This window comes from Amblyomma maculatum, chromosome 9 (genome assembly GCF_055883805.1).
Source record: "Amblyomma maculatum isolate TAMU_Amacu chromosome 9, ASM5588380v1, whole genome shotgun sequence".
Taxonomy (NCBI): domain Eukaryota; kingdom Metazoa; phylum Arthropoda; class Arachnida; order Ixodida; family Ixodidae; genus Amblyomma; species Amblyomma maculatum.
The window spans coordinates 86,846,173-86,963,683 of record NC_139352.1 but is presented as its reverse complement, the minus strand read 5'-3'; the positions used below and the strand labels follow the sequence as shown (position 1 = coordinate 86,963,683).

General features: G+C 46.3%; 4 protein-coding genes and 1 long non-coding RNA gene across 5 annotated transcripts; 1 reads left to right on the top strand and 4 right to left on the bottom strand.

The window, feature by feature from the left end:
- Nucleotides 1-1,442: 1,442 nt before the first annotated feature.
- LOC146179691 (uncharacterized) lies at nucleotides 1,443-22,723 on the bottom strand. The gene is made up of 4 exons (XM_084580244.1): nucleotides 22,621-22,723; nucleotides 17,658-17,733; nucleotides 8,322-8,635; nucleotides 1,443-2,546 (listed from the first exon to the last, which is right to left on the bottom strand). Exons 3-4 carry the CDS (start codon nucleotides 8,610-8,612, stop codon nucleotides 1,443-1,445), a joined length of 1,395 nt encoding a protein of 464 aa, XP_084436370.1. The 5' UTR covers nucleotides 8,613-8,635; nucleotides 17,658-17,733; nucleotides 22,621-22,723.
- A 317-nt stretch (nucleotides 22,724-23,040) lies between these two features.
- On the top strand, nucleotides 23,041-111,793 carry LOC146179687 (uncharacterized). Its single transcript, XM_084579317.1, has 12 exons — nucleotides 23,041-23,157; nucleotides 25,277-25,356; nucleotides 26,745-26,836; nucleotides 29,166-29,274; nucleotides 33,085-33,155; nucleotides 40,532-40,639; nucleotides 87,847-87,962; nucleotides 93,269-93,402; nucleotides 99,234-99,302; nucleotides 101,082-101,246; nucleotides 110,593-110,700; nucleotides 111,509-111,793. Exons 1-12 carry the CDS (start codon nucleotides 23,073-23,075, stop codon nucleotides 111,632-111,634), a joined length of 1,263 nt encoding a protein of 420 aa, XP_084435443.1. The 5' UTR covers nucleotides 23,041-23,072; the 3' UTR covers nucleotides 111,635-111,793.
- On the bottom strand, nucleotides 58,828-70,166 carry LOC146179690 (chitinase-like protein 4). The gene is made up of 8 exons (XM_084579611.1): nucleotides 70,127-70,166; nucleotides 69,569-69,741; nucleotides 67,812-67,981; nucleotides 67,108-67,285; nucleotides 65,617-65,817; nucleotides 64,490-64,794; nucleotides 63,533-63,752; nucleotides 58,828-59,244 (listed from the first exon to the last, which is right to left on the bottom strand). Exons 1-8 carry the CDS (start codon nucleotides 70,164-70,166, stop codon nucleotides 59,017-59,019), a joined length of 1,515 nt encoding a protein of 504 aa, XP_084435737.1. The 3' UTR covers nucleotides 58,828-59,016.
- On the bottom strand, nucleotides 70,608-72,668 carry LOC146179689 (uncharacterized). Its single transcript, XR_014700934.1, has 3 exons — nucleotides 72,487-72,668; nucleotides 71,241-71,282; nucleotides 70,608-71,136 (listed from the first exon to the last, which is right to left on the bottom strand). It is a non-coding gene; the product is annotated as an uncharacterized LOC146179689 (long non-coding RNA).
- dan (protein distal antenna) lies at nucleotides 94,950-96,480 on the bottom strand. The gene is given in 5 exon segments (XM_084579610.1): nucleotides 94,950-95,267; nucleotides 95,270-95,406; nucleotides 96,061-96,066; nucleotides 96,145-96,201; nucleotides 96,204-96,480. Coding segments are annotated over 5 exon segments (795 nt in total).
- Nucleotides 111,794-117,511: the final 5,718 nt, after the last annotated feature.

Sequence of the window (117,511 nt, the reverse complement as noted above, 5' to 3'; positions counted from 1 at the left end):
TTTTTCATGACTCGCATTCGCTGAGCATATCTGGGAAATGACCAAAAAGTCGGAGTTTTTTCCCACCTGGTTTCGTAATTATAAGATTTGTTCAACTGTTTCAACTGCGGAAATAAATTTAAAACTTGGAATTAGCATCTTGGTGGGAAAAAAAAGCCTAGGAATAGATATTTTGACCTGTACCATATGATAGTCAAGCGACAACAAATTTTGAATCACCTGCACCATTCTGCCACATTTGTTTAGGGTTTGGTTTAACATCCCAACGTGACTCAGATGCCATAGTGAATGGCTCTGGAAATTTGGGCCGCTGCCTATTCTTCAATATGTCCCAGATAGTCGAATATCTCCTAATTTTCAAAGCTCTTCACTACAGCGTCCCTCATAACCCAAGTCGCTTTGAGATTTTAAACTGGTCCAACATTCACTGTGTTTTAGCTGTTGTGCTACAGGTCGATACTATATTCCAAGTAGACTTGCCAAATTTTTCTTGCTGCATTTCTGCTTTATAGTTATGCGCAAGACATTAGGAAACACATTTTACTGTTTCGATGTAAAGTTGCTAAACAAAAGTCGAAGCTTCCGACCACAGTAGTCGACGTCACAAGCTAATACGAGATCATGTGACACACATAAAAACTGCCATATATTCACAGCTTTGCAGTTATTTAAAATAAGGTATACACACCCTTGCTCACCAGCAGCACAAAACCACACAAATTAACAGGTTAACAGAGGTCACATGGAAATTAATTTAAGACCAGCAGATATGTGGCTTTAATTTCATAAATTTTGAATAAACAGCGTCTGAGGAAAAAATTACGGAGATTACTTTCTGGACACCGCTCATACTATTCTACCATATTGAATTTCAACCACCTCGTAAGGCATAATCAAACATTTATTGCTTTAGTACGATGAAAAATTGTTAACAATGAGCATGTAAAAAGAAAATGGACAGAAAGAATTTTTCAGTGAAATGTCATTCTTTTTGCTAATACATGATACAAAGACTATCCTCCATTTCCCTTTGGAGCTTTGCTTGCTGGTCAGCAATGATGAAGTTTTATGGATTAGTTTATTTCGTGCACGTAAGTCTAAGGATAGCTGAAGCAAAACTGGTGCATATAACGGAAAATTGAAGGCAATAAGTAGGCCTGCAAGTCAGCATTTCATGACATGGTATTGTCAGCACATCCCTTTTGTTGACTTCATGTAGGAAAAATGTGAGCCAGGTAAGGATTGCTAAGCACCTTTTGTTTACTTTTTTTTGCAGCTGAACCCACTGAATACAGCACTGCAAATGCTGCGGTGTATACTCAGCAGCATAAGTACACCGACACATTTGACAAGGGACCAAACGTATACTACACACTAGCGCGTCAAATAGCAGCCAGAGATTTCTGAGCTAGACAATTAGCCAATGACGACAATCATGATCTTCAGCTCTCCAGCTTTAACAAAGCCTTCTCGCTTGATGTCCAACAGATTCGCCACGAAGCAGTGGCCAGGAAGCGGAGAGACTTTCTCATGACCAGATTTTTGGAGCTCTCTTCATGCAACAGTGCCATTGAGAAAGCAGATGAAAACAAGCAAGAGGTCTCCAGAAACCCACCGCACTGGAGGCTCACACACAGAACGTCTTCATCATTACTTCTACCAGCCGCCAAGTAGAGATTGAAATAAGTGTCTCTCTTATGCCACTTGGTAACCGTTGCTAATTTATGCAAAGGCCCCGAAAACTCGAACAGTGCATCTGCATTTTTCACAGTCAGCAGGTAGTACGCTCGCACAGTGCTTTCACTGTCTCGAACTGTTGTTGAAAGGTTGGCGTCCATAAAGGCGACGAAGGAAGGTCCCAGCCTCTGGCAGAAAGTTGTCACAATGGGTGCAGGCGGCTTCATACACTGGTGCAACTTTTCTGTGAAGACAGATGCCTGATGAACAAAGAATTCGAGCTTTCGAAGAATAAGCTTCTTCTCTTCGTGCCACGGCAAGGATGTTCGTTCAGTGGCTTCAGCAGTCGAAACTGGGCCCCTCACTGTCGAGCCCCTGGGCAGCACAGAGGTGTGGGCGTCCTGCTGAAATCGAAGAGCGTCCCTAGACGTAGCTCCTATGTTTTCTGCAACTTTCTTCATTTCACTCTTCAAGCTCTGTTCTGAACGCTCGAGTTTACACTCAATTTCCCGTAGCTGGTTGCTATGCACTTTTACGCACTCGACCAATTCGTTTATTTGACTCTGAAAAGCAGGTATCAGCTCCTCGTAGGGATCTTTAAACAATGTCTTCAGTTCTTGTAGAGCGGAGTTGATATCATGAACAGTTGGGGCACCATCTTGTGAAGACACCTGCCGTGCATTTACAGAGGAATCATTGGCAATAAGGCATTCGGAGGAACAGTGTGTCGGGAGGTCTTTGTGTAGGACGCTCATTCCACATCGAGGGCATTCGACTGCATGGTACGTGCAGACTTCCTCGTAGTGATGCAGAAGAGCTTCCATGGTGCCTCTGAAGTTACAGCCCAGTTCACTGTTCCAGCAGTATGCCTAAAGAAAAAAAAAAAAAAGAGACATGTAGTTAGAACTCACTTTCATTAACCCTTTAACCACCATTTTCAGAAAAATGTGCCAAAATCGCCAATATTTTTTAAGTGACCATAATTTTCTCCATGTAATTATCGTTCTGAAAATAGATTACTTCAATGGTTCGTGGTTAAAATTAACACTAAAAGTAAAAAAAAACCTTCACGAGGGCGGCTTTCGCACAGTGCATGCGCATCAATGCGCATGCACTCTTTTGAGCTTTCAATTAGGCGCCAAAGGCGCAAAATGCTTTTTTTTTTATGGTCGACTAACTCCCTCTAGTGTTCAAAATCGCAACCAATGCAATTGACGACCGTAACTCGTCTTTCGAGATGGCAGCACCACAATATCGGGCCGGACGAGTGTAGCTCATCATCAGCGATTTCTGAACGATCTGCCATGACGAATACAGCTCAGGGTTGGCGGTTAAAGGGTTAAATGCTGTGCCAACTGTTTGCAATATATGCTAGATGTGATAAGGAAAGAATGGCAAAGAAGTTTGCTGAGCTCTTATTTATTATTTACGCTGTGTGAGTGGGAGAGCATATTTTTATTTATTTATCTACAATACCCCTACGGGCCCTGTGCGAGGGTATTACATTGGGGGGGGGATTACGGCAAAGGAATAAAGTTAGTAGAGCAACTAAATGTCAGGCGCCAATACGGTGCATGAACAATGCGCTACCAATATCGTCTTGTCACAAAAAGAAAATTATATCAGGGGCACCTCAGCTCCACATTTAAAGCGTGACACGAAGTGTAGGCTACCACCCGATGCATAAAGCCTCGTTTGAAACAAGCTGTATAAATGTGCGTACATGACCTCTACTTTGTCTCACAAGATATCTGCAGCAATCCGAAAGGTAGAGGAGCCCTTGCAATTTTGCTCCTAAGTGCCTCTCGCCCCTGCACACTATAATAGAGAATTGTGCTCCTACTGTCACCCCTGCTAATTTGGGGGCGAGAGGCGCGTAGGAGCACAATTGCCTATTGTAGTGCGAGTGATCCTGACTGGACTGGGGTGCCTCTGCCTTTCACAGTGCTGCAAACATCTTGTGAGACGAAGTATAGGAGTAGTGTGCCTGACTCGGCATTCAAGAGCACTGGAAGGTTGGTCCTTATTCCAACTTCACACCTGAATGAGGAATCCAACTTCTACCAAGCTTATAATAACACATGGTCTCGTTAAGTCGCACAAACCATTGAAGAACCAGTGCTCAGCCATGTTGGCTGCCAGCTACCACCTCCTAGCACCATGCCCGACTTTTCATTCACAACAACGAAACCGACGCAGGATTTTCCGAGTAACGGGACTGCTAATACAATCGCGTTAAAAACTGCAGCAATTTAACGTCACTAGACTTAGTATCACGCACGAAATCACAAGTCGGTGTAGTGCATTATGGTAGGTGGCACATGTACATAAGTGACATTAGTGTAGTCTTGCCCATTGCTGTTGACGCCATGTGGCACGACATATGTCAGCATTCAACAACTGTCATGAAGGACCAAACCGAATTTGCCAGGATCATCACGCGAGTGCGGTGAAACCACATGCCATTTATGTCACTGCTGGCGTCACGCGTGTTTAAAGTAAGCAAACACACAAAGACAAACAACTTTCAGACAGGTGATGTCACATAAAGCGCTGACCAGTCCACAGCCAATTACCATCTGCCAGAGGCAACCTCACGAGGACTGTGACCTACACTGCCCGAGATGCCAGGAGCGATGCAGACATAAAGCCCCACTTTAACCAAGCCGCACGCACATGCTTAATTCAGGATCTAAGGGTTTTTGAAGGCCGGTTTCTGATCTCAATGTCCCATCTAATGGTGATGCCAGAGTTGCCAGTGCCTGCCAATTCAGTCACGCGATGTTGTCTCGTCAGAGCACACAAACCCCCAATTAAACTGTGCTTGACTCTGTCACTTACAACTACCATCTGCTGGAAGTGTGCTCGAAAGTTGTAGGTTGAGGCTTCAGACATACCTCCTCTTTTCCGATTTATGGTTTTCCATAGCGCTTTCACACTAAAACAGCAAGAAGGCTGCTTGAGGTCTTTATTTTTTTTTTATTTGTATTTGCTGGATCAGGAGAGCAACAGCTGAAATAGGATTTGTAGCAATTTTTGAAACACTAAATTTTCAGTTTTGGAGTAGGAGCACTAAAATTCATATTTGGAGCAGATCACAGAAAAATACTGCACTTTGCAGCACAATTTCCAATTTTGGAGCCATTAAACAAGGAAAAAGTTGTACTTTCGTGACAACAAATGAAGAAAAGTGAATATCTGACCGTATGATGTGATCCAAAGGAAATCTAGCAAGGGCCACCTATATCACCGGTGCGTGCCATATTTCCTTTAGGAATTCGACATGTACCTATATTTGCAAATAAGCGCTTTGTACCGCAAGCCACGGTATCACAATAAAAAAAAAAAGGATGTGGGCCACAAAACCGAGGAGGTTAATTTTTCAGACTTAGCTGATGGAAAAAAATAAAAAAATAAATAAAAAGAGCTCGAGAATGTGCGTTTCATTTTTTTTTTCTTGCATTTAGCGCGGTTTGACAATCTCGATTCACGGGATCTTATCGTACTCACAAGGCTCACAGAACAATTTTTTGCCATCTGTGAAACCCGCAGCTTCTGTCGTGCGGCGGGAGCTCCATAAGAGCCCAATTCGAAGTCGTGGCTGTGATCAGCCTGAGCCCAGCCCAAAAGCGAGCGTAGCACAAAAAAGAAAAAAGTTGATTCAAAAGCAAACACAGAAAAAAGACGAAAAGAAAAGGAAAACAGAGACCAAAAGGTGATAGGCCAAATGCCGAAAGCAGATAAGAAAGCAAGTTTTAAGCAAAGAAAACCGATGAGCGAGCGTGTCTTTGGCCCGTGATTCATGCAATTGTGACTTGATATTTTGATTAAGGGGAGGCGGGCGATGGCTTAGGATATTATGCTATATATATTTCATGCATGAAGCGGACTTTACAGTATTTGGATGTTCCAGCATCCGTAGATGTTAATTTTTGCAGTCTTGGGCTCCACTGCAGCGTTATAGAATTCAAAATCTGACCTGCAGCCCCCCCCCCCCGAAATTTAAGATTTACCACCTCAAGTTATATTATCACAACCATAGAAGCCATAACCGATGTACCTCCAAAGCTATCACACGATAGAAAAGTAAGTCTACCGACGAGACAGCTTAGAAACAACCTTGCTGTACATGAATGTCCCAACAAGATATCGAAAACTTCCAACAGCCACATAAAAAACTAGATACATCCATTAAAAGCAAGCAGCGCTTAAAACACAATGTAGAAGTATTGCTCCAAAATCACAAGTACCACCCCGGCACTTTTTGCAGTGCGACGCAGTAGCAGAGGTGCCTCCTTACAAACGGCCCCTTAGTGTTATGGGGATGCTTCACCACATAGACTGTCACACATGCCCCCTCAGACCGCAACAGTTCAGCGTACTCGAAGAGCAAAGGAAGCACGTGAATGCAAGAGAGAAAAATAGGGATAGGAGTTAGAACGGTGCGATGCCACCTCAAAATAAAAATAAAAGGATGGTGACGCGCGTTGCAGTGTCTGAAATGTCGCCATATCATGGCCAATAATTTTAGACAATTTAGGTTCAAAGTTTTGGGACAAGTGCTTTTAGCAGCTGCTTACCCCCTATGTAAAGCGTAACGCTTCATACATACGTCCTGGCAAAACTGGGCCTCAAGCCCAATACTGGAGACCAAGTTCGGTGCTACTTTGCCTAGAAAAAACGTAAAGAGTTTTATACTGACTTCTTGTTGCATGTCCCTTAAGCGTTGCATATTTTGACAGCTACAGCTTTGGTTTTACGATTAACAGCACCACTGCTAGCACTTCAGTGTTTTGGGAATGTTCTCTGTACAATTACTCGGAAAAGCAGAGATAAGTCACACCGATATGACTCTCATCTAATTTGGTTATCCACTATTAGATTTGGGTTTTACCTACACTAGGTGCGAGGCTGTACCCACCTGCTTGCTGCTAGGCCATGCAAGCTCGTTCATACGGCTTGGTTAGACGGGGGCTTTACATGTGGGCTGGAAGCCTATGCTATCACGTCATACCCTTAAAGGACTATAGACACCTAATTTTTGGGTTCGTGTTTTATCATTTGTAATGATGCCTAGGACATTACTGTATACAGATCACCACATGACATTTGCCTACGGCTGCTGAATCATTTTTAATCGAATTTCTTTTGACACCTATTTCGCTTTCGGTTTCAACAGCCAAGTGATGGCTGTGACGTCACAGTCACGCCTAGGTCACGCAAGGGATGAAAATAGAGTGATATAATCATTGCTGTGTCATTTGAATTCCCTACAATGATAAAGCCAGCCAGCCTCAAGAACAGGAATCATTACAAGTGAAGAATGAGCGATTATATCGCTGTTTTTTCATGCCCCACATCAAGACATGATTGTGACGTCCCAGCCATCTCTCGGGTGTCGAAGCCAAAACTGGTGAGAAAAGAAAATTCAATTATAAATTATTTAGCAGTCGTAGGCGAAAACTGTGTGCAGATCGATATGCAGGAATGGCTTGCACATTATTAACAAGAAGAAAAATGCCACCAAAATTTGGTGCCTATAGTTCTTTAAAGATGGAGTTCAAGTCTCCCAGATAATTTTTTTTCAAGGAACCCAGGGAGTGCACAAAAATTTAGACATTTTCATGAGCCCTTGAGACACATTTAATTCATTTAGGGATTTCAAGGGCCCTTCATATCTTATTCCGATGTCCCCCCCTATGTAATACACCTCGTAGGGTCAACAAATGATGATGATGATGATGATGATCTGTGCATATAGTGATTTAAAATGCATATAGTGATGATCTGTGCATATAGTGATCAGAGCCAGTAATGCTCACAGCCATTTCTTGACAGCATTGTGACCAGATACACTGATGTGCTGTGGCGGCACTGCAGTTGCACGGAGGTGCCTCTCGACGGCCATCAATGAATTATTGCGCAAGTTTTCGTCACGCTGGAGCTTTGCTGAAAGAGCACCAAGTCATTCGGAAATGCCGTGCTGCTTTGCTCCCAGTGCAGATGAACTAAAGGTTTGTTGTTTCTGAACATTTTGGAGCTCTGCATACCACGCTTTCACTATTCGAACTGTAAACTGCTCAAACAGTGCAAGTGAAGTGGTAATCTAATAGCAAATACTAGTATCCGAAAACTATTTTAAATTTCAAATATTCGTGCAACCTTTCTTTTCTCTTTTTGTTTGCAGACTAAGCGCCACGCTGAGCAACCAAAGGAAGCACCCTTAGCTTCATGTGCTTAAGACCCAGTCTACCCAGCTCGAACGAATGTGTTTCAGTTGAGCCTGAGAGTTACTCGCGCACTATGAAGCATCCGTGACATGTAACTGCGCTTTGGTCAGGGTACAGAATCTTAAGCCTGGAAACTAAGGTTTGGTTTATGAGGTTTAACATCCCAAAGTGGTTCGGGCTATGAGAGACGCTGTAGTGGAGGGCTCCGGAAATTTCGACCACCTGGGGGTTCTCGTGCAACGACATCGCACAGAACACGAGCCCCTAGCTTTCTGCCCCCATTGGAAAGCGGCCACCACAACTGGGATTCGATCCTGCATCCTTGGGTACAGCAGTAGAGAGAACCTTAACCACTGCTGCACCAGGGGCTGAAGAAGTAAGAACATCTAATATCAACACACTGCGTTCACTAACCTGTAGGCTGTTTACTTGTCTAGCAGGCATTGGTATTATGTGGCATTCCACTTCAGTGAAGGGCTCCCCATCCATGGGACACATTTTGTGGCCCTCCAGTCCGCTGGCCCTGTGGCATAACTCGCACAGAACGTGGGAGCAGGGAAGAAGTACTGTGCTCTTGGAAACCATCCGGCAGAGGTCGCACACGTGAAATGGCGGCACATCATCGGTGAACCGCGTTGGCCGCCAATTGACGCCAGCGCAATGACCCCGCAGCCGGAGCGGCCGCCCACGTTCCTGGCCTGGCATGGCACAGTTACCAGCGGCGACACCTGCGATGAGGACAGAAGGGCAGGTGCCACGTGCATTTCAGGGATTACACAGGTGTCCAAAGAGTACAACAGAGGCCACTCAATTTCGGAAATTCACGGATCCACTACGGGCACTTGCGGCAGAGGCGGACTCTCAAATATATACAGTCGCGAGTAAAAGACATCAGGACAAATGACGAATGTGAAGAGCTGTGATATCTTACTACGCAGCACTGTTCGCAGGCATGCTTATTGGGCTGTTGTCATTTTTACAGTATAGGGGAGGCGACAGTAAGTCTTTATCAAGCGAGCCACCATCCAAGCGTCGAAGTGCCGTCCTTACATCACTGTGCATGATGCAGTTCGCTGAGCCCCACTAATATTGAAGAATGGGAACGGCCCGGTACTCTCGTTATCAGCCTCTTCGTCACCCGCAGTGCCACACGTTGTCATTCTTGTGATTCAGTGATCCGTGACGTGTGCTAATCTTTTTTACTCACGACTGTACCTCTGCCTTCACTAGGTCATGTGCAAGCAAGACAAAACTGGACCTATGAGAACTTGCTTAATGCACCCCGCACAGTTCTGGAACCAGGTTCAGGGATGTCAGAGCGCAAATGAAGCAAACTCATTCTATTTTAGCTACTTGGAAGCTGGAAGAAAGACATCTGCTCACACTCTATACAGGGGGCTTCCTGCGGTATTTGTGGGTTGGAATATAAAAAAATCCCTGTGAGCATTCATTGAAGTCACAGTGGCGTCACTTCGCAGTCTGTGGAACACAGTGAAAAATGACAATGGTATCTAAAAGGTATTCACCACCTGCTCCAGCCTGCACTGCTGAAGTCACTGAGCTCAACAACAAAACGGTGCTTGTGACATCACGTTACACGCTCCGTTTGACAGCAAACATCGCAATGTAGAGCATTATGATCTGCATTCTTTGAGCAGTAATTTAACTTTGGTATTTGCCTGCATTTTTTGCAATAATCAAAAAAGCAGCGTCACCCATTGGTCCAATTTTCAAAAGGCTGGCTGAACAGCAGCAACAACAAGCTGCGCCCCCCACAGTCAGAGATACGACCGACACCTTGGCTTGGCAGGCACATGGGCTGTGCAGTTCTTTGGACATGCCATTTCATCTGCTTTATAAAACTGAGTCCTCACTAAAACATCCCAAAAATGTCACAGTAACCTTCAAACCATATGCCCAACCCGCCTCCCCACTCAGCCTACCAGTTACTTCTTCAGGCAGGTGATCAGCTATTTGGCTTGCATATGGAATAGCTGCACGCGCAGTCGACAGCTTCAATTTCTCTTCAATTCCAGACAATGCGGGCAAGTACTGATAATGCATGTGAAATAACGTACATCTTAATGCGGTACCTTGTGAGCAATGTGTGAGCTCCACAAAGAACATTTTTAGCGCACAAATTTTTAAAGCCTAGCTCCTAAACGTGGAGGTCCCTGTAAATGTACTAGCCGCAGATCTGTATTCAGATCTCCTACACGACTAAGTAAACGAGCCGGTGGCCTGGAAAAGCTTGAGAACGAAAGTACACCCATACATTCTTAGTGAACATGAATAAGCAGGGTCTGCATTCCGAGTTTGCATCATTTTTAGCAATGTCACCATTCCGACCTTGAATCATATTATTAATGCCGGAACCAGAAGTGGTAGTGACATCCAGGTTCCGGTGTTAACACCAATCAGTTGACTCGAGGTCAGGGAGAGAACACCTCTGAAAACGACGCAAATTCAGAATATGGACACTGGCTGTGTTCTTTTCTGGCATTCTGTGTCGGTTTGCAGCCGAGTAGGGCGTCTCTGACAAAAGTTTTTGCACTGACAGAGAGAAAAATTTCATAAAAGAAATGGCGGTTAGGGCTCAAAACCACAACAGGCATTTTAATTTGTCCCGGTTGCTTCATCTGGACAGCAAATAAGTAGTATAGCATTAACACTCCACAAGTTTCTTCAATACTATGATAGTGTCATGAACGGTAGCTTTTCTTTCTCTCGGTGCTTGCCACAATAGTATACAAGCTTGTTCCTGTTCCTGAATGATAGCCTTGCCAATTAACTGCTGTCAATTAAAGAGAACACTTCAACATAAAAAGCACAATGTTTATCAGCGACACACAAAATTTCCTGTAACTTGAGAGTAAAAGAAAAAAGGAACCAGTCAGAATAAAGGCTGCGACAATGATTAAACTACAACGAACCAAGACCTTGTGAAATGTGAACCTTTTCAGGGTAATCATGTACTATATAAAAAAATTACAGGCTTTTCATGGCATACTTAAAAGGTACAGAGCAGTTTCAAATCATTCAGCATAACGTATCTGGTTGCAGTGTTCTGAAACAAAGGTAAATAAACTAATCTGATACAAAATAAAGTTGTTCAAGGCAGAATAACATACTAATCCACTTATCACTCCGAGGGAAGTTTTTCGTTACTCTGACGACTGATTTTATTCGCTCTGAAGCCACAAGGAAGTTTTTTCTTAACAAGATGATGCATTTAACAGCATATGCATCCAATGAGTGTCATATTAAAATTTTTGTCTATTAAAAACGGTGTCAAACAACCACTGTATGAACGTTTCAACGATGACAAGTGAAGCACCAGACAAGGAAAATTTTGTATTTGTTCCTTAAATTCGGTGTGCAGTTTTCTGCCCTTTCTAGCTTTGTAAACGTACACAGTTTTTTTTTTTTTTTAAACATCTTTATTTATTCAGTATTCTCAGAACGTGGGTGGGCCGCCTAGTCCGGTAGTCCATTGGCTGCTGCTGCTGCGCTGGCCCTCCCCGCCAGCCAGTGCTGACGGTCAGGATTATCGCTGAGCAGAATAGCCTCCCACTGCTCCTTCGAGGGGTTGGGAATGGGGTTAACTAAGGGATTAAATGGGCATGCCCACACCATATGGTAGAGGTTAGCTACCTCTCCACAGTGTGGGCACTGCGGAGAGTATAGTGTAGGGTACCACAGGTGTAATTTAGCTGGTGTTGGGTATGTGTTGGTTTGTAGTCTCCTAAGGATGTTCTCTTCTAACTTTTTGAGGGATTTGTGTGGTGTTAGGTACTCCTTTCTGGCTGTTCTGTATGGTGCGAGATTGTCAGCATACAGTGCTAAACCTATCAGGTCACGGCACCCTTCATGGTCATCAGGGGGAGACGCCCGGTATAGAAGAGCTCGGGCATGCCTGTGAGCGGCTTCGTTTCCTCCTGGTAGTTCCAGGTGACTGGGAAACCAGATGATTGATGCTTGGTTGGGTGGGTGCCTAGTTAGCAATGACAACCCTGACTTATGAATTAATCCGTAATTGAAGTTGCGACAGGCGTTCTGGGAATCAGTGAGCACAACGGCGTTGGGGTTAGATGCTACAGCTAATGCAATAGCTGCCTCCTCTGCGTGAGTGGGGTTAGATGTTTTCACCGAGGCGCAGTTCACCATCGACCCCGCAGGCATTGAGACTACAATAGTCATGACTCCATTCTGTGGTCCTGCTGCGTCCACGTAAAGGGTGTTAGTCTGCTTGTCCCATTTCTTCTGCAGGGCTTCCCCTCTTGCTATCCTCCTCTCGATGTTATATGCGGGATGCATATTCCGCGGAATGGGGTACACGTTGATGCGTCTTCTCACATCGCGTGGGACCTCTTCCCTTTGGTCAATTGTATAGGGCTGATTAACATGGATCTTCTCGAACAGTTCTCTGCCGGGTGTTGTAAGTGCGAGCCTATTGAGTTGTGAGAGCCATTGTGCTTCCCACATCTCTTCGAGGGTGTTATGTACTCCTAGAGCCATGAGCTTGGCCGTTGGCATGGAGTTCGGTAGCCCCAGGGCCGTCTTGTAGGCTTTCCTGATGAGTGTCTCCAACTTTTCAATTTCCGACCTGGAGAGGTTAAGGAATGCCGTCCCGTACATTATCCGCGAGATCACGAAAGCTTGCACTAAGCGGATGGTGTCCCTTTCCTTCATGCCATGGTGTCTATTTCAGATACGATGTATCATCCGGAGGATTTCCTCGGTGGATGTTGTAAGCTTCTTCATTGTGGTGGTGTTCTGTCGCCCCTGCGGGATATACTGCCCTAGGATCTTGATCTCCGTGGGTTTCTGTACTGGGTGGCTCTCTATATACACCGAGATGTTCTGTGCTAGGGGTGTCCTCGGGTTCTTCAGAATTAGCAACTCGGACTTTTCCGGCGCACACTGGAGGCCTCTCTCCCTGGCGTACCGGGCCACCGTGTCCGCTGCTGCTTGAAGACGCTCCTCGATCTCGGCGTCACTCCCCGAGTTGCACCAGACAGTGATATCATCCGCATACAATGTGCGTTTGATGCCGGGAATTTCGGAAAGAAGGCCTGGTAGATCTTTCATAGCTAAGTTGAACAAGAGGAGTGACAGTACCGCCCCTTGCGGAGTTCCCCTCGGGCTAGAGTGATGAGATTTGATTTTATTCCACCGAAGTTTATAGTGGCTTGCCTGGCTGATAAGAAGTTTTTGATATAGTTGTAGGTTCTTGCGCCACAGTTGGTATCGGCGAGGCTTTGCAGGATATTTTTATGTAGAACGTTATCGAACGCTCCTTTCAAATCAAGTGCCAGGATGGCCCTTGTCTGTGACTTGGGAGGTGTCTCAAGGAGGTCTTTGTACAAGTACAACAGGGCGTCCTGTGTTGATAGGTGTGGGCGAAAGCCGAATTGAGTGTTAGGTAGGAGGTTGTTATCTTCCAAGTATCTACTCAGTCTCGTGTTGATGACCCTCTCTATGAGTTTCCCCAAACACGAGGTCAGCGATATCGGTCTTAGATTATCCAGTTTAAGGGGTTTGTTCGGCTTTGGAATGAACCGAACCTCGGCTGTCTTCCAGGATATTGGTAACGTTCCTGTAGCCCAATGCTGCTCGTTGAAGCATTCCACCAGCGAGGTGATGGTGTCATCGCTGAGGTTAAATAAGAGCTTCGCTGTTATCTGATCTGGACCTGGAGCTGCATTTTTTCTCATGGCCGCGATTTCTGCTTTGATTTCTTCTTTCGTGAGTGGGATGTCCAGCTCGGGATTCGGCAGCCCAGAATACTCCGGCTGTTCCACGACTTGGTCCGTGCACAGATACCTGGTCTTGAGCTTTTCCATCAACTCTGTGTCCGTACCCGGGGTGGCGTGCACGATCTTCGTGAGCCTGTCTTTAGTGGCCTACTTGCTGCTGCTGGGGTCGATTAGGACACGTAGGAGCTTCCAAGTCTTTGACACCCCTAGCTTCCCCTGAATACCATCACAGAGCGAATTCCAGTTCTGTCTGGCTAAGGATATGGCATAGGATTCTGCCTTTTTGTTTATCTCCACTATTTTTTTCTTGAGTTTGCGGTTAAGCCGCCATCTCTTTGTCAATGAGTGCCTCGTTTCCCATAAATGTAGAAGGTGCGGATCGACCGCTCGGCAGTCCTCTGTCGTGCAGACCTCTTTTGTAAAGGCTTTCAAAGTGTGCACCTCATCTTTAACCCATTCCTCTAAGTCGGTAATAGGGTTTGCAGGAGATGTCTGGGCCTTTCTCCACCTGTCCCAGTTCGTAACTCTTGCGATACCTATTTTGCGCTTGCACGCATTTGTGCTTATCTCCAGAGAGAGTATGAAGTGATCGCTTCCCAGGTGCTGTTCGGTATTCTTCCAAATGGCGCTTTGTATGTTCTTGGTGAACGTCAGGTCAGGACACGTATCTCTACTGACACTGTTTCCCAGCCTCGTAGGGTAAGTGGGATTGGTGAGGGTCGATAACCGTTCTTGCGTCACTACTTCTTCCAGTTTTCTGCCTTTTGGTGTTGCTGCCGGGTAGCCCCATGAAGGGTGTGGTGCGTTGAAGTCGCCCCCAATCACGCAGGGGGAATGGCCCACTAAGGTCAGAAATTTCTTTATGAGGGAACCCAATTTTGCGTGCCTGTCTTTAGGAGGGCTGTATACATTCAATACGTGCGTGCTTGCCGCTCCTCTTTGGAGAGGAAGAATAGTTATACAGCAGTGCGCAATATCCGGCTCGAAAGGGTCGTGCAATATGGCAGTGTATATTTTGTGCACTAACGTGGCAGGTAACTGGTCGTGCTGGTAAGTGACATAGTCTTGGAGTTTAATAGATATTAGGTGGGGTTCTTGAATTAGGATAGCTGCCGGTGGGTCAGACTCCTGAGATATAAGTAGATTTAGAGCAGCCTGCTTTCTCCTGTATCCCCGGCAGTTCCACTGCCAGATCTTTACTCTAGGTTTGGCTGGCATGTTGAATCCGTATCGGATGGCTCGTCCACTTGCATTGTACAAGCGAATTTCGACTTAAGTCTTTTATACGCATGTTCCTTCCGAAGTGCAGAAATTGCCGTCTCCGTGTATCGTCGGTTGTTTGCAATCTGCTCTCGAATTTCTTGGAATTGGGGGTTCGTAAATTGGAAAAGCTTGACCTGACCACAAATAGAAATTATTTCATACACCTGAGATCTGCTCTCACATGTGCCTAGCAAGGCAGAAATAGATGCCGCATACAAAGCACATCTTTCAAGGGGCTAGTTTGTTAATGTCTATAACTAAATTTACTTTCTATGGCTAACATCTTGTACAATCTCTGCTTTCATGCACTTGTGTAACGCCTTGCACATGAGACAGCCCATATCAACAGACTGCAGCTTTGGCCAGTTAGTATACCGAGAGTAAAGCATATTAAATTTCCTCAAGAGAAAGTACATAACAGCTGTATCTTACCAGTATCCACCTATGGGGCTGAAGCGTAGAGTCTAATGGAAAGTGCTCTACTTAAGTTGAGGACAACGAAGAGACCCATGGAACGGAAAATGCTAGGTGTATTGTTCAGAGATGCGAAGAATGCAGAGTGGGTCAGAGAAATAACTTAGGTAATTGACATTCTGATAGAAATTAAGATAAAATGGCCGTAGACAGGTTATTTAATTCGAAGACAATATATAAGCAATGGTCTATAAGGGTAACAGAGTGGATTCCAAGGGAAAGTAAGCAGGGACCAGCAGGAAGTCAGGTGGGCGGGCAAAATTAGGAAGTTTGTGGGGATCAAGTGGACGTGTCTGGCACATGACCGCTTTAACAGGAATGATATGGGAGAGGCCTTCGCCCTACAGTGGGTATAATCCGGCTGATGATGATGATGACATACCAAATATGCTTGCAGACCACATGGAAATGAGGAATCCAACTTTACTGCTGGGCATCAAGGTTAGTGAGGGCTACAGTGTTCTAGAAGGGGGTAGTGGGCTCACTACCGTATCCCCGCACCGCTTCGGCGTGACACACTCCCTGTCGAATTTCCCAGTGCCCGCCAGGAGCGCTGATGCCTGCTCCACTTGAAAAACAACTCTTGCATCGTGGCTGCTGGGTCGCTGGGCACTGTGGCGGCGATTTGGCGGCTATCGACTGCAAATAACGCCACCGTTGTATGCGTAGCAGTATCCCTGTCTACTTATTATGTACTTCATGATATTATCAATATATGCCCTGTGAGTTAGAATACGTCGTCGTCGTTATATTTACTGGTTAACACCCGGGTGCCGACGCATGTGTTTGGGGGTGCCGCAGTAGGGGACTCGGAAAACTTCACTGCACACGGGCGCCGTGCTTTCACTTGCGCCGAAAAGTGGCCACCACTGTTGAAATTTCAATCCCGGTACTAGGGTTCAGCATTCAAGCGCTGTAATCACTTAGCCACCGCGGCGGGATTGATAAAGGCTCTGATTGCTTCGAAGAACCAGTCTAGCGCTGATGTGTGATATGCGTGAAATAGCATTATGAAAATTAACTGCTGGGAATGCATGAATGCTCTGACCGTGTCTTCTGAACTAGATGAGAGTATTGGGTCAATATGACATGATGCAAGGGCATAAACGGGCTTCTCTATCTGCTCAGCATGTTTTTTTTTGTTTTTTTTTTTTTCAAAACTGTTTGAAGACATTTATTTACAGAATGCTACAGCAAGAAATAACATTCATGTTGATAGGATATCTTATATTTGCTGACCTTTGTGAAGGCAAAGTGCATGCGCCAAATTGGGAGCATTTAGCTGATCGCTGCTATAATTAAGAATGCATTAATAATGGGGTTGGTTTTTATGTCACGTGCCTTTTTTTTTTTTTACAAAATGAGTTGTGAAAAACATACGAGGAAGAGAGGAGTCATGCATCGGAAGATCGTGAAAGCTTCATGAGGTGTGCAATGTTTAAGCATAAAACATTTTTTAAGGAAATGCTTCAGGAGGCTATAGGGACCTTTGCGATGTAAGGCCAATGCTGGAGAGGGCCGCCTCTCGATTCGCCCACATTGTTTTTTGCGAGGTATATATGGCTTTCTTGGCCAGCTGATACCATGGGGTAAAGGTCTGCATTTATGCTTCAAAACTTGCATTAAGCTGGAAAGCAGTGTCTGCATGTCAATAGCTTGCAGTCTAGCTGTGCTTTATTTGAATGTTTGAGCTAGGCTACAGTCATATCTATGATTTATCCATGCATCCTTTAGCGGGTTCCGGAAATGTTTGTCTCGCTAAGCGGTCGTGTTGAACTTCTGCTCAGTGATATTCTAACCGTAGAAACACAGTTACTATGATCGTGACATTATCGAAATCATTGTGCACATTCTCATGGCACCTGTAGGTGAGCTCTCCATAAACTCGTCTGCATTGGAAAACAGCTCCCGCGGCCTGTAGGTTTCTCATAATGGTGGTAATTTTTTTTACTGCATACACTGAGAGTGACTAAAACAACTACATAGCTCATCACACCTCACAAATACTGCATTTTGTGGGCCAAAGCAGATATATTGCAATACCCGCCCCACTTAGCCGCGCTGTCCAGCTTCAGGTGACGCTGCAAACAGCATCACCTGTTGCGGTCGATATGAAGTGCATCAAGCGCAGCTGCCATGTGAGCACACTACAAAATTCTAGAACACTATAGTGAGGGCTTTTAACTAGACATTGCAAGCTCACCTTGCTTGCCGAGTTTTAAATGAGAGCTCATAACACTTTTAGCGCTCTTACCAAAAAATGAAGCTTCTTTAGCAAGGCCTTCTGGTTGTGGGAACAAGTGGTTGTGGGAACAAGGTTTTGTTGCAAACTGTGAACCAGAAAGAAGGCAAAACAAAGGTCACTTTTCTAGCTCCACTGGGACAAAATGAGACCGCAGCTTGATCAATGGTTATCAAGGATTTGTTATAGGCTGGAACTTACTTTTGTTGTGAACTATGAACCAATGAAAACACAAAGGAATCCTTCTGGCTGCCGTGAAGAGAAGATGTAGTCTTTTTTTAAGTTTGCCGAGACTTTATAAACATAGAAGCATGGTGATGCTGCAAATGGTGAACCAGCAAGCCGTCAACATAACCAATCTGGCTGCTCAAGGGATAAGGTTTGCAGCTTCTCTGAATTTTACCAAGGTTAGAAACCAACTAATCTGAACTCCTTTGAAATAAGTGATGCATGATTAATGACAGAGGAGAACATGACAGCAACAAAAACAAATCCGCAAGCTTCCTCTTTTGCTGAATGTACATTAGGTAGCCGCTCTCCACCACATATAGTCATGTGTGCTACCCCCATCGCCTCAACAAGATGCCTTAATGCATGCATATCATGCGGCAGCTGGCACGCAGCGCACAGAACTTACCGATAACGATTGAAGTCAGCATGCATCAACGCATGCATGTGCTTGCTTGCTAGACATGGTTTGAAGTACACGTCATTGTTTCTTTGGCAAACATGGGCACCGTCCTCGTTAACGAGTGGAACAACTAGGGCCGCTTCACTGTTTATCACAACATACAAGCCATCGTCGTGCAACCTGTCGTCTGCTTTCACGTGGCAGCAGCTGTTGCATCATTTTGGCACTGACCGCTGAGGTGAGGTCCGTTCAATTCAGCTGCACACTTTCTGCGCCAGGTCTGTAAAGTTTGCGGCGGCGTCACAAGAGTGCAGCACCAGATCCAGCAGTTCAGACGGTTCAGGTGCAGCATTGGCACCGCCAGCTTCCTAAACGAATGGTACAGTGCAGGCCGGGTCGTCTGCTAGCCTTGGCGTCGCCAAGCAGCAGTCGGCTGTGTGCAACTGGCGTCAACCGATGCCAACGTCCCGGTTAACTTGATGAATTTTGAAATAGCTCATGACAATGAAGTTTTGCCATTAACTAGCCACAATGCTTTTAGCGGGGAAGATCCCAGTTAACTATTCCACTAGTGAACAAGAAGAAGATTGAGCTCACCAAGGAAACGGCTGCGCGTACTCACAAGAAGTAAACACACGAGTGCGGTGGGATACATGCTGGTCATGACCATGTGCGTTTCAATCGCCCACTGCCGCAATTAAGGGGCATATATATGCACCTGCACAACACATACTTATTGCAAATCTTCATATTCGTGGTGAATAGCGCCGTTGATCTGAGCTGCACATATGCACAACCGATAGGATCCATTCATTCGTGAATTCGGTGCGCAAGTAATTATAAAAGCCGACAGCATTCATATGATAGGCTAGCTGTGAATAATGCTACTCGCATCGACCAGTGCTACGGCCGCTCGATGGAAGTGCACTAGGTGCGGCCTGCTGGGTCGTCCGAAACCGGCGAGAGGCGCCTACTTCCCGTCGCCACCTCCGCGGCGCCACTGCTCGGGGACAGTCGCATGCTGCCGCGCGCGGAGAGCTGCGCCTGGCTGCGCTTTGAGTGAGGTGGCGGCGTGGTAGGAGTCTGTTATTTTAAGGATATAAGAGCTCCGCTTCATACAATTTGGCAACATGTCTGTAATGTCTTAGTGTCAGCATGTCAGCACTTAGCGCTTGCTCGGCACAGATGTCTACTGGAGTGTACCCCGAAAAACTTAATGTGATAGTGGTTCAAGGCCACTATCACATTAAGTGATAGTGGCCTTGTCAAGTTGTTTGTCAAATGAAAATGTCACCCGCGAGAGACCAATTCGAAGCTGTTCAGCTGCCATGGTAGCCTAATGCATAACCACCTAAATCCCTATGTCGCTAATTTCGTATGTAATTGTCATACTGTTTACTCATTCCTGCATACAGCTTTTATACACAAATTGAGGTCAACCTGTTCGAAACTGCTAGATCTATCCAATAAAAAATTTACTACTGTGAGCAACCTCTGTGAAAATGCGACAGGTAACCAACCTTTCTATCTCATTCTGACAAATGTTACGGTGGAAATATGAAGGTGTTTATTAGGTAAAATCTAGATAACTTGGTATCTTCGACTTAGTTGGAGAGCTTAAACTTTGTACGCCAGAACGCTATCTGCCATGGCTTCCCGCATTTTGCATGACTGGTCAAAGTAAGCGCGCTTCATAGTGCCGGTCTGCCTCAAGGTGCTATGTATATGCGCCGAACGTTTTTATTACTATATTTATTGGCTGCTCGCAAACTGATATAATTTTGCTGGTTTCTTGCAAGGCCACTCAGACTAGCGGCAAAATTTAGAACAAATTGCATGCTTATATAAAAAAAAACATCGTACCTTTTTTTGATATGTCCTCGCAACATAACCTGCGAGAAAAGCTTCTGGTGCTACCTCATCGTGTTTATTTGCTTCATAACACATCGTTAAAAATCCTAGTTCACTGGCCAGCTCCCTGGTAACTAAATAGGTTAAACAACATGATGGGAACCCAAGAAAAGAGGACGACACAACTAGCGCGGTTGTGCCGTCTTCTTCTCCTGTGTTCCCGTCACGTTGTTTGCGCTGTCAACCTATAAATAATCACCAACAAGTCCAATCTGCTGCCCCTTGCAGCAAATTCAACCGCAGCTGGTAGGGCATTATGCTTCAGCATCTGGACTTTTTAACCTCAGCGCCGCTTTCATTCCAGAGAAAGCAAGTGCATTTCCACTCCTCGCTGCTGCCTTTGCCTGAAGCGAGCGCTACAGATAAAATTAGAGGGTCTCTCAGATGTCTCTTAAGCGGAGGACGGCTAAAGCCTACCCTTCTATCGTTTGCCACTGTTGCAGTCATTTCAAGTCGTCGTTTGATATATTGGTCGTTTCCCAGTCATGATGAGTCTGCCTGCGCAATCATTGTAGTCCTTATCACTCATAACTAAGCAGGTTACTCATTTAGAATCAGTAGTGGTCATAACAAGTCATCGTTTGACATATTGGTCATTTTATAGGCATTAGCAGTAATGATGAGTCATGCCTAGCTATTATAGTCATTAACACACACCGCTAAGCATTTTTACTCATTTCTAATCAATTGTGGTCATATACTTGTCGTAGTTTGACATACTGGTCATTACAAATAATTTTAGTCATTATTAATCATTATTAGTCATTACCTCCATCAATGTCTATTTATAACTTTTATTGATTACCTATCACCATCAATCATTTTCATTCTTAATCTCCCTCCTTGCATGACCGCCTTTTGCGAATGACACACCAGCGCACAGATGCGACACACAGATTACAGGCACAGCTTCTGCGCACAGATTTTCACTCCATGAGCCTACCTAGAACGGCTTTCGCCTTAAAAAGCAAACGCGTCCCGTCTTAACGTGCGTGCTTGCACACGCGCACACAAAAAAGTTTGCGTTGACCACGCATACGCGAGGCGAACGCGTCCAGAAAAGAAGCAAACCGCGCGCTCAGAGCCGGCGACCCCGGCGGCGACGTGTCCCCGAACAGTGGCGCCCACAGCAGAAATAGCGGGCGCAACTGTAAACTCCCCAAGGACGTGCTTGGCCATTGACGGCGGCGCGGCGCAGCAGGCCGCACCCAGTGCGCTTCCATCGAGCAGCCGTGCCAGCGCCAACATGACGAATAAGATGCCGAATAGTCACGCAGCACATCAAATGAAGCGTTGGCACGAATAAGACTCGAGCTCGATGCATGTGCATCATGCGACAATTGGCACGAAGCGCATACAACATTTACTGATCACGACTGAAGTTAGCATGCAACGCATGCACGTGCTTACTTGTATAGGCATGGTTTGAAATACGCGTCTTTTCTTTGGCGAACACGGGCATTCTCGTTAACGAGTGATCACAACACACAAGCCATTGTCGCGCAAGCTGTCTGCTTTCATGAGGTGGCTGCAGTTGCACCATTTCAGCACTGACCGCTGAGGCGGTGCACAGTTTTGCTGAACTTTTCCTGAACTCGACTTGCGTGACGTCTGCACTTATTGAAACGAACGGCATCATGCAGAGGGCGCTATGTTGCATCGCTGAAACGAATGGCAAAGTGCATGCAGCACCACATGAACCAGTTCACATAATGCAGGTGAATCGAATGGACATAATAAAAAAGCGACAAGGCACGAGCACTGCAGGTGTTGGTGTGCGCGCCATGGAGGAAGGAAAGCGCGCAGTCGAAAACGGTGTACTGGGTGTACTACCTGCGTCTTTCTCGGGAGCGTAGCCGTTGGCATCCGCTGAACCGGAACGCTTCTCGGCAAACCCCAAACATGCTCGTAACAGTCTACTTTGCAATACTAAACAAGCCTATTTGAGCAAAGGAACCCATTCAGGTCGGTTACAGTGTAGGTCGGTGTAACTTGTTCGGCCATGCACCACGTTATGCACAGCACTTGTGTACCGCTTGCCGCCAGATGAAATAGAAAACAAAAACTGTCGCAGTCAACCAAGCAGCACATGGTAGTACCAATTTGACTATCACCGGCTATTGTTCACAGAAGAGACTTCTGAAAACGCGCGGCTCTCGGTGAATAAGAGAGATTTGCTTACGTCTCAATACTTTGTTATTACCACTACTTTATGCTGCGAGGTTACACATAACACGACTTCTTCCTCGCGACTTCACGATAGCCGCAACAAATTTGACACACAGCAATGCGCAAGTTTCACCAGCCGACGGCCAGATGCTCGGCGCTCACAAACACATGAATGCCCACAAGTTTTCTTAACGGATTACGTACCACGAAACACACGATTTTCGATAATATCGGCACAGAACAGCTGTCAAACACTAGACTTACCGTGGATCGACCGTCGAGAAAAGTGCAACCGTCCCGCGCCAGAAACGCACAGCGCACGACACGCACGAAACTAGTGACATGAGAATTTTTTGTAGTATTTTTATTTTCGCGGGCGCTGTGAACCTGAAGCCAATAGAAGACAACACAAGCCAGCTTTTGTTCTTTTGGCTGAAACTTTCGCGGCTGAAACTTTCATCAGTTGCCGGCATATTTGAAACCTGGCTGGAACTGTGCTCATTTTTTGCAGTTCCTTATTTTCTCTAAACTTGAAGCTTGTCTTCACATTGACGCCCGACTCCTTAAAGTAATTCAAACACAAAGGCGTCAAATTTGTGATGTAATTTGCATGTGGCAAGATTTGAAAAAGTCATTTGTTAGATCAGTTTGACGCGTTCGTACCTGTCTACAGCGTCGTTCCAGCGTGCGTTTCTTTATCGCAGCTTGTGGGCAGCATGGAGCCGTCGATCAAGCAAGAACTCAAGGGTCTCAAGGGACGCATCACGGGAATTCATTTCAGTCCGGATGACAAAAAAATAGGCGAGTCTGTCATCTGTTATCGAAACACCACTTCGTGGGTCTTTTTTTTTTTTTTTTTTTTTTTTTTCTTCTGATTAGCAGTTGCACAAGTTTCAGTATTTTGGCACAGACCACAGTTTTGCGGGCCTTAGTTCTTACCTTGAAAGAACGAGGTGTCGTTCGAGGTTGGTGCAAGCGGTCCTATCTTGAAAAAGTTCTAATATGAAACTAAATACATCAACGTGCGATCCTCCATGCGCTCCGTCTCGGTGCAGCTCTAATCACCAGCGATGTGGCTTCTGCAAAAGCAGGAGATATATGTTGAACCTCGGGTTCATCCTCCTCATGACCTGCTGTTGTCAACGGACTGGCCTAGTCTGCTTTCTTCTACCTAATTTCCTGAAATCTGGGTGCGCGGGCGCTCGTGTCTTTAGCAAGCGATGCGCAGCTTCTCTAATGGTTGTGGTTTGGAAAGCGTTTGCAATGCATTCTAGATCGCGTTTGAATCAACTGCTCCCAGATGTTCTTCAGTACTGATATCACTGCTTCAAAATTATATTTTTCTTCATCGCTGCAGCATAATTTCTTGCACGAAAAGCTACCGCAAAACTTCCTTCGCTTTCCTTCCTGTGTTATTTGTCTGCCTTATAAATAGAAATAAACTTTCGGAAGTGCTTCCTTTGGAGATGAAGACCAATTTTCATGCAGGCTTCCTGTTGTTTCTTATCGAAGCTTGAGAGGCTGAAAAAATATTTCATTCTGCAATGCCTGAACTTTGGTAGGCTGAAGGAACCATATCACCCCTCTGCAAGCTTTACTTAGCCATGAATGCTGGTGTTCGAAGTGCTGGCAAAGACCCCACATTCCGATCAGACATATTGTCATTTTAGGCAGCTTGCTTTGCTAGTGTGCTTTAGGATCTCAGCAGCACCAGCGTGGCCCTGTAATACAAATCAGCTGTGCCCTTTTGCAAATGCTATGGATGCCAGACATGTGCAGGCAGCGTTTGAACAGAAGCTTTTGTCTAGACCAGAGATCGTCAAACTTGTTTGCCTCGAGGAACTCCAACAGCCATCATGCCAGGTAACTGCCCCCCTTCCCCCCCGCTCTCCTCCTAAAAATCGGGTGATATTGTCAATGGACACGTAATTCTTGAATAAAAAAAAATAATAAGGAACCTGTCATGGTCTTTTCTGTATCTTAGGTGCTTTTTTTGGTAAGCACTTGATTTTTATTTCCTAATTTTCGCAAGTAGCTTTTATTGAATGCCAACCACTCACTCATGAAAATACATTTAAACCCAAAACAAGAATGTTAGACACTATAGCCATAAGGCCAACTTTCCATCGCATTTGCAAGCTTGGTCAACACCAATGGCTGACCGGCTCGACTTCACACAAAATCCCGTGGTGGTTCGCCCCCGGTTTTCATTGGTTATCTGCTGCTCCCTGCACTTTGGAAGGAGCTAGGATAACAAAAACTAATGCTTTAAAATGGGCTTCGATGATCTAGGAATATGCCTGGTTCACACTTAACGAGGAGGGAGGGAAAGGGGGGGCAGTCCAGTCGGAGCTTGTGAAACCGCTGGGTTCCGCGGAATCCTGCTTGAGAATCCCTAGTCCAGACTGAAGATATGCAGCATTTAAGGCAGAAAGCTTTGTGTTTGAATTTCAAAAACATGGTATTAGCATGAACCACTTGAATGAAGAATGAAAAAGCTTCTTGGTTTCTTTTATCATTTTTTGTCGTGTGGTCCCCGCTGTTACTGAAGACAGTGACACCGCAACAGGAGTGTTGTTTTCAGTCTAGCGATGGCAAAGTAGCCGGCCCAGATTAACCAGCTGTTGTCTTGTTCTATTTTGTGCACTGCTAGAGTATGAGAATGGCTGCAAGAAGATCTGTCCTAAATGGTGATGATAATGAGCTTATATAGTGCAGGCTCATGGGTCAACTTGTATCAGCACATGACTGTCCAAAACTTCGTAAGTAGATGCTGTGTTAACTTGGGCCCTTTTCATAAGCGCATTGTTGTTCAAAATGGCAGAAGTGGATGCGGCAGCCCTGAGCCGCTGCTTCTGGTGTTTTGCCCAGCCTAGCGCTGTCAATCAAACAGCTGTTGCTGATTTGATCTTCCCCGCAGTGGCCAGCTCAGCTGACAACTCAATCATGCTATGGCACCTCGGTGAAGAAAAGCGGGCACTGCGTTTCAAGGGACACACGGTGAGAAAAGTTTGGAAAGCATTCTCCCCCTCCAGGCCCTACAACGAGCTTGTTCGACCCTGCATTTTTGAAAAGGCTTGTGCTGTGCTGTTAGCAGGTTATTGTCTGACCTGATCTTTTGGTTGAATGCGGTTGATCTCCACTGTCAATGACTATTTCAGTGCGTTGAAGCAAACTTCAGTGACAGGTGGCTAACGAGAAAACGGAAAGGCAGGGATATTAACCAGAAACGTGTTCCGGTTGGCTAACCTGCACTGGGCATGCGGGGATTAAAAAGGAGAAGGGAGATGGAGTTAGGAGCACAGTTTGTCACTGAAGCCAGTTGCTCTTATCCTCTGCCTGAGGGCAAGGGTCGAGGCAGTCCAAAGCAAAACGTAGCTTAGGCCTTATAGTCACGGACCACTCACATCGTAGATATGCCTCCTAGTTCATCTAGTTCAACTGTTTATATTTGAGACTGTTGAATTTCGGGAGGTCTTTTTAAACCAGAGCGCAGCGTGTTATTTTCTTTGAGCTGTCTTCTTACTTACCAGAAGGAAGTGCTACCATTCTTTTAGCTTCATTAAGTTTCCAAGCACGACTTTGTGTGTTTGATCAAAGCTGCGATGGGACGTGGACAAAATGCAGCAACTACAGCTAATGAGACTTTGGTGTACATTATAAAACATTTGATAGGGGACATGACTGTTGAACCCTGTTTGAAGCTTAATAAGTGGAGGGCTTCAGCACAGTCATAAGGGGTGAGGGGGCTGGTGGAGTAACAAATATTGTTCCTGTAGGGGTTTAGCCCCTGATGTTGCTTCTCTAGTTTAAAAAGCCATTAACCACTGACAGACGACTTATTAATGGAAATTCTGTGATGGTGTTTACAGCGTACTTGTTTTATGGTTGGCACTCTGGGGCCAGTTCAGAATACCAATGAAAACTATTAATGCTGTTTACATGTTATCTGATAGTTAGGAGACATTATAGTATTATTTCTCTGCCCTCTAAGTTTTTCTATCGTGGTTCTTTTTTTTTTTTCTTTACCCAGTAGTTTAGTGACAACGTATAAACATGCTGCATTTAGGTGCTGTGAAGCACTGTTCTCTATTTTAACCGGTTTAAAGGAAAAATTGCCTCGAGGCGTGAGGAAAATTTTGAAGTATTCCTGATGATGCTTGTAGACCATGCTTGCTATTAAACTCATCACTTTACGCAGGAATCTCAATCTCTGTATAATTTGAGCAAAGCTCAGAACCCCTCAAGATCGAATCATTGAGAATTGACTGTATGAGCACGGTATAAGTTGTTTGTAAGACTTTGTAAGTTGATTTGTCATTGAGAGGGAGTAGTGCACATTCTTGAAAGAATGTTGACAGCCACCATTTTTCCTTTGTTGTGCCCAGGGCGACGTCTACGGTGTTCGGTTCTCCCCCTCGGGCCAGCTTCTGGCATCTGCATCCCGTGACTGCACAGTCCGTTTCTGGATGGTGAATGGGTGAATCCCTGTTCATTTGCTCTTTGATCACGAGAACCATTGATGCAGGAACTTGATAAGAACACAGATTCTGCCTTCCTCAAATATGTATTTGCAAACGCTTTTTAAGAACAGTTGAAACGAAGCTCTCATGGAGAGATAAAAATGGGGTGAAAAAGAAACAGCGACCTTAGAGTGAACATTCTTATGCACATTGCTTTTCTAAGCAAGACTATTTACAGTAAAGCCTCAGCGATACAAATCCGGGTGATACGAATTCGTGAAATTCCTTGGCCGGAGTGCACTGCGTACAATGTGCAAAATTTCGGATGTTCCGAACACTCTCCAGGCCACTACATGATACGAACGCGCGAACTGCGACCACAACCTTGAGCACTATGTACTGCCCGCACATCTTTGACTTCGCGATTGCCAGCCGTGCTGTGCACATCACAAGCAGTTGAGCAGTTTGTAGCGATGCGTGGTCTGCATGTTATCGATGTCGCGTTTGCAGCAGTTCATCGGTCGTGCACGTACGGACCGCACATCATTAGCTCCGCGATCGTGTCAGGCTTTGCTCACCGCGAGCAGTTAGTGGCACAGCCCAGCCCCAACATCGTCATCTCCTGTTTTGCTGTACGTGCTGCGAGAAGTACGCGAAAGCAGCTGGAATGCACATCACCAGCATCGCGATCATCTGTCATGCTTTCCACGCACATGGTTAGATGAGTGAGAGCAAGTCCACTTCTGATGTGAAATTGAAGTGCGAGTGCTCACCAGAAGAGATTCAGGTCACGCAGCATTCATGGGACACTTCGGAGCCTTTCTTAAGCCCTCATCTAAAGTTTTTCTTCTTTTTTTTTTTTGTCATTACTCTCATCCGTTACTTGGACAAAAAGCGATCGATGTGCCAGTTGCGATGAGCACAACACGCACTGTGTTAGCATCTCCTTCGCCTAGCGGACAACGGGCTCGTCGTGCTAGGCTATTTCTGGCGACAACCAAAACTCATTGTTGCCTGTGTGCCATCTGCTGATTGCAGTAATTTCAGAGTTACACTGACTTTACGCTCCCTTGACTGTCAGCACCCTCTACATTTTTCATCACTTCCCTGTGGAACTCGCAGCCTGCTTATTTGTTGTTGTTTTTTCCAACCAAAGGCTTTCAGATCACTGTAAGGATGGGACTTGGATGTGCGGCTTGCGAGTTTTTGTTTTTATTTATTTTTATTTTTATTTATTGCATACTGCTAGCCTGAATATCAGGCTTTAGGCAGGAGTGGGCGGTACAGAAGAATACAATTCACGAGAATACATAGTACATTCAGTCTTGCGAATGACGACAACGAAAAAAAGGCATATCACTCGCACAGAGCAAAAAGAACGAAAAAAGTGAAGTGTAAACACCATGATATGATAATGTGAAACACCACTATCTATCATGGAATGCACTCAGAAAAGAAGACAACGTCGAACACTCAACCACATTTGCAGGTAGGTCGTTCCAAGTACGGATAGTTTTAGGAAAAAATGAGGCTTTGAACACATTTGTTCTGCACGAAAAATCGCTCACTTTTTTAGAATGAAAAGAACGGGTTTGTCGTTTGGGTAACTGAATGAAAGTATGCATTTCTATCTATGCCAAGCTGGTTGTGCTAGATCAAATAAAACATTTTTAATCTTTCTTGGCATCGTCTTGCCTGCAGGATTTCTAAATTAGCTGCTTGCAAAAGTGCTGTTGGGGACGTTTTCCAGCTATAACAATTGTATATGAACCTGACACATTTACGCTGGACATTTTCAAGTTTGGTGACATTGATTTTTGTGTGCGGATCCCAAACAACTACCGCATATTCTAAAACAATCATATCAAAAATCGGAACTTGCTAGCCCCTGTAGCTGAAATTTTGCTGCCACTTCGTCTTGCTGGGTGCACTGCAGGCAAAATTTAGCTTAAACCCAATATTTTTCTGTCTTTAAAGGAGGAACGTCTGTTACAGAGCGCAATTTTGTTTGCTAAAGAAACCTTAAACTTCTGTTATGACCCACAATTTCTTCGAATACAAAAACTGCCACAAGAAGCCTTTTGTCAGTTCAACCACTGTGTGTTCAAGGTTCGTTGTGCAGTTCTTTGTTTACCTGAAGTCGGGTGCTTGGCAGCATCAAATTTTCCTGATTTTTCTTGCCCAAGGGGTCTTCAACACACGTTCGTGCTCGCAGTACTAAATGCAGAATGTCCCATTAAGCTGTTTAGGAGCCCTGAGGTATGCCACTTGGTGTGCCCTCTGTAGGATCGAATTGCGTGGTAAATGCTGTCTTCAAAATTGGTCGTGTGTTTCATGCTTCCACAGGAAAGACGAGAGTCGGGTCCTACGAGCACACACTGCAGCTGTGCGGTCGCTGGACTTCTCTCCTGATGGTCTTTCAATTGCCACTGCTTCGGATGACATGACTGTCAAGGTGGGTGTTTTACTTTGCAGGCGTTCCTACATGTAAGAGCCTTGACTCGTATTCTCTCTTCCACCCTTAGTGGTATCAATGGGCCACAATGCCTCTGGGTATCTTTGCCATTTAGAACTGAAGTGCGCATGCTTTCTAATTAATTTTAGCTTAGTGTTTGGACCTCGGGGCTTATTTCATGCTTTATATTACTCATTTACTATTGTGTATGACGGTAGCCAACAGTTTTAAGTTCATAATTTTTGGCACAGTGGCACGCGGCCGGAGGAAGGAAGAGGGCGAACACAGCGCTGACTAAACTTTTGTCAGTCTTGCTGTGTCGTTATTCCTGTGAGTGTTCGCCTCACCTCACCTTTGGCTGTTGCACTGCAAACTATGAACTGAAATCAAAAATAACAACCTAGTCTAGCAGCTAACTCTACGGGAGGCAAGAGCCACTGGCACAAGGGGATGCTTAGAGGATTTTTTTTTTAGGTGTTGATGAACGCGAAGTATTATTCTACTTGTGGAGATGGTGCCGTACATATAGCAAGCACGTCGTGTCCCACCTGCAGCTTGTGGTTGTCTTTTCTTGTACTTTTTAACCAAATGATCTCCTCAGTTACATTATTACTGCTTCGTTAACACGAAAGAGAAAATCTCCTATTCTTTTCTTTGTGCGAGTTCCTATTAGCTCCCTTCCAATGTAGGTATATAATAAGGTCATAACTGTGCCCGTCATTTCCCCTAAAGTTCTTTGCTAACTCATCCACAACTGCGGCGTTCTTTGACAGAGATGACATTTGTGCTGTGGGAGATAAAAAGCTGAAAAGGCATGGTTAAGTAGGCAAGGCACGTGAGGATTCACAATCCCTGATATAAAGTAGACGTAGTACCTAGGAATCGGGGTCATTGTGGGGAGGTGAGCCTTTTTAGCATATTGAGCTTAGGAGGAGCAAACCGAATAAAGCTGTGCTTGCCTTACTGACGGTGCTACAGGACCGCCCCCCCCCCACTTTACATGATTCCACGAAAAGCCGTCAATTTTAGCATTCTACATAGAATGGTTTGTCAGCAGCCACATTATTTTTTTTTTCACGTTACTGATGTTGTAGACATCTGTAAAAAAAGATAGCAATGCAATTAATTTTATTACCTGAATTCTCTTGAGCAGTAGAAAGAAATGTTTTGCTGATACCTATACATGCTTGCTTCCTCAGCTGGTCGAGAAAGAAAACACATTCACACGCTTGCATGTGGACAATGCCGGTATTGGCACCTTTAAAAGGTGAAGATAAGGCAATAGAAAGCTGCTGTTGTGCTCCTGGCTGCCGCATTTTTGCCGGTTGTTACATTTTTGTGAGCCATTCCCATCCAGGAACACGTAGAAATCCGCAAGGGACAAACTCTGCTGTTGAACTGCAGCTGTGATGGCTCTCCTGCAAGCTATGATGCAAATGTCACTTCGAGATAGTGGCTTACCTTAGTCAGGCATGGTTGTATAGCTTGGTTGAATCTGAGCTTTACATCTATGTCGGCTTGTTTTTCGCTTAGTGTGGTAGCTGATGACTGTATGCTAATCAGTATATGCGTGGGATAATAGTGGCACAGAAAAGGAGATTAGCGGTCAAGGAAGTTTCAACGTACGCTTATGCACGGATCGATAAGATGAACTGGCAGATGGGAGCCATTAACACAGTCACTTCATAGCCTTAAAAGCGGAGCTTCACTGTCCTAGAAATTTTTCGTGCTCAATGTGCAACATGGCCATAGAGCATCGCAGTTCAGAAATTGGAACGAGAAAGAGAAAGAGGTTTTGGGGACTGGGGCGCTTGCAGAGAACTGAACGTCATGTTGGTGCATTAACACAGGCATGGGGACAGCTGGGGATTAATCTCAGTGAGAGGTGGTCTGGTGCCTGCCCTGCTTCTTCTCTACACTGCTCAACGTTTTGTCAGGTGATCCATCTTGTCTATTCTGAAGTGCTCGATGTGATGAAGAACTTCCTGAATCGCTTAACGAAGCATCAGGTGTATTCTAACTTGTTGGGCATAGAGAGCAAGCAGGTGGATAAAAAAAAAAAAATTGGCAGTTGCTTAGCTCTGCTATGCCAGGATATACGTAGCATGAGCTTGGTTTACCTAGGCTTGTCCAGGCTTTTTCTTAGTTTATTTTAGCTTATCTCGGCTTTTCATGGTTTATCTTGGTTTATCTTGGTTTATCATGGTTGATCACTACCCCCTCGGCTTCCCAAGACAGACAGCACTGTATACGATGCGCACAACATTTATTTAGTGAACACCGGTGGTTTACGGATGCCGGTCTAAAAACTATGAGCTAGGAACGCTGAACTACTCTGTCATGGGCACGGTTGCACTCTCTTTCTTTCTCTCGCTTGACACACCCCGGTAGAACCAACATCCTCTTCTTCTAGGTGGTGTTGGTAGAACGCTTAAGCTACGCCTTTAAGAGTGGAATGTGACAGCATTCTTCCGCCTACAAATGTTGGTGTGTGAGCGCTGGTCTGCGAACACCGGTGGTTTACGAACGCTGGTCTACAAATGCCGAGCTACGAACTCCAAACTATTGTGTCATGGGCACAGTTGCTGTCCTTTTCTCTTTCTCTTGCTCGACACAATCCCGTTTTCTTATTTCTCCTCCTCCTCCTTCTTAAATATACTGTCATCGACGTGGCTGCTCTCTCACTCGACACACCCTTTCTCCTTTTCCTCTGCTGGGGTTGCGTGCGCCAGCAGCTGTGTCCTTTTGGCATAGCGTGGCTCTCGTACATGCGCAGCTTGGTCGGCGCAGAGGACACTCGAAACTCCTTCCAACCCGCGTTGTGTAGCTCACGCTGCAAAAAAGCACTCAGGGATTGTGTATAGGCGTTTTTATATTGCTGTGGCAAAACGCATGCTGGAACAACATCTGCTGGTCATCGTGCTGGTACATATCACCTAAGCCTACCTAGCTCACCAGATGACCTGCCAGTAGAGGGCATTTTTCACTTTATTAAGTATGTGCTTGTCCATGTACCTCACATCATCAGGAGTGATCTGGCTGTACTTCTAGTCGATGATTAGTGTTCCCTGCATTGCCAGTCCAAGTCCGAAACCTCGACTAAGCAGGAGTGGTTGGATAGAACTGAAAGATATTGTTTCTGGCCACATACTATATTGGCTGACAAGCCTTGGAGACATCAGAAAGCTTGCAGATGGAAGTGAGTAGTTGCTAAACCTGTGAATGCTGAGTGTGTTTTGCGGTAAACAGTCATAAAAAGTAGTGTGTTGAACCATACAGTGTGGATGCAAAATAAAAAATCTAGTCCTTTTCTCGTTGTCGCTAATGAAGTGCATCATGGTATTTACAGGGGCTCATTGTACTGTTGACTAGATCGGTACTTCAGGGTCAATCTAAGAATAAAAAATGTATGTAATACTGCTTTTTTGTGTAGAACAGCTCAAAATAATGATCAGAAAAACATTGTGAGGTGTTAGCCACAACCTGATTTGTACAGTTTGATTATGCTTTAAAGTTGGCTGTTTCGTAGCCAATGTTTTACTGAAAATAATGCACAGCTACTCAAAGCCACTCCAAAGGGTCATTTTTCGGCACTCCATAAATTGCTCCAAATCGCCATTTGGCAGTGGCAACACTGGAAAATCATTCACTCTAGCCGTGGCAGCGACCGTGACGCCTCGTGCCTACTCATGGCTTTAACCGTGTGCAGCTTTGCGTTCAGAGCATTCTGTGGAACCGCTTCCTCACTGGTCACACCGGCAGTGACAGGTGTTCAATCCCAGCAGCCATTTTCTCTTTCTCTATCCGCAGGTGTGGTCTTCACAGCGACAGAACCTGCAGCACATGCTTCCCCTGCACTCCAACTGGGTGCACTCGGTCAGGTGAGTCCGGCTCCAGCGGATCGCCAACCGCGGACTGCGCACCCGATTTCAAGTTGTTGTACTAGAAAGTGGAGGAAAGAGAGTTGTGGGCGTCTTTTTCGCTGGACAGTGTCTTGCTGATTTTGCTGCTTTTGCGAAGCCTGTGGCTCCCACCTTCGGGTGGCAGCACTTTGAAAGGGGACTGGCCTATCTTTTCGTACACCAAACCTAGTGTTTAAGACTGCCAGTTCAATTATGAGTTAGCTGGTAGTTTGCGCGGTTGTATTGTGAGAAAGCGTCCCTGAAAAAGTGGAACAAAACGAGAATTGCTGCGCGAGCAATAGGATTTGACAGGTTTAACATTGTAGGCTTAGTTTGCTCATAAAGCTACCTCTTGCTTTATTAGAGTGGGACTATGAAGGACCAATTACAGAGCACTGCCCACAGGAGTTAAATCTCTAATATACCTCTTCAGCCCACCCCAAATATTTGAGGTCATACCTCAACCGCTGATGTGTGGTAATGATGTGTGGAGAAATGCAGGAGCGAAAGATGCAATGCACACAAAGAAATGCAGCTGAGTATTTGAATACTTTCACATTCTATCTTGCAGAGTCTGAAGTGGTCTCACCACTTTCTTTCTCTTTTACCATTTACAGCCGTTTTTAACTTGACTATGGGATTTGGCTACAGTAATGTTTTTGGATACTGCCAGTTCCAGTGTGTTTGCTGTCGGCAGTGCAAACATTTACGCAATGCATGTTCTTGGAATAAAACTTATTATAGCTTTTCCTTGCAACCCATTTTTGCAGGGTTACTTTTACCAGTGAATCTTGTACCTCGACAGGTTTCAAATGAGTTGATTGTCTGACTGGATAGAGGAAATAAGCTGACTGTTTAGCAGTGTTAGGCCAAATGCGAATAGGGTGAACTAGCGCAGCAGATTTTGGTTTTAACTTGAGGATTAGTTTTTACGGTTAGACGAAGCTTAGACAAATCAGTGTGTGAAGGCCTTATCAGTAGGGCACTATGAAACTTAGGGGTCGCTGAATGCTTTCAGGGGCCATGAAATGGCTAGAAAGGCCACTGGTAAACTTTTTGAACTGAAGAATCGTGAATACCGTCTTCAGCAAACGAAAAAAACGTGAAGTGGACATGGAAAAACCCCAACGGGGAGACTAAAAATGAAATTGACTTCATACTGTGTTATAATCCTGCCATTATGCAGGATGTAGAGGTAATCGGGAAAGTGCGATGCAGTGATCACAGCATGGTAAGGTCTCGAATTCGTCTAAATCTGACGAGGGAATGAAACAGATTAGCAAGAAAGAAGTCCATCTACAAATTAGCGGTGAGGGGCAGGGCAGAAGAGTTCAGGATCTCACTACAGAATAGATATTCAGCTCTAACCGATGATGACGACATTAGCCTAGAAGCAATGAACAATAATTTCAGAGATATCATTACTGAGTGTACTGTGAAGTAGGTGGTAGGATAGTTAGAGAGGATACCGGTAAGCTGTCTAAGGCGAAAAAAGATTTGAATAACAAACACCAAAGTATGAAAGCTTCCAACCCAACAGACCAAATAGAATTGGCAGAGATATCAAAGCTAATCAGTAAGCGTAAAGTGGCCGATATAAGAACGTATAACATGGAGAAAATTGGGCATGCTGTAAAGAACGGCGGAAGCCTTAAAGCGGTGAAGAAGAAAATGGGCATAGGCAAAAGTCAGATGTATGCGCTAAGGAACAGGGTGTGTAATGTGTACATGATAGTCAAAGTAGCCGAGGAGTTCTATACTGATCTGCACAGTAACCAAAGTAGTCAGGATAATAAAATAAGAATGGCAGTAGGGAAAAGCATTCAGACGTTTTGCCATTGATGAAGGACAAGGTTAAGAAAGCTTTAGAAACTATGAAAAGGGGAAAGCAGCTGGAGAGGATCAGGTAACTGCAGATTTGTTAAAGGACGGGGGGATATTGTGCTAGGAAAACTGGCCACTCTGGCTACACAATGCCACGGTGTCATCGATGGTACCGGAACCATGGAAGAATGCAAACATTATCCTCATTCACAAGAAAGGGGACTCTAAGGACCTTAAAAATTACAGACCAATCAGCTTACTGTCTGTTACATATAAGGTATTTACTAAGGTAATCGCTAATAGAATCAGGACAACCTTAGACTTCAGTCTAGCAAAAGATCAAGCAGGTTTTCGGAATAGGTACTATACAATCTATCATATCCATACGATCAATCAGGTGATAGAAGAATGCTTGGAATATAATCAGCCCTTATACATAGCATTCATTGATTACGAAAAAGCATTTGACTCACTAGGAACCTCGGCGGTCATGTAGGTATTGCAAAATCAGGGGTAGACGAGCCGTATGTGAAAGTGCTTGAAGATATCTATAGTGGCTGCACAGCAGCCATAGTACTGCATAAAGAAAGTAACAAAATTCCTATAAAGAAAGGTGTTAGGCTAGGAGACACAATCTCCCCAGTACTATTCACAGCTTGCTTAGAGGAAATAGTTAGAGACTTGGAATGGGAGCAGTTAGGGATAAGGGTAGATGGAGAATACAGTCGAACCCGGATAATTCGAATTTTGGTTATATCGAACTCTCGGAATATCTCCTTGAAAATGCCATGTAAAAGTATAGGAATGCTGCGTTGTATATCGAACTCAGTTTCACCGGTCGTTCAATATATCGGGCTGCACGTGCGTAAGCTATGCCGGCTGCGGACGCTAAGGGGTGGCAGTTTTTTTTTTTCTTCGTTTTTTTTTGTGTGTGTGTGTGTGTGTGTGTGTGTGTGTGTGTGGGAGTCGTTCATCCTTGCCGTTGTGCTGAACGTGTGGCGTAGCTTATGCTATGATGGCTGCAGGCGTTAAGAAGCTGCAATCTTTTTTTTTCTCTTGCGAGAGCCGTCCTTACTTGTCGTGCTGCACGTGCGGTGCAGCGTAAGCCATGGCGGCTGCGGACGGTAAAAAGTGGCAGGCTTTTTTTTTTTTTTTTTTTTTTTTTTGCGGGATTCGTTCGTTCTTACATCTATGAATCAATGAAAGCACGCGGTCAGCTGCGATCATGACACCGACTTTTAGCATTGTTTGCTTCGAACGACATTTGCAGCTATCATGCTTCCAATGATTTTGTGGCAGTGGACTACGCTCGCCCCAACCGCGGCATGATAAATCGAACCAGGCTTGTGCAATCAAGCCATTACAGGCACTCTGCCAAGTTCGCTCCCTGCCACCGCAGGATCTATCAAAAGCATAGCCAAAAGATAAATACGCCGTGACATTATCGCTGCCAATAAATGAGCTGTGGACGTGACAGTCGAAACAAAGGGACGTGCCTCTTTTTTTTTTTTTTTTTTTTTTCTCAAATGCTCGGTGGACAAAAGTGGGGGGTGGGTTCATTATGCAAATGGTTTGATTACGCGACAAATACAGTGTCATTTTTCACGATCGCAAGTGGCGTCTCAAGCCGACTTCTGTATATTGAATTATCGATATATCCAACGATTTCGTGATTCCCTTCGAGTTCAATATATCCGGGTTCGACTGTACCTCAGTAATCTGCAATTCGCTGATGACATTACCTTGCTAAGTAACTCAGGGGATGAACTACAATGAATGATTGATGATCTAGACAGTAAAGCAGTAATGTAGGTTAGAAAATTAATATGCAGAAGACTAACGTAATGTTTAACAGCCTCGGGAAGGAGTTTATGTTAGTTAGCGAAGTGCTGGAAGTAGTAGGTGAATATGTCTACTTAGGACAGGTAATAACTGCAGATCCGGATCATGAAAGGGAAATAACGAGGAGAATAAGATTGGGATGGAGCGCATTTGCAAGCACTCGCAGATTGTGACTATCATCTTACCAGTATTGCTCAAGAAGAAAGTATACAACAGTTGCATCTTACCTGTACTCACCTATGGGGCTGTAACATGGAGGCTAACGAGAAGGGTTCTAATTAAGTTGAGGACAACACAGAGGGCTAAGAAACGAAAAATGGTAAGAGTAATGTTAAGAGATGGGAAGCATGCAGAGTGGGTCGGAGAAATAACTCAAGTCACTGACATTCTAGTGGAAATCAAGAAGAAGAAATGGGTATGGGCAGGACATGTAGTGCGAAGAAAGGATAACCAATGGTCGATTAGGATAAGAGACTGGATTCCAAGGGAAGGAAAGCGTAGCAGGGGGCAGCAGAAAGTTAGGTGGGCTGAGGAGGTTAAGAAGTTCGTAGGGGTCAAGTGGGCGTAGCTAGCACAGGACCGGGTTAATTGGAGGAATATGGGAGAGGCCTTCACTATGCAGTGGGTAATTTCAGGCTTCAAGAAGAGGGCTTTTTCGGGCTGGTTGGTTCATGTTGAATGGAAGGAAGGAACAGCTCAAATGGACGGGACGTGTAGGAAGACGAGACAGACACATGAGACTGTCTCGTCTTCCTACACGTCCCGTCCGTTTGAGCTGTTCCTTCCTTCCATTCAATGTCAGGCTGATGATGATGATGAAACATTTTGAATGTTGAGGTAACAGCGCTAATCATGGACGGGAGCACAAGATTAGAAGACGAGACAATGAACGCTCACGTCCACGTTTTGTGCTGTTACCTCAAGATGCATAACCAACAAGCCCATGCTACTATTTTAATGTGTCGAACGAATTCTTCCGAGCATTCACCTAAAGTACAACTCCTTAGAACAAGGCCAGCAATTTATTATTAATTTTTAAAAGCTGCATTTTTTTTAATTCGCGGGCTGATCGGTTTTTGCGGGGTGGTGAGATTTGAAACTATTCTACTGTGAGTTCCTACGTCATGAGTACCAAGAGTGACAGGTCACGACAGGCTGCCATTGGCTGCAGCCGTGACGGCCACTATATCGCGGACACACTTCCGGTAGCTGCGAAAGTCGTCTGCTGGAGTGCTGCATGCACTGCATGTGTGCAGCGTGAAGCCGTGAGCATGGCGTCTGACTAAATGTCCATGTCGGCACATGAGTGTGGAGAGCGCAGAAGCTGGTTCGATTCAACATCATTCTGATTGTACACATCTGCTTCAGGTCATATTTCAAGAGCAGCACATAAAATAGGCAGCATCAACCTTCGAGTACCGACCAATAGTGCAGCAACAGCATACTATAGACCCGTCTCATCTTTGCAGCATCGATCATTTGTGCGGCGTGTTGGTAATCAAATGGAACGTGCGCCAAAAAAGGTCTGTCCTCAACTGAATCATGAAAGTACACATATTTGCATCAGTTAAGTGTAGCAGTGGATGCCGCTAGGTTACCGCAGAAATACCATCCGCGAGCGCTGTGTCCGACGGCACTCTGGCCATATGTTGCTCCCTGGTCGTCACTAGGCTTTGTTTCTTTTGCATTGAAGTCTCGGCGGACGGCATTTTGGAATCGGCCGCTTCGCTGCCTCCCTAGCGTAGCCGCTTGCATGCTCCTGTGCACAATTCTTACTTGTAGCCGCAGAAATTGGTGACAACCTGCGCTGCTAAACTGCATGTGCCGAGCTGCTTTGCTGATGCTTTTTGCCGTCGGTTCGGGCTCGGACAATGCATACACATGAGATAAAACACGTGTGCACGTTTGGTACTTCCTAAACGAGGTTCAAAAGGATTTAAAAAAAAAAAAACAGCACTCCACTACCTTTTTGTTAATCTCAATTTTTAAGATTCGCAGATGAGTAATTTGTGCTCACCTGTAATCTGATACCAAACTTTGTAGCGATCTCTTTAAATAATCAGTCCATGCTCGCACCGATGATACGTGCGCTCTATTCCTTGTGCACCACAAGAGGTGCCTCTCGCCGACCACCGTGGTAGCGCTCGTTCTGGCTAAAAACGACGACATGTTTGCACGCGTACAACTCCCACGCTCGTCTGCTAGCATCCATGCAGAGTCGTTGCTTTTGCGTCAACTCCGCGAGGAGACTGTCCACCGTTGGTCAAACCTCAGAAGACGGTCCCAAAGCTACAGACACGGGAGACTGACCGGCAGTGCGAGAGAAGAAAGGGGTCTTGTAGAAAGCCGTACTCGGCAGGGGTGCATGCTAATCTGCACTGAATGGGATAGGGATATGAAGGGAAGTGGTTCTCCATGATGGCCGCTGGTGTCAACAGTCTGCCCACCTGCAGGCATGTGCTCGCGAGTGACGCGGGTTGTTCAGGCTGCTCTTGCACACAATTCCAAGAAGTCAAGAAACTGCGGAAGCCAGGGGCCATGGAAGACACCAGACAAGGTTGAAAGCTATGCAAGCGCAGATGGGAAGGGAAAGGCAGAGATGGATGAATGCACGGGCGACGCTCGAGAAAATGGGCATGACAACCGGAAGTCTGCTAACCGAGCGTCACTGGTGACGTTTTCAGGGGCGGGGTGGAGTTCCCGATCTGATTTCTTTGTTTTCTTCTGGTGTCTTGGAGGGTTGAGTTGAGGGGGGAGAAGAGAAGCGCCATTTTTAATCACTGATATCTATGGTGTTAATGAAGCTAGCTGAAAAATTCTTGCGATGAATTGACTTGTGAGGGTGTACGTATTTCTCGACCGATTATTTTATGCATTTCTTAGTCTTAAAGAAAGCCATTCAGGTGCAATGTGTTCTGGATCCATTGCACATTGGTGAAAGTTGATAAGGTGACATGGAAAGTGGAGCACAAGGGACTTGCAGTTAAATATAGAGGACGTTTGGCTGGTGTGATGGGGCAGTAGCTTAATGCAGTAGCCACCAAAGCTGATTTGTTCATGCCGTCACAGCATAAAGCTTGTGATGTTATTTGGAGGTCAAGTCCAGGCAGATAGACATCAGTAAAATTTGAGATTTGGGTTTTAGTGGTAGCACACTGAAATGTGGTGCGTCATGGTTGTGTACTGTACATGGTATGTATTGTTCAACATATTAAAGGGGCTCATTTGCATTGGGAGTTACCATAGTGGCAGGCTGCAGATCACAGTTTCGACAAACTGGCAGTCGCGAGCTAACATCGCACGCCACACAGGGATCTATCACACCTTAGATGTGGGGAAGCTACCACAACACTATCTTTTTGCGAGTGAAATCTTCTGGACTTTAAAAGCCCTGCTGCAGTAGCTCAGTAGTTAGAGTATTTGACTAGTTCAAGGAGGCTTCATCAAATCCCGGCTGCAGCAGCCGCTTTCAGGTAGGCAAAAGGGAAGGTCCCTGTGTGCTGTGTGATGCCAGTGCACGTTGAAGAACCCTAGGTGGTTGAAATTCCCGGAACCCTCCGCTATGGCGTCTCTGATAGCCTGAGTCACTTCAGGAAGTTAAACCCTCTAAACCAAACTGAAGCAACTAGATGTTAAGACGTAAAAATTTTATGTAATTGGCACGTGCTCATCTCCTTTCCACCGTACAGGTATTCTCCAGACGGCCGCATGCTGGCATCGTGCAGCGATGACAAGACTCTTTGTATCTGGGACTGTGTCTCCAGGACATGCGTGCAGCGTTTCACAGACGGCGGAAAGTGAGTGTTTCCGTTCTCTGCTTGGGCTTTTACTCCACAGGAGCGGCTCGGTATGTTCTGACAAGACCAGCCACTACTGCGGGTGGCGTAGCGTCGGCTAGCATGTGGCCTTGGCAACATTGGTTTTGAGTCCGCGGCATGAGGAACGGCAGAGTCTCAAGGGTACGCTGTTCAAGACGCACAGGTATCCAGATTTTGGTGCCTTAAAGCAATATTTTGATGTACTACTGCACTAAGTAAGCTGCAAGACGTGAGACGTGATAGTTCAGTTCTCAACAACACCGCTCCTGACAATGCTCAGAAATAATGCATTTACCTGTCGAAGCATAGTGCAGAGGCTATTTAACATTTATAATCACTGGATGCCTCATGTGAATGCGCATTGATTAATATAAAGCTGAAACCTTATCTGGTTCACAACAGACATTTCACAACACATATTTTGAGGTCACTGCTCTGACGCCACAATGAAGTAAACGGTCTCAATCACACCTTTCTGTAAATGCATGTTTACCTTCAATGAGTTAACATCCGTGCCTTTGTAAAAAGTCTGTTGACCAGCACTGGCTGCCTTTGAATTCCGCTCATGTCGGGCGTTCCTACCTCGCCAGGTAAAAGATTCTGTGTACGTTTATCAGTCGTGTGTTCCAGGAACATATAACTCGCGTGAGGTTGCCTGATTGCCACTTGCCTCAGTAGACAAGGCAGCCCTGATTTTTTTTTTTTTCTAACCCAGCATCGTAAGGAACTTGATGCATCCTTGTAACCAACATTTCTGTGTTGGCTGAAGTTTTGGTTGCAGCCTTGCTGTTGCTTCAGATGTCATGAGACCTATTGGTATCCACAACTGTGGTAAGCAATATCGATTCACAGTAAAAACCATGCCGCTGATTCGGGATGCCTATGACAGTAAGTGTGTTGCTGGCATAGTTTTATTTCTGTACTCAATTCTAATGTACAGGTCATTTTCAGACTATGTTTTCCAGGAAAAAAATATATATATTAGAGCCACCTAAGACTGCTTACATGTGAGAATGAAAAGGCATTATAGTGATTATGACTCATGACTATGTGTAATGTTTGTACATGTTCTACGCCTTAGAGTATGTTACTAATAATGTGCTGAGTACTGCTGTGTTGCACATTGCATATAGACGGGTTGTGTCATGGCTATAGAGAATGTTGCTTTTCATCACTCATGACTGTACGTGTACCCTTGCTGTGGCGCTGTATACCGGCATGGTGACGCTATCTGAGTTTTTTTGTCACAAAACTGTCATGGGCACTGCCAATCAGTGCCTAGCCATATCACCTGCCAACTGCCACCTTCCAGGTGCATGCTCATCAGGAGGAGCATGATGTAAGCTGTAAGCAAATTTGGCAGGAGAAAAATAGATATATAGCCCTGCTTTAACCGATCTGTACGTATGTTTTGGTGTGGCCTAGGAGTAGTATGTCTGAAATAAGTCAATGGAACTCACTCGGGCTCAAATGCAGTTCATGATCTGAGTCTTGAGTGGTGAGTCCATACACACGTTCAGATCGCGATCCGAGCCGTGAGTCCTGTCTCAAGCACAGATCATGATCCAAGTCATGAGTTAGTCTGTACTCGTATTGTGATCTGAATTGCGAATAAATTCAGACTCACATTCAGATCAAGATCTGAGTCGGAAGTCAGGGCTTACGTTCAGATCACAGTGCGAGTCGTGAGCCTGGCTCGCATTCTCATCACGACCTGAGTCCGTGGCAAATCCGACTTATTGACGTTCTGTGAAATCAAAGGGATCCTTGGTCTGAGGTTGAACAGTGCCGCGATCCTGAATGAGTCTGTCAACATGAGTTTACGTCGCTCACCTTATTCTAACAAACAGGAGTTGCCTGCGCACCTGTAATGCCGAGTATGCCTGTGGGGAAGCTGGTGATGTAGAGCAGTTTTATTGTTTTCCTGGTATGTGATTATTCCGGCTGTGAGAAGAAATGTTGATTAATCACCACATTTCTTCTCATTTGCGTGCTGTATCACGGTGCCTATGTAGTTCTATCTTTGCTTTTTTTTTTTTTTTGCAAAACGTAAGTAGCTGCCTCACATCCCACAAATTGTTTTGTAGGTTAGCTGCTCGTTGGTCAACAATGATGCATCTCAGTGTGTATGCTTTACATGTTGGTATCGCATCGAGACTTTAGGTGCGAGAAACAACCAGGGTAGTCATGCATAGCTAGTAATGATTTTTTTTTTTTTTTTTCATTTTCCAGTAAGTTTCAACATGTTCATTTTGTGAACAAAACATAATGCTATGTTACACATCTCTTCTATTTATGATGATTAATGCTAAGGTGCACCTTGCCCGATTTGTATTTGTGATTGTTGCACTTGTTTCTTTTTTATTCCTGGTGGGTTCAGTTAGTGGCATGTCATCGAAATGAAATTTCAACATAACAGCAGCTAAGTGATTCTGACTTGTTTATTTTTTAGCAGTGGAGGTGCAGGTTGGGAGCGTTCGCCTGTTAAATAGCGACAGGCTGACGAAGAGGTAGCGATGTGGTGTTAGGCTTTACATTAGGTCACTTGACGCTTGTCACTTAATAATGCAAATATATGCCAGCACTTCATAGCACTCTAGAGCTATGCTTTTTGTCAGCTGCATGCCAGGTGACAAACCTCACGATTTCAGCACATGTCTGTACTGCTACATAATTGCCAACACTGACCTTGTTTAAAACTTATTTGACACCGTCAACACTAAAAGATTAGGCTCCCCCTAAGAGCGCAGGCTGATGCCATCGCTGAAGATTCACACTCCGACTAAGTCTGAATGAGAAAAATGACATCTTAAGACAAGTACCAGAAAAGATCTTTAATAAAATATTTATTCGGTTATTCACGTTCACTTCCCCAGCTTATCTTTGTTTTAAATATGTTTGGATGCGAGGACAAGACGCTCAACAGATTTGGGCAGCAGGATGCTCTTAAGGCTGTTTGGAGTGCTCCTGAAGTTCAAAGAAGCCGTTCCACTGACCCTGAAAATGCTGGCACACCAAAATAGACAGCGGTCCCTTTTTATAGGCAAAGATATACCAGTAGATTTTTTTTTTTTTAAATGACAGACATGACATTCCTCAGGTGTAGTTAAAAACCTCGGGTTGGTGTCAAGCTCAGAGCTGTCTGCAGGGTGCCCGGGAGGGCTGAGGCTATCTAGAAAGGTGTGTGGATCGTGTCACTTCTGAACTGACTGGTCGTGTGAGTTTCCCGGAGCCACAACACTCGGCACAGGGGACTCACGCTGCGAAAGACAAAACATACAGATAAGTGAAAGTATTCGATACCGTTTTGCACCAGTTGAAATCGACGGGTGTTGATCGAATGGCGCATTTTTGTGCACCGAATAAGTTTTAGCACTGGCCTATTGCAAAAGTTGTTAATAGTTCAGTCTTCAAATCACATGTCAATATATATTAGCTAAGCATGTTTGCTTTGGTAACAGGATTGCTTTGCAGGATAGACAAAATTCACTTTGGTGCAGGCAGCCATGTAGGCTCAGAGTGTCTAACAGCCGGGAAAACTGGGAAAACCGAGAATTGTCGGGGAAATTTTATGCACCGGGAAAAGGCAGTGAAATGTCAAACCATCACAAATTTCGCAAAGTCAGGGAAAATCGCACAATATATTTTGCAGTGCATTTTCATTTTAAGCTGGCGCAGAGCAAGTATGTTATTCATGCAGATTTTTTTTGTTTGTGCTGTCTCGGCAGCGTGCGGCCACCATGGCGGCCATGCCGCAAGGTAAGGCGCGATTTGACGTCAGCGCATGGCTGAGCTGCCACAATAGAAGAACCAATACGCCCATGAGGGGTACTCAATAAAATATACGGAAGCGCTGCTTAGAGTAGTACACGACAAAAAGCAGGAATAACTGTGCCGGCAGCAGCCAGCGTGAAAGCGATTGGCGAGCTGTGCTGTGCTGCTACAGTCCCTGTAAAATGCCAAGCGCGTGCGCGCAGCCATATTGGAATGGATTGGCTCGGTTGTTTGCGGAGTGGGTGACTCGCGTGTTCTGAGGCTGGCATGAGTGCACTTTTAATTTTCAGTAAACTTTTGATGTTTTTATTGGCCAATAGCACTAATGACAGGATTTTCACTATTATAAATTGCTGAATATGATTAATAAATAGCCTTTTTTATCACTATGATCAACAGCTACATTTTTGAGCCTCCTCACTCGGGAGGGACTTTGAACTGAAATAATCAAGGAAAACCTGGAAAAGTCAGGGATTTTGAAAATAGTCGTTTGCTAGACACCTTGATGCTCTCTTTGCCAGCTTCTAGGCGTGGGATGCACGCAAAGTTTTCAACCTGGAAGACTATTTTTTTTTTCTTGTCCCGTTGATAATACATGTGGAAGCCATTCTTCCCTAAATCATCAAGATACTGGCAGCTGCACATTGGTGATTGGTCCTAATTGTGACCGCAACCTTCCGACATGCAACAGCATGATTTGGAAACAACAGTCGTGTATGAAATGAGAAATTCGCATGTGTTTAAGGCAGGTAACAAACCACCGGACTGGTGCACATTTTACATAGATACTTGCTGCATACAGTCAAACCCACTTGTAACAATACCGGTTTTAACAATATATCGGATATAACAATGGGCAGTTGCTGCACTGTCAGATTTGCCTTCTGTTCTATGGTAAAATAAACCGCTTATTACATTAGTGTCATACTGCATTATCGGTTATAACAATCAAATATTATCACTGAAAGTCAACAAAAACGCGGAAACGCGGCGACCACAAAAGCTCGCACATACGCGGAGACGCCGACAATCCCGATGCAGAAGATAAATAAAAAAATCGGGACAGAGCACGTCAAGCCATTGTGTTGATCAGGTGCGTTGGGAAAGCTTGCATGCGGACGGAGTGCTTCCTCACGTGGAGGAGGAAAGACAGTGTAAGGTGCTGGCACTGCCGTTCTGAGGGAGAGCTTTGAGAGCTCCCCCTCTGCCTCTGAACGGTGGAGCAGCCCATTCTTAGAATGCACTGACTGTGGTACACTGCTCTGTCCTTCCCTATTTGCTTTATTAAGGTCCCTCCGCGGTCGCACTTGTTTTGTGGCAGGAGTGCAGCAGCGTTCGTGCATTTGTCATTCTAGCACGGTTCTCCTAGTGTGCCATCATCGTTGCCATGATCTTGCTGGCCCTGGATTTTTCATGAACAGCAATGGAGGCTCCTTCTTCAGGAAGCGTGGTGCAACCGTCACAGAAAAGGAAGCGAACAGCAATACCTCTAAAAGTTAAGAGGAACATTGTACATGAGCACAAGGACGGCATAGAAGTGTGCAACTTGTTGCTCACGTACAGCCTGGTGCAACTGACAGTATCGACAATCATCCGCAATGCGCTCAAAATTGAGAACAAAAGCTATGCCAGTGCTGCCTATACAATGAACGACGCCCGAAAAAGGGTTCAACACGGGCCCTACAAAGACGTAGAACAGGTGCTCTACCAGTGGTTCTTGAACACTCGTGCAGCGAACCTGCCGATTAGTGGCCCAGTTTTAGTGGAGAAAGTGAGGAACGTCACATACCTCCTGCGCAGCACCGATTTCCAGCCTGGTGGTGGTTGGATTCAACAGTTCAAGGAGAGACATGGAATCATCTGCAAAGCAGTCGTGGGCGAGGCAGGATCGCTCGATGTAGACGCTGGGCAGAAGTGGCTTGAGGAAACGCTGCTCTGGCGCGGCCCGGGGCTTGTACAATGGGGACAAGACTAGGCTGTTTTTCCAGACGCTACGTCGAAGACGCACGCTATCAAAGGCAACCCCTGTAACGGCGGCAAGCAAAGCAAGTTGTGCATGACTATTTTCTTGTGTGCCAACCAACATGGACGGCAGCGACAAGTGCCTCGCCTTTGTCATAGGAAAATCCAAGTATCCCCGCTGTTTTCGTGGTGCCTCGTGGATCCCAGTTCACTACCATCATAGCGGGAAAGCATGGGTGTCGCATGAACTTTTCTGCGAGTGGCTGGTCGAGTTTGATCCTCGGTTGCAGCGCGAAGGCAGTAAGGTGGCATTTGTGTTCAACAATTGCACTGCGCACCAAACAGCTCGGAAGCTCTCGCATGTGGAAGCTTTTTTTCCTCCCACCTAACAGCCCATGAATGCAGGTGTGATTGCTTGCTTCAAGGCACTGCATCGCTGATGTGTTTTGAGCAAGGTCACGCTGAACCTCGACATTTCTACCCAAGAACGCCAACCAGTGCCAGACTTGATCTTGCTCCTGATGGCAGTGCAGTTCATTTTTGGAGCATGGGCTGAAGTAAGCTTCTCCTCCACTATCATGTACTGCTTCAGGAAAGCAGGCTTTGCTGTACATACTGGCGAAGCGGAATGTTGCGAAGCTCCTGCCGACACATCGATGATCGAACTTTGGTCCACAGTGAGTAGTAGTGACGGCGATGCGTCGGGACTTGAGGAATTTTTACGTGCCGATGATACAGTCGTGACAGATGAAGAGCCAACAGACCAGGCTATCGTTGCAGCAGTCACTGGTTCGGAAGATGGTTACAGTAGCGACGAGAATGAACTGGAACCTGTGCAGGTTGCATCTCACTAGGAGGCTTTGAGAACAATTGACTTCCTGCGGGACTTCGTTTTTGCCAAGAACCTTCCATTGCACTATGTTCAGCAGTTGGATGCCCTGCAGAAAGATGTCGGCCATATTGCCGTGAAACAGACTCTTACGGATTACGGGTTTCTTCCCGTTATGAAATAAAAAGTATCAGCTACCTCGTCCTCATTAAATATGTAGTTTGTAAGGTTTTTGTTTCTCGGCCTAACCTGGTCATAACAATTATTGGTTATAACAATAATATTTCCATGGCACTTCAGTATTGTTATAAGTGGGTTTAACTGTATAAGGTTTCACCAAGTTATTGCTGTGGTTACACCGTGGTTGGGCCCTTAAACCTTGAGGGACTCCCTGCCAGCTAAAAGTTCTGTGGCCAGAATTCATTAAGAATTAATGCGTTTGGTGGTTCAGTGACCAATGGCAATGGCTCAGCATGGCTTCTAACGCGTGTGCAGCGCTATCTACTTGGCCTGGCCACCTGGTCTAACAGTGCTGGGTGACTTCCAGCCATCCCCTGACAACTTCATGCTGACCTGACTTTTGCCTGTCTATAATTTTAGTGAGGTGGCCCCCAGCACACAGCAGCAGTGAAAATCGTCTGCAAAGTGCAGTCGTCAACGTAACTAAAGAACAGAGAGAATCGCCTTAAAAGAAACTCGGAAGCATGAAGGTTCAATTGAGGTGCATCACCAAACTAAAGGTCTCTCTGTAAAACTGTCCTAGGTCTAGGATGGCCGCATACTACATGCTTTTTCACCTGCTTTGACAGCTTGGGAGGGGGGAAGGGGATTGGGGCATGGCCCCTTTAGCACTCCCCTACCCATGTCTCCAGTTTAATTTTGGTATTGCAAGACACTCTCGATGATGGGATCGTGTGGGGCCACACCAGCGGAGCACGTGTGAGTGAAACTCATTGCCATTATTTATTTTGTTTAAAGCTTCAAACCAAGCATTTCTTGCACAGTATTGACCGGTGGTCCGAAAAAGTGCCGCTGATAGTCAATTGTGTATGTAAAACAGAAGTTTCTTATTGAAATTTGACTTGTTGTAGATTCTGTTGTAGCTCGCAGTTAAATGCCTATGCAGGTTGACAAAACCATTAAAAAAAGAAAATCGATCATTCAATAACCATTCTTTATTAGTGCACAGCATTAAGTCAGATGATCAGACCGCGAGCACCATGCCAATAGCAAATATAGTAGTACCCGGTTCCTTGATGAGTAGGTAACCTTTCTTTGATGCCTGTAGCCTCTTCAAGTGTCGGGCTTCTTCAGCCACAGATATTTGGAAAACTTGCAGCTGTTTCTGGCGCAGATTGAGCGCGCTCGCCACAAAATGCTGGTGTAATTGTTTCAAACAGTGCCTTCAGACCACGTTTTGATTTCATGAAGCAGCTTCCTCTTCAAACCCATAAGCCTGAAAAAAAAAAAATGTGTTAATATGATACGGCAAAGTAGACAAGTATAATTATGAACGCATTATTAACTACTTTTTAGTCTGAGCAGATGCTTTATGGATTTCTTGTTTTCACTGCATTTAATTTAGTTTAGATGGAATAATTAATTAATAGTCAATCATGCAATAGCTACACAAGTTTACCTGAGACTGTTAAAATGTGCCAGTTCTTGTGCATTAAGGTGGTAGAGACATCAAATTACAATGTTGTGCATAGTTGTGTTTGAGGACCATCAGAGTCAAGTATTGAACTCTAGGGAGGTGTAGAAAATATTTTAATTCTTTTTTTAATGTTTGTGGAAATGCTCGCTTTCGCGTTCGAGGCCCATCGCTAGCGCATTAACTGTGACGTAGGTTCACTAAAAAGACCATAATCAAGTATTTGTGATGTCGTTGCACAGTTTTGTGACGTAAAAGACAATGCTACTGGTCAGCTTGTTTCGGCTGTTCTTGGCAGCGTTCTAACAGATCTAACGCATGGGCAGCACGACGGCTCACTGTAGCTAAAATTATGTTTGATGGCAAATTCAATCACTGAAATCTGCGAAGGCTGCCGTGGATGGCGAGGAAATGGTTCGCGGACGGCGTTGTTGTCAGCCCCTGTATGCCGAGCCCAGATTGGCCGGCGGCACAGCAGTGATGCAGTGTAGCACTTCTTGGCTTTGTGCCAGAAAAGACATGTTATCAGGACTGCTGATATACTCATGCAACAGTACCATGCTTGCACAAGTGCAGAGCCTTCAGCAATGGCGCCTCCTGCGGGAGCGCCAGGCGACAAACTATACTTCTCTCTGCCTGCCCTACTCGTCGCTAAGCCTAGTTGGTTTCGCCGGACGGCACTTCGGAAAGGGTCAACGATTCAACGCTGTAATAAAGGTTCATCTTTCGTCACCGCTTTATTTTAGGAATCCTGTCTCACAATAAAATACGCTCGACAAAATGTAAGTGTGTGGCGACTGTCCTCAGTCGGTCTAATTTGCTCTCCATAAGTAGTGCCGGTAGCACCGATGACTGTTCTGGGCACACCGGGGTCACACCGGCGCTTCATGGTGATTGTATGCGCGTTCTGCGATGTAAGCAAGATTGTTGACTTCAATTCACTGTTGCCAAAAGTAAACTCGATGACCGTTTTCGTTTGCTAAAATTTATGAATTTTCCCTCAACAATTACCAGATTTGCACAGCCGTAGTGCCTCGATTATGCAGTGGGATTCAAACTACATGCTCACGAACATTTACACGCGCTTAGTCATAGTCAAAGCCTCTCCCGCTGTTTGATTTTTTCCAGCCGCTCATATAGCGTAGGAATTTGGGCAAACCTGTAGCAAAGCGAGCGGCTGACATCGGTACTGCTACGAGCAACAAGTTGTCGGAGAGCGAGTTGACGACACCTGTTCACAGGCGACAACAGCACGTTTCCAACTATTTTGTGTTGGCACGGCTTAACAGGATTGCCAAACGACACGAACATTAGTTTACAGACGCAGTTGACCATTTGCGCAGTGTGACTCTACAAGTTTTTTGGCCCACGTGACATTTCTATGTTGTGTCTTCCGTTTTTTGACATCAAGTGAAAACCTCGCAACTACGGCCTGAAAGAGAAACTGCTGCATACTAATAATACGATAACAAATTATGTAATGCGATTTTGGGCTTCTAACACCGTGCTCTATGCTTACACTATCACTACGCACTATTTACAACACAAAAGAACAGCACGAAAATTTTGTGTCCCAACGCTTTTAAGCAAGAAATAGCCATAGACATGTCGTTTGCTCTTAAACCAGCGTTCGGAATGAATGATGCTTAAGTTAGAAATAAAATAGCAGCGTCAATCTATTGAATGTGTGAACCAGCTGGAATCTGATAAATGCTATACAAATAAATCTCATTGAACACTATAATCTTCTTGTAGTGGATCTGTTATGTGAATTGGAAGTTGGCGATTTACAATAATCCGAAAGGGTTCACTGCTTGGATATAGTACTGTGAGTTCTCTGCAGTTGATGCATACTTAATCACTGGCCAAATAAGGCGTTACTGTGCCTCAAGCTTTGAATTCAGATTTAGTAATTTTATTTCCTCCAAGAAACAAAGTGAAAAATAAAACTGTCATGCGCTTTCCACTCTAATCACTGCTAGAACAACTGTTGTCAAATAGACAAAGTGCCGCACGAGAGTATTCCAGTTTCATAAAGACTTTTTGGGACTTCACTGCTATCTGCATTTATTTTTCTTTAATATATAGGAGGTGTGCCTTACCAAGCTCCTATATCTTGGCACTGCACATATAAATAGTTCGCTGGCAGTAGACATTCACAAACTTTATTTGTAATTTTTCTTTATGCTTATGGAGAGCGGTGGTACATTCATGACCTGTTCTTGTTTTTACTGTCAGCTACAGAAAACAGCAGTGTGCCACTTACCAAACTGAATGAAAAAAACCTCCTGTTTTCTTAAAAAAAGCCTGAAAACGGTGTAGCATGACCTCTCGTTGAAAACTAGTGTGTCAAGACTTGTTGACGGTGCTATCATTGCAAGCCAACGCTAAGTTTTGCAGCAAGGTGTACCACATTCAGTGTTCTAAAATCTTGACATGTTTACCCAAAGTACTCTAGTGGAAAAGCCCTGTCAGACATGAAGTTAGCGTGAAGGTATACTTTTTATTTCCTAGTGTGGAAAATATGTAATTTTCATCAAAAAACAGATGCAAACGGGTATTGAAAATTTCAACACTTTTAGCATGACCAAACAAATGCGAATAGAAATAGACAATTCATTTTCATTTCATTTTATTTCTTTATTTGCCCAGAAAACATCCTGAACGGGTCCTGCGACTAAAAGCTGTTATAACAGCTCTGACGAGGCCGTGGAACTCTATCGCTTGGCAGATGGCTGTACAACTACTAATGGACAACAGCAAAGCAGAAGCAAAAATATTGCATTTGAGAGCAATAATTTGAAAGTACAAACAACAGTGCAAAACAAATGAAATGGCATACCAGTGCATAAAGAAAAAAGAAAAAAAAGAAGAAAAAAAAAAAGTCACAACAACGAACAGTTTGGCAGATGAAAGTATTTACAATGTATGAGACAAATATAAAATAGTGTAAATTATCTTGAGAACACAATTTTCATGAATATATAGAAAGTAGCTACGAAACCAAGTGAATACAAAAAATCATATTCTATACTAAGAAAAAGTGATTGGACATGGCTTAGAGTGGGATTTTGCGCCATACAGTATTTATTTAAGATATATGGCAAATTGTATTGCAACGTCTGGAATTTATAGTTATTACGAAACCTTGGAATAAATCATAATCCGGTACTTCGTGTATGTGCGCGGTCCTGATTTGATACTAAGCATGCAGTAGCTGTTATAAATTTCTTAAAGTCGTCAGAGGAGAAATAAACTGAGCGTAAGATTCGAAAATGATACCAGTACTCAAGCGTAATAATGCTGTATTTTTTTAATGCAGTCTGTGTTGAAGAAAAATAATCTATATTTGCCACGTTTCTTACAATCCTTTTCTGTAGTTTGGCGATGTTACCTTTCGTAGTAGTTGCCCACTCTAGGCTACAGTAATTTATGTGAGACAGGAAGAGCGCATTATAAATTTGTAACTTAAGTTTTGTTGGCAACAAATCGCGGCATCGGGTCAGAGCTCCAGTTACAGATGATAGTTTGTTGCAAAGGTTGGTGACATGCTGATCCCAGCTAAATTGCTCAGAAAATATGACACCAAGAATTTTATGCTGACTTTACAATCTGAATATCCTGGTTTGCGTAACGAAGCTGTTTTGTTAGGTTGACAGTTTTATTCTTGGCTCGAAAAATTATTGCTTTGGTTTTTTGTTCAGTGAAACTGAATTTCTGCTTCCAAATGATTGTGGTGCTGGGAATTCGGAACTGTGCATGCTAAGCAAAACACTTGGATTTTGTGCAGCTTTGCGGTTTTTGTGCATTAAATAAGTTGAACACGAAAGGGCTGGAATCTGAAAGCATATTTGATGCATCCGTAACGCCAGCCTCTGATGCGAGAAAGCATACCCTCTCTAACCATGATGGGTAGCATTTAAGGAAATGACTGCAGATTTCCTGATGCCCATAAGTGGCAGCCAGAAGCGCTGCCCGTGGATCGCTTGTTGCATCAAATAATCTATGGGTCCTTTGCAAAGCCGTTGCAATCACTGTGAGGACTTGTAGCTGTTTACTTGAGTGTAACAACTTAAGATGGTGGGAAGGATCTCCATTGTTATACTCCATTACCTTGTCTTTGGCATCTGCCAATAGCTTCTTAAGGGTCTGACTGATGCAGAAGTCTGAAGGCATGAGGTTCAAAGTTTGCGAGGGATGCCTGGCATTGTGCTACTATATCAGCTGCACAACTACTCTGAAGGCTTTGTCCTGACAAAAAAACGATGCAAAAAATAACTCCAGCTGTCATCAAAAAATGAAAACGACTCAACAGCATTTATTCTGATTCCGTGGCTTGCGCTTAGGCTGCAGCCACTGCTCAGATAGGTGACAGATCGCAAAGCACAAGGAAATTAAACTTATCCATCCATTTTACAAGTTTTAATAATGTGATTCTGTGAAGCGCGGCTGGAAAAACGAAACTATCCACGTAAGATGAAACTCTGGCATTGAGGAGCTCAGCCATGAGCAGTGGGAGACGAATCTGGCCCACATAGAGCTTCCCCTTCAGTGCCAACTGATCAGTCAGGCCTGGAGGGCTGTTTCCCAGACATGGTTGAACCACCTGTGGAATTAGGTACACTCTCTCCAGGAGTGACTATCTCTTAGAGAGAGAGAGAGAGAAAAAGCATTGCAGGTGAGAGAGAAGGCACTTGGGGAGGAGGAAGAGAAAGCATGCTTATGAAGGTAATGTGGTGGCAGGAAAAAAATTCAACTGAACTCGTAACAGCACACTCCCAGTCTGGTTATTTACTCCTATATGGTGTTTCCACTCCTCGCCTAGACTAGAATAAGCAGGACAGCTCATCTAGGGTAGAACAAAATAAAGATGGCTATGCAGTATGAAATAGCACTGAACAAGGATGATAGAAAGAAGATGGCTATGAAGTATGTGTAGCCACATTATGTATAGCGCACACTATATGTAGCCACAGTTTGTACAACCCTTCTTAGGACTAATTATTTTAGGTTGAAGGCTGTTGACAAAATCTGCTGTGTGGCTTTGACTTATACACACATTCCCTATGATAATCCATCCCAGGTCCAGTCTCTGAGCAAATGGCGCATCAGCTGGTCAATAGCACTGTTGTCGAACCTTGTGTACTCTGAGGATGTTTCTGCCAAGGAGAAGTAGAATCTTGGCCTCCGAATCTGAACAAGAAATGGATTCAGCTACTGCTCTTAGATTAGGGTGATGCAGTCACACGTCTGGAGTTGAAACCTTGTTCTTCTTGTTGGGCATCTTGTTGCGCTCAGTGAGTATTGGTACGGGCAGCTTCACATAGCCATGACTGTCTTCAATGAGGAACCCTGATGCCTTTCTTACGATTGCCTCCATAGTTCCAGCACATGTCTAAAGTGCAGGGAGAATTGTGTGTATCTAGTCCAAAGATGCTGAACAACTCTGTTCATGCAAAGGACCTGTTACTCTGGTTGTCTAAGATGGCATACATTTTGTAGTTTTGTGAGGCTGACTCTGATGACTAACTGACCAAACAGATCTTGTAGCAGGACTTGATGCCATAGCCTCGACCACACACTTCTGTGCACTTGGACGACATTTCAAGTGAGGAATCCTGGTCTGCTCTGGTGTCTTCAGCACTCTGCTCAAGGGCAGGAGGCCCATGGCTGACATTTCCATTGTTAAGTGCTCTAGCATGCCTATTGCTAGCACAGTCGGCACACTCGAGAACCATTTTGCACTCTCTTGTTGAGTGGTCTATAGAAGTTTAGCACCTGAAGTAAATTTCATATTCTTTCAGCAGTGACTTGCATTTATCCAGCGGACTTTCTCATTGACTTTCCAGACACTTTCAAAGAGGCTGAAGGTTCCTGTGCAAGAGGCAATGCTTGATTGTCTCATGCAGCTTCTTTGGTGTGGTTGGGGGCAGATGCTCAGTGCCTGCCACGACGTCGGTCAGTTGGACTGAGATCGGTGTTCTTCTAATGCACTGGTTTGTTGGCCATCTGTTTTTGGGAGACTTGAAAGTGTGCTGCTTGCCAAGATCAATTTGATGCTTGGGTCATTTCTCTTTGTCGCCTGGTCCATGACTAAACTGTGCAAGAATGAGAAAAGATAACTTGGTGATCTTGCATTTCGAGCCTTTTGGGTTCCATATGACCTGCAAGCTGTAGGGCAGTGTTTCGGTGTTGGGATTTACCCCTCTTGCTTCAGATTGGCTAGCCTAGTAAGGTGAGGGTCACCTTTAGCAGTCTCAAGCTCAAGAAGCAAATCTGTCAGCACTCTCAATTTGTGGACGTCTTTGTCAGACAGTGTGGAGTAGGTAGAAATATTCCCAAGGACGGCCTCTTATGTAATTTCTGGCCTGCCATAGCATTCCTTGAGCCTTTCACATACTACCTTTAATCTGGCCTCGGAGTTGTCCTTCTTTGCTTGCCGTCACTTTGAGAGTTCATGACATTCCTTTGAACATGGATCTCCATAACCAATAGTTTTCAGGGCTGCTGTCGAACTTCATAAGTGCGGTATTAACAAGCTCGCATTGAATCAGGTTCTTTGCTGTGGCGGTTCAGGGGTGTTAGCTTGGTCCGTCTGCTGACTAGCAATGTTCTGTGTGACGCCTTGGTTGCATGGAGCACAACCTTCAGGTGACTCAGCAACGTGCTGAGAGGCATGACGCTTTTCGCCGTTACACTGATGCGATTAAGGGCGTGTGTGGACTGTTGTGCGCGTGGGCCTGATCAAAACCCTAAGTACTTTGAGCGTGGTCTTTGGATGCCTTGGAGACCATACGACAGATGTGATCCTCTTCGCTATGCAGATCTATGGCAGCCTTCAGGAATTCCGCTAGTGCTTCCGCAGCGGCTGCTTCCCTTTCCAACCCCATGGCCTCCAACTCTCCAGTTCGGCTTTATTTCCCTCGATTGCCGCGCTGCGCTTTTTCCTACTCTTGGACTCTTGTTCTTTTCTGCTTCACAACAGCTTTATGAAAGGGATACCACGCCGCAGCGGCCTCTAGCCTTGCTCTGTTAGCGAGCGTGCGTGGCGTGGTCGAGGCGGCCGAACACTCTGAACGAGCTGACCGTGACAAACGTTGCGACTGTAGAGAGCTTGCCGTTTTCTCAGAGCATGTGAAGAGGGACTGGTCCGAACTCGCCTGAGCCTTGCCGACTTGCGGTCTGGAGACTTGTCATCCGTGGCAGCGATGTGAAGTGACGAACCTTTTGAAGAGCAGAGCATGACCGCGGAGCAGCGACGTGCTTTCGTATGTCACGCCAGCCCGACGGTCATTGCGGTTTTACTATTGTAATTCCGAGGCATGCGTTTGGTCTGCGGGCACCTCTCAGATAGATGGTAGGTCGCAAAGTACAAGGAAAACAAGCTGCATTACAACTGAAGCATCAAGGGCATATCATGTGCGCTAACTGCAAAAAAAAAAGTAAATATCTTTATTAGAGCGATAAAATTCAAGCACAAAAAGGTTGTGGGGGTGCCGTTAGGAGAGGCGCACCTTGCAGGGGGCACGGCTCGCGGTTCGATACATCGAATGTTCCGCTTAACTAGTTTGATATACGCTTATACTTTTGCATGGGGTCTTCAAGGGGATATTCCGACAGTTTGGTCTAGACAATAATTTGATATATCCGGAATTGACTGTAGCCTCCATGCTTGTGATGGATGGCTTCGTGATTAGCGCAGGCGACATAGATATTTTTGAAATTCAGTCAGTGTAAAAGAATAATAATAATTGGTTCACAGGAAAGGAAAGGCACAGTATCTGTCGCACTTGTTCTGTGGACACCTGAACCGCGCCTTAGGGGAAGGTGGGAGTGAAAGCCGAAAGAGAAAAGGGGTTGTCGTAGTGGAGGGCTCTGGAGTAGTTTCGACCACCTGGGGATCTTTAACGTGCAGTGCACCGACATCGCACAGCACACAAACGCCACTTCGTTTCGCCTCCATAGAAACGCAGCTGCCGACGGTCAGGATCGAATCCGGGTACTCCGGCACGGTAGTCGGGCGTCTTACCACTGCACTACCGCGGCAGGGGTCAGTATAAAATAACGGAAGCAAATGGATTCAGCGGGGTTGGGGTGAAGGGTGGCTGTTCCTGGCCCTACGGGGCTGGGACGGTAGGTCAACGCCGATTGCGGCGGGGGCAACCCAGCCACCAAAATTTTATCTGTTGTGGGCAGTCATTGCACCCACCACCACTTGGATGGTAAACGACGGCTTTTGCAGCGCGCGTCTTTTTCTCCCTCTTCTTTGTCTTCTCTACTTTCTTTTTCTGTCTGCACGAGACAACGGAGGTGGCTCAGCTACAGAGCCAGTAGCAGGATCGTGCATTTTATTTTCCTTCTTCCTACAGCCACAACAACAACAATTCAATGGGTACCGAGTGTGATGGTGCAGAAGAGCTTACCTACCGTTGGTAAACACTTTATTGCAGCCGTTATAGTGAATCCTAAAGCGTGTTCCTGTGAATTTAACAGGGTCATTTGGCATAGGCACGATCGTCGGAACACACTCAATGTGGCACCGACGACCTGCTCTCTGTGCCGCCTCGTCCTACCACAGGGCTTTACTCCCTGCAAGTTGCAATGTGTGCGCTGCACACCTCAAGCCTACTCTTGGATGACTTTCTGTGGCTCTGCAGCCAAGGCTACGCAGGAAAGGAACGGAGATGGGCCTATTGTCCCCGTGTCATAGGCCAAAAGTGGAACCCCCCCTCAAAGGAACCCCACCCCTCTCCAGCCAATGGCATTGCTCCAAATGTGTAAGAAGAAAAAAAAAACGTGCTCTTCCGTGCTCACGGTCTCGTGGACTTTTACCAAAGTGCCCGCCTTCGGTTGTCGCGTCCGTCAGTCGGTGTCGCCAGCGACATGTTACTCAGTAGGGCTCCATGGCGAAAAAGATGCAGTGAAGCGTAGAACCATATGGTAGAACGAAGTGGTTTCGTGAAAATGCAACAGTGCCGAAATTCATCATCAAAATTCGTTGTTTTACCTGTTGTATTCTGATGAGGCTTGGTTTGGTTTGTGGGGTTGAATGCCCCAAAGCGACTCAGGCTATGAGAGACGCCGTAGTAGAGGACTACGGAAATTTCGACCACTTAGGGTTCTTTAACGTGCACCGATATCGCACTACACACGGGGGCCTTGCTTTTCTGATGAGCAAACGACTATTGATCGAATTGAGTATCAGGTATGTATTTTTTCTCGGACTCGCGAAGCATTTTAGGAACTATTTACTCACTCGAAGAAACCAAGTTTCAAGCGCTACTCCAGACATCTTAAGTTGCGCGAACAAAGACACACACAAGACAGGATGCAGGACGAGCGCACTCCTGTCTTGTGTGTTTCTTGTTCACGCAACTTAAGATGTCTGAAGTACTGCACCAACTAAGTCGACAACACATCTTACTCAAGCGCTACTCGTAGGTGCAAGGCAGCGGGCTGTGACGTCATGGTATAGCTCGGCAGCTATTGGTTGGAGGGGGCTCTTTTGATAACTTGATGCTGCTTTTTTCTTGACCTGTGTCCGACTGTAGAATATTGGGAGACTGCTGTCTAGGTCGGATCTGGTCGGCCAGCGCAAACTGTTTGATCGGACCCGACAAGCGTTGGCCAATGCTGGGGTTCTCCGAATTTCGCTTCAGAACTCAGGAACGCTGTCAGTGGATGTATTTAACTGCATACCGACTTATATGCTGAAGGAATTGCACTAAGTGGTACAAGGGACGTGAGCACAGACAGACGAAGCGCATTCTTGTGGCTCAGGATCTCGAGATTTTTGCGTCATGTTTTACTCTATAAATATCACAGAGTCAATAAATCGCACAGGTTACTGTTTCAGACATACTCTATGCATGGCCGGCCGACAAACTCCAACAGATTCAGGCACATCAGAGCACAGAATGGTTCTCATTTGCCTAATCATACGGCGCCTAATACCGGCCGCTCTGCCCTCAGTTAATCCGCACTCCTGTCGAGCTGCAGTTAGGAGTAGCGACCATGCTCTTTTTATTTCCGACTAAGGAAATGAGATGTGACACACAAAACAAAGGATGGAATGGAGTGAGATAAAGGCACACTATGTAAACACTGTCGATGCATGATGTGGATGACGATGGTGACCTAGCCCAAGCGTCGTCGGTGACCAAAGAGCTGTCGAGCAGAGCGTGGGTGCCGTCGCACCGCCTTGACGTGTGGCGCCGCCTTGGGCTGCGGGGCCGTGTAATGCTTGAGTGCCGAGCGGAGCGTTCGGGCTAACACGTTGCGGGGCCCGCACATGCCCATGTAGTCGTCGGCCGCGACGTCCACCAAAGCTGCGCCTCCCAGCGTCTGGTTGCGCAGAAAGGCCACCTGGGCGCGGGGGGTAGAGTTTCAGATGGAGCATAAAATGGACTGCGTGTGTTTAAGCGAGTTGCCAAAGATCTCTCTTGCGAAAGCTGTTTTATGGTTTCGTTGACGTTGTGCTCATAGCATAAGGAATGTCCTAAGGTGGGGGCCCCTCTCAGTCCTCCGAATTGTGCAAGTGGGGCCTGCGTCGGCCACGAGGACAAGCACCAGCTTTGTGTGTGAGCTAGCCCTTCATACACCAATGCAGGACTAAACTGGGTTTTACATTTTCGCAAGGCCTGTTTGTGCTGATACGCAGAAGCTGCGATGTAGGCATTTGAGGTGCTGCCCAAGTCCCTCACGTGCGGCTCACAAAGGCCAGTATCCTAGGCCAGCTAGCGGTGCACCGTTCGCTCATCGGCTCGATGTCGGCAGCTCATCTGCAGTCTCCTAGCAGAATGGCGCCATGGCAGTATGGGCTACATGGGCTGCCCACATTTTGATATTGATGATATTAGACCTTTAGTCATGGAAGAAGGAGAAAACAGGAAAGGCCCCATGTATCCCAGATGTATTGCGAAAAACGTGCCGGAAGTCGCGTGCTTTTTTTTAGCCTAGATAAGGGGCAAATAGCAACAGTGTCAGCGTTGCTATGGGGCAGCATGGCTGTTGGCGTCAGATGGCGCGGAGAAGCGCTCAGACGGGGAAGGACACACAGAGGAGTGCGAGGGGAAAAGCCGCCCCATGTGTAGGTGGCGCCACAGCATTTTCCGCTCGCGGGCCGGCGTCGCGAAAAGTTTTTTCCTTCCTCCATCCCTTTAGTTTACGCTGCCGCTGACCGCCATCGCCTTCCGCTCCAGCGTAAGTACGCATGCACAGATAACCCTGATGGCAGATGGCGCCACGTTCCCGTCAAATTATGCTGGATTTGGCACGCAGGGACCAATCAGTGCGTGCGCGACTGATGGCGTTTGGTATATAGCGGGTGAGATAATAAGGACATGAATTTTAGACATTCGTAATTGACCGAGTGGTAAAGTGTACGCAAGGGGAAAGCGCGGACAGAAACCGTTAACGTCATGTCGTTCCCTTAAAGGACCTCAGAGATGCTACTTGCAGTAAAATTCTAACACAAGAAATCCATAAATATGGTCTTCGTGAGTATTCGAGTCAAATTTGAAAACTTTGCGTGGAGCCGATAATTTGTAGATAATTTTTGAAAAGTGCTCCTGGCGACCGCTCGCAACCAATAGGGGCGACACATCTCTGTAAGCAAACCTCTCCAGTGACGTCAGCGGGGCTGCTGGGCGCGCCCACTCGTTGGACGCTCCCAAGTTACGCAGACGTGACGGGGCGTCGTGGGGCGCCGTCGCGGCTTATTTTCTTTTTTTCTTGCATGCCGGCGTAGGTCGAGTTCAGAAAAGTGGGAAAGGGGAGGCGCATCATTTTCGATTGACCATATGTTCGGTGCTAGTAAAGCTAGCTTACAATTTTTGTGCTACAGAGAGGATTGATGGGATTATTGGCTATTTCTCATGCGCGTTTTATGATTTTAGTAAATAGCTTTTCATGACCCCTTCAAAAGCGGAGTGTAAGTGCTCCTCGCCTGCCCCCGTCCCATCAGTTTTGACCTACAGCCGGTATGTATAGCAAACGAGCAGTATTTCTGTGCCGCTTATTTGAATGGAATTGGCCAGAACGTGTAATCCGAGGGCAAAACAGAACCAGTTGCTCCAGGGGGTGACGGAATGGGTTCCCAGAAAGGATGGCATAAAGAGGTGGTCAGAATGGCGGCAGTGATACATTCGGAGGCTACTAAAGTCTGCTATAAGCACGACAGGCAGTTCCGCCGTGACGGAAAGTGGTTCGCCATTAAAGTTTTCATGATTACTAAAATAAAAATCTAAGCATGAGACCAAATTATAAGCTCTAGAATTTCGATGCTTGTGACATTATTATGGCGAATGTTCGTAAACAGATTTCGTTTACGTTAACCCGGAGTGGTGCACACACCGCTTACCACGAACCACAGTTCGAAACTGCCTATTTTGTTATTTTTGTATCATACTATAATCAAGTGACCGAATGTGATTAGGAAGCCACGGTCATTCCATGGCGAGTTAACTGTTGATGTTAGGGGCCTTTGTTTTGCAATGTTGTTGTGACTGAATGAAGAATAAAACGGAAATGCACGGGCCTGTCGAGTAGAGCTCAGGCTCAACAACCAATATTCAGAGCCGAGACGCGCATGTTGCAACAGCCGTGCGCGCTGCCAAAACGACCAGCATGGCGACAATAACAGCAGGCCCTGTGGCAAGAAGCCTGCGCGCGAGAAATGGCGGAAGGTCCTAGATCTCAGCTTCGAAAGGCTGCCAAAGGCTGATGATGCCTCACGTATCTGGGCCCCCTAATATAGCCACTGGCGCACAGATTTTGTGCTAAGGAGTTTAGATTTATATTAAGTGTTTTGCTGCACGCAAACCGTAAGTGAAGTTGCGCACATCAGGTGGGTAATCGCTGGTTATCACGAATGCAATATTAATTTATGCCATATTATATATGCGGCGTGTGCAGTGGTGCCGAAAAACTGCCAGCTAAAACCTTTCACGCCTGTAGCAGTATATAAGGGGCACATTTTAAGCCTGAAAAGAAAAAATGACGTGCAGGTAGTCTTGTTGACGACACATAATCATCAGTCTGAAACTGCTCCCACTTCAGGGCAAAAAATTAACTGGTTGTTTTTTAGTTTGGTTAACCCTGGAGGGAAGCGAAAGCTTCATATATGTGACCGCTCATTGCCAAGCTCGGATTGAACACATTGTGCATTTCTCTAAACGTAAAGCCCCTTCTTCATCGGTCTCGACTCCATCTCGTGCAGGGTTGTAACTTAGGCAGGAGCCCAGGAGCTCCTATTTATACTCATATCGCCTCTCTAGCATCCTCTACTTCCTGTCACACTGGCGTCATCTCACGTGACCTTGACAGTAGTCATGGGCCACTCGGTGGCCTATCCGGCTACGCCCTGAAGTCACATGGTGACCACGCTTAACACAAAAGCTTGACCTCCAAATCTCCCTCAAGATCAAAACCGTGCTCATGTGACCTGATAGTCACGGGCCACTTGGTGGCCTACATGACTATGCCCCAGTCACATGGTGACCACCAGGCTTAACACAGAAGTTTGAACCTCTAAATCTCTCAAGGCGAAAACCATGCTCTCGAGACCTTGACAGTGGTCACGGGCCACTTCGTGATATACGTGATTATACCCCAAAGTCACATGATCACCAGGTCATGTGACCTTAACAGGGATCACGGGTCATTTAGTGGACCACATGACTATGCCCCAAAGTCATATGGAGACACCAGGCTTAACACACAAGTTTGATCTAAATATCCCTCCCGATGGCAGATCACGTGAACTTGACAGTGGTCACGACCACTTGATGGCCTACGTAATATGCCCAAAGTCACATGGCGACCACCAGGTCACGTGATTTTGACAAAGCTCACGGGCAATGTGGTAGACTACGTGACTATGCCCCAAAGTCACATGGCGATCACCAGGCGTAACACGGAAGTTTGACCTCTAAATCTCCCTCAGGGTGAAAAGCGTGCACACCCGACGGCTCGATCTACCTACAGTAGTGAAGCTTTCGCTTCAATAATGCCTCTCCCATTTCCCTCCAGTCAATGCAGTCCTATATAAATACGCCAGCTGCATTCACATAATTGCCGCCTTCTCTTCTCCGCCCACACAACTTCCTGCGTTCCTGCTACGCTATCCTTCCCTTATATTAGTCTGTCACACTTAGCAATCATCTGTTATATTGCCTTCGCATATTACGTGCCACCCTTGACCCTTTTTGACTAAAATCACGGGCACTGTAAAAATGGTGCAAAAGCACAAATGGCCGACATGTATGCGTTCTGCTGCCGCTTCCGCCCACGTTCTTCGGCCGTATTGCGGACTTTACTGAGATCATTCGCCAGCGGCATTCGAAATAGCAAGGGCCAAGAGACGAGCGGAAACGTGCCCAAAACCCAATTACGTTCCAACTTGCGAGACATGGACTACTTCGTGATCCAAGCTTTCGCCTTTCACTTGCGTGGGCCTTCGACAACGAGCAGGCTGTAAAATGGCAGCTTCAGCGCCACATGGTGCGCAACTCTAGCGCGGTGAGAACCGCTATTTCTCTCAAGTGCTTACATATACGACGCCAGATTTCAGGTCAGGCAGCACACTGATTTCACGCCTGTGCCACGGTTTAGTGAGGCACCAGGGCGCCGTCGTCTGGGCACGAGCACTCACCTTTGCTCTGACCGAGTCGGCGTCGTCGTAGGTGACCCACTCCTGTCCCCGGTAGGCATAAGGACACGAGGTGGCGGCATCGAAAACGCGCGCCCAGCTGTTGCGGTACACATTGTAGCAGATCTCAAAGTAGGCCATCCGACCGGGTGTCAGGGTGAAGGGACCCGGTTGCCCGTGGCCGTCCCCGCCTCGCAATGGGGCGCGCACGTCGGTGTCGGCCCTGCACGCAGCAGCGAGCCTGATGCTTTGGTGGCTGGGGCGTCAGACAAGGCCGCTTTTCTTGGCCCATTTTTATGCTCTTTTTCTACCTCCTGATGGGGTATACCTAGGGGCAGCTGGGACTTCTGAATTGGTATTTTTTGTTGCGACGGAACGTGTTTTGCAGCTTGTGCATGAGTACAGTTGCGGACAGAATGACGTGGACCACGTTGCCTCGGTCAGGCTCTTCTGACCCGTTGCCTAGCGTAATTTTATCTTTGTATGAGAAAGAGCCAACAGCCATTGCACAAGGAATCAATATTTTTTTTTCTGTTGTGAAGCTGTGATGTAATTCGGGGAATAATTGATTAAAAAGTAGAAAAACTGCTCGACGCCGGTGGTAACCGAACCCGCAGTGTTTAAATATCACGTCCGGTGCTCTACTGGCAGAGCTACAACGACGACTCTTCTATCTTCCGCATTCTTAGGCGTCTGTGTTGCGTCTAACCTATCCTAGAGAACCAGCGCCATCATCCTCCATAGCGGCTGACGCGGAACGTCCTGTGATGCCGCTACTGCCACGTGCAACCTGATCTGATGGGGAGAACGGTTTCACTCTTATGCTATCTATGACGTCAACGCCGTCATATTCGTAGTGCTGGTTCAGCCAACCAGCGAATGGCTTCGTAAGAGAGTAAAATGTAAAGGCGTTTCTCTCTTTTTTACTTTGATGGTATATCGAGAAGGTGTTGGGGTTACCTCGCGAGTGCGTAGGTGTACCCGCTGGCGGACACGGCGAGCAGCAGCTTGCTCCGTGGCGCGCCTCTGTCAGCCAGCAGCACGACCAGCTCGTGGACGCTGTTGATGGGCGAGCGTCCGTCGGCAGCGGGCGGCCGATTGTACAGTGGACTGCTCACCTCGGCGTGTCCCGGCTCCACGTAACCGAACGAGCCCATCACCGCGTAGTGCACCGAGCGGAGGGCGTTGCGCAGCTCGTAGCCGCGGTCCACGCGCTCGTCCTCGTGGGGCAGGTACAATGTCAGGTGCCAGCGGCTGCTTTCCGACTGCAGTTGCGAATAGCCCCTGTGGAACTTTTCATGTTATGGGCCCCTAAGTCATGTTTTCCATACGGGCTATAGAGCAGCAAATGGAACTTATCGAGTGTATATGGACTATGCATACTGAAATGTGCGCATTAGGTGCCCCAGGACACCGGACCTTAGACTGCTCCTTAGTGTTGCACATAACAGCGCGTCGCGAAGCAACGTTGATGTGCCACCTATGGCTCGGTTTCTAGGATTACGGGGAAAATCAGCGGGAAAAGACGCGTTCTCAGGAGATAAAAGGACGACTGGAATATGAACGCGTCGTTCTCCTCTGGCTTTTCTCGTAACCATGCACCAGCTGGCCCAGAAAGCTGCGCACCCTCAATGGCTACTAGGAGACTATCTCACATGTGTGAGCCCTACACGTTTGCTAGCGAAATACACTGCGTTGTGGTGTTGAACCGCATCGATCTTTGTCGTACCGTCACCACAACAGTCGACGGTCATCGAGGCCTACAAGAGACCTGTTAACTGAGGACGTGGCCAAGTTCTTCGCCTCTTCTCTATTCTCCTTTGTAATCTCCTCATTCCTCTTCCTCAGTGCATGGTAGCCAACCGAAAAACCTTTTTGGTTGACATATATCCCGACTCCTTTATCTCTCTATAGTGTGCATCCGGAAATAATTTCAAGCTCTTCACTTCATGCTGCTATAAAAACTTTACGGCGGCAAGGGCGTGACGAAAGCAGTGCTATTACCACGGCTGATATGTCCGCCTCAATGGAAGCTACGCCGAGTATACCAACCAGGGAAAGGCTAGCACGGCAGATTGGCGACTCGCCTTGAATGCGTTCCGGAGCTGGGCCAGCAGCTTGGGGAAGTTCTCTCGGTCCGAGGGTCGTCCGTTGCCTTCTCCCGGGTACATCCACTGGACGTGCATGCCGTCGAGGTGACGGGTGCGCATCCAGCGGATGCTCCGCTGCGCCAGGTGCTCGCGCCGACCTTCGGTGATGAGCTCATCTGAGAAGGACTTGGAGTCCACCTGCGATGTTGCGGAAAAGGCACTCACATTATGTCATCAGTCCTGTTTGTATTAGTGCAGGCCGCAAGGGTGTAAGCGGGCTTGTGGCCAGGATGTTTCTTCTTGGCAGAGGGCGAATAAATTGTGCTGACCTTGAAGCGACGATGTGGGCTGGCAAGAACAATACATTTCATTTGTGTCGAACACTGTTATGCATGCCTGTCATGACCTACTACTGGGTTGACCCATTATCTGGACCCCTATAGATAGTGGGTTCCGGAAGGCATGCAGCCAGGTAACTAGCCAGGTATCTATTTTCTACGTCACCCATTTTAGCCTGCATCGATACTACCGCGGCTATTCGCTGCCATGGTCTGTGCCTGGAGTCTGTGCGTAGGAGTTAAGTTTTCTAGCTTCCTCTTCAAGTGATTTTGTAAAATGGCACCTAAAGAATTACACTTAATCGCCAATTACTTGGCACAGTGGAATAGAATAGCCGCTCCTCGCTGTGACCCGCTGCCGTTGACGCCCTTCCCTGTGCTGGTTGATAGGTCTACTTCCGACTGCAGGAAGGCAGGCACAATTTGTGATCAGCAGTTCTGTGCTAGATCTGAATATTCGAACGCAGTCCCGCACCTTTCTGCGACAATTTGAGGGCCCAAAATATTTGCCTTAGAAACCACTGCCTAACAAAGTGTGACAGCGGCACTGCGCAGGAAGTACCGCCTTAACGGCTCCCTTGTGCATTCGCATAAAACTTGGCTCCGCAGACGCGTACGTGCACGGCTCGTCCTATAAATATGTATTACCTTGTTAGGGAGTAAAATGTAGTAACACATCTTCTAGTGCACTCCTTAATAAAAGTTCTTGCCCTTGACATAGATTGCAATCGCTAAAAATATGAAATACTTACGGTTAGCAAAAGGCGCAGATTTCCTTTTCAAAACAAGCGAACCTCTTGCAGTTACCCAGGCTTTAAACCAGAATTAAGTCTCCCGTAATGGATGCCCGCAAGACCTACGGTGCCATGATGTAAAGGACTGCTTTATCAAACTGTATCACATTAGATTGATTTGAGGTTTCAATATGCTTCCCGGTGCTAGCAGCGCAGCATTACTTACACTAGGTGATCTCTACGTCGGGTGATGGGCAGCACAGCATCTCCTTATTATGGAGTCTGACTGCCTTTTTCTCTCGTATAGGATGGTTCACGTTTAGTGCACACTTCCCGGCCTCTTCAGCTTACAAAAGAACGCCGCATGAGCTGTTGCGCAGTATTGTATTCCAGCACACAGCCGTGCGAGTACTTGCCTTGGGCCCTCCGACGCCGACGAGAACGCGTAGCGTGGGGTACAGCTGCTTGAGCTGCACCATCTGGCGGATGCGTCGGTCGGCGTCGGCCACAGAGCCCGCCTGTGAGGCGCCGCCGGAGGTGCTGTTGTTCAGGTCCGAGGGGCTCACAAAGCCGTACACGAGGTGCGTGCAGAACCTGAAAAGAGGATGGTGCATCTGACTGCCACGCCGAACTGGCCGAAGCACCGGTGGACGAATATGTCTCTTACTTTTTTGCTTTATGTCGCGATGACGGTCCTTCCTAACCGCCATGACATATCGTAATGCGCTCACTTCTAGAGTATTGAGAATGCAATGCTAACACGAAGAAGAGGATGAAGGGGAAGGGAAGTTGGTTCTGTTACAGACACAGTGTTGTTTGTCTTCTGGAGAGTGTCCTGCTACTCATGCGTGCTATCTTGCTAAGAACCATGTGCCTACTGGCCTGGCTACTTTCTGTGATATATGTTGTAAAAATTGCCCTAGTTCAGGGAAAAGGGGGGTGCCTGTGTCGTCTCTCATTGTCCTGCCTTGTTCCCATGTGGCGCATCTATTAAAAAGTAACGCAGCCGACGCCGGGAGCAAATATTCGTCAAACTGTGCGCTGTTCCCTTTGGACCTACAACCTTAAGGAACCGCCCGTTCTCCGGGTGGTGCAGGGACAATGCAGACGATAGACTCGCCTGGCGGGCAGGTGCTTGAGCAACTGATAGTGGACGGGCTCTTTCTTGCGCTCCGTGTTGCGGTCGTAGAGGCACAGCAGCGGGGCTTCCTCATAGCTGGCTGTTCTTGACCCTTTTTGGCGCGAGAAGACCAAGCCGCGGGACCGCCGTCCGATGGTCCGCTCGTGGGCCTGGCAGCCAGGTCGTAAGAGAACTTTAAGCAAATAGCTTTTCCGGATTCCATTAAGCCGCGAACTCAGCGCCATTACGGCAGACATGCTAATTTTCAAATCGTTGGCATCCTTTACATTACCACAAGCAGTTGGTAACAATAAGCAGTAGAAACAACGTATCACTTGACGTTCACTACTTTGTAACCTCTTTTAATGTGATAGCGTTAAAGGGTCCTGTTCACCAGAAAATTCGCTGTTGGCGTAGTTGGCATCGGCATTGTGAGCAAAAAATCACGAGGATGGCGCTGGCAGGTGGTAGCTTTGAGCTGACATGACCGCGCACTAATTAAACATATGGCTGTCTGGCGTTACGTTTGGCAGGAGCTGCCAACTCGTGACTGTTTTCGTGTTGGAGGATGATATCAGAACTATCCTGCCAGAACCGTTGCATTCACGTCACCCCTAGACCACGCAGGCAGGTTCATAGACGGCTTGGTAAAAGCGGGGTTTTATGCGTGGGCTGGTAGACCACGTTATCGCGTCATAACCTAAAGGTGGAGCTTAAGGGTTCCCTATAATTGTTGTGTAGGTGCCTTGAGGCAGACGGGAAAATTCACGTACCATTAATTTGGAATGAGCTGAGTGGACTAGCGAACGTCGCTGAACAGGCAGAGCCGGCGATTTTCTTGGTTGTCCTCCTCGCATCCTTTACGCTACTGCGCTGCTTCACAAGTTGCTCCCTTACCACCAGGCAGTGCCTCAAATCATTGGTCCAGCTTTTAAAACTATTCGCGCATTAGAAAACGCTTCGGATAAAAGCTAAAACATCTCCAAGATTTTGCCGCTGATGTTCCGTTTATTGCAGAATTCTTAGATGAAATTGAAGACCTATTTGGACTAAGATGGCTGAAGTATAATATTCAGAGCCCTGTGTCTAAGCAACGATAAAATTGCGCGCAAATACAAACGTGCATACACTAAATCTTCAATGCCTATCAGTACAATGATTACGGAAATTTTATATCCTTGACTTCTTGTGCAGTTCTCTCAAAGAAAGAAGGGGCGTTTCCTCAACTATTGTGTGGTCCACAATGAAAACTAAGAATGAACAGTATCCCCAATCGTAATGTCATATCAGTGGTGTCAGTGAAATAACGATCAATTTTGGAACGCTACGAATTGTCGCGTTCTTCTTGTTAAACGTTAGCGCTCGAGGTCACAGTACCTTTGGCTCTGCCCCCGTGCCAATCGCTCGTTCTAACCCAGGAAGCTCAAACCATGGGACCAGTATTGGTACTGTGCTGACAATGCGGCCCTACATAGGGCCAGTGCATTGCCACCATATCCAGTATTGGACCGATGGTTTGTGCTGTCTGGGAAATTCTGATTGGGGACAAGGCCGTATCCGAATACACGCGAGGGAGATGAACAAATGGACATAGCACGCATATGTTGCCTTCTAGGCGCCACCGTGTTGTACCGGGACCCGCATGCTCCGGCACCTGTACGGTCTGGCTTTCTCATTCTCCGTTGTTGCGGGCAGACTGACTCGCATGAGACTCATCGCGTGACCACAGATAACGAGCAAAGTAGTGGACGTTTCACCACGACCTGGGCGGCCGCGAAGGGCAGGCGGTTTCGGCCGGTGGCCGAGCGTCCCGACGGGGTCATGATGGCCAGCACCAGCATGAAGGTGGCCACGGCTCCGCCCACGAACACGGCCGCGTAGAGCACGAATGAGTTGGCGGCCGCCGACTGGCTGCCCTTGCGGGGAGGGCCTGCGCCGCGCCGCGCCGTTGTAATAGTTACAGACAGCCGCTGAGAAGTCCACTCTTGTTGGTTGATACAATTCGAGGACGAAGCGGCAGCAGCGCCCCTCTCGAGAGCCGTCGACCGACTCCCGTGAAGTCACGATCAACCGCCTTAAACTATAAATGCTATGGCTTCTAGCGTGTGGTGGTTAGTAAGTTTATACAGTGCGGCTATCGGTTTTAGTGGGCGGGGATCTTTTAAAAGTAATTTGCCACTTCGTTCTTAACTTGCATGTAACTATAGACCGTATTCACTATCAGGTTTAGCAGGTGGCCGTTTTGGCCTGTTTTGCGGAGACGCCATAACAAAGAACGCCGTCCAACCTGAACTCGGATTTCACCGACGCCGTACCCTGAGTCACCGTAGGCCTTCTCTCTCTTTCATTTCCCATCTCTCAGGTTGCGTTGTGCGTGCTATTAGCCCCGAGAAGTTTGAGTGGCGCCCTCTGGCGGTCAGCCCGACGTGACGTCACGGCAAGGACTGCCTGCGCCGATCGCTCTGGCTTCTCCGTGTTGCCGCGTAGCTTAGAGTCTGCGGCCTCGGTTGTTCTCATAACAACAGCATTATGAACAACGCAGACAGCACCGATCGAGTGTCAGGAAAAAAGAAGTATTTATTAATGATTCCTCTTGCTTTCAAAACACGAAACATGCGCTCGTCGCGGTGAGCGCAAGTCTCGTGCGTGCCCGAGCGCTCGCCGCGACGGGCGCAGCTGGTGCCGTCGCCGCCGCAGGAGCCTTTCGTGCGTCGTCTCTTGAAACTGATGATGTGCGTGGAGTCACTATCTTCATGATTGTATTACGAATGTAATACAACCATGAAGATAGGTCTATATGCCTGCGACGCGATAAATTTGTACCGTTTTGCTGTGGACGTTGCTCAGAGCGCGTATTATGGACTGCGCGCTGTGAAATTTGTGCACGGATTTTTATTTAAAAGAGGCTACTGATTAAAACTTTATTAGAATCATCTTACTTGTCGGGCATTTTTGAGAAGCAATTACGCATGATTTGCCAAGAGCAACGCGCATTTTGATGGTCAGCAATATGAGTTATTAACCGTGTCGTAAACATTTCCGTCATTCCGTTCGCCTCTGCCTATTGCGCCGCAGCCGTGCGCGCATGGGATGTTTTGGGGGCACTGCTAATTTGCAAATTTCTTTCCAGTTTCCCTTTCACTGAGGAGCATAAATTCCTATGTGGACAAAGCGTGCGAAACAAGTCGCTGCCTTAGTGAAGCAGCGCAACCACTTTCATCAATGATTTTTGCAACCGTTATTAGCTGTTTTTGCTTGAAGATGTCATTCGCGCTGAGCTGAATCCCAACGTCCTTGAAAAGCTTCTGAACCTTCACGGTAACTCCTGAAAAGAAAAAAGCGCAAGCTCTGTCAAAAAAAAAAGAGAAAAAAAAAAAAACACAGCTGCAGGTGAAACAGGCAAGCAGTGTACAAAACTGTATTACATACCTTCAGAAATTCCTGTGAGTTGGTTAGCGCTGTGTGTTGGTCCTTGAGAGAAAAAAAACTACAGAATTATTATGCCATTAAACCACTCTTTACAGATACAGAGATATCATTAAATTTTCGCCACGCATTGAAAACTTTTTCGTTTTGTTAAATACTACAAACAGCTCATTGAATCCATATGTGAAGAGGATGAAAAATGGGTCTTGTTTAAACAGGCCAGTCCTTCTCTGTTCTTAGGGTAACATTATGCTTAGAGTGATAAGGTTGAAATGCAGTATTTTCATGTACATTTGGTGACGTGGCTAGATAAAAGAATATTCCTCGTGTATCTACGGATGACTTGTGGTTTCATTAATTCATTTTTATGTTGTAACAAGCTCTCCACTCGAAGTTACTGCAGTAATATAGAGATTGTTTAAGGTAAATATTGTTTGTTTTGATCAACAGAAGTGGTGAGGAAGCAAAAGCCGATAATTTATCACGATTCTAGCTTACTCATGTATTTCAGTTTCATAGCCAGAACTAAAGACAATGCGGGATATTTAAATGTCTTTCTTTTTCCTGAATGCTTGATAAAAATCATTCACGTTAATGTGAATCATCACAAAGGAATAGTGGCCGCATAGCGTATCCATAGGTAAACGGCGCTCGAATTTTCACTACTGTCCCTATTCTTGTGTGTTGTCAAAGCCTCTGCGTGTGCGCAGAACTGGTACTACTTTGCGGGAACGCCTCTTTCACCTGGAATCAGATAGAGTGATTCAGGCTACAACCTCAAAAAACACTGAAACAAGGCCTCACCGAAGTTTGGGCATTACCTCAGAAAAGCGCAGAGCAGCTGCACATCACGTGCACTTTAAAGCCACGCTTGTTGCATAGCACACAAGTCTGAGACGTATATATCTAAGGCACGGCTTCACGGAGCCCGAAACAAACAAACAAAAAAGACATTCCCTATCACAACCCTTACTGAAGTGCTGTTTGAATCTGCGCCCCGTGTCTTGGAAAATTTGGAAAATATCAGCATTCAAACAAAAAGACCAGCACAGCTGTGCGGAATTGTGTAAAATTTCGCGGCATGAATGAACACGAGAACACCACTGCCGTGAGACACATTTTAAACAAAAACTTAATCAGGGTCCCAGTTGATTCAGCTTGGACATTCCGCTACTGAGCAAAATGTCTGAGCACTAACTGACACAAAGATCGAGGAAACGAAAGTTTGAGCAATGGCTGATTTACTTACGCCGCCGCTTCGTCGATCCCGGGAGCGATCGCATTGCATCGCTAGGACGCACGGGAAGGTTGACGGATGGAACAGCGTCTGGCAATAGCTTTGTTCTTGTACACTGATAATTAAAAAAAAGGCTAGTTGACAAACAGCCCGTAAAAGCGTCGCTACACGTACGGCTCACCTAGTATCTTGTACACCGGCTACACAGTCTTCCTTTTTGAATTGCTTACTGCACACTAGTGGCAATGCCGACGGTTGCTTCCCCATTCTTAACTTCATCAATCTAACCTCCTTCATTTTGAACAACTTTGGGTAAAGTGGAAGCTTACACCGGCTTTCTTCCGTGATTTTCACTGCGCACTGAGCAATAAGCCTCCACGATTATTCGCGAGCGAAAACGAACGAAAGGAGCCGGCATCGGCCGGGAGGAGCAGCAGCCCGGCTGGCGGAGTCCTTGCCGTGACGTCAGACTGAGGCGATCGCAGCGCCGCCAGTGTTCGCTCTCGGGGCTAATGGTTGCCAGTAAAGCAGCAATGACGTCACGCGAATACGCGAACGCCTTTCAAGGCAGATTTTTTTTTTTTCTCTCATCACTGCGTTTCAGCGGTGCTATAGACGAGATTGTTCCGATTATCGGTGTGACAGCGAGGTCTCGCCTTAATTGTTTAGCGGTACAAGGAATGAGCACTCGCTTTTTCTCGCTCTCGTGCAGACATCTCGCATATTGCGCAGAATGGGCACTACATGCGTAGTCCTTGTGCGGCAGGCGACGAGTGGTGCTTGTCCTCGTCTTCGGCGGTAATGCAGTTCCCCGAGTATGAAGGGCCCCGGCCAGGCTCTGGACATTTTAAACAAACAACGCCAGTGCTTGGATCGAACATCGAAGGGTGTGTCTGTGAAACATTAGAGCCTTGCGCTCTCTGAAAATTGGTAGAAGTTCAAATCAAGACCTTGTCACGCTCTCTTTCGGACAGCCAACCCCCTCATCCTCCCTGCTGGCATCCTAACCTCGATCGGCATTGACGTCAACGCCGCTCGATGTGTATCCATAGAAGCGTAGCTCGTTGGACCAGTTGGTACGAGGAATGAATCGGGAATCGTTGGCACCGTGGTTGCTTAAGGCCCCAATATAGTCCGACGTTTTCGACGCGACTCGCTGAGTCGGCGACGTCGGCCACGGCACGTCGGCTACGACGGGTGCGTCAAAAAACTGCCGCTTCTACATTCTGGCGCGGCTGACGTGCCCGGTGCCGCGTCGCGCATACGCACAAGACGCCCTCGAGGGCTGGTACGTTTTCGGTGTGCATTTTCGAGCAGACGACAGGTCACCTACAGGGACGAACTGGTTGCATATCGAGGCACTAATTATTGTTGTGATCAAGGCAATGATGCGGTGTGTTTACTGCGAATGTTCAAATGGCACAAAGCATGTACAGCCAGCTGTGGAGACGTCCAGCCCAGCAACGGTCTGAGCCCGCGTCGACGACGGCTACAGACGGAACGATGATTGTGTACGTGCGTGTTTTAATTTAAGTATCTGTACGAATACAGAGAGTTATAGATTACACAGTAATGAGGATCACTTTTTTCGGCCGGCCGCAGTTTCTGTAGAATTCCATAAATTTCGCGAATTCCCTGGTTGTTGAGCCGCTGACGTTCCGTGTGGCCAAATCGAGTACGGCTTTCGATTCCAGCGTGTACAGGTCGCAACTCTATGCGAAGCCGCTTCCGCAGATTTTAGTATTCTTCCACTGAATGTACTGCAGATAAGTGGAACAACACCATCGTTACACCTCCTAGAGCAATGCATTGTGTATGGCACACGCACCGCAGCGAAGAACTCACAGCTGTGCCCGGCCGCTCTACTGACAGTTTGCATCCCAGGCATTTTTCTTTCCTCTGAACGTCTCTGTAGTCAATCCGCTAGGTATCATAGACGCAGGGCTGCCTTCGAATGCCTTCTCGCAGCTTTTCCGCAACGGTGTCTGAGATGCGCGCGCGGTCGCTGTCTACATGCAAGCCGCCATCTTCACTGCGCGCGAGGAATGCTGGGATGCGTGGCCGACGCGGCTGACGCGGTCGACGAGAAATAGGCGAGATTCTGTTTGCGCGTCGGCGACGTTGGGCCGCGTCGGCTCGCGCTCGCTACGTCCATCACGTCGTGACGTTGGACTATAGACCTCGGTTTTTCGCCGACGTAACGTCGCGGAGGTCGACGTGCGCGCGCGCGTGCGTTACGTCGGACTATATTGGCGCCTTTACACTCATGTGGGCATGGTTCTGTTTTTTGGCAGTTCACTAGTAAAATTCAGTTGTGTTTTCAGCTTACTACTGTGTACTTCTCTTGTGAGCGCGTCTTTTCCGCTGGTTTATTCCCCGTTATATGGGCGTTTGGTTTGGCTTGTGGGGTTTAAAGGCCCACTGTCCACCCTCCGGCCGAAAATATTTTCTTCCCCGGTGACTGTGAGACTTCGCCCCTAGAACGCAAGGCCGCAAAATGTTTTTGAAAAGAGTAACTAATAACGCAGTTATAGCCACCGCAATCACCCGATTCTGTCATGCCTCTCTCCTTCCGTTCCCTCGCAAAGGTTTTTCACTCTCCTGCCCGAGGTCGTCTAGCCTCCGCAAGACAAATTCCCCTTCCTCCTCCGCGTTTGGCGGGAGGTGGAGCGTGGCACTCCGCGAGCGCGAAAAAAAAAAAAAAAAAAAACGGCCGAGGGAGCGCGCGCCGCTGGATTCAGTCTGGCCGTGGCGAGGGAAAAGCGCGCAGCGAGCAGTAGACACCCATCCTTCTCCCGTCAGTCAGCGAGACGGAGCAATGGACGTCGTTCGCGGTACGTACGTCATTACTGTGGCCCGTCGGGCCAGCGCCGGAAACAGGGAAGCTCGCTTCCCAAAGGAGAGCATGAGAGAGCTTTGAATTGTATTTTCGATGTTTTGCGGCGCGCGTGTCACTGTAGCATTTTGCACAGACTATCTCCGGTACCTGATCGAAACACTGGGCTCATTTGCTTAATAGGGCCTTCCCTGGACAGTGGCCCTTTAACGTCCCAAATCGACTCAGGCTATGAGACGCCGTAGTGGAGGACTCCGGAAATTTCGACCACCTGGGGTTCTTTAACGTGCACTGACAACGCACAGCACACGGGCGCCTTGCTTTACGCCTCCGTCAAAAAGCGGCCGCCGTGGCCGTGTTCAAGTAAGAACGGTAATCAAGGTCCCATGACCATTTTTTGTTTTCAATGAAATTTTTTTATAAATGCGAAAATGTCTCGACACAGAAGTGGGCTTTAGCTGGGCAAGATATGGCGTAGTTTTCTGGGAAAAAAATTGCATATCACTACAGGTGAAAAACGCCATTTTTGCCATTTCAAAAAGTTGCAAGTTTGGAGACCTGCTTCTGGCGTAATAATATTTTGTCATCTATTTTTTTCTACTCACTGAATCTATGCAACTTTTACTTTTATGGGAGTTATTGAAACATGTTTTGTTGTTGCAGTTAATTTAGTGAAAAAATCGCAAGCATTGTTCCAGAAGCAACGCGCTACAAAAAAAGTTCATTTTCAACCTTAAATGCGGGCATGATTCGTCCCGTTTTTAGCAATAAGTCTTTTTTCGTTTAATATTAAGATAATTTCCTGAATTTCAGGAAAATATGGGAACTCTAGACTTCTAGGTGTGTTCTCCGCAACGCATCATGTTCGCCCAAGATTCTTAAACAGCAAAGAAGGCTTTGATTCCAATTTTAAAAAAAGAACTTAATCGATTTTTGCGAAAACCCTTGTCAAGAATCCTCATTACCTCGGAAATATTACGGCCTGAAAAAGTGTTGCATTATATTGTTTAAAATTATAAAATTGAAGTATAAAACTGAGGGCTGGTTGTGAAAATTATCAATGATCAGCCCTATATTCTGGCACGGCTTAATAAAGTCCTCCGGCTGAGACTTTTTCTCTCTATTATCCAGGACTAGTTCTCCACTTCTGCAAAAATTGGAAGCTGTAGAGCTGTTTGTTCTCTTCTCCGTATTATTTTGAAATCGGCCAAACTTGAAAATATAAAAAAAAATGTGGTCACCTTTGACTTCAATTCTAAAACATCCGCATCTTCGAAATTTATCGAATTCTCAAAAATAATTATAAGTGCTTTATAAACATCAGATACTAAAATGCACTGCAATATTTAAACTAAATATATAAAAATAAATATGAAACAACGCATATTGTTATCTATGGGAGTGCTTAAGGCTTCTCCTTAAGGAGAGTAGGCGTCGAAAGTTCGATTTATTATTTCGTGAATTTAGTAAAATTTTAACTTGTGCGATATCCGAAGCCTTCTCAATGCTTGTAAAGTCGTTTCCTGCTTGTTGGCAGTGTTGATGATTGCTTAAAGCGGAACAAATTCGCTATTTCTGGCAATTTCATGGGAGAACGCAAGGGACGGTTGAACTTTTTCTATATCCTGCTTTTTTTGTTGTTGTTGTTGCGAGGTGCTGTGCTATTTAATCCAGTTCTTAATTATATTATTTCATTTATCCTTTACGATAAAAATTTACAGTGCCATATTCTTGAAGACCATTTTTCTGATGTTCGCATAATTACAATGTTGAGCAAAACGCTTTGGAACATGGTAGTTTAGGTGGAATTTTATATTTATTTATATAGAGAACATTTCGCACAACGTCTGAACGCGGCGTCAGCATGTCTCACGGCGGCAGGGGTGATTTGAAACTGAAACTAAAACTGAATTCCTCTCAGCAATGTGCTACACGACTCTTCTAGGCCATGGAGTGAGCAAAACTTCTACGACAGATTTTTGCAGCTAGCAAAGTCTGCAACTGCAAGATAGCTGTAAAGGACTCGAGGACACTGCCTGAATGTCCCCCCTCCCCTCCGCTGTTTGTGTGAATAAATATCTCCCGACTGTACACGATTGGAAGCCTAAGTAGCAACCTTCATTTTCGTTCTCTCCGTACTTTCAAGTAATTTTATCGTGACTCCTCCCCGATGCTGAGCTAGAGCAACAGCGCCGAGCTTTCGCGTGTGCGTCGGGCGGCGGCGCAATGACGTGGCGTGGCCATCGTTACCTGGCGTTCCCACAAACTTCTTGGCTCCGCCTCGCAGCAGCGGGTCCAGATGGTTGCGGTGCCACCGCGTCAAAGAGCGGTACAGGCGGGACACGTGCATCTCGGGCAGGTCACGGCAGCGGGGCTGAACGGGATGAGGTGGGGAACTTGTAAATCCTAGCGCACTCCGCTTTTGCTGGTTGGCGGCTCGCCTGGGAGAAAGTGAACACTGACCGCGCTTCCACAGGAGTGCCGTTGTTAAGCGCGCGATATAACGTTTTGCGGTGTATAATGACTGCGCATACCTTGAGGGGTGACACAATGGGGCGAAGGCGCGCTCAGTGGTGACGGTGAGAAGCACGCTGCCCTGTCCTCTCAGGAAGTGGGTGCGCACTCAGTGCCGTGGGGTCACCATCCCTCTACGAAGCATGACCGGGGGATGATGATCGATCTTTGTCTGCCGTCGGTGTAGGTTGATTCTCCAGCCGCGACTAACGTGCTCAGATGCGTCTGGTGGGCGTCACCCGAGTCGCCGTCTCGTTCCCGTTTCACGGCTCCGCAGCTGGGTGTCGGCGAAGCGCGCGCCGCTTCGTCGTCATTGCGACCGGTGCCATCGCAATGCGGCTTTGCGAGCTCTTTCGTTTTCTTTTCGTCTTAAGCAAATATCTCATGACGCTCACCGTAGTGGAATTTGTTGGTGGTGGTATTAGCAAATGCACTTATTTAGGGTCACTTATAAGCCCTTGATGGACGGAGTCCGCCGATGGCTGGCGCGAAACGACGCGCCCGCTCGATCAGCGATTTCAGAGTGTAGAATGGCGGGAGTGTAGTGTAGAATGGCGGGTTTGAACTGTTTCACTGTGAACAGTTTTCGCGGCTTTGCGTGGACAAGAAGAGGTAGTAGTACCTGTGAAAAAGACGAGGGTGCCTACGTGAAAGTCTGGAACTGCGCCAATATTCGATGGAGTCGGCACCAGTAACGGTTTATCGAGTGGCAGAAATTTTGTAGCGAGAGGTACACGGGGCTACCAGTCAAACATTTCGCGGTGGCCAGGAGAGGCCATTTGTGCGCATGCGCCGATACCATGGTAACCAGACACACCCGACAGGTGCGCCTCGTTCCATTGCGTATAAAAAGCGGAGATTAAATAGATGGCTGTATCACAACGTTTGACACGGATGCAGAGAAGGAGAGTCCAGCTGCTGCTAAACAACGGTCAACTCTTCCGATCGTGAGGTGGTTGTCGCCTGGCTCTTGGCTACTCAAAAAAGAGAGAACGAGCTTAAGAAGTTGAAGAGAGCAGCGGAGATGCCCGAACAGAGAGAAACGACCTTGCTAAGCGGAGGTGCCAGACTGCCGAGCGTAATAGACGGCGCTTAGCCACCGAAATGGAGTCTATGGAAGACGTCAGTCAACGGGAACCAACAGAAGAGGACGTAAAGGCCTGTCGTGTGACTGATCACAGTATTCGAGTTTTGCATCTGCGACCCGGATATTTGAAGCAGACTTTGTGAACACTGGACTACACAATGGGGAACTACTATGCACCTTGTATAGCAAAGAGACTACCAAAACGAAATACTGTATAGATAACATTGAGTCCGGTGCATGCTACTTCACCAATCGTCAGGCAGTCTTCAAGCAAAGCATTCAAGCAAAATGAATAAAAGATGTGTATATATACACAATGTCTCTCATTGCTAAACACGCAGTGACAACAACAAACTCAGCCAGGGAAACATACCTCTCGCTACGCATAGCCGAGGTAAGCCACTGTCAATTTTTTATTGTGTTGTTTATTGCCTCAAAGCATAAAGGGGCAGTGACTCCAAATTTTTGTGCTGCACTTTTTTGTTGTAAATAATGCGTAGCGAATCTGTAAGCATAGAGCACGGTGTCAGAAACCCGAAATCGCATTACATAATTTATTATCGCATTATTAGTACGCAGCAGTTTTGGTTTTGGTTCGTAGTTGCCAGGTTTTTACTTGCCGTCAAAGAACAGAAGACATAACATTGAAATGTCGCGTGGGTCAAAACCCTGTGTGACTTCAACGAGTAGGTGCGTCGTCTGCTCTGTATGCAGTGAGGCTCCGCCATATGCTTTCATGACGGAGTCACACTGCGGAAAAAAAAAATTGGTCAATTGCATCGGTAAACATGTTGTTTGCGTCGTTTTGGTGATCCTGTCACGCCGCGCCAACACGAACTCGGAAACATGCCGTTGTCGCCAGCGAACAGCTGTCGCTAACTCGCTCTCCGACAACTTGCTGCACGTAGCAGTGCTGATGCCGGCCGCTCGCTTCGCTACAGTTTTGCCCAAATTCCTACGCTATACGAGCGGCTGGAAAAAAAAAACGGGAGTGGCTTTGACATGAAGGAGCGCGCGTAAATGTTCGTGAGTATATAGTTTGAATCGCACCGATCGAGGCACCGCTTTCGTGCGACATTTTGAGCGCCGCTTCATGTGTGCGAATCTGGTAATAACTATTATAGAACACTGTACTGGTAATAGACCGATCCCACTGACTGATCTGCGCATGCGCCGGTTTACGGGAAGTTGCACCGCCGCCATGTTTGTTGTAGTCGCCTGTCGGCTGGTCAGTGCGTGCACATGCGACTGCAGTACTGGTGGTGGTGAAAACGTTTATTGAATATTTGCAGGTTTCACGCGGAGCCTTAAGGGCCTCGGCTGTACAATACTGGGTGGAGACCTTAGTCAGGGACTCCATTGGCGGTTGCCGCCGCCCGCGCACGCCACGTTAAGGCCCTTTGGGCCTGTAGGTCGCAGCAGCCGAGCAGGGTCGCCTCCCAGTCCTCCCGGGAAGGGTTAGGGATGGGGAGAAGGGATGGGTTTCGTTGGCAGGCCCATACCATGTGGTAGGTGTCAGCCCCGTCCCCACAGTACTGGCACTGGCCAGTGCATTGGGAGTCAAAATGTTTATGTACTGCCGGGCACAACATCGTGTTAGTGAAGAGGCGCAGGAGCAGCCTCTCGTTCGCTTTTCCTAACCCTTTGCAGGGGTTAGGGTATTTGCGATGCGAGTTTTGATAAAAAATTACAATATCTGAATGCGTAGGCCGGATTGGAATCGATGTCCTCAGCCGATTCGAGTCCCGAGGAAACTGCCCGGAGAGAAAGCGCGCGGGTGGCTGCGTCAGCTGCCTCGTTCCCTGCAAGACCCTGGTGGCTAGGAGCCCAGACGAGATATCGGCACGCGAGGTCCGTGTCCAGACTGCAATTTTGATATATTCTATAGGCTTAGGGGGTGGTCCACCCTTGGGCGTCGTTCCTACAAGCCCCTCGTGAGTCGGTGATGATGTATTTAGAAGTGTGGTCTGATGCGGCGAGAGAGAGAGAAAACTTTATATAATGCAAAAAAGAAAAATAATCGAGCTCTCGTGGTTGGGTCCTCAGTCCAGGACTCCCGCGGCCTTTGCTGCCCTGCTGGCCCGTTCAATCAGCCTAAGCTGGTCTTTCGACTTCGAACTGGACAGCGCAGCCTCCCACTGCACCGGCGTGACGTTGTGAATTATCGGCACTGCATCTATTTTATGGCAGGCCCATGTGATGTGATAATTGTCGGTTTCTGTCCACACCAGGGACACGTGTCCCTGTATACGGTCGGATGTATCTTGCTGTATAAAGACAGGCATGGATAAGAGTTTGTTTGTAGCTGCCGCCAAGACACTGACTGCTCCCTGTTTAACAACTTGTGGGGCGGAGGATATCGTCTTCTGGTCCCCCGGTAGTGCACCAAAATGTCTGCGTAGGTACGAGTCACTGCCCGGTCTCTTCGGCCTCTGACCTCCCTCGGTTTGCATAACCTCGAGCTATGAGATTGGCCTGGATGTTCCCGGGAATGTCGCCGTGCCCCAGAGCCCAAAGTACGAATTGTTTTGTGTCGCTCATCTCGCCGGCCTTCAAGATGGCGGCCGCCTTTTTGCCAATCCTGCCGTTGGTGAATCCTCGGCAAGCGGCTTGCGAATCGGTCGTTACTACCAGCGAACGCCCGGACCTATTTGCCCTCTGCGACCGCTAGAGCAATAGCGGCCTCCTCGGCGTCAGACACGGTGCAGTTCCGTAGCGAGGCGCTCATTTTCTCCTTTAGCTGGAAATCTACAACCGTCACCACCGCATCTCTTTCGTTAGAATACATCGCCGCCTCTACATAGACGGTGTTCTTGTTCTGATAGGTATTGGCTAAGGCTTCCGCCCTGGCCCTACGCCTACCCTGATGAACGACAGGATGCATGTTCTTGGGATTTGGCGCTACTACAAACGTAGACCGGATCGCGTCCTGTCTACGTTTGTAGTAGCCATTGCACTCACCGGTGATGCGGCGAGTGCAATGGCTACCTCTTCAGCGTGTGTTATAGATTTGGCCTTGAATGTAAGGCCATCGACTGTGTTCCCGTTGTGAACGACTGCGACCGTATACCAGCCCCCCCCCCCCCCCCCCCCCCCCCGGATGGGGGCCCGAGGCATCCACGTAGAACACATAATGGCGGGCCAAGGCTTCCGCCCGCGCCAGACGCCGCCCATTATGGTCTTCTCGCGACATGTTGGCAGGGAGAGGCCGCACTGTGAGGGCGCATCTCCAGAGTTCTGGGATGCGGACTCTCCACTGTGAACAGTTTATGTTGAATTTTCAGCCGGGCAAGAAGGCGGCGACCGGACGCTGTCTGTGTGAGGCGGGTATATTGGTCCCGGTCACTGATGTCACACCTTCGCACACATGAAACGCAGATCCAGCTCACAGAGGCAATAACGGACGTGGATAACCACCTCATTCACCTCTGGGAAGCTCGCCGCAGCCTTACACGCCGCTGGCGTCGCCAAAAACAACCGCAAACTTAAAGAACGTATTGCCGATATCACCCACCGAGCCGCCGAGTACGCGGCCCAGCTCGCTGACTCGAACTGACTGTAGTACTGCCGCTGCACACGAACTCAACGCAAATATTCATACGTCGTTGCCGAGAATTCGTTGTCGCTATTTCAAAAAATTTTGTGACTTACCTGCAACGCAAGCGTTCCAAGGGTCCTAAATCTGTTCCTTTAAAAATAGTCGCGTTTAGTTGTGAAGCTCGTGTCGAGGGCTGCATACCAAAAACGTATGGTAATTTGTGGCTTTGATGATTGATTGGTGGGTAATAGGCGATGGCGAATTAAAACATTGTAATTAATTGATGAATTAATGAAATGAAAAATGACAATTGAATAAAGGGAGGTTCAAAGGTGTCAAAATGCTCAGAATGAAAAGCCGATGCATCATGATACTAATAGAAATGTTAGTTCATGTAATTGATAAAATAATTAATTGAACCAATTGAATATTGAGAAATTGAAAAAGAAGGTTCACAGGTGTCAAAATTCTAGGAATGAGAAGCGAATGCTTGATGATCGATAAAATAATTAATTGAACTAATTGAATATTGAGAAATTGAAAAAGAAGGTTCACAGGTGTCAAAAGTCTAGGAATGAGAAGTGAATGCTTGATGATTTAATAAATATTTAAAGCATGTAATTGATAAAATAATTGAAATAATCAAAAAAGGGGAAAAACAGAAAAATTGGGTTCAATGGTGCTAAATTGCAGAGAACGAGAAGCCAATGCTTGATATACTGATCAAGAAAATTTAGAAAGTGCACTTGAGCAATTATTTATTTGAAGAAAAGGGACGACTTAAAGATTGTAAAAATGGGTCAAAAGCACAGAATGAAAAGTAAATGCCTGATGACAGTAATTAAAAAATTTTAAGTGTGTAATTGATCAACTAAAAATATCAATGTTTGTATAAAATTAAAGACTGTATTGAAGGATGTCAAACAGATTTTTGACACCTTTGAACTGCTTTTTCTAATAACAAATTATTTTTAATTATTTCAAATATTTTATTAATTACACTCTAAATTTTATTAGCACCATCAAGCATTGACTTTTCATCCCAGCATTTTGATACCATTGAACCCCCATTTTACAATTTTTATTTTTTCATATATTTCTGTTATTTAATTAATTACACACTAAATTTTCCTAATTAGCATCATCATGCATTGGCTTTTTGTTCCGAAGATTTTGACACCTTTCAGCCTCTTTTTCTAATTCATTTTTCAATTATTTCAATTACTAAAATGATCAGTTGCACACTAAATTTTCTTCCTTAGAATCATCAAGCATTGGCTTTTCCAGTCTGAGCATTTTAGCACCTTTGAACTGTGGCTTTTTTCAATTTTTTCAATTGTTGAACAAATATCTTATCAGTTACACATTAAATTTTCTTAATTAGCATGATCAAGCATTTGTTTTTCATTGTGAGAATTTGACACCATTGAGGCCCCCTTTATATAATATTTTTTTTTTGCATTCTAAATCTTCATAAACAGCACCATCAAACTACCTTTTCATTCAGAGAATTTGACACACAGGTAATTATTAAACTTATTAATTGTTAAATTACAATACATTTTCTAAGTTAGCATCATCAAATTGGCTTTTCATTCTCAGGGTTCTGGCACTATACATCACCCCTTTTCAAATCTATTTAATTTCCTTGTTTGATAGACTAATCACATTGATTTCATTGGCTCATTGTTGCCAATCATTCACCAATCAGTAATTGATTAGTAGAAGCATAAGTTACCATGGTGCAATGTTTTTGTACAGCCCGCATTATTTCCAACTCACGGTGCCTGCAACTATTACTCTATACTACAACAACGCTGACGGCTTTTCGGCCAAACGAGCTGTGTAAGCTATCGTCTAAATACATAAAACTAGAGCCATTTGTCCCATGGGCTGTTATAGCACCCAGAAACGAAACAGGTGAATTTTTCCAATACTTTCTAGCATGCACACGAGCTAAAAATAATTCGGAAACACGGTGCGCAAGCTCTCCGGGCGGCTGGAGCAGCCGGTTGACTACGTGGGCCAGCATGCACCGCAGCAGTAGTGCTGTCGTGAAGCCGGCTAGTGGGATCGGTCTATTGTTGATAGAAAATTCACAAAGTGTAGCAAATGAAAATGGTCATAGAGTGTAGTTGTGGCAAAAGTCAACTTAAATCGGCAATTGCTTACATCACAGAATGCACATACAATCACCACAAAGCGCTGGTGTGACACCGGTGCGCCCAGAAGAGTCACCGGCACTACTTGTGGAAAGAAAATTAGGCCGATTGAGGACAGTCGTCATACACACGTTTCATCGAGCTTATTTTATTATGAGATAGGCCTCCTATAGTAAAACGACGGAAGATGAACCTTTATTACAGCGTTATGTTGCTGACCCGTTCTGAAGTGCCATCTGGCAAAACCGACTAGGCCTAGCGACGAGTAGGCAGGCAGGGAGCAGCACAGTTCGTCGTCTGGCGTGCCCGCAAGAGGCACCGTTGACAAAGGCTCTGCACTTGTGCTACTGCTGCATGTGTATATCAGCAGTCATGATAACATTTGTCTTTTCTGGTACAAAGTCAAGAAGTACTCACTGCTGCGCCGCTGACTATTACCGCGCCGCCGCCGGCAGCTTTCGCAAATTGTAGTGAATGAATATTGCCGTCAAGCATAATTTTGGCTGCAGTGAGCCGTCATGCTGTCCATGCATTAGGGATGTCAGGGTGCTGGCACGCTGGCATACGTAAGGGTGCAATAAAACAGCCAAAGCGACCTGATCAACTGTGTCGTATCTTACATAAAAAAATTAGGCAGTGACGTCACAAATACTCAATTATAGTTTTTTCAATGAACCTACATTGCAGTCAATGGGCTGGTGATGGGTCCGGAATGCAAGAGCGAGCATTTCCACAAACATTAAAAAAGAATTAAAGTATATTCTAGACCGTCCTTGAGTCTAACACTTCACTGTGATGGTCTTCACTCACAAAGGAAGCGTGTGACAAGCTCTGCACAACCTTGTAATTTCACGTGTCTACCCTTTTAAGGTACATATATGTAAAAAGAAGAAAAAAGTATTAAATGAGTGAAAAATTGCTGTGGTTTAGCTCGGGTAAAACTACTGTGTAGCAAAAGTTTGCACTCACGGTTATATGTGGTAAAGCTCATTATTGTCATCCATCGTTTATATGAAGAACAAACGATTCTCTTTACAAGTGACCATGTCTTGACGTCATCTGTAGCTAATTCGCATGCACGATTTGAGAGAGGCCTGTGGAGTTGGTGACGATGAGACTCTGACATCATGCACTTCGCATCTGTAACTACTGAGCATACGCCATGCACGCAGCGAGCTGTGGAGTCGGCAGAAGCTTAGGCGCTGTGTGTTCGGCGCTGTGAGGCTGCAGAGTCCGTGGCCGCAGCAGCAGGGGTGCAACTATAACCTCGCACATGGTGCACCTATTGCTCGGCGCATGCTCAGTAGCGGCTTCGGCTCCGCATGGCGACCTTGGCTTTATACATGGCGTAGTGAACCTTTTGCTTCAAAGAAGGTTGGCCAATGTAATGAAGTCCAAGGAGGAACACTGATGGTCCTTGCATCCAAGCGATATAAGATTACAGGTTTTAGAGGGCTCCACTGTGGCCAGGTGTCGAATTCTCATTGGCTTCACTGCCGGGCATACCCGTAAGTGATGAATATCTGCCTCAGTATTCTGGGAGCTGCATACTGAACACCCTAGGCAGAATATAAGTATTGAAAATGTGGCCACGTTCGAGTGACAGCTAGAGTGAGGGCAATCCGGAGCCAGCGCAGCCGCGGGGGCGGTTACCGCACACGGAGAGACAGTAGCACAGTAGTGGCGCAGGAGGTTTTCTTTTCTTGTAAGAAGGAGGGTAGTATGATTCAAATTGAAGAAATGTGGCATTGATGAGCATAGGATTGCCAGACAGGTTGCAGAATCTGCAGAGCTTTGTGAACTGAGTTGTCACGAGGGACCCACTCAATTCAAATGGTTTGTGGGATGCAAGCTGCCAGGTGATGTATATTCTAACAGATTTGTGGGCTGCGACTGACGTGTCAGAGCAGATGTGTTACTTGAAAGGCGTCGGTACGGATGACAGTGAGTGGCAGAAATGTTCTTTGTTGTTTTGTAGTACTTGGTTGAATTCGTGTATGTGAGAGATCCTGAATTTGGGGGCCCCACAGTGGGTCTGCACCTCCTCCTCATTTTCCTTATGTTCTGTGCTACTGCTTCTGGTGTTATATAGAATACGATGTTGTCTGGCAGGTCAAAACGCGGGCGAGTGTGTAAACTTTTATTGTGGAAAGTAAAAAAGAGGGGGGGGGGGGGGGGATGGAGTAGGAAAGGGTCAGCACGTGCCTCCGAGACAATGATGTTCGCGGGCTATACAGGCCCATGCCACTGACACCCATTGCCAGGGCCAAAACTGCGTGCATTACGGGAAGGTTGCTGGTGTGGCACTGCTATGAAATGTTCTTTGCCTGTGCGGATCATATGCTGGAAGGAATGGGATTCGTAAAGACTTGTGAGAAACGGCTTCTTTTAAATAGGCCCCAATCTTGCCCCGTTTGAGCACTTCTATGTACGAGCTTTGCGAAGATAATAGCAACAATAGGATTTTTAAACTTTTTATGGGAATGAAAAGCTTGCGATCATCACCCCTTGGCTGGGATGGGGGAGAGTGACTAATAGACTTGGTGAAGATGACTGCACTGGTTAGCAAAAGATGAATCAATGGAACAGATCCAGGCCAGTGTGGCTGGTTCCTGCAGTGGGATGTACAGGTTGTTTCACTTAAGACTCTCCGCGGTATCTTAAAATTTGGTTCTTGCAGTAGAAGCCCGTTTTGTTCCAGATAGTATTGCTGCCGGTGGTGTGGATTCGTGTTATCTAGCAGGCTGGCTAACTCTTGTTGAACAGTTAATTTTTTGTCCATCACTGTTAGGCTGTTTATTTGTTGAGGCTGGAAGGCTACCGCAAGTAATATCCATTACAGTGTAGGTTTTTGAAAATACCATTATCAATGCTGCTGTAGAACCAGGAATTTTGTAGCCTCATTCGGGCGAAGCAGGCAACGCCTACGACTGTGCGTTGCACAGCGGCCCACTTTCAAGCGATCTTAGTTAAGAGCTTAGCAGTAGTAATTAAAAAGTTAGCTCCACAGTTTTCGTTAACTAGCCTCTCAGTCGACATTTTTACCTCTATTCTAATGCATAGAACCTCTGATATAGAGCTGGGCTGAACGCAATCTTGTAACTGAAAAACCCTATTTTCCCCTGAGATTTTTAATCATTGATGACTTCATTCGCTAAAGGAGGGCACATGGCTGGTGGCAGTGATGTTGTAATTTCCATCTTTAAACTTTCATGGTGGACATGTTTTTACGCAGGCTGCTCAGATGTGCGGAGTTCCATCCAGACGGGAATACAGTGGCCGTGGCCGGCAAGGGCAGTGCGGTGCGAGTGTACGACCTGCGCAATGAACGCCTACTGCAGGAGTATGACGGTGAGTGGCGCTCGTGATGGGTTGAGTTGGCCCGCTGCAAGAAGTTGTGCCGACACACAGGCGGGATGTCTGTAGCAACTTGGGAAAGCTGGATAGTGTGGAATTGCCTGGGAAGTTTTGTGTGCTTGGAAAAAAAATGAGGGAATTGTGTAGGATACTGCCGAAAGAGTGGCCAAATCAGAGGAAAGTACCGACAGAAATTAACGCGCAGGCATTCCGTCTGTTTCGACTGTATACAGTGAGTGCCGAGAATGCACTCTGGTCACATGGATGGAGTGGCATACCTTTTTTGCTGGTAACGTGTGTAAGGTGCGGCATCCGGTTTATTTTAGCTGTATTGTCCTTGTCATCCATGAAGTGATCATTATACCCACTGGTCGGTTCTGTACTGGCGACCATAGTTGCCTACCCTGGGAGATGCCACTTTGCCAAAGCATTGCACCAAAATCGGGGAGCTCGTCCCCTGGCTACTTTGGCTGCAGAATTTGCAGTTTGTGGGAATATTTTTTTTAACCGCTCATGGGCATACTGCCCATTATTATCAGTCGTGGTGTTTTTATTCCTTTCCAATGGTCAAGCAATTTGGACTGAAGTATGCAGAGAAAACAGAAAAATTACAGAAATGTTCAAGAGCATAATCTTGTTCTCTGACAAAAAATACAGTTCATAGTTTGTCTATAAACTTTTCAGTAAGCTCTATAGATTTATAACCTTACACTATCCTTAGACTTGTCTATAGGTGGTGTATAGGCAAATTTAAGACTATCTACAGTCTATAAATAACTGCACCCAAATGGAAATAAAATCTCATAGGCTTTAGTCTTTGGGTAGTCTGTAGATTATCTATAGGCGAAATGACCATAGACTTTAGTCTGTAGGTAAAGCAATAGGTTGAAAGAAAAGATACATCTATAAAAAGTCTATCAAGAGTCTACAGACCACTTTGTAAGGGCTCTCTAGGCGTCCTGTTAGGTGGCTGCACGAATGGGCTTCGCTCAGTGGGTGAAGTTGAAGGTAGTTTGGCAAATCGCCACACTCAGACTAATCATCGTCTCAACTGCCCTAATCAGTATTGCCCGTAAGATAAGACTTAAGCGTTATTGGGACGTTTCATTCGTGCTATGCGCTCAACGTTCAGCTGAGTTGGCTCGCCGAAGACGCAGTGGTGAAAAACTTTGCCATATTTGTGTTTTAAAGGGGCGATGACAGGGTCTTTCAGTGTATTGCAGTTTTATACTTCTATGAATTATATGCAGGTCTACGATTCTACTCGCAGAGTTTTAGTGCCAAGCACGTGGTACATATTACAAAAAAATGTGATATAAATCGGAATCGGGAAGCTCCTCCTACCGAGAGCAACCGCCATTTTAAAATGCTCGTATGACGTCACAGAAGATACGTGGCGGAGCGTCGTCTGCAATGCAGGCTGCAATATCAAAGGACACGTCTTTTTTTTTGACGATTGCCACAGTGATCGTTCCTCATGCAGAAGTGCTTGATGAGGATGTTACTGCATGGAAGCGATATAGAGTAAGGCATGTTTCCTTAAAGGGCCACTGTCCAGGGAAGGCCCTTTTAAGAAAAGGAGCCCAGTGTTTCGATCAGGTACCGGAGATAGTCTGTGCAAAATTCTACAGCGACACGCGCGCCGCAAAGCATCGAAAATACAATTCAAAGCTCCCTCATGCTCTCCTTTGAGAAGCCAGCTTCACCGCTCCCTGCGCTCGCCCGACGGGACCCGATAATGACGTACGTATCGGGAACGACGTCCATTGGTCCGTCTAGCTGACTGACGGGAGAAGGATGGGTGTCTACCGCTCGCAGCGCGCTTTTCCCTCGCCACGGCCAGACTGAATCCAGCGGCGCGCGCTCCCTCGACCGTTTTTTTTTTTTTTCGCGCTCGCGGAGAGCCACGCCCCACCTCCCGCCAAACGCGGAGGAGGAAGGGGAATTTGTATTGCGGAGGCTAGACGACCTCGGGCAGGAGAGTGAAAAACTTTTGCGAGGGAACGGAAGGAGAGAGGCAGGATAGAATCGGGTGATTGCGGTGGCTGTAACTGCGTTATTAGTTACTCTTTTCAAAAGCATTTTGCGGCCTTGCGTTCCAGGGGCGAAGTCTCACAGTCAACGGGGAAGAAAATATTTTCGACCGGAGGGTGGACAGTGGGCCTTTAAGCATAAATCACAGTCAGTGGGCTGCACGGTTATAGAATCCTTAGCTTATCGCCGCACTGATCTTTCGCATTACACAGCCTATCACTGTAGTGTGAGGTTCTCGGCCCCGCAACACCGACGAAACTGATCAGTGGACAGTCTTCCGGATTGGATCGGAGGCCGAACGAGAACTTGACACCCGATGAGTGAACAGCCTGAACAGCTGCGCTTAACCGCTGTAGCTTAACTGTGTTAGAAAAAGGAAAACAAGAAGCTACGCTTTATATGTTCCCCCTTGTTATCAGCAATGACCATGGACAGAAAAAGTAGCGACCCGAAATTGACTGCTTACATCACAAAGTGAGTGCACATTGAGCGGGAGGCATCAATATGTGACCCTGTCTAGCAAGCGCAGCAGGCAGCTGTCGGCACCGCTTCTGTGTATACTCGGTGCAGGCAGGGGACATAGCATCCACGGCTCTTGAAGCACAGTTGTAGTTTGTGAACAAATAATGGTGCAACCGATGCAAAAAGGAATGGATAGTTTAAGTATTGCTTGCTCAGCTTGCATTTTATGCCGTGTAAACAAGCGGCATACATCCAGTCATTGCAAAAGTTATGTAAACAAACACGCTGGGGGCACAGCCGTAATCCGAGAGATGGAGCATTCCTGTGGGCATTTAGGGTTCACACACTAAATACTAAATGGTGTATGCCTACATTGAAGCACTCACGAGTCATTTGCTGGAGAAGCAATAGAAAAACACAAAGTGAGGCTCGGGAGTCGGTCACAGTCGCGGCTGCAGGTGTAGGAGGTGAGACGGAGACGGCGGCAACTGGGAGGCTCTTGTTCGGTGCGGGCATGCAGTGAAGAGCAATAGAATCGCATTGGGTTTTGCAATGACGGGACTGAAGCTGCAGCGGCACATGCTTTCGTGTGCTGGCCGTGGCCAGACTGAACACAGTTTTGCAACAATGCTTTACCAGCCGAAAATAACACGTGCATATAACAGCAAGTCAAGAGGTACTGTTTCATTAAAAAGTTTTGTCTACTCCTCTAAAGTCGTATGCTCCCGCGTCAAGGTATGCTTTTTTGAGATTTACTCTTAGTTTTTGGACAGAAAGTACAAAGGGAATAGCTCAGCAATCAGGAACATAATGCTAACCCCTCCCCACTTTCGCGATGCATGTACATGGTGGAAGGAAATGTTGGAAAAGTGCCTTTTTATATGCGAGAGCACTTGTTGCTAAAACAAGGTAACTCTCATAACGTAAGAATAATATGCTTCTGATTGCATGCCTAAATTATACATCCTGAGCCCTGTCTACTTCGGCATCCTCGGCAATCTCTAGACAAAGCCCAGGACAAGTCCGAGGATCGCTAAGGTCGCACAGTATAGTGAAGGCTTCTCAAAGAAAAAATAATATGTGAATAAAATATCATGAAAAGGAAATAACAAGAAGAATAAGATTGGGATGGAGCGCATTTGGCAAGCACTCGCAGATTATGACTAGCAGCTTACCGGTATCGCTCAAGAGGAAAGTATACAACAGTTGCATCTTGCCTGTACTCACCTATGGGGCTGAAACGTGGAGGCTAACCAAGAGAGTTCTACTTAAGTTGAGGACAACCCAGAGGGCTATGGAACGAAAAATGGTAGGGGTAACATTAAGAGATAGAAAGCGTGCAGAGTGGGTCAGAGAAATAACTCAAGTTAACGACATTCTAGTGGAAATTAAGAAGAAGAAATGGACATGGGCAGGACATGTAGTGCGAAGAGAGGATAACCGATGGTCGCTGAGGGTAACAAACTGGATTCCAAGGGAAGGAAAGCGTAGCAGGGGGCGGCAGAAAGTTAGGTGGGCGGATGAGATTAAGAAGTTCGCAGGGGTCAAGTGGATGCAGCTAGCACAGAACCGGGTTAAGTGGAGAGATATGGGAGAGGCCTTCGCCCTGCAGTGGGTATAATCAGGCTGATGATGATTATGATGATGATGATGATGAAAATATCTTTGATGAAGAAAAAAACTCTGGTCAGCGTGCATGCAAGAGTGCAGCTGACATAGCAGATGACATCGGGATGATATCTCGTTGTGACATCAGCGGCCAAAGGTTACCAGGCCAGAAAGCAGATTCCGATATTGATAATAAAAAATTAATTTTAAAACTATCTGCTGCACAGAATGACCTCAAATTTCGAGGGTTTATAATTTAGCGTGCAAGGAGAAAAATGCAGTAATCAGTTTATGCTTAGTTCTTAGCTGTCATGACCCCTTTAATGTGACAGCATTAGGGTACCCTTCAGTGAAGAACCCAGTGATGTATTGAGCTGAAAACAAAATTCACTGAGGTCGAGGTGATGGCTGAACCCGGGATCCTTGCATGGTGATTCAGGCACGCACCACCTTTACCTAGATGCCACTTAGGCATGCAGTTTCTTACTGCTTGGTTAAAGCGGGGCTTTGTATCTGGTCAGGCCGTCTTTCATCCAGTGTGGTAAGTTAATGTGTATGTACATGATTATAGAAGGGATTAGCCATTAAGCCATTACGCAGTTACGTCATACCCTTAAAGACAAAGCTTGGGTGTCCCCTCATTTTTTTTTTTTTTTAGGGGGGGCGGGGGGACGAGTTGGGATTGCAAAAAAATCTGATTGGTTCATGAGGTTGTGATGGAAGGAGCAAAATTACAGAATCAGCACACGGAGCGCTCTGTATCTTCACACTTTCGTATCCTTTCGCACCCTTCTAATTATGGTCTGTAGAATGTTTTCGTATAGATTATCCATAGATTAAAGTCTATAACAGCATTAATACCACTTTATATATAGATGATGTACAGACTATCCATAAATAGCCCTGAATTTGTCTCTAGACAGCCTAAGACAAAATCTAAGGATCGTGTACATTCATAAATCTGTGGATACCCATAGACCTTGATAGCAGTCTATTGACAGTTTGTGCTTTACAATCTGTGGAAATTTTTTTTATTTTTTTTTAAATTTTTTTAAGAGCGGTTTAGTGTACCAGCATGACTTCTTTGTAATGCATACAAGTTAGGTTCTGCATTCGAGACTGTTCGGAGAGTTTGCAATGTTCGCCGGCTCTATGGGGGCGCTGTGATATGTGTATGCTCTTCTCCCATGGCGTAGCGCACGAGGGCACTGTGAACGCCATGCACTTTCACCCGTCGGGCGAGTACTTGGTGACTGGTGCCAGCGACTGCTTCACGCGGGTCTTTGATGTGCTCAAGGGAAGGCTGCTCTACACGCTCGTCAACCAGATGGTGAGTCGCCGCGTCTGCAGTTCGTTGCGCCGAGTGGCGGGGCAGTACATCGAGGACTTCGATTTAGCTTGCATCTCCCGTGAGATTGATGGCATTCCTGAACATTTCTCTCGCTAGTTAACTCAGAGAAAATGGACGTGGTGCTATGTCGCAGTGCAAACTTTTGCTTTACTGATGAAGTAATAGGGAACAGGGTAATAAAGGAGTGCACATGCTCGGAGTAATTGCCTTATCTCTAGTACGCTCTACTGTTGCAGACCACAGCGCATTTCCTGGCAGCATGCCAAGATGCTGTGCTGCGATAACATCCCAGTGTGTTCGTCTTTTGATGTTAGATTTAGCATGGGGGTGGTGTGGGGGTAACTTGACAAGAGTGCCTACTTTGGCTTGCTCAGCCCATCCGATTGCACGCCTGGTGATCATTACGTTTGATTTATCACCCCGCAATTGGGTGGGTGCCATACACTGCCGAAAAGCCATTGATAGCAGCAAACACCTTTTGAAGTGAACAATGCTGAAAAGCTATCCTCATCATGGCTTACCTATCATCATCTTGGCTATCATGGCATGATAGTTTTAAGGCGAAAGCCTTGGCTCGTCAGTGGCATGCGCACAAAGTGGCTGTCTGCGGAAAGCATGATCAAAAGACAGATTCAGTCAGTACAACACAATCCACATAAGCAAAAAAAGGCAAAATACTGAATCCAGACATGATTACTTGGCTATAATGCCTTAATGACATTCCATAATGACTAGCCACGTTGATGATAGCCCGAATTCAAGTCATAGCCAAAAATGCAATCCAGAATCCATATAGAAAACCAACCAAAGCCAAAGAAAGACACCCCTGTGTGCTTTTGTATTACCGCACGTAAGGAGACTTAAGTGCACCCCTTAAAATTTGTTTTGCATTGCATCCAATGTTTTATTGTGTGAACACTGTCGGAAGCGTCAAAGCAGAAGTGCTCGAAAATGATAATGGCCTCGCCATCATCCTTCACGGTGTGGCGTGGTAGTGGTAGTGCCTGTTAGCAAGCAGCCAGAGCCATGTGTGAAGCTTCTCCACACAATGCGCTGAATGGTGCTTGATGAGTGAAGATTTTGGGAGCAACGAAAGAACCACGACAGGGGCGCATAAAAAGCCACTACCGCCTTCCAAAATGCCGCGCAAATGGGATTGGTCAGCTGGCTGATACATGGCCAATGACCATCGTTGCTGCTGGCTGGCGCGGTGCTCATAAAAGGGAAACCGAAACTAAGTAGTTTGCCTATTATCGGAGATGAGTTCATTTGTGTTTCGCTACACTTGATGTTGGGTGCACGTCAGAGGTGAGTGGTTTGCTGCGCAACATGTGGTTCGTGTTTGAGGAGTGCTACAGTCGAACCTCGATATATCGAACAGCGCGGTGATCGCAAAATAGTTCGATATAGCCAGAATTCGATAAATACAATCACATAAAAATTGCATCAAGAACTAGTACAAATCAATCAATGAACCAATCGTGGCACATAGATACTCACTTGAAGCTTCAGACAAAGGATTTTATTTATTTGGCTGAAAGTACTGTAGCAGCATAGCCTGCTGCGTCCTCAACATAGTCTAGACGATCAATCAGCGATAGTCCGGTGCCTTCTATTGCGCCGCGGTAGCACCGTACAAGGGCCAACGCAGCTACAGCCTCAGTTGCAGTCGGGAGAGGGGCAACATCAGCGCTTGTGGGATCAATCTCAGCAGCGTTTTCATTTGGCCACTCAGCAGTAACTTCTGCTGTGATCTCTGCGTCTGTCAACTCCTCCACTGTTGCGGTATTGTCATCGCCAACGAAGTCATCAATGCAGATGCTCTGTGGCTCAGTCAGCACCGACAAAAGCGCTCCAACTGGCTTCAGGTTTCTTCGAGCTGGCCTTCTTCCTCTATGTCGTCCAATGCTGATTCTTCTGTTGCTTCCTCGTTGAAAGCTTCTTCAATTCGGCTCACGAAACCCGCATGCCGAAAGCAGTGAACTATTGTCGACTGCTTGACGCTGTCCCAAGAGGCTTTGAGCATTCGGATGGCACCCAAAAGGTCTACCTTTAGCTCTTGGCCCATCCGCAGCTTGACAAGCAAAATGACGATCAGGCGACACTTATAATTGCCTTGAAAGCACGAATAATACCCTGGTTCAGTGACTGCAGCTTGGACGTAATGTTCGGCGACAAAAACAATATTGCCCAGCTGGACATTGGTGTGGTGTGCCGTGCAATTATCAACGATGAGGCAAACCTTCCGACCTTTACGCACCAGCTCAGAGTCCCATGCCTTCAACCATTTTTCAAATGTATCTCGAGTCATCCATGACTTGCTGTTCCAGGCATATGTCACCGGAACACTGGGGCAGTTGGGCATGCACCTTGGGGTTTGATATTTGCCTATGACAAATGGCCACAGCTTCGAGCTTCCGTCCATATTGGCAGCCAGCAGAACTGTGATGCGAGCTTTTCCTTGCTTGCCACCGTGGCACTTGTCTCCGTGGGTATCGAGCGTTTGTCGCGGAAGCATTTGCCAAAATAAGCCTGTTTTGTCAGCAATAAATATCTGATTCGGCTCTTGCTTGGCGAGAACCTGAGGCCACTCTTATTCAGTCCGCTTCTTTATCTCGCCTTCATTGGCATCCTCACTTTCCCCTAGACTGTCTTCCAGACAATGTTAAAGCGGGCCTTAAAACGCTGCAGCCAACCGCTGCTGGCATTGAAGTTCTCAGCGCCGAGAATGATGAACACAAAGACCTTGGCTTTCTATTGCAGCATCGGTCCCGATAAAGGAATATTGCAGGCCCTTGCGTCGATAAACCATTTGTGCAGTGCCTTCTCAACGTCTTCAAAAGCAGCTTTGCGCACCCGCCGCACGTCTGAGTGCTGGTTTTGTTCTGTTTTGGCCTTTATGTCACTCTTGTTTTTCAATAGAGTGCTCAAAGTGCTCCTTGGTATGCCAAAAGCTTCGGCGACGCTTGACTTCTTTTCACCATTCTCAGCGCGCTGGATAACTTCCAATTTCGCAGCAGATGTCAGGGACTTCCACTTCTTCGCGTTTGTAGCCATCACAACAGAACACCAACCACGTACGACAGGCCTAAGCCAGGCCTAAGCGATCACTCAAACCACACACGAACTCACGATAACAAAGACTGGCGTAGCACAAGCAGCGGTGCCAAGGAGTGAGAAGTCAGTGTGCCAAATGCAATGTTTCAAAGGTTTCGAAGACGCCGCGTGTGTACGCGGCTACGTAGAAATAGTGCCTTCGGCACAATCAATGTGTACACGATAGCTGCACACATCGATTGCGCCAAGGGTGCCATTTCAACGTAGCGGCGTATGCACACGGCGTCTTTGAGACCTTTGAAACATTGCATTTGGCGCACTGACTCCTGATTCCTCGGCGCCGCTGCTTCTACTCGCCACGCCGCCATCTTCGAGGGTGTTGCGGGAAAGCCCGCCTCCTGTCAACAGAGCGCACGTGGTCTGGGGTGGTGGAGTTCGATATAGCCATTTTACATCCGGCCCCGTTTGATATGAAAAAAATTAAAAATGCATGTGATTTTCCACGTGATATAGAAAATGTTCGATATACGCAAAATTTGATATATCCGTTTTCAATATATCGAGGTTTGACTGTATTTTAGACGGTCACTTACAGTGCTATGCAATCGTGGCTTAACCCATGTGAGTCCTTTAGTGCCCATCCGACACAATAGCCTTACATGGGCGTCGGCTGGCTGAGACCGCGCTGACACAAGGGCTTATCCGTATTTCTGAATTAACCGGGGTTCAAATAACGACCATTTAGTTACAGGTCTCCGAATTTGCGTGAAACAGACAGCAAGCAGCCGATGATACGGCCTCCACCCTCTATCCTCCGTCGCCGTCCACCGCCGCGCCTGTCATGGCACCAGTTAGGCTTTACCCACTTCTGCATGGTTTTACCTGGCTTTGTCTTCTGTTCCCATTTTGGACGAACGCAGCCTCGTAACTGGGCCACCCTATCACGGGCATTTCTTTGGCCACCTGCTGGGCGCCAAGCTACCCAGATGTGGCGGCACCTAGTTCGAATTATCTGTAGCAGAACAAACTCACATTCAAAATAACGGGCTTTTTGGTATGCAGACCTCTATGGAGCTTGGCTAGACCATGTAGTGTAATTCATTTTTGGGGACTGGTCATTCCAGCCCCCAAAAAAGGCCCTTCACAGTCACCCAGTAACTATCGCCCTATATCTCTCACTTGTGTTTGCTCTAAATTAATGGAACATATAATCCTCTCGCATGTAGTAAACTTTCTAATCTCTTGTAATTTTTTTCATCCCAACCAACATGGGTTTCGCAAAGGCTGCTCGTGTGAGACACAATTAGCATTATTCATCAATGACCTTAGTTGTAGTTTAGATAATAACGTCCCCGTTGATGCCCTATTTTTAGATTTCGAAAAAGCTTTTGACAAAGTTCCTCACAAACGTTATTTTTAAAACTTTCATCCCTTAATCTCCATCCACACGTGTATGACTGGATTTGTGACTTTTTAACTAATCGACAGCAATTTGTGTATGCTAATAATACCGCTTCTTCCAGGTCTCCCTTACTCTCAGGAGTGCCTCAGGGCACAGTCCTCGGTCCACTACTGTTCTTAATATACATTAATGACATCACAACAAATACTTCATCTACCATTCGCCTATTCGCGGATGATTGTGTTATCTATCGCCCTATTAACAATAACAACGATGTATGTGCTCTCCAAACTGACCTTTCACGAATTGAATCTTGGTGCAAAACATGGCTAATGTCATTAAATGTTAGTAAAACTGTTAATTTCTTTCCATCGGCGACACTCATACATAGTGCCTGACTATGTACTCTGCGGCTCCGTTCTTTCTTCCTCATCAGCATGAAAGTACTTAGGTGTTCACATATCTCATGATCTCTCTTGGTCCGCCCATATTACAACAATTGCTAACGAAGCTAATCGTGTCCTGTCTTACTTACGACATACTTTTACCATTAGCTCCTTCTTCTGTCAAGTCTCTGGCCTACGTAACACTAGTTCGTCCAAAGCTTGAGTATGCATGCGCAGTATGGGACCCTCATATTTCTTATTTGACTAAAAGCCTCGAATCTGTCCACAATCGCGCAGTTAGATTCATCTTTTCCGATTACTCTTATCATTCCAGTGTGACTACTATGAAATCTGAAGCTAACCTGCCTAACCTCGAGACACGATGCAAAATCAACAGACTTAGCCTCTTTCACAAATTCTATCACTTATCACTTGCTGATCTAGAACCAGCTCATCACACCTTCGTTCGAACCAGTCACGCAAAAGCCGTTTATCCGCCTCGCGCACGTACCTCTGCACATCTGCATTCCTTCTTTATTCAGACTGCAGTCGACTGGAATGGCCTGCCTGCCGATGCCGCACTCCACACCAGCACGGCGAATTTTAAAAAAGCCGTCAACGATCTTTTTATTTAATCTTTGTAATTAATTTTTGATTTTCTGTGTTGCCATATATTCCCCTCATGTATTACCCCATACTGGGGCATTTGAGGTGTACAATAAATAAATACATAAAAATAAATAAATAAATTCGAATTATTAAGGTTCAAATGAATGAGCGTTACCTACATGCTTGACCTTATATATCTTCATGCATATCTACATATTTAACTTATATCTACATGCATGACCTCGGAAGGAAGGCACAGTGTCATTGTGGGATCAGCTGCTTTAGTTTATTCCAGTGGTGCCTGGTGTGAGATCATGCTAACCGAGGTCCCTTTGTGTGGCTGTTCTCTTGTGCAGAAGCCGGTGAATGCTGTGTGCTTCTCACGTGACGGAAGCCTCTTCGCCACGGGGGGCGACGACCACCAGGTGAGCCTGTTCAATGTGTGCATGTGGTGCCGAGGCTGTGCCAACTGTTCATGCATGTACCTAGTGCTGTACAATGTGCTGTACCTTGCAATTTGTCTTGGCGCTTCTACTCTGACCACAAATGTTGCTGTTTGTCTAAATATCTTTGGCTATTAAAAGAGCACAGTATTATTACCCACATATACCGTAAAATTCCAAGCAAGTGCCCCCCCCTTCCCCCCCCCTTCTCACACACCGAAATTACCGGAAAAGTGGAGGAGAGCGCATCCCAGAATGGGACCGACATTTAAGGTGTCAAAACAGGGTGTAGCAACTGGGAAAACTGGGAATTGTCAAGGAATTTTTATGCACTGGTAAAAATTTGTGAAACATCAGGGAAACCACGAAAAATTTCACCAAGTCAAGGAAATTGGTATGATACATTCTGTAGTTCATTTTCATTTTAAGCTGGCACACAAAGTATTTTATGCATCCATAATTTTTTGTGTGCTGTTTCGGCAGTGCGTGGCCACCACCTAGACCGCGCCGCAAGGCGAGGTGCGCCATTTTATTTTGACGTCAACGCATGGCTGAATTGCCACAATTGAAGCAATACGCATGTGAGGTGGGTGCTCAATAAAATATGGGGAAGCGCTGCATGGGAATAGTATGCAACAAAAAGCAATAATAACTACACTGGCAGCGGTCAGCGTGAAAGCAATTGGCAAGCTGTGCCGAGAAGCACGCACGCGCAGCCATATTAGATTGGATTGGTTCAGCCGTTTGTGGGGAGGACAGCTCACATGCTGTGAGGCTGGTATCAGTGCTCTTTTAATTTTCAGTACACGTTTGACATTCTTAATGAGCATTAACATTTAACCATTAGCCTTTCCACTACTGTGAATTGCGGAATATGATTAATAAATAGTTTTTTGTTGTGAATTATTTGTCTATGCTCATTATTATCATCTGATACAATTTTGAGCCTCTTGACTCATCAGGGAATTTGAACTGAAATAATCAGGGAAAACCTAGAAAAGTCAGGGATATTGAAAATTTAGTTTGCTAGACGCCCTGCAAAATTTGTCACGATCAGGCTGAAAAGTGTGTGTCGAGACGTTGGCGAGTTGCTACACAGCTCACTACACTGTCGTCGCTGATGCAAACTGATCAGAGCCCGCCGTGGCCATTTTCACTCCGCATGCTGTTTAAACATGCTAGCGATTGTCTTTTTTCATTTTGTCATCAGCTCCTGCCTAGACAGTGGGAATTTGCTCTTTGGTCGCCCGCTTTGGGTATCTCTCATTCGGGCTGGTCATCCGACGCTAGCCGTCAGCAGTGATTTCCCTACACAACCAATTGAGTGAAGGGGGGGGGGGGGGGGGACTGTACACACCCTTTCGCTTATGATATTTCTGAGAGTTGAAATTGGATTGGATTCTGGGACTAGATGGGGCTGGCAGTGCTGCCTAGGTGAGGTGCATGCCAAAGGTAGGATGCGGGCAGTTGCGGCATGGGAGTTAGGGGAGCGCTTTGCCGGAATGGCGCGGAAATGTGAAATTAGCAGTGAAGTTAAGAGGGGCTCTTGCACGGGTGGGGGCGCTTGCTTGGAATTTTGCTGTATGCTCGAATTAGACATCTGCCTCACCTGAATGCAGAGCCTCAAAAGTGGTGCTCTGTAGCTATTAAAACATTTTCATTCTTTAAACAATCTGTGTTGAATATTGTGAAATACCCCACGTATTGGAGTGCACATTCCAACAGCGAGAGCTCCAAGGCAAGGGTGAAAATGGTATGCAGGTATCCCTGTGGAAGAGCGGTGAAGGCGAATTGGCCCCAGCAGCGGATCAGCAGGAGACCACCAACGGCAAGCGGGCTGGCATCAGCAGCGACGTGTTGCCAGCGGCAAAATCACGAGTAAAGAGGGGGCCGCCCATTGTACAGGTCGCCAGCATGCAAGGGATGGTATGTCGTTATGTTAGCATCATATTTGCAGGTATTGACTCATCTCTGTTGCATCACCACATTGGATAGGAAGTGATACATAGTGACTCTTCGCTAAGGCTAGAGCAGTCATTTGCTACACGTTCAGGGATGACTGTGAATGTGTGGAGAGATGCTGTACTAATCTGGTTCCAGGGACTGCCCCCACCCAAGCCAGCAAGTCCACAATCATGTGGCCATGACGCTGGCATGAAGCACAGGAAGAGGAGCTAGGGGATGACAGTGCAAGGAGTACCCTTTCCTAAGTTCCCTAGTTTCCCATGGTTCCACTAAAGATTAAGGGTTTAAGCATTGTTTAGAGAATTGTGTGTTTGCAGCCATATTTTCATTTCATGGCGCAACTTGTCAGTAGAAACAACAGAAAGATGTGAAAATAACTGAGTATTGCAAATATAAAACCTCCCATGTGTGGTAGTATATCATTACTCTTTGAAGAAGCCCAGATGATGTATATTAATCTGGAGTTGTCCATATGGTACCCGTCATATTCATGCATTAGTACGTCCGAATGCCAAACTCCATTGTGTATGGTTTGTAATTGAAGGAACCCATTGTGACTGCTGCGATAAAGATGCTTGTTAGTCTAGAAGTTTTCAGTAATTTGTTAGTGGTCGAAGCAAGCAGTCACTGATTAGTGGTAGCCCAAGAAGGAGGAAAAGAGGTCACCTGATGTTGCCTGAGCACCTTCTGTCACAGGCGGTCATTGCGAGATATGTTTTGGTTTTGCTTGGTTTATTGATGAAGAGTTGCACAAAGAATGGCTCTCAGTTTCCTTGGCTTTGCCTTGCACAGCATTTAGCAGTTGGGAGTAGGCAGCCTAAAAATTCCAGTTAATGATTTCACCTAATTTATATAATCCAGCCAGCCTTGTTCCTTCAATTATATGGTGTCTGGCACAGATATCCAATCTCAGACCTCTATATTAATTAGGAAAGCAGACATGCATTCTGCTGTGCCAAAATTGCAGCCCAGCCCCTCCCTCCCTAAATAGCTAGATGACTTGTTAATCAGGTAAAGGTATTTCATGAAGTAGGACAAATTCTAGGTGTGCAGGGAGGAAATTGTTCAATTTTCTCACTGAACACCTGTGCCGAAAGGTAATTGAACATTGGCCAGAGCATAACTGAAGCACTTTTAAATGCTATGTGCGTGCTCTTTTCAGGGCTGTGTCACAAAAAGTAATGGTATGGAAATATTGTACATTTTTAATGGTGTGTAATTTTTGCTTCTCCTCGCATTTCTGTTCAAAGTCCCGTACAAATAATTTCACGGCTGTTCCTGCTTCCCAGAACTTGTGATAGAAAATTGGTTGAAAGCCTGATGTGCACAATCGCAAGCAAGCAGGAAAAGAGCGCGCTGTAGTGGTGCACGATAAATTTGTTTACGGCCATTGTGAAATCCACGATCCCTGCTCTAAAAACAGAAATGCTTGGTAAACGGATTGGAAAACGGAAGCGTAGCACCCTACAGTACGTCATTGTGACCTGCCAAGATGCAGCTGTCCGGGTATCAAGGCTCAGAGTCCACGAGATGAGGTGAACGAAAGGTGAATTTATACATTACTTACAGTCATGGTCAGTTCAGTTCAGTTCAATCGTGTCTGACTCTTCGTGACCCTATGGACCATATCACGCCACGCTTTCCGATCTCTCACTATCTTCCTAACATCACATAACTTCATCTGCAGTGCCTCGAGGATGCCATCTAACCATCGCGTTCGCTGCCTACCCCTTCTCCGGTGACCCTCAACCTTTCCCAACATCAAATCTTTCTCCAGTGACTCCTCTCTTCTCATCAGATGACCAAAGTAGCTGAGCTTTAACTTTAGAATTTGACCCTCCAATGAGCAGTCAGGGTTTATGGTCGACAATATCGACTGATTTGATCTTCTGGCAGTCCAAGGAACTCTCTCTCCGCCAGCACCACAATTCAAACGCGTCAATTCTTAGGCGGTCAGCCTTATTCACAGTCTAACTCTCGCATCTATACATCACAACTTGTCCAACCTCCATACATCCAACATCACAGTCATGGTACAAGGCACAATAATATTGGCACAGAAACCAAAAGCTACTGGCTTCACGCAACTGTCTTCACACCGCAATGGCCAGGGAGACTCCGCCACATCTGCTCTGGGCCGGCAGCACTACACGCAGTGAGTTTAAGACGGTCTCTCCCAACAAGTGGCAGCACTTTCTTTTATATACCCCAAGGACCATTGGCATTTGAACTGTCCACTCCGGACGCAGTAGTTGGCGGCGTGTCAAGAGGTCTAATAGCGAGCGTGCTGGTCTCCCGTCGCGGTGCAAGGAGTGAGAGGAGGGCGCACCTCTATGGCACCGGTGGTCGTTGAGGCACCATATAGTATGGCCAACGTGTTGTCCAGATATTCCTGACACTGAGGCTTCTCTTCAGTGCGTCAATGCCATGCGGCAGAGCACCTTGGCTTGTAAGGGGCATCAAGTGCTCACCGGCACCCGCTCGGCTCCAGTCGTCGACCGTTGCAGGGGCCATGGGAACCGTGGTCAGAAGCCCAATCATAACAGCTCGTCCGCCGCTCGAAGAGGTCTCGAAAAGGGGTCACCCCTCCTCGGTGTTCCCTGAAGATGCCGTTATCAGCTGGGCTGGTCTCCAGTCCTGTCCAGAAGTGAGATGTCTGCAGGCCAAGGGTCTCGGGTAAGACATCAGTGATGAAGTCTGCACAGTACCTCCTCCCGAGTTATGCCAGGCAACTAAACAACAAGTCAAACTATGCTACGAGAAAGGCTGGCTTTCTCCTGTGCTATTTCAAAAAATAGCAAAACACCACTCTGAATGTGAACCACGGGTGACATGCATCCCCTCTACGATGTTCAAGTGCTTACTTAGCATGCCCTTCAGGGTCGCAGCCTGCTGCTTTGTGCTTCCCTTTCACAATACCCCTCCGGGGTGGCGCAGTGATTATGGCGCTCGACTACTGTTCCCAAAGATGCGGGATCAGATCCCGGCCTTGGCGGCCGCTTTTCGATGGAGACGAAAAGCAAGGTGCCCGTGTGCTGTGTGATGTCAGTACACGGTAAAGAACCCCAGGTGGTCGAAATTTCCGGAGTCCTCCACTACGGCGTCTCTCACAGCCTGAGTCGCTTTGGGACGTTAAACCCTGCAAACCAAACCTTTCACAATAATGCAGTGTGGCCCTGTTCGCTGGCTGGTAGGCAATTCCTGCGTGCTATTTTAGCACATTAAGAGAGTTAACGGCTAAGCTAGTTGGTTGTCAGACATAACTACAGGGTATTCAGCGCAACACAAGCACACAAAAGAAAGCGGACATCACGAGCACTTGGTGATCTCTTCTGTGTGTTTGTGTTATGCTGACTACCCTGTAATTATGTCATTTAGCACAGCATTGTTTCTCGTCATTCCTTCACTTGCAGGATGCCTCAGAACTCGGAGAGCATCATCGCTTGCCTGTTCAGCCACTATCGCATTTCAGTCTACCTTTGTCAGCTCGGGGCAGCCATCCGATTGTGAAGGCGATAAGTTTCAAATCCCTCACTCAGAGGGGCAGAAGGCGTGTCATTCTCCAAAGGAGCTGTCACACTGCCTACGTGAGTAGCTCTTCAGCAGGGAGCATGCGCTTCAGCTTCAACCAGGGTGTCTAGCAACCGGGAATACTGGGAATTGTCAGGGAAATTTCATGCACCGGAAAAAATCAGGGAAATGTCAGGGAAACCATCAAAAATTTCGTCAAGTCAGGGAAAATGGAACCATATATTCTGCAGTGCATTTTCATTTTACACCAACGGATGGCTGAGCTGCCACAATAAAAGAACAAATACGCACGTGAGTTGGGTACTCAGTAAAATACGCGGAAGTGCTGTGTGAGAGTGGTACGCGACAAAAAGCTGGAATAACCGCGTCAGTAGTGGCCAGCGCGGAAGCGATCGGCGAGCTGTAGTACAAAGGTGACGTCAAGCTGAAACTCGCGTTGGGTTGCTGACTTCCCTAACAGAACAGATTTTGCAGTGACCACTCAACACAGTGCACCGGCTCCACCGTAAAGTAGTATGCGACGGCGGTGCCAACTTGAAGTGTACCGTGATCCGGTATGCCATTCGCGCTTAATTTAAACCCACGGTGTCGTCATTGGGCAGCGTGGTTGATGTTCCTTGCACATCTAACAAGTCTGGTACCGGCTGTGACGCAGGTCCCGACGGCACGCTTGTGGCTGGTGTCTTCTGGTTTTTGTTCCACGCCCGTTTCTTACAGCTGCCAAAGGCTTTCGGCATCTCTATCACAAGGAAAAAAGTTACGAGTGACTTTAGCGACTAAAGTAGTGAAAGGAGAAAGCCTGAGTGCCGCGTTCTGCAACACAACAGGTACTAGGTAATTAGCAAATAATTATCATTATTAATAAATCAGTAATTATGTAGGTAATAATTAATTAATTGCCTGATTCGTCAGTAATTAATGATTCTAGTCAATTATTCGTAATTGATCATTGATTGGCATATGGCCATATAAGGCACGCATTCGTGAATACAGTGGTGGTGCTCTGGTCGAGACCTCTATGACATCATCCCACCTCGGCCAATCAGAGCCGCAGCAAAAGCAGAACATATTTTGTCCACGACAGTATTAGCAATTAAAGACTTTTGCCTTAAAATTCTGCTCAAAGTGGTGCATCGAAAAAGCGGGCCCAGACGCTCGCGAAGCGGCTGGCACGGTGGCAAACGAAAAACAAAAAGAAAAAAACATTGCTAGCTGATCATATACCGATCACGCCAGCCAATGGGAGACGCGGAATGGCTCGCTTCAAAATACGCGCCTTGTGAGAGTTAATCAGTTAACCATAAACGGCGTTCGGAAAACTGGCACACGCAGCAAGTCCACTTGAGCGAAGCCATTTTGAGATAGCACAAATTGCGCATAAAGAAAACAGCTTCAAACCAAGCCCAATATGGCGGCGATCGGCCATCTGCAACCCGCGGCGCACACAATTTCGAACAAATTTCCTTATTTTGGGGGGCATTTCGTGGCTGCCGCAACGTTTTGAAAGCCGATTTCATCACATTTCTTGACCAAATTTGGCATTAATGATTTGAGTGCTGGTGCTCGCAGGGATATAAGTTTCGAAAATGAGTTTTTCTCAAAATGGATCTTTGACCATTTCAACTGTTCCAAGATTCGCATGTCCCCTTAACGCAGTTTCCTTTAATGGCCTGGGGTGCCGCCACTTATACACCTAGGGTGCCTCACATTGAGGCACCCTGTATACATTCGAATTTTGACTAATCAAAACCGCTGCTTTTTTTTTATATACATAGATGGGGCCTATAGGAAGTTTTGCAACTGGGAGTATCAAAGAGCTGTGCTGAGGCTGACATCAGTTCGCGCTTTTAATTTCCAGTAAACGTTTGACGTTTTTACCAGCCCTTAACTCTAATAACAGCCTTTCACTATTGTAAATTGCAGAATATGATTAATAAATAGCTTTTGGTTGGGAATTATTTGTCTATGCCCATTCATTATCATCAGCAGCTACATTTTTTAGCCTCTTCACTCGTCAGGGAATTTGAACTGAAATAATCAGGGAAAACCTGGAAAAGTGTGGGATTATGAAAATAGTGACTTGCTAAACACCCTGTTCAACTGAACGTTCCGAATAGTCCACGATTTTTCATTCAGCGGGGCAGACCGCATCTCATTTTCGAAAGCAGCTGTCGCAGCATCTACGGGAGCATTTCTTTTGAAGAGAGCATGCTCCCCAGATTGAACTACTTGTTTCAACTGGTCCACGATTTTGCGGGCTTCTGAATGTGTAAATGCGTGTATAGCGAGGTCTCCGTAGCTCAGTCACCTTTTCTCCAGTTGAACCTCTGAACGGTTAGAAAAGAGGTAAGGCAACTGGTCTGACAAGGCAACTGACACTGCCACCTCTGTATGCAATACGCAAAATGAACCCTCAATTGTGATGCACGTGACCGGCAGAGAAATGCTGTCCCTCCGCCCCACCTGTTGCTTTTGCTGTACCACCTGTCCTTTTGCTGACTGCGACAGCAAGGGAGACTCCGCCACATCCACTCCAGGCGAGCAGCACTGCATGCAACGACGCTCACGACGGTTTCTCCCGACAAGCGGCAGTGCTTTTACAGGTCACGAAGACCGTTGGCATTTGAACTGCCACTCGGAACGCAGCATTTGGCGGCAGGCCGAGACACCCGGTAGGAAGCGCATTGGTCTCGTTGCGGATCTTTCGCAGCGCGACAGGAGAGAGGAGGGCGTGCCTCTATGGCACCGGCGGTCATTGAGGCGCCATGGAGTTTGGCCAGTGTGTCCAGACAATCTTAATGCCGAGGCTTCTCCTCGGTGCACCAAAGCCATGTGATGCAGCACCTTGGCTTGTAAGGGGCATAAGGCACTCGCTGGCACCCGCTCGTCTCTGATCATCGACTGCTGCAGGAGCCATGAGAACCGCCGCTGAAGCCTGATCATAACATCCTTCTCAGGTCCCACAATGTCCAATGCTCTTCGAGGTACCCTCTAATTGAGTGGGCATAGCTGCCACATCCAAGTACTCCATTGGCGTAGTCGTGGTGACCCCTTTTGCCATGCACAATTTTTTTCTCACCCTTTTCAGCACAATTCATTGGCCCAATACTGGCACTGTTTTGGCAATGACCATCCCAGCATAGAACCAGTGCATTGCCAACATAGCACTAGTACTGGGCCGGTGGTTTGTGTCACTCTGCCAATGTTCCTTTTGGGTGTCCATTTTTAATAAGAAAAAGCAGGTCTTGAATACAGGCTTCGGAAAGTTGGATTGCGCTTGTGCATCCAGTAGAGCACATCCTACGTGCCCACCCTCAATGTAGTGTTGTTGTTCTCTTGCATTTAGTTTTCTGCGCTCTTGTCACTGCACAGGTAAATAAGATTGCATCAGCACTTGGAATAAAATTCACAATGCATGTTGGCGCATAGAGCATTGTCTGGACAATTCCCAAGTTTCTCAGTGGTGTTCAGCCTTCTTGAAAGTATGCTCCAAGAACTCTTGGAAGTGATCGTCAAGTGTTAATGTGCTTGGAAGAAAGGATCGCTACCAAAATCGATCTATTCTTTATCGTTCATCTGCGACATTCATGAATCCTTCACAAGGCTCAGTATGGCGTGACTATTGAGAAAGGACTACAACGCGTGCGTCTCGCTGAGTGAGCAGAATTTTGGTGGTATTCCTCTGCTAGCTCTACTCTCCTATCGTTGAAAAGGAATGTGTAGGGGATGGTGCCGCTGGCGTTTATGCCTGAGCTGTTGATTGTTTGCAAGCTTTCTGCAACGATTCATTACTTCGTACCCATAGTTATTGAAGACAAAAAATATACTACCGGCCGCTACAGTGACCAGGACGTGGTTTTTGCATCTTATAGAGATTTTTTCTCATATTTGTTTATTTTTCACCTTGAAAGTTTAAAGAGTGCTTAAAGGTGAAACTTGGATGTAGGGATGTTTTTTTTTCTGAAATCAAAGCCAGAACCCGTACTTAGTAGTAATTATTTTCAAGCCCCCTTTATATGTGCTCCAGAAGTAAAGTTTTACTTTTAATGTTTTTTTTTTTCTGCTAAAGAAACAATTTTTTTCTGCTCTAAAACTTTGAGTTACTGCTGCTCCATTTTCTCCTGCTACGGAGGCTGCTTCAAGAGGCCTGTTGTCAGTTCTACCAGTGAACCTGCGACTCAGTACTGGTGTGTGTCAACTCATGTACACCGCCACTCTCCCCCGCCAGCCATTGCCGAACAGTCGTGAGTAAAAAAATATTGGCATAAGTGACTGTCGACCAGAACAGTTGTATCGCACCACATGGCACTCTGGATCGCAGACGTGCCCATTGGACATCTCCTATTTTTGCCAGACAGAGGGCTCGGCAGGAAATAACCTTTATCAAGCGTGCCACCACGCTAGCATTGAAGTGCCAGCCTTGCATGCCTACACATGAGGCACTCGTTTTTGGATCACTCATCGTGAAAAACGACGGCTTGTTTTTAGGCGAAAGCCTTTCGAGGCTCATGGAACGAAATCTCGTGCATGAGTTATGCCTGAGATTTGTCATTTTCCACGAGATGCAATCTGCAATCCCCCATTTGAATGCGCGCTGAGGAACGCCACGCGACAGGAGCGATGGCGTAGCATTCGTGGCCACTTGCCGGAGAGTGTGTGACAGACACTGTGCCTTTCCTTTCCTGTAAACCAATTATGATTATATGTAGCACTGCAACGAACGCTGGTGAGAGGCAAATGATAAGAGAAGGGTAGGCTTTTGCCATTCTCCTCTTAAGAGACATCTAAGAGACCCTCTCATTTTTTTTAGTTACTTCTATGTCCATATTGAAAAGAAAGAAAAAAAAAGAGAGGCGAAGACAGAAAACTTTTGCTGGGCCGTGGTAGTTCGCTGAACCCACCTAATACTGAAGAAAGGGAACAGCCCTGCACTCTAGTTATCAATGAGCCACTTCGTCAACCGTAGCACCACGCTTCATTGCGGCGATCCAGTGATCCGTCACGTGTGCTTATCTTTTTTGCTCGTGACTATACATCAAACCGCATTGCATAGTTACGGTAAAGGGCCACTGTCCACCCTCCGGTCGAAAATATTTTCTTCCCCGGTGACTGCGAGACTTCGGCCCCAGAACGCAAGGCCGCAAAATGTTTTTGAAAAGAGTAATTTAATAAGGCAGTTACAGCCACCGCTACCACCAGATTCTGCTGTGTTTCTCTCCTCCCGTTCTCTCGCAAAGATTTTTCACTCCTGCCCGGTCATCTAGCCTCTACAAGCCAAATTCCCGTTCCTCCTCCTTCTCATTTGGCAGGAGGTGGGGCATGGCACTCTGCATGCGCCAAAAAAAAATAGGCGAGGGAGCGCGCGCCGCTGCTTTCAGTCCGGCCGTGGCGAGAGAAAAGTGCGCAGCGAGCGGCGGATACAATTAGTGGTGTACACTCATCCTTCACCTATCAGTCAGCGAGACTGACTAATGGATGTCGTTTGCTGCCCCGACGTCAGCCTTGCGGCTCGTAAAGAACGGGGAAGCTGGTTTCCTGATGGAGAGGATGAGAGAGCTTTGATTTTTATCTTTGCTGCTTTGCGGCACACATATCGCTGTAGCATTTTGCACAACCTACCTTTGGTACCTGATCGAAGCAGTTGGTTCTTTTGCTTAAAAGGTCATAGCCTGGACAGTAGCCCTTTAGGACTGCTTGTCGGCCTTGGTGGCTTACATGCTGACAATATTATTGTACGTAGTACATTTAGCTGACTGCTGCTGTGCCTTGCACGCAGGCATCTGGGGACCACCGGCAGCTGGACATGCCTCTGAATGAAGATCTTGCGGCAAGGTTCGAAGCGATGGTGGGCGCATTCACGACACAGCTGGCAGAGCTCAGCAAGGTATGTGCACAGGGGTGGGGCATAGCTGGTGTACGTGCATGTGTGTGTGTGTGTGTATGCGTCAAATTTCATCTCTGTCAGAGTGAACTAGGCCATAATATTATGGAGCATGCTTCAGCAAAAAAATTCTTCCATTCCCCAATCGGAAAAAAATAAAATATTTGGTGCATATGTTGGTTGCTACACACTCTGCGCATATTTCTGTGCACTTCATAAGCGGCGCTTTTAATAAGCTCAAAACCTCATAATTTGGAAGGTATCTGAATCTCAGAAAAACTGTGGCATTATCTCAATCTATAAGGAAGTAAACATCAAAGGTTTGAAAATTGCGGGCTTGTCAGCATAATGTCTGTTATCTAGAAAGTATTTTCTAGTGTACTTACTAATATAATCAGGCCAACCTTAGAGTTCACTCAACTAAAAGACCAGGCAGGCTTTCATAAAGGCTCGCATCACAACCGGCATCAATTTGAAGTTGAATGCTTTCATTCTGAGCAACAAAAACTAATAGCTTTTTTTTTTCTATCATATGTCATTCTCTTCAAAATTGTTATTGAAGGTTGCAATGATGAAGTTAGCTAATTGATCTCATATTGTTTAGTATTTTGTGAACTATAAGCTATATTAGAAGACCTTGTTCGTGTAGGGTTTCCTTAAAGTGGTTGTTATCAAAGTGACTGGCCAGAAGTCCCAAATAGGCACTCGATTGCTTACAGTGGCTTGTCATCGGCCTTATTTTTTCTTTGCTTGTTTTCATCATTGATCATATTTGAGCGCTCACTCAAGATGCACAACCATTCCTGTGCAGACGGTGTCCACCCTGGCCTCCAAGGTGTCGCAGATGGAGTCTGTCCTCAAGGACCAACAGTTGTTGCACAGCCCGCCAAAAGAGGAGCAGCGGTTGTTGCACAGCCCGCCAAAAGAAGAGCAATAGTGGGATGCATTCTAGTCAAGCCTGTGATGCTTGCAAAGAGCCAGTGTGGCTGACATTCACAGACTATAAAGCAGCAGCACAGCCTCTGATTTCCAAGACGACCACCAGGACTGTACCCAACTGATGTGGACACAATAAAAAGAGCACTGTGAATTTTTACTATTGCACATTGTCAGTATAACAGGAATAATACCACTATAGAATTGACAGCCATAGTAAAGAAAAATTCCTCTGGAATTTGAGGCCAACAATCAGGCTATGGTACAGTCGAACCCAGCTACAATGAACACCACTTAAACAAAATTTCACCTCTCCGTCACCTCTCCGTAAAAACAAACGAAACAAATCTCGCCACAACGGCCTATCTTTTGGGCTCATTTTCGCTTCAACGAAATTCCTTCTAAGCGAGGCTGGATTTAAAAATGTATTTAACAATAAAATGAGCATGCTGCCACCAATCTGTGCACTTCCGTAAGGCCGCAGTGGTTTCTTTTAATAAAAACCTTTGCTTGAAACAATATCTGCCACTACTGACCCACCCATTCACAGACATATGAAGATGATGATGATGCTGATCATCATCATCATCATGAAGATGTCATTGTTTTGGTGGCAATGACGATTGGGCTGGATGCCATGGAAGAAGGCACGGGTGTAAGCTTCCATTATCTTCCAAGCCAGAGCTGCAGTCAATTCGTATATTTTAGCAACACCATCTGCGAGGGACATATTTGGTGTGCTTTGCAGTTTTATGAGTTTCCATGATGATCACATTGTTATGTAATTGCCGATTACGAAAATAGTATCACAGCGCTCACGACCAAAAAAACCAGAAGCAGCTGGCTAACACTTGTGAGAATAAATGATGTTTTTTAAGTGTGCAGTGTTATTTGATAGTGTTTTTGTGGTGATTTAGTTGCAGCCAAATTTTTCAAACACCCTGTCAGTTTCGTTCTTGTGAGATTAAACTGTATACATGCTTTAAGCTCATAGTTTTCAGCGCAACAGCACATGGCCAAAGAAGAAAGAAGAACGAACACAACGCTTGTTCGTCCGTGGCAACTATACTTGGCTCAGCTCTAAGCTAAGCGACCGAATTGAACCATTTTCCAAATTTTCAACACTCATTTCACCAACTTAATCGGAAGTACCAAACAGTTACACACACAGATTGATGGCCACTCTTACCGCTTTTTTTGAGGGTCCCTGCGAGTACCATGGCAGTACTGGTAGTCTGTAGTTTATAGGGTCTACTTGATGTTTTTGGGGTGCAATATATTAGTGCTGCATTTTCTAACGTGAAAATTGGTAGTTTTATTCCATTCGTTATTCTTTTTTTCTATCTGCATTGCTCTACTCTGTGTTATTCTGATCATGCAATAGAACTGAAGGGGGGGGGGGGGACACTTAAGCTTCGCTTTTAAGGGCAGACAGGAGGTTGGCCAAGAGGGCCGACCCTATAGTGTCCTACCAGTTACATCAATGCCGCTAAAGCTAGCAATGGGTGCCTAATAGCTGCACTCTGAAAAATCCACTCTTGCACAGCTTGTAGACAGCTAAAGCAGGTGCTTGCAGGGGAGAAGACATGCTTCACTGCAGCACAGCTGTGGAGACTGCTGGTGTTTCGTCAAGGAGTGTCCAGACTGGAGGCAATAGTACGCACTGTTCACTCCTCTCGGGCCCGGCGATAGTCAAAGCAGTGCCAAAGCACCTCCCACCCATAGCAAAGTGCATGTCCCACGACACTACAATTCATGTTTCATGCCTGTGCCTAATTATGAGTTGGATGCATGCAATGCTGACCTGCTCTTTTCCTTGTAATGGTGCGCCATGTCTTGTTGGATACAACTCGTTTGCAGCAACCACCACATACAATTCTGAGAATGAAGTACGCTACTAGAGCATTTCTGTCACGTAGATAGAAAGCCAACGAACGCCAAATTATGAGCTCAAGAGTTTCGATGCCTGTGGCTTGTTTGGTTATGTCAAGTATCAGAGACTGGATTCGTTTACTATTCAGCACAATGTGCCATTGCCTTTAGTTAGCAAGTGCTGTTTTTTTTTTTTTTTTCAAGTTGTGTCCTACTATAGAGGGTTTGGTTACCAGCAACTTAATTATTTCCAGTTCTGTCATGTAAGAGAAACGACCATTCAAAATTTGGCTGATCTTTTGGTGAAATCTAAGGCAGCCTGGGGGAATGACGGGCTCTGTGATGATGCTTATTGCCGGCAGGACGCATATTGAGCTCCTTGAGTTAAACAAAATTCAGCTGAGATACTATATAGGTATATAGGGCCACCTACGTGCATGAATTAGGTAATGCGAAAGCTCGATCGCACGATTCGCTGCCACGCCGCCCGCTCCTCACGCCTCCTCCTGTACATGCTCTTAGAAAAAAAAATTAGAGGGCTTCAATGCTGCTGAACCGAATATGGAGCGAAAGCTTTGGCTGTGGGCGACCGAGCGTTGCATCGAACCGCGGCCGCGCGCATCTGCTGGGATGCCTTTAACCTCCTCCCTGTAGCGAGCGCAGCCAGTGACGGAACACGCGGCGTACCTGTGGCGAAACCATTCCATTGAACGCATCAAAGTTGACCGGCCGTCTAGGCCGTGAGCACGATGCCGGCAGACGCTTTTCTGGCTCCGGCGATTTTTCGACTGTAACGGTGGAACACGCGTCGAATCCAAAAGCTATTGGACCTTGAAAAACCATCAAGTCATCCGGAACGCAGGGAGACCACTCTCAACCCTGTGGCCGGAGTTTTCGATTTTTTGGAACACTTTTGCTCCCATCCATTGTGGAGCCGTGGTAAGCCACTTCACGGCTGAACACCGGCGTACGTTCCACGGCGGGAAGGCCGCTCCCGGCGAACATGGCGAACGCCAACCAGCAACGCGGCTACGACCCGGAAGGCATGACATGAATAACCTTGCCGCAGACCAGCCGAGAGCAAGCCTGCGCAGTGAATATGTGATCCCCCAGTGAAAAAAAATCAATGGGTCCAATTGGGAAGACCAGTCAGATTGAATTGGTTCTGCCAATCCCAAATGGTTTATCCAATGGGTACTGTCCAACCCTAATGGTTTCTCTACTCCCAATTGGGAAGCCCAGTTGGTTTCCTCACTCCCAATTGGGACGCCCAGTTGGTTTCATGACTCCCAATTGGGAATGAAGAAACCATTTGGGGGTCCCAATTGGGACTGAAGAAACCATCGAGGCATCCCAATTGGGATTGAATAAACCCATTGGGCTAATGGGAAGCCCAATGGGTTACTTCAATCCCAATTGGGATTCCTTCGCTCCCAATTGAGACGCCCATTTGAAACGAATTCGGCCTCCAACTGGGCTTCCCATTGGTTCTAATTGGTCCTAAGCAAACATTCCCAATTGGGAAAGTCATGTCAGTGATATCCTCGACTGAGATGTGCACAGATATACATACCTCTATAAAGAGACAACAGTGAAAAATTTAAGTTCCTCTAAAAAGTATATGCCGCTTAATCTTATCAATTGATTATATCATGTTCACTCTAAGTGCAGGCATAATTAAATAAGTTAACTCTGAATAACAAAGATGTGTCACTGGTCCCAGCAGCACTGTTCAAAGAATGGAGTATATAAGTCTTCAGCCTGTAGATATATACATTGAATATGTGTTCCGTGTGTGTAATGCTTGCTTGTCTCATAAATGATTTCTGTAAAAAATTGTAACATTCCAGTTGTATAGAAGTGGCTCCCCTATAACTTCTGGACACAAAACATTGAATATGCATCTCCATTCTTTTTTTTTTTTTTCAGCTATGTGAATTCAAACCATTTGGGCTCGATGGGTATGCCATTTGAGTTCAATTGGTGAACCATTAGGTCTTCATGGATGACCAATTATTTCCAATTGGGAGCACCAATTCATATCAAATGGTCAGGCCCAATGGGTGGCGAAAACACAACTGGTTTTTTACCAATTCATTTCAATTGGGAAATTCCCAATTGGACCCATTGACTTTTTTTGACTGGGCCGGGCTTTTGAAAAACGAGCCCAGAAACTCCAAGCCATGTCAGCACACGGAGGCCACCACGCGCAATCCCGACTCGGAACCCGGTGAGCGAGCAGCCGGTGGCCCAAGTCAAGTCACAGCTGCATGGAAGCCCAAGTTTCTGTGCAGATTCAGACCAGACGACATGGTGCTAATCATCAAACCACTAACGGCGACAAACTTGAAGAACTTTCAACACAGCGAGTTGTGTCTAAACCTACGAGCGAGTCGGGGAGGCCAAAGCAGACAATGTTTACTTCAGTGTCCCCGGACCAAAGCCTGATCATTGTGGGCACATCGAGCATCCACGCGGCAGACACATTGGTCGGCGACTTTGCAATCCGAACACAAGGGCTATCTGCGTGGACACGTAAAGCAAAGTGAAGATATGTACGTGGTACACGGAGTCATCACAGTGGCCAATCCAGAGACCACCGAATCCCAGGGAGGGAAGGTGAGAAGTTTTCACGGAGAGAGCAAAATCCTGGACATCCGAAAGTTCGACACTTCGAACAACAAGGGTTACCTTCGAAGTGAAGTACAAGCCCAGAGTGTGGTACAACGCGCAAGTTATACCGGTAGCCACTTAGTGTCGCACCATACCAGCGTGTAGCCTGTGTGGCACGGTGGGACATAGGGCAGACACACTTGTCCGATACCAAGAAAACTGCGGACTCTGCGGAACGCAAGCTACGTTTGTGGAGGGGGTGCGGACCCCCTCACGAGTGCAGTCCGAAATGTGCGGTATGTGGCGGCGAACACAGACTGCACTGCGAAATTCTGAAGGAACGAGCAGCAACAATCCAGCAACAAGAAGAATAAAAGAGGGAGCGGGAATCTGCCGCGCCCTGGCTTCAATTAACATATGTAGCCAAAATCTAACCAAAGCAATCAAGAGAGGAACTGGGCCAGCATGGTCAAGAATGGAAAGCAGCAGGTGAGTGGGGTCGCCCCTCCTCCTCCCAATACTACCTCTCCATACACACCCAACTCGATAGAAGGGTAGTTCCTGGCCCTCCGGGGCATGGACGGTAGGTCAACGCCGCTTGCGGCGGGGGATAGCCAGCCACCGAATTTTATCTGTTGTAGGCCGTCATTGCACCTGCCACCCCAGCCAAAAAAAAAAAATCAATGAGTCCAATTGGGAAGACCAGTCGGATTGAATTGGTTCTGCCAATCCCAAATGGTTTGTCCAATGGGTACTGTCCAACCCAACTGGTTTCTTCACTCCCGATTGGGAAGCCCAGTTGGTTTCCTCAGTCCTACTTGGGACGCCCAGTTGGTTTCGTGACTCCAAATTGGGAATGAAGAAACCATTTGGGCGTCCCAATTGCGACTGAAGAAACCAATGAGGCATCCCAATTAGGATTGAATAAACACATTGGGCTAATGGGAAGCCCAATGGGTTACTTTAATCCCAATTGGGATTCCTTCGCTCCCAATTGGGACGCCCATTTGAAACGAATTGGGCTTCCAACTGGGCTTCCCATTGGTTCTAATTGGTCCTAAGCAAACATTCGCAAATGGGAAAGTCAAGTCAGTGATATCCTTGACTGAGAAGTGCACAGACATGTATACCTCTATAAAGAGACAACAGTGAAAAATTTAAGTTCTTATAAAAAGTATAGGCAGCTTAATCTTATTAATTGATTATATCGTGTTCACTGTAAGCGCAGGCATAATTAAATAAGTTAAATCTGAATAACAAAGATGTGTCACTGGTTCCAGCAGCACTGTTCATAGAAATTAAGTATATAAGTCAGCAACCTGTGGATATATACATTAAATCTGTATTAGTTCTGTGCATGTAATGCTTGCTTGTCTCTCATATATGATTTCTG

Bases quoted from the DNA above. Each gene is read 5' to 3' on its own strand.
- LOC146179687 (XM_084579317.1), top strand. From the start codon at position 23,073: ATGGAGCCGTCGATCAAGCAAGAACTCAAGGGTCTCAAGGGACGCATC. The intron at 33,156-40,531 runs GTGAGTCCGGCT...TCCACCGTACAG, and splicing joins AACTGGGTGCACTCGGTCAG to GTATTCTCCAGACGGCCGCA. The intron at 87,963-93,268 runs GTGAGTGGCGCT...CCCATGGCGTAG, and splicing joins CCTACTGCAGGAGTATGACG to CGCACGAGGGCACTGTGAAC.
- LOC146179690 (XM_084579611.1), bottom strand. From the start codon at position 70,166: ATGGGAAATGAAAGAGAGAGAAGGCCTACGGTGACTCAGG. The intron at 63,753-64,489 runs GTAACCCCAACA...TGCTGCGTGCAG, and splicing joins TACACCTACGCACTCGCGAG to GGCCGACACCGACGTGCGCG. The intron at 59,245-63,532 runs GTGAGTGCTCGT...CCCCGCGCCCAG, and splicing joins CCGACTCGGTCAGAGCAAAG to GTGGCCTTTCTGCGCAACCA.
- LOC146179691 (XM_084580244.1), bottom strand. From the start codon at position 8,612: ATGCCAGGCCAGGAACGTGGGCGGCCGCTCCGGCTGCGGGGTCATTGC. The intron at 2,547-8,321 runs GTTAGTGAACGC...TTTTTTCTTTAG, and splicing joins GACAAGTAAACAGCCTACAG to GCATACTGCTGGAACAGTGA.